Consider the following 112,600-nt stretch of genomic DNA (forward strand, 5'->3'; position numbering starts at 1 on the left):
TGGTGTCATCTATCAGAATACCACCACAGTGAGTCAGGGTGTGAGTCCCAAGGCAGGAGCAGGGCCAGATGACCTCTTCCTGGGCCAACTGGCTCAGATGGTGAAGAATCTGCCTGCAATGCAGGAGACCTGGGTTTGATGCCTTGGTTGGGAAAATCCCCGGGAGAAGAGAAAGGCAACCCACTCCAGTATTCTTGCCTGGAGAATCCCATGGGTAGAAGAACCTGGCGGGCTACAGTCCATGGGGTCACAGAGAGTTGGACTCGACAGAGCAACTAACACTTTTACTTTTTTCATTTTCCTGTGCCAGCAGCTTCCTATTCCTGGGCCTCAGCTTTGTCCTCATGAAATGGTAGGTTTGAACTATGTGGTCTCCAAGGTGCCCCTTGGTTTTTATCATTTGAGAGGGTTGTGATGCTCACTGCCATTAATGGAAAGGTCTCCTAAAAGCATTGCTGGAGACCCAGCACACATGAGCCTGTTTTGAAAAAGGGGTTTAACCTTAGTAGTTTCCGTCTGTAAAGGAGTTTGGGAAAAAAAAAAAAAGTTTTCGGTTGATGTTGAGACATGTGACATGGAGAGATGCTGCGGGACTGCGGGCTGTGAACTCTGTCCCTCCATTGACTGTCTGGCACTGACTTTCAGCTCAATGAATGTTATTGAATTAAACTCGATTGGGGGATAATAAAGAACTAAGAGGAAATTAAATATTATTTATTAGCAGCTACATTAACTGAGTGCTAACCAGGCTTTATGCTTTCCATTTCAGCGATTCTCAAGCTTTATTTTGCACAGAATCATCCTAGGTTTAGTGAAGGTTGCAGGTAGGGCCTCAAAATTTGCATTTGTAGCAAGTTCCCTAATGATGCTGATGTGGCTGATCAGGGACTATATTTTGAAAACATGATAGATTTCATTTAATTTCAGTCTTACAAGGTGAACATTATCATCCTCAGTTTACAAATGAAGACACAGTAGTGCCCAAAGTCTAACAGTTAATAGGTGGAGAGTTAAGGATTTAAATAAACTGTCCTTTCTGACTCAAAATCTCATTCGTGTCCTGCCCCAAGAAAGGATATATGCATGATGTATGTATGTATGTGTGTGTGTGTGTGTGTGTGTGTGTATATATATATATATATATATGTTTTGCTTGTCTGTTTTGAACATGGTTGTTTCTCTCTATCCAGCCATTCAGACACATAGGAACTCAGGTGCGTGTGTGTGCAGACACACACAGACACACACACACCCCTATGTATCTACCTATATGTCTGCAGATCTATCTCTGACTCTGGAAAATAGTGCAAAATTCTGTCACTGTTTATCTTTAGGTGATGAGATGCTTTGCATAGCTGTGAAAAGAAGAGAGGCGAAAAGCAAAGAAGAAAAGGAAAGATATAAACATCTGAATGCAGAGTTCCAAAGTATAGCAAGGAGAGATAAGAAAGCCTTCTTCAGCGATCAATGCAAAGAAATAGAGGAAAACAACAGAATAGGAAAGACTAGAGATCTCTTCAAGAAAATCAGAGATACCAAAGGAACATTTCATGCAAAGATGGGCTCGATAAAGGACAGAAATGGTATGGACCTAACAGAAGCAGAAGATATTAAGAAGAGATGGCAAGAATACACAGAAGAACTGTACAAAAAAGATCTTCATGACCCAGATAATCACAATGGTGTGATCACTCACCTAGAGCCAGACATCCTGGAATGTGAAGTCAAGTGGGCCTAGAAAGCATCACTATGAACAAAGCTAGTGGAGGTGATGGAATTCCAGTTGAGCTCTTTCAAATCCTGAAAGATGATGCTGTGAAAGTGCTGCACTCAATATGCCAGCAAATTTGGAAAACTCAGCAGTGGCCACAGGACTGGAAAAGGTTGGTTTTCATTCCAATCCCAAAGAAAGGCAATGCCAAAGAATGCTCAAACTACCTCACAATTGCACTCATCTCACACGCCAGTAAAGTAATGCTCAAAATTCTCCAAGCCAGGCTTCAGCAATATGTGAACCGTGAACTTCCAGATGTTCAAGCTGGTTTTAGAAAAGGCAGAGGAGCCAGAAATCAAATTGCCAACATCCACTGGATCATGGAAAAAGCAAGAGAGTTCCAGAAAAACATCTATTTCTGCTTTATTGACTATGCCAAAGCCTTTGACTGTGTGGATCACAATAAACTGTGGAAAATTCTGAAAGGGATGGGAATACCAGACCACCTGATCTGCCTCTTGAGAAATTTGTATGCAGCTCAGGAAGCAACAGTTAGAACTGGACATAGAACAACAGACTGGTTCCAGATAGGAAGAGGAGTACGTCAAGGCTGTATATTGTCACCCTGTTTATTTAACTTCTATGCAGAGTACATCATGAGAAACGCTGGACTGGAAGAAACACAAGCTGGAATCAAGATTGCTGGGAGAAATATCAATAACCTCAGATATGCAGATGACACCACCCTTATGGCAGAAAGTGAAGAGGAACTCAAAAGCCTCTTGATGAAAGTGAAAGTGGAGAGTGAAAAAGTTGGCTTAAAGCTCAACATTCAGAAAACGAAGATCATGGCATCCGGTCCCGTCACTTCATGGGAAATAGATGGAGAAACAGTGGAAACAGTGTTAGACTTTATTTTTTGGGGCTCCAAAATCACTGCAGATGGTGACTGCTGCCGTGAAATTAAAAGACGCTTACTCCTTGGAAGGAAAGTTACGACCAACCTAGATAGCATATTCAAAAGCAGAGACATTACTTTGCCAACAAAGGTCCGTCTAGTCAAGGCTATGGTTTTTCCTGTGGTCATGTATGGATGTGAGATTTGGACTGTGAAGAAGGCTGAGCGCCGAAGAATTGATGCTTTTGAACTGTGGTGTTGGAGAAGACTCTTGAGAGTCCCTTGGACTGCAAGGAGATCCAACCAGTCCATTCTGAAGGAGATCAGCCCTGGGTGTTCTTGGGAAGGAATGATGCTAAAGCTGAGACTCCAGTACTTTGGCCACCTCATTGGAAGAGTTGACTCATTGGAAAAGACTCTGATGCTGGGAGGGATTGGGGGCAAGAGGAGAAGGGGACGACAGAGGACGAGATGGCTGGATGGCATCACTGACTCGATGGACGTGAGTCTGAGTGAACTCCGGGAGTTGGTGATGGACAGGGAGGCCTGGCGTGCTGCGATTCATGGGGTCGCAAAGAGTCGGACACGGTTGAGCGACTGAACGGAACTGAACTGAAGACTTCTCTAAGTGTATTTAATCATGATTTTAATTACAAAGAAGCCTTTAAACCCACGGGAGCCTCGCACAGCCAGCCCCAGCAGCCCCGCTTCCTCCCGCAGTCCCCGCCCCTCTTCACCGGCCCCTCCTGGCCGGTCCCGCCCCGCCCCGCCCCCTCGCTCCTCCCACCGTGGGGGTGCCTGGGAAGAGGCGGAGAACAATATGGCGGATGGCGAGGAGCCGTAAGTACCCGGGCTCTGCAGGCGCCCCGGGCCGGGCTGGGTTGTGAGAGAGCGCGGCGGTGGGCGGTCGCCGCCTCCACCCGGGGTCCTCCCACCCTCCGCCCCGTCCCCTCGCCCCCCATCCCCTCGCGGCGCCCAATGTGTAGCGTGATGCTGACCCTTCTTTTATTCTCTCTTTCTTTTAGGGAGAAGAAAAGAAGGAGAATAGAGGAGCTGCTGGCTGAGAAGTTAGTGCTGCCGGGAGGCCGGGGCCCTCTCCGGGGGCCCCCGCCTCCCTTCACCCCAGGCCTAGGGGACCAGCCGCAGCGGGCCCGGGGGGCTGGGAGGGGGGGCACCCGGAGCGCAGGCCGCGCGGCCTCATCCCCCGACCCCCGCCCGCAGCCCCAGGGGCCCGGCGGGCCCTCCCGGTCTCTGTCTCGGGCGGGCGCTGGGCCCGGGTACCGCGCTCAGGGTCCGCGCCGGCCCGCCGGGGTGCCTGACCGAAAGGTCTTGCGGAAGGACCCTTGCGCCCCTCTCTTCCTCCATCCCAGATTGTCAGAGCCGAGACTTTGTGAGAAGGGAGTCTTATCAAAACATGAAACGGACGATGGGCCGTTTTTTGGCCTTTCGAAAACACTGAGACAATAGTATTTTTGCAAACTTTCGATGAGAACTTAAAGTCTGGTATCGTACTAAGCACTTCAGTCATTTTTGCAAAATCATTGGTTCTGAAAGGAGAGTGTTGCCTCCCGAGAGCTTATATTGTCCATATATTACACACCTTATTTCATATCAGATGCCTAGTTTTGTGGTAGTGAGACAGGTTTAAACGAAGTGTGTTACACCCCGGGCAGCATCACCTATTTTTTCTTCCTCCTTACTTGGGACAGGAAGAAAGTGCTCTAACAGTGGGCGTGGTGAGTTAGTCATTTCTGTGGCAGTCCCCAGTAGCAGGGCCTTAGGTATCTCAGAAAGTTGAATTTCAATCGCAAGAGGACTTGGAACAAGTTTCGTTTCACATTTCTTCCCACCTTTCATTTCATTCCACTTTTGCTTAAAATGACAGCTACAATTTGAATGTTTACTATATACCACGTATTGTACTAAGGCCTCTATGTGGATTATCTCTATCATTTTGACGTTAAGAAGTAGCTACAGACAAGCTATAGATGAGGTTTATGGCTGTCCAGTAATCTGCTGAAGGTCACAATACTATTAATTGTGGAACCAAATCCAGCTGTGACGTCAAACCCTGTGGTCTTTATTGCTAGGCAATACTTGGTCCGTTTTGTAAAAATTGGGTATTACTAAATATGTTTGAAGGTAGAAATTGTGGGGTTGTAGGAAATTTGAAAATTAAAAATAGTTATAAGGAAACCTGAGTCTTGCAATGAATAGAAAACATATTTTGTTAGAAGAGTCCCTCCTTACTAGATTGTATGTTCTAAAAGGTTTATAGATGGTATTGCCTACCTGTGACATAATTATAATCTGAAACATTGCCTGTGTTTAGTGGCAATAGAAGCCACCTTATAGTCCTAAGAGATTCTTTTTTGAAAATTAGGACCTCAGAGAAAAATGTGATGTTTCTCTCATCAGAAATAAGTTATACCTTTCAAACTTGGAAAGGACACATGAGTTATGTTAGATGTCAAGCATTAGGATTCTGGAAGTGGAGGGATTTTTTTGGTTTTTGTATTTTCTTGTAGCTTGTATTTTCTGTTCCAAGGCTCTTTATAGAATAGTTTGGGCAGTTTGCAGTGTTTAGTAAGTTCCAAATGTTTAGAAAGCCCATTTCTCGCTGATAGATCAGTATCCCAAGTTTGATTTTAGGTTATTGTAGGAACCCAGAAACATATTGATTATTTCCTCAATCTGTTCTTACCTTTACATAAACTATATAATGGCAAGAAAAGACAATAAAAGCATAAGCGTAACTACGTTGAATATTACCCTTTGTATTTGAGAAGGTCTGGTGTGGTTACCTTTTCATTTGGGGAAACCATATTAGTTGTAGGTGTGGCTTTTTCATACTGATCTTTGCAGCTGAATTTACTGTGTTCTGTGCAGAATGGCTGTTGATGGTGGGTGTGGGGACACTGGAGACTGGGAAGGTCGCTGGAACCATGTAAAGAAGTTCCTCGAGCGATCTGGACCCTTCACACACCCTGATTTCGAACCGAGCACTGAAGTGAGAAATGTTTATTTTTAAATAACTCCTCTAATAGTTTTATGTTGCAAATATAATAAGATGCTTCCTTTTTAATTTACTCTTATAATAAAAATACTAATAGAATTGTGTAAGTTATCTTGAAATAGTAAATAGAATATTTGCAACTGATTTTATCTGAATAATATTTGAGTTATTTTCACATTTTTCAAATGTAATATGTTAATTTTTAAGAGTAAAATAACTTCATAACCTCACTTAAAATTATGTTATACTTCATTTAAAATTCCAGTTTAAAATTACTTTTGAGACACACCTTTTTAATCCCTGCTATGAAAAAATTTAACTTTCATAGAGATACAGATGTGCTTGCTTAAATTTTGAAGTTTATTTGAAATGAGTATCTTTACTTAGAATTGAATATAATTAGTTTTGGAATTGAATATAATTAATTTATATATAATTACTTAGAATTCAATATAATTAATTGCCTGTTAAAAAGTATAAAAAATACGTGACTGCTGTATCATAGAGGAGTAGAATTTGGAACTGGTAGTTTTTGACTTAAAGCAAATGTTCAATTAGAGACAACTTGTTTTTTTTATTATGGGATGGGAAATATTCCTTTGCAGTACATTTTTTATCTCCTTTTATGTTGATGAAGAGATACTGTTTTGAAATAGAAGTATTGTGCTGCTCCTGAAGATAAGGTGCAGACTCTTAGGTTTGACTCGTCTTATCTGAATAACCTGAGTAATCTTGGACAAAATTGACAGTCTTCTGTATTTCTTTGGATAATCCAGCATATTTTCTCATGCTTCTGATTTTCTTTTTTTGCGGGGTTGAGGCAGGGAGCTAATAATTTAAGATTCTTGTGTTAAGTGGTTGTTTCAAATCATATTTCTGCTGATAGGCAAAAAATAAGAGTTTTACCTGTTTTTTCTTCCTGCCATCTCCTGTTTTGTAAGTGTAACGAACTCTATGGAAAAGCAGCTGTTATTGTTCTTACCCCTTTTTTTTAAAGACCTCTAGACAGCTTGTGCAGTGCTTGATCTTCAGTTCTTACAATTTTTACACTTTTCTGTTTTTAAGAAGTCAATTAAATAATTGAGTATGATGCTCTCCTTTCAAAGTTAAAAAAAGAGACAACTCTAGGCATATTTTTTCTTGTTAGAAATAGTAGCTTTTTAAATTTCAACCAATAAAACTCAATTTAGCAACATTAAAGTTGGAACTCTCAGAAATCATTAGGGTTATACAATTTCTGGTTCTACCTTGTTCATAAATTTAAATAATTTACTAATTTCAAAGGCTGCTCTTTATCTTCAGTTGCATTTTTCATGGAAACAGAGAAACTCTTTTATAGTTTGTTGCTTTTTTGATGGTACTTATGGTTTTTATGAACTAGATTTTAATATGCCTTTTCGTTCTTTACAGTCTCTCCAGTTTTTGTTAGATACATGTAAAGTTCTAGTCATTGGAGCTGGCGGCTTAGGATGTGAGCTCCTGAAAAACCTGGTAATATATATATAAAATATGTACTTTCCTTCTCTATGATAATTAAACCTTTTTCCTTTTCTGTCATTTCTTTATTATGATTGTTAACTGTTTCTCCTGAGCCTTTGTCGGATAAGTTTAGCAGGTCAAATTCCAGATAGTAATTAAAATGATGATGTAACTTAACTTTTTAAACCCTAAAGTCCTTGGCTATAAAGTAATGATTGATAGACATTTTTATTTCTCCTTTCTTCTCTTCTTTTTATCCAGCACATTTTTGTGTTTCCTCTTGCAAAGTGCTCATTAATTCAGAGAAGTAAATAGCAAAACTGTTAATTCATATTTCACATGTGATTTCAAAGTATTTATTATTTTGTATGTCCCTTGGAATAATCCACTTAGGTGAATAGGACTCATTTTATAGAGAGTAAGACACAGGTTCAGGGATGTTAAATGACAGGTTTTTTCTGGATTATGGTGTTGTGCCTGGAATCTAATCCAGGCCATCAATTTTTAGTCAAGTATTTCACTGAACCATTCATTGTGTCATTACATGATCTAATCATACAGTAATTTTTTTAATAACCATATGGTAGTAGACCCATAAAATATGGGAGAGCTAAACCTTTTTTTTCTAGTTTTGGTCAGTCTGTTTTAAAAGAACATCATTTCAAGAGAGGGTACTATTTAATGAAGCTATTCCTAGGTATTGGATGGAATCCATAATTTGTGACTTAATTAGTTTCATTGACTTCTGATAACTACAAAGTAGATCTTTATAAGATTTTATCAGTTTATTTAACAAAAATGGTTAGGGGAAGATTGATTTGGAGCTGTTGTATGCTTGCCTTCTGATTAGTATGTGGAAAAGTGGAAATGGTAGAGCATACTCCTTAGAAAATGAAGCAGGTAACAGCCAGATGAAGGATCTAAATAGTCAGCCTTGGGACCTAAATTTAAATATAAATAAGCACATTACTTTTGCTAGGAAACACTAATGTCACTCCTAGTGAGACTGCAAAAACTTAATACACTTCCTGGTACTTAGTGCTATGCTTGGTTCTGTGGGCATTGCAGATCATCATGATGTATGTCCTTAGTGAATTTGAAGTATTCACACAAAATAAATAGCCGTATGTATCATATAGGGCTTACCAGATGGTACAGTGGTAAAGACTCTGCTGGTCAATGTAGGAAATGCAGGAGATGCAGGTTTGATCCCTGGGTTGGGAAGATCCCCTGGAGAAGGAAATGGCAACCCACTCCAGTATTTTGCCTGGAAAATTCCATGGACAGAGGAATCTGGTGGGCTACACTACATTCCATGGGATCACACAGAGTTGGACACGACTGAGTGCGCGTGGACACACACACACACACACAATGTGCCCTGTGAGAGAGAGAGACACATACACACATGATGTGCCCTATGAGAGAGAGAGAGACATACACACACAATGTGCCCTGTGAGAGAGAGACACACACACACACACACATGATGTGCCCTGTGAGAGAGCGAGACATACACACACACACACACACACCATGTGCCCTGTGAGAGAGAGACACACACACATATGATGTGCCCTATGAGAGAGAGAGCGAGACATACACACACACACACACCATGTGCCCTGTAAGAGAGAGAGAGACACACACACACAATGTGCCCTGTGAGAGAGAGAGACACACACACACACATGATGTGCCCTGTGAGAGAGAGAGACACACACACACACACACACAAACACACACACACATGATGTGCCCTGTGAGAGATACACACACACACACACGATGTGCCCTGTGAGAGAGAAAGCAAGACATACACACACACACACACACCCCCCCCTACCATGTGCCCTGTGAGAAAGAGACACACACACACACACACACACACACACACACACACACACACACATGATGTGCCCTGTGAGAGAGAGAGTGAGACATACACACACACACACACACACACACACACACACACACACACCATGTGCCCTGTGAGAAAGAGACACACACACACACATGATGTGCCCTGTGAGTGAGACACACACACACACCATGTGCCCTGTGAGAGAGAGAGACACACACACACACACACACACACACACACACACACACACACACACACACACACACACACACACGATGTGCCCTGTGATAGGATGCCAAAACAGTACTTTATTAGATACAAATACCCTTGCAGCATAAGAACCAAAGGATTTAGGAAAGATACTGTGGTTTTCATAGGTATTGTATACACAAATCTCCTAAATAGTTAGCTTTTTCCATTTCAGAGCTGTTACTTGGAAATGTGATAGATACCAGTTTAAAATGTAAAGTAATTAGAAGTTAGATCTGAGGAGTAGTCATCAAGCAACTTCAGAAGTGGCTTGTTATTCAGTGCATTGTAATAATCTCTTACATAGAAGAAAACTGGGTTTTCAATTTTACCACTTGTTACTTTGCTTGTTTCACACATAGATAACAAGAGATATGCATGCATATTTTTTGAATTAATCGTAAGCCACCAAAGGCTCATTCTAAAATAAAGGACATGACATTAGTATTATTGATAGAGCAAATATTTATTGAACCTCTTTCTCTATATACCAGGTACAGTTTTATATGCTAAAGATATAGCCTTGAACAAAACAGGCGTTTGTATGCTGAGGGCTTTTGTTTTAGTGGAAAGAACAGACAAGTGAACTATGTTGTATGTCAGATGGTAATAAATGCTTAAATGCTATGGAGAAAGGAAGGATGTAATATAGCCTGGCGGGAGGGGAAAGGGTTCACAAAAAGGTGCTATTTGGGCAAAAAGGTCAGCAAGAACATTCTAAGCAGAGGAAGTATCAGGTGCAAAAGCTGTGAAGTGGGAACATAACTGTTATGTTCCAGGAGGACACAGAGGTCATTGTAGCTAAAGCAGAAGTGAGGAAAAGGAATTTTCTAGGAGGATGAGATAACAAAATGAGCTTGGAGTGAGTCATGAAAGGCTTGAGGTGCTGCTGTAAGAACTTTGCCTTTTACTCCCAGTCAGAAAGTCATTGGAGGAGGTTTAAGTCTGTGAGTTGACTCCATACAACTTTAATGTGGGTCGCTGTGGCTGATGTATTAAGAAAAGTCAAGAGGAAGAACAGAGCAGAAAGCTGAGAGGCTGGTTTGAAGGTTGTTGAAGTCGCCTAGGTGAGAGGTGATAGGTAGTCCCTTAGAAGAGGGCAGTTGTACTGGAGGTGGTGAGAGGAGGTTGGATTATGGATGTTTTGAAGATTAAATCAATAGGATTTGCTGGTGGATTGGTGTGGGACATAAGAGGAGTCAAGGCTGACATGATAAGGTTTTTGCTGTGAGCAGCTGGAAAGATGGAGTTGGCTTTCACTGAAGTGAGGGGGGCTGGGTAAAGAACTGATTTGCTGGTTTGGGTCAGCAAGGGTGATTGGCTTTGGTTTTGGAAGCTGTTAAATTTCAGATATTAGTATCTGTTAGACGATGGTTTACCTTACAAGATGGTCTGAAATCGCCATAAGTAACCAGAACTAGTAAGTGCAAGGGCGCCCCAAATTCTGGCCAGTAAATGAGGAGGGAAACTCTTGAGTGAGTAGTGAATGGGAAACCAATTTTTAAAAAGTGTTCAAATTCTTGTGAGTGAGGTGACCAGGTGAAGAAAGTGTTTCAAGGAGGCGAAAGGATCCATATACCCTGCCAAATACTTGAGATGGGTCATGTCAGAGAGTAAGAGTTGGTGATGGGAGGTCACTGGTGACTGACAAGTGTGGTTTTCAGTGCAGTGAGAGCTTGTTGACAGCAAGTGCAAGAGAGGAATTTGAGAATGAAAGTATGGACAGCTCTTACTATAAAGAGGGCAGAAAAATGGTGAAATTATTACCAGGTGATTCAATTTGATTACGTAAGTAAACTGACCATGACCAGAGACGCATAATTGAGTCTTGAGACCTATTTTTTTTTTTTTTAATCTGCTAGTAAGTTTGAACACCTTGTACTGTTAAACTATGTGGCATTATCATTGAAACACAAGAGTTTTGTTGCTTTTCTCTAGCTCTTTGATTGCTTGCTCTTCATTCTCCTTTTAAGGTATTTCTTCTACATGTCCAGGGTGTATATATATATGTGTGTGTGTGTGTGTGTGTGTGTATGTTTATAATCTTACAGTTATTTCTGATTGGCAGCATGCTTACAGTAATATAAATCTTGTAGGAATTACTTTCAACAGTATTCTAGAAAAGAATAGCAACTATAGTTAAGTAGTAAGAATAGTAAAATTAAAATATCTAGCAGCAGCAGCAGCAAAACAAACTTTAACAGATGTGTTTATGGGATTATGAAACAACCATAGAAATTTTGAGTTATTCTCTTTGGGTTATGGATTATTTAAAACTGAGTAGCTACACTTTTTTGACCTTTATAAGAACCCTGAGTTTTATATACCTTGTATGACTCTAACCATTGAATACAATTGTGCAGAACTTATTACTGAGAACTTGTAGATTTAAGACCATTGAAAAGAAATTTAAAAATTACAAATGTGATGAGCCTTTTGCTTAATTAGATTTTTTTTTTCTTTTATTTTCACAGGCCTTGTCTGGTTTTAGACAGATTCACGTTATAGACATGGACACTATAGATGTTTCCAATCTGAATAGACAATTTTTATTTAGGTGAGTTTTAATATCCTATTTTAAAATTGTGGTAATCATTCAAATTTGAGTACATTTTCAGTTTAATAAAAAACTGCTGAGAGGATAATGCTAATTTTGTTAAGAACTGTCACTCCTGTCTTAGGTAAATTTTGCAGGAAAATTTTGGGCATTATGGCAAAAATAGTTCTGTAAACAAATACATGTTTTTGTTGATTTTAAAGAAATGTCCAAAAGGTGAATGTGATCTTTGGGATGATTGTGCCTTGAAGACACCGAGTTCCACTCTTTGCCTCCTGTTGATTTCATAAAAGAACAGTAAATATATATTAGGCCCTAGTGAGATATATTGGTAGAGACTTATGAGCCAAGACTTGAGGGGTGACTCTGGGGCAGTGAAGTTATGACACAGTTTGAACTTTTTATAGAAGGTGAAATAAGATGGTGAGTTAAGGAGAAAAAACCCAGGAGCAAGTGAAATGGAACAGAGAGGGATAATTACCTTAGGTATAAGTGAAACGCAGTAAACATCTAAGAGCAACTTATGTGGAGTGACTTTAAATTCTAGAAGTAGTCCTTACATGCAGATCTGAGGAAAAGTTCGTTAATGAATAATACTATGTAGTGTTTAGGGACTTGAATGGCTTAGATAAAAGTGTGTATTTGTTACTCAAAGAATTATACGGATGGGCTTCTCTGGTGGCTCAGATGGTAAAGAATCTGCCTGCAATGTGGGAGACCTGGGTTCGATCTCTGGGTTGGAAAGATCCCCTGGAGGAAAGCCTGGCAACCCACTCCAGTATTCTTGCCGGGAGAATCTCCATGGATTGAGAAGCCTGGTGGGTCCATGGAATCACAAAGAGTCAGACACGACTGAGGGACTAAGAATGGCACAGAGATAAGGACTTTTTTCTCTCTCTCTAGTGATCATAGAGTACTGACAAAAGGTGCTCAAGTAGTCTGAGCAGGATGCAGGATGAGGTTAGGTAGCAGAAAAGATAAAATTAACTTTGGGAAAGATCTTAAACAGGTTGAAGGGTGGGTTAAACTAAGTCAAGTTAATGAAGTATTGTAATTGTAGGGTGAACCCTACATTTAACTTTTAAGGTTTTCTTTGTATATTTTTTAAGCCCTTGATATTTCTCTTCTCTTGATAGAAAAAGTATGTGGGCCCTTTCCAGTCGGACAAATATTTAGTGTAGGACTGCTCTTGAAATGACACCACCAAATTGATTGGTTATTGATAATAAGCTATGCCCTTTAATATAGGGCTGAAATAATGATTGCAGATCATAGTGACAATGAAGATTTGTGAAGTGCTTAGGATATATTAAGTACTTTCTGAGCTCTTTATCTATACTACTTAATTTAATTTCAGAGCAAACCCCACAATAGGTTCTTGTTTTCCAGGTTAGGCCAAGATACCTTGCAAGGATGACGTGTTGTTGTTGTATAACAGTGCCATTCTTGCAAGGATGATGTGTATGAAAGGCCATTTTACTCAAAATACAGTTTTTTGGAGGAGCAATTGAATCCCCTAATTCTGGGATGGTAAAGTAGCAGTTCCCACAGAAACCATCTTAGAGTTCTTTTTTGGGGATCAATTATGAAAGCACATATAATACACAGTCTGAAAGATTCTTGGAACTATTTTATCTACTCCGTATACCTAAAGAGCTCTGTCTAGGGTAGTTGGATGTAATACTGAAATCAAGTTGCTTGACTTGTGCTAGAGTCTCTTGTAATAACAAGTTTGGACAAAGAATAAAACTCTTACAAGAAGTTTTGAGTCAAAAAAGCATTCTGCCTTATTGGAGAGAAGAAATTTGACCTGTTAAAGCATTTTTTAAAATTCCTATTTTATTTATTTTTAGCATTTTATTTAGCACCAAAAACATTTTGTGTTGGGATATAGCTGATTAACAGCGTTGTCGTAGTTTCAGGTGAATAGCCAAGGGACTCAGCCATATATAGACATGCTGCTGCTGCTGCTGCTGCTAGGGCGCTTCAGTCATGTCTGACTCTGTGCGACCCCATAGACGGCAGCCCACCAGGCTCCCCCATCCCTGGGATTCTCCAGGCAAGAACACTGGAATGGGTTGCCATTTCCTTCTCCAATGCATGAAAGTGAAAAAATAAAGTGAAGTCACTCAGTCGTGTCCGACTCCTAGCGACCCCATGGACTGCAGCCCACCAGGCCCCTCTGTCCATGGGATTTTCCAGGCAAGAGTACTGGAGTGGGGTGCCATTGCCTTCTCCGATACATGTTAAAAATTCCAATTTTAAATAAAAAACGATTTCTAATGTGCACAATGACTGTTTAATTTTCATTTATTTTTCAAGTGTTTACTCTGTGCTTAGCTAGGAAGGAGTACAAAGAGATAAGAGTATGGTAACTTTCTTCGTTGTTCATAGTCTGGTAGTTATGATGGACCTATGTATATAACCAAAAATCATGTTGTGAAAAAGTAGTAATGAAGTGCTTATTATGTATACCTGAGGGAGTGATTTATTCCCATGGAAGAATGAGAAAATATTAGGAAAGAAAAATATCATTCATACTGAGATTAGAAGAGAGAACTCATGTCCTGTCCTGTCTGTAATTGTGGTTATTATCTAGGAGTAACCTTTTGAGGTCTTTTATTTTTACCTTCTTGAAGATAGTGGTAACATTTGCAATTCTAGGTACTGCCTTTGAAATTATTCCTTCAAAAAACATAGTTATGGCTGCTTATGGGATTCAGCATTTACTAGTTAATTAGCATACATGGGAAGAAGGGGAAGAATGTATATGAACATTCTTGCATCTTTAGGATCCCTTGATTATTTTTCTGCCAAGACCTGCATAGTAACACCTTGAAGTTCTGGGATTCAGGGCAAAGACATGGAAATCTATGGATCTGGGATACTTTTTTCCGTCTGGGAAACATGCTGTTGTTACACTTTAACTTAAAAAAATTCATGTTTTCACTGAAATACTTAATTAGACTTGTTAGTACTTAAAAATACTTAATTTGGAATATCAACAAGGGTTTACATTTAGTGTTGAATGACTCATTATTCACCAGAAATACTTAGGTAAAAATATTCCTTCTAAATAGCCTCTAGATAAATTCACTGTGGATATTTTTATGTGTGAAAGTAGATTATGTAGATAACCTAGATTTATATCATGAATAATAATTTAAATATAATTTTTTCTGTAGGCCTAAAGATGTTGGAAGACCTAAGGCTGAAGTTGCTGCAGAATTTCTAAATGACAGAATTCCTAATTGCAATGTAGTTCCGTATCCTTTTGACAAATAAGTTACTCAATACTTAACTATTTGAAGCTTATTATTTTTATTATTATACAAGAGATGTTTAACACAGAGAATACAGATAGGCAGAAAAAATCATCAGCAGCAGTAAGCTTATTACTGACATATCTTTTGGTAACACTTTGTTTTAATGTCCTTTCAATCTTTTCTTTTCAGGTTATATAAAATGTTTTTTGCCCTAAATTAAACTTAGGTAGCAAGTACCTTCATTTATTTGCCTATTGTCTTTAATTTAAATTTCAATTGCATATGTCCTCGACTAGACTCTTAAGTTTGTAGGCTGGATACTGGTAATCTTTGTATCGCCTTACCATAGCAGGCAAAGTAAAGAGTCAGTATATTATTAATCAAATGGAAAGTGTGTCAGAATAAATATATTTTTATAAGAAACATGTTTTAAAAAAGGATTATTCACACTTTGTTGATTCCCATACCTTTAGATCCAGGGAACTTTTAGTATTTTATAGAAACTTAGGAAATGGGATTTGTTATGTTGGAAATACCACAAGATACAAAAGTTGACATACACAAATACTAGCAGTGAACACATGGAAACTGAAGTTTAAACTACAGTGCCATTTATAACCACTCAAAGGAGAAATCTAACAAAATAAGTATGGGTCTTGTATGCTGAATATTGCAAAATGCAAATGAAAGAAATCAAAAGTGATCTAAATAATGGAATGATAGTGTTCAAGAACTGGATGATTCAACATAGTAAAGTTGTCACTTAGCCCCAGATTTGTGTACAATTTGTATACAAGTTTCTATCAAAATTCCTGCAAACTTTTCTGTTGCTCCAAACAGGATTATTCTAAAATGGATAGAGCTAAGGATTATCTAAGACAATACTGTGAAAGAATAAAGTTGGAGGAATCACTGGCCAATTTCAAGAGTTGTTATCCAAGTACAATAATCAAGACTGTGGTGTTGCCAAGGAGAGAGTATAGACACAGATCAGCAGGACAGAATAGAGAAACCAGAAATAGCCACATGCAAGTATGCCCAATTTATACTTGACAGAGGTGTAAAAACAATTCTCTCTGGGAAGGACCATCTCTTCAGTAAATTGTGGTAGCAAAAAAAAAAAAAAATGCATCTCAAAACTCAAATTACAAAAATAAACTCAGATCATAGGTTAAGTATAAAATGTAAACCTGTAAACTTTGGAAGATAAGAAATAGCTTTGGGATGTAGGGTTTGATAAAAATCCATAGACCACATGAAAAGAATAATCCATAAAAGGAAAAAAAATGGTAAATTGAGTGTCATCAAAATTAAAAACTTGTGCTCTGTGAAGGATCCTGTTAGGATGACAAGATAAGCTACACACTAGGAGATACTTATGAAGTAGGTATCTGACAAAGGATTCATCAAGAATATATAAGGAACTCTCATAACAGTAAAAAGCAGTTAGAAAATGGACCAAAAATATGAAGGGATATTTCACTAAAGAAAATAGTAAAAAGCTCATGATAAGATATTCAGTATCACTAGCTTTAAGGGAGATCCAGCTTATGATCACAGTGAGATTACTACACACCTTTTAGGATAGCTGACATAAAAATAGTAGTGAATGTTTGCAAAGATACAGGAAAACTGGAAGTGTAAAATGATAGTCATCTGGAAAATAGTTTGGCTATTTTTAAAAAATTTGAATATATACTTTCCATACAACTCAGCAGTTTCATTCCTGGGCATTTACCTACCACCTGTATAAAAACTTATTCTCCAACGTTTGTAGCTTTATTTGCAAGTAGCCAAAAACTGGCAACAACTCAAACATCCATCAGTAGCTGAATTGTTAACCTGTATTACAGTTATACTGTGTATACAATATACAATTATTGTACTCAGTACAATAATACTGAGCAATAAAAAACTAACTAATGAGGTGCAGCTTGGATGGATATCAAGAGTATTATGCTAAATGAAAAGTGCTGGTCTCAAAAGATCATATACTGTATGATTGCATATAACCTTCAGATACCAAAATTACAGAGATGGAGAGCACATTAGTGATTGCCAGGGATTTGGCATGTTGGAGGGGACAGATGTGACTGTAAAGGGGCAGCTGCTGCTGCTGAGTCACTTCAGTCGTGTCCGACTCTGTGTGACCCCATAGACGGCAGCCCACCAGGCTCCCCCGTCCCTGGGATTCTCTAGGCAAGAACACTGGAGTGGGTTGCCATTTCCTTCTCCAATGCATGAAAGTGAAAAGTGAAAGGGAAGTCGCTCAGTCGTGTCTGACTCTTCGAGACCCCATGGACTGCAGCCCACCAGGCTCGTCCGTCCATGGGATTTTCCAGGCATGAGTACTGGAGTGGGGTGCCATCGCCTTCTCCGAAAGGGGCAGCAGGAGGGAGATATTTGTGGTGCTGTAAGAGTTGCGCATCTTAATTGTAGTTACACAGATCTACATGTATTTAAATGACAGAACTTAACACACACATTGTACCAGTGTCACATTTGTAATTTTGCTGTGGTACTGTAGTTTATATGATGTAACCCCTAGGGGAAACGGCATGAAAGAAATACGGGACACTGTGTACTGTCTTTGCAAAAATAAAAAGTTTAAACATGCAAATGCATGTCCTTATAGGGAGAAAGAGAAAAAAAGAGTGTGTAGACTCTTTTGTCTGTCTCCCTTGTTTAGATCTGGGGAACTTTGGGTATTTTGTAGAAATCCAGGAGATGGCATTTCTTGGTCTGGCTCCTGGGTCTCCTATTTTTGTTCCGCTAATGTTTGCTCAGGTTCTCTTTTGACTTCGTTTTCTAGCATACCTCTCGTTTGCCTGGTATTCAAAAGGAATAAGGGTGTTGGTGGGTGAGGGCTAGAATTGAACATATTTCTTTATTTGTAGGCCAGAATAATAATAATAAAAAAATCTAGAGCACACATACTATGTATTGTCCCTCTTTTCCATTTTGGTTTTATTATTTTTTTTTTCTATGATCTTTTTAATATGTTGTTGGATTCTGATTGCTAGAATTTTGTTTAGGATTTTTGCATCTATGTTCATCAGTGATATTGGCCTGTAGTTTTCTTTTTTTGTGGGATCTTTGTCAGGTTTTGGTATTAGGGTGATGGTGGCCTCATAGAATGAGTTTGGAAGTTTACCTTCCTCTGCAATTTTCTGGAAGAGTTTGAGCAGGATAGGTGTTAGCTCTTCTCTAAATTTTTGGTAGAATTCAGCTGTGAAGCCGTCTGGACCTGGGCTTTTGTTTGCTGGAAGATTTTTGATTACAGTTTCAATTTCCGTGCTTGTGATGGGTCTGTTAAGGTTTTCTATTTCTTCCTGGTCGAGTTTTGGAAAGTTGTACTTTTCTAAGAATTTGTCCATTTCTTCCACGTTGTCCATTTTATTGGCATATAATTGTTGATAATAGTGTCTTATGATCCTTTGTATTTCTGTGTTGTCTGTTGTGATCTCTCCATTTTCGTTTCTAATTTTATTGATTTGATTTTTCTCCCTCCATTTTGGTTTTAAAGCCTGCAATGGATGATTTGTTTTAGGGGAGTGTAATTTATGTGTTACTAAATGAAATTGCTCCATTAGAAACAATTAAAAAAAATGTTTTTTTGCATACTGTTTTTTGTGTACTGTTCAGATGTTAAGTACTATGATTCACACTCCTAGCTGGTTTTGAGTGGTGTTCTCTTGGCACCCTCCAGGCTGGGGAAAGCCTGCTTATATGGTCAGGTTGGGTAGAAAGAGAGAGACTTGAAGAACTGAGTTTAGTGAGAAAGGAAGAAAATTCACCCTTCCCCCCAACAAGGGGGAAAAATCAGTAACAAATCATTAGCACCTGAAAAAGCTATTGGAAACATCTGTGTTTTCTAAAAATTAGTTTTGCAGTAACTTTTTTTTTAATTGCCTATGTCTGACATATAAAACTAAAAATTTAAGGTGTACAGTGTATTAATCTGTGCAGTAGGTTAACTCCTAGAATTCGAATCCCCTTTGTAAGTGGGAACTATAGCATACCCGTTCCCTTCACTAAACAAATTTTTATTGCCTCTGCTTGATGCTGATGGGTGAAGACACACATTCTATTTTCCCAGAGTTTATGGTTTTACATAAGAATTGCAGCAGAGTAGAAAGTTTATGGGGGGTCGCACAGAGTCAGATACGACTGAAGCGACTTAGCAGTAGCAGTACCAGCAGAAAGTATAACAGAGATACAGTTATACTGATATGGAAGCTTGGGGATGAGAGAAACTATTCTATGTCATTAGGGGAGAGGAGTGTTTAGAAAACAGTTTTTTTAGGAGGTAGGATTGTTTTCATTTTATTGGATTTCTTGAATTCCATTGCTTTGAACACTAATGACTTATGTCTTGTTTTAAATATACATTTATAATTTGATCCTGTGGCATTGTTGAATTCATCTTACAAATTAAAAATTTTTAGCAGCTTAAGTTCCTTTACTTATACTCAGACATTTCAACAAGATTCAGGATTTTAACGACACTTTCTATCGACGTAAGTTTTCCACTCGAAATTCAATTCTCACTAAATTTTTGTATTTTTTAGTTGCTCTTTACAGATGGCTAGCTATTTGATTGCTATTTCTTTATTTGCTTTCATTTCTTGGTGTTGGCTTTTCAGGAATATTGTTGACTGAAAGGATGGCAAACTTTTTAAATTCTTAGTTGGCACCATTAGCTGCGTTTTTATATGCTGTTCTGAGTAAGGATTACTCAAGGATTGGAAGCTGTATGTTTATTTTATAATGAAAAATGTTTTTTGTTTCTTAGAAATTGTGAATCATTTTGTGTGGCTGCATTTTTAAAAACTCAACTTGCATTTTTTTTCTTGTAGAATTTCATATAATTGTATGTGGACTGGACTCCATCATAGCCAGAAGATGGATAAATGGCATGCTGGTAAAAACTTAGTGTTTTTACAGTTCTCTGAAGTTCTTCCTGCTGCTCTTAACATACTAAAAATGAGACTTTGTGTCATATTTTTGAAAAATCAGGGTTTATTCAATTTTCAGTAATAGATGTAGTTCATTGTTTATTGCCAGTCATTAATTTGCAGGTTTGGATGTAAACTGCTACTAATGTAATCCCTTGTTTGGTGTATTAGTATTTAGTAATGTGATTGACTTTTAGAATTGTTGAAAGCATTCTCCCTTTTTGAATTCTTATCCCCCTCTCCTTTTAAACCCTTGAAACAATTTTCCTAGATATCTCTTCTAAATTATGAAGATGGTGTATTAGATCCAAGCTCCATTGTCCCTTTGATAGATGGGGGGACAGAAGGTTTTAAAGGAAATGCCCGGGTGATTCTGCCTGGAATGACTGCTTGTATTGAATGCACGCTGGAACTATATCCACCACAGGTAATCACAAAAGCACCCCGCATCTGTTTGATAGTATCTTGGGGTGAAATAAGGGTTGCATTATTAAGATTAGTCAATATTGAGGATTTTTACTTAGGAATAACCATATTTTAAAAGGCATGCTAAGAAGAATGGTGATGAAATACGAAATTTTGCTCTATTTAAGGAAAGATACAGACATAATGTATCTTCCCTGATGGCTCAGTGGTAAAGAATCTGCATGCAGTGCAGGAGACTTGGGTTTCATCCCTTGGTCCGGGAAGATCCGCTGGAGAAAGAAATGGCAACCTACTCCAGTATTGCCAGAAAAACTCCATGGACAGAGGAACCTGGTGGGCTCTAGTCCATGGGGTTGCAAGAATTGAACACGGTTGAGTGACTGAGCACACATATACATAGACTCAATATCATCATTTTGATACTGTTCTGTTCTCATAATTCATTTCTATTAGTTTTTTATTTAGAGAGTAAGGATCAAGGGATCAGTTAGAAAGTTATATGTTGGGATAGAGCTGTAATTTGTTTTGTTTAGTTTTTGCCTGTGTTTCAGGTATATAAAGACACCAGAGATGAGAATGATATTTCCAAAGATGAAGCTCTTTAATCTGCATTTCCACTTGAAAGGGCATTTAGAAGTCTGATTTATGAATAATTTTATTAGTTTTTATTTGAAATTTATTTGTTTTGGTTAATTTTATATCTTCAAGTTTAAATCTTAAACATAATAGGGTACTCATATTTGAGAATTTATTCACTCCTATTCTTCCCATGTTCTAACAAAGCTTAACTTTATATGTTTTTTTAAGTGTAGGGCAAACCTATTTTTTTAGAGAGATCAACCTAAGTGAAGTGACTTAGATCAGCTGTGTTAATTTCAGAAGCATTCTTAATAGTATTAAATATTTTGTTTCTGTAAATGGAAGGCTAATATGAATTATAAGAAACTTTACAAACTAGATCATAACTAGAAGTTACATTTTAAAATAATTTATTTAAAATCCACTAAAAAAGGCAAACTGTGTTTTTAGGTTAATTTTCCCATGTGCACCATTGCGTCTATGCCCAGGCTACCAGAACACTGTATTGAGTATGTCAGGATATTGCAGTGGCCTAAGGAGCAGCCTTTTGGAGGTAATAAACCTAATTTCCTAATTCAGAATTACATAAGGTACTTGTCTATATTATTTATTTGGACATTTACCTTAAAAATACGTTGATTTATGTGTACATGTTTCTGTCTTCCATTCCTTTTTTCCCCTCTTTCCTGACAGAAGGGGTTCCATTAGATGGTGATGACCCTGATCATATTCAGTGGATTTTCCAAAAAGCCCTGGAAAGAGCATCACAATATAATATTAGAGGTGTTACATATAGACTCACTCAAGGTAAGTTAGTGAATTTTCATTAATAACGATCTTAAGATGGTCCCTTTTTCAGAGGATGTGATGCTTTGGGCGAAATAATTGATAAGTGATTTCAGATAATACTATCCCTTTGTGATTCAGTAAAGGTGCTCTGGAAATAACCATTTCCAGCTGCCCCAAATTTGTTAGAAGGAAACTGAGTTTACTAGAATTATAGCACTTTTTAACTTGGAGAAATTTAATCATTGAATCTTACTTACTTAGGCTTGGAGGAGTCCCTGAGTCATCCAGGGCAAGCCATTCTTTCACTTTATATCTTTTGCTGAAAGAGCAGCTTATCCATTTCTGGGGCAGTCATTTCACATTTGGACAGTATTGTGAAGACAGTTCTTCTATGTATTGAAGAAAAATCTCCATCTTTTTCGTGTGGGCTGGATATTGTCCCAGTATGCCATATGCTTATGCCATATGTAAATTTAATTCTCTTTCAAGTAATAGACCTTAACATATTGAACCCTCCAAATTGTTATCACTCCCATCAACCTTGCTAGTTCCTTTAACCCATCAACATGTTTCCATGACTCAAATTCCCATCATGGTATTTTCTTCTAACCATATTTCAGTTATCCATACTTTTCTGAACTATCCAGGTGAGAATGCAATGCTCTAGGATGAGTCTTAGGATACACTTCTGAGCATTGATGCAGTTTTAGAGGAGGCCAGGGTTTTGTATTGTTTGTTTGTGGTTTACATTGATGCTATACTTTTGATTCCTTCAGGTTACTGTCTGCTAAAATCTGGAAGTTTTTTTCACATATGCAATTGCTAAGCCATATCCCACTGCTACAGATTTGGCAGTTTTGGGGGATGGCATTTTTTTTTTCCTTTATATTCAAGTATAGGTCCTTTTAAGTTTATTCTTAAACTCATCCTGCTGTTTGTATATATATGTATTAGGTTGGTGCAAATGTAATTACAGTTTTGAACTGTGAATTTTAAATCATTATAACTAGGGTCGAACACATCTTTATTAATCAAAATAGGAACCATTATTAATCAACACATTTTTGCCAATGAAAAATAAGTTTGTTTATTCCTATAGTATAAAAATCCATGCTTGGGGATTTGACGAACTCTTGGAAAGCGTTTTCTGCTGCCTGCTGGTTGTGGAAGCATTTTCCCTGCAGAAAGTTGTCAAGATGCTTGAAGAAGTGGTAGTCAGTTGGCGAGAGATCAGGTGAATATGGCAGATGTGGTGAAACTTCGTACCCCAGTTCGTTCAACTTTTGAAGTGTTGGTTGTGTGATATGTAGTCGAATGTCATGGAGAAAAATTGGGCCCTTTCTGTTGACCAATGCTGGCTATAGACGCAGTTTTCAGTGCATCTCATTGATTTGCTGAGTATATGTCTCAGTAATGGTTTCACTGGGATTCTGTAGTGGATCAGATGGGCAGCAGACCCCCAATAGTGACCATGACCTTTTTTTTGGTGTGAGTTTGGCTTTGGAAAGTGCTTTGGAGCTTCCTCTCAGGGCAGCCACTGAGTTGGTTGTCACTGGTTGTCGTATAAAATCCACTTTTTGTTGTACATCACAATCCCATTGAGAAATGGTTCATTGTTGTGTAGAATAAGAGAAGATAATGCTTCAAAATGATGGTATTTTTGATTTCCAGTTAGTTCTTGAGGCACCCACTTATTGAGCCTTTTTACCTTTCCAGTTTGCTTCAAATGCCAAATGACCATAGAATGGTTGACATTGAGTTCTTTGGCAGTTTCTCATGTGGTTGTAAGAGGCTTAGCTTCGTTGATGGCTCTCAATTGTCATTGTCAACTTCCAGTGGTTGGCAATGATGCGCCTCATCTTCAAGGTTCTTGTCGCCTTTGCAGAACTTCTTGAATCACCACTGCGCTGTATCTTCGTTAGCAGTTCCTGGGTCAAATGTATTGATGTTGTGAGTTGTCTCTGCTGCTTTATGGCTCATTTTGAACTCAAATAAGAAAACTGCTCTTATTTGCTTTTTGTCTAACATCATTTCCATAGTCTAAAATGAATAGAAAATAAACAGCAAGTAATAAGTCATTTAGTAAAAAAAACATAAAGTGAGAAATGCACATTAAAATGATGTATAACATACTCACATTTATTGAGAATGTATTCCAACATCAAATGGCAGATTTCAACACTGCAAAACCAGTTACTTTTGCACCAACCTAATATGTTCTTTATGCCTGTCAACTTAATGTATTCTTTTTAGCTTCATATCACTTGTTTTGATAGTATCTTTTATCTCTTTTCCAAATACTTAAAAATTTTAACTAGACTAAAGTGGCTGAGAACAGATAAAACTGAATCATGCTTCTGGTCAGGACCTTTTTAGATTTATTCCCTTCTGTTGATCATATGTTCTTGAGTACTTCATGTTTCTGTATCTTGTTCACAAGGATGTCATGAAAGACCTTTCCAGATGATCTATTGAGGCTTATCTTCCACATTCCCTTGGCTCCAAAGCTAGTAGTCATGGTAACTAAATGAGGTAGTCTTGTGACTTGTCTCAGTAACAATCTGAACACTGAGTTTTAGTGACTAATGTTTCTTAATGTATCTACTCATAGTTCACCTTTCCAAGAATTTTGTCCAAGATGATTAAGCTCACCAGAAAGAGCTTTGTCTTTTTGAAAATCTGCCATTTCTCTCCTGTAATTATTTCCTTATGTTTACTGATGTTTTAGTACTGTCATTTGAAAATTCTATTCTTACACACTACTTGTTGCATTTGTACACTCATTGTTCTAACCTGCTTTGTGTTCCTGGAGGACACCAAGCATGATCCCACCTTAGAACTTTAATAACTCTTGATCCTTACGCCTGGAATACTCTTCCTTAGATTCCCCTCAGGGTTGGTTGCCTGTCCCTCAGGTATCAACTTAACGATTTCCTGATCATACCAACTGATAATGACTTATAAACCATTCACTATTTTACCTTTTTATAATTGCTCAGAATTCACATAGCCTTATTTTCCTATATGAAGAATATTTCATCCTTACACTCTGATTCATCCCTGTTCTGGGACCTTTGCCGCTGCCATGTACACAATTGCACTTTCCCCAGGTCATTGCATGAATGGGTCTTTTTCATGGTTTAGATTTCTATTCAAATGATCACCTCCCCAAGGAGACGGTCTAATGGACTCCTCCATCACTGTAAGATTTTTTTTTTTACTGCTCCTCTATACAGCACCTAGAATGGTATCTGGCATATAATCCACATTTATTTGCTGATTGTTTGAATTAACAAATGAATTCCGTTTGTCCTGATCAGGAAGTGCAAACTCATTTCTGTGTGTAGTCTTATTTATCCTTCCATACTTTTAGCAAGGCTTGGTGTATAGTTCTTAGCTTGATGTTTGAGGGCCTTGACTAAGAGTAGAGAAGCCAAATTGGAAGTGGAATCCAGATTTTTTGAGGGCTAAGAGATGTCCAGTCTTTTATTGGGCAGTGTGTCTTCAGCTTCTCACTGTTTGTGACAACCTGTTTCTCCTTCCACTACATCCTGCTCTTTGTGGTTCACTGGAGAGCTTCCAGGAATCGCCAGGAGGTTAGCTCCTCCCTATTTCCTCTTTTCTGAAATTGCACATAATGGTCAGATGGTCAGAATTAATTTTTTAAAACAGCTTTCCAGCTCCTTAACTATCTTCCTTTCACATCTTCTTAGATATTTGCCTTTTTTCTTAAGTTTGTAAAACCTGACCTGCCAACACCTAGTATCTTGGAAACACATCTTTCAGGGCTCTCTCACAGTCTGAGATAATATAGCTACTTTTATCAGAATTTTTGTTTTCTAAAATGAACAGTACAAATATAGTTAAAGAATATTTATTTTGTACCTAAAAAATGATTTTAGGTGGGGCTTTGGTCATTCCTAATCTGTGGATACTAATATGAAAAAAGTGGGGTAGAAATAGAGAACTGTGTTTAATATTTTGTATAGTCCATGTTGTAGAGTGAAACAAAGTGTTTAGGGGCAGTTTTTCTGGTTGTCTTAAATTTTTGTGAATAGAATGGCTAAAACTAATAGATGAAGAAAAACTAGTTAGCTCTTACTCCTCATACTTTACTCAAACCTTACTGAGGATAGTATAGTATACTGTATCAGTTAAGACTATGTACATTAGGGCAGATCTGGGTTCATATATCACCCCTATCTCTTACAACATGTATAGCTGTGGATCTTGTTCATTTCTCGCAACCTTATTTTCCTTATCTTCAAACTCAGAGTAATAAGACTAACATGATGTTATGCAAATTCATTGAAATTTTATTTAATCTTCATACTCTTGGAGCAAAATAAACACCCGAATATTTAGGAGTTATTAATATATGATTGTCACATCTTTATATGAAACTGTGTGAAGAATTATCTTTCCTACTATAACTTAGGATTCTGAACATGCTGTTAATACAAAATAATGTGAGTGCGAAAGAAGATTGTTTCATGGTTAAACTTAAGTCTATTTTCTGACCTAAAAGCCTGAAAAATCAAGTAATGGACATGATATTTAATAATAATCGTTGTCTAATTTAAGATACCTACTTTTTTAAAAAAGGAATAACCATATTTTAATTAATATATTTTTAGGAGTAGTAAAACGAATCATTCCTGCAGTAGCGTCCACAAATGCAGTCATTGCAGGTGAGGAAAAATGGCCACTACTTAATTTTATTTCCTTCCCTTCAGATTTTCAGTACCTAAGTTGGTATTTCTGCAGCTACATGATCTTAGAAAACTAGTGTTTTGGGGATTTGATTATCTTCTTGGGTGGATGGTTGTATAATTAAGCTGCCCCCAAAACCACAAGTTACTGGACCTTGTATATATCTCATCTTACATTATTTCATACATAAAATGCTCTATAATAAGACATTTTAGTGCCATTTCTTTTTAAGCAGTATAACAGGCTACTCAATCTGAAGAAGAGGGAAGAAAACTTGTAATGTTACTTTAAAATGTTACTTTATCATTTGGATTATACAAAACAAATATAAAATGTTATATTTTCAGTTTTTAAAAATAATAGTGTTTTTGTATGTATTTTTCTATTTGTAATCAATAGCTTTGTAAATTTATCTGTTCTGATTTATAACTAACTTCTGTTTTTAAATGTCTAATTTTCATTGAGTTAAAGCATCTTTATTTTCTTTCCTCTTTAGCTGTGTGTGCCACTGAGGTTTTTAAAATAGCCACAAGGTAATGAGTTTCATTTTTAGTATGTATGTAAGTCTGTGTTTTGATCTGGCTCAGTTATATAAAAATGAACACTTTTTTCATTACAGCGCATATATTCCCCTTAATAATTACTTGGTTTTCAACGATGTAGATGGACTGTACACGTACACATTTGAAGCAGAGAGAAAGGTTAGTAGTAGTATACTAATGAAAGCTTTTTTGATTATGCATACTTTGATTTTTAAATATTAATTACTAGTTGGAAATGTGAATGAAATTTCCCACACCCTTTGTGAGTATTTTCTGACTTCCAGAACCCTATTTACTATATGTCTTTTGTAATAGAGCCTAAAATAAATACTGTGTAGTGAAATAATTTAGGAAAAATGGCCCGTTGGGAAAAGCAGGTTTAAAATATAAAAATTTGTTCATAGGAAATGAAAAACTGATGATAAAACAACTTGATTTTTATTTCATCATTATAATTACACTGTTATTGATACATGTGTCACTGTGATTTGTGTTTATGTCTAGGAAAACTGCCCAGCTTGCAGTCAGCTTCCTCAAAACATTCAGTTTTCTCCATCAGCTAAACTGCAGGAGGTTTTGGATTATCTAACCAATAGTGCTTCTCTGTAAGTGTTCAGGACTTTTGTTATGTTGTAGAAAAAAATGTGTGATTTTAAAACTTTAAAAACTAGAATTGTTTTTTTTGAAAAATGATTCTGATTTTTTTTTCTTACAATTTAGGCAGATGAAATCTCCAGCTATCACAGCCACATTAGAGGGCAAAAATAGAACACTTTACTTACAGGTGATCAGTGTTCAGTCACCTCCCCCCCCAAATTAAATTAAAAGTTTAATTTCACTTAATGTACTTTACGTTATTGTTTTCTAGTCAGTAACCTCTATTGAAGAACGAACAAGGCCAAATCTCTCCAAGACATTGAAAGGTATTTTAAATGAGTGTATTTACTAATGCTAATCAATTTCTTCTGGTTTTTTTTTCAGTAAAAGTAATAAAGGCCTATTTTAGATTTCCTCTTAATGCTTTTGAATGGTAATACCATTCTAATTAATTATATCTTAAGAAACATTAATAGAATTAATTGATCTTTGAGTAGAGTTAAAAAATCTGTGTGAAATCAAATATAATATTACCTTGATTAAAGACAACTGGATTTTGATGTTTGTTCAGACCATACTTTGCTATAGTTTGTGAATGTGTTATCTCTTTTCTTGAGATGTTTTTTTTGCTTGGGTTAATTTAGCTTTTTTTCTTTTAGAATTAGGACTCGTTGATGGGCAAGAACTGGCAGTTGCTGATGTCACCACACCACAGACTGTACTATTCAAACTTCATTTTACTTCTTAAGGAAAATAAATCTGCACTTAATAGAAAACTCATGAAAATATTATACTTTGTGGATGCTAAGAAATATAACTGATGTCATTTTTAGCATTAATGTTGCTGGAATTTGACTTTTTAAAATATGAGCCACTTTTTTAACTTTATACCTTTCCCTTGAAGACAAAATTTTGGGGTTGGTGCTTGTGAGCATTTTCATTAGTAATACGGAAAATGGTGCCTGGGGAGGGAGATTAATGAGCAAATATATTGCTTCTTTTAGAGGAGGAGACAAATACCCTCTTGTATGAGAATTTGGATATGGTCAAAGAATGCATTCTTCAGTTTTCATTTGAGCACCCACTATACAAAAAGATGTCCCTTAAAAAAAATAAGAAAATTAAGTTTTAAATAACATTAAATACTGACATCTAGAGCATATGTTCAACATAGCCTACTTCTTGCTTGATTTAATATTAATTGTGGCTGTCCAAATGAATATTATTGCAAAATTACCTTGTCCATAATAATTTGTAAACGGTATATAGCTGAACACCTGTGCATGGAAATAGGAAATATTTTCATGTGTTTACCTTCAGTGCCATAGAGGCCAATATGCACATTAAAGCCAAGACATGGATGTTTAAAAGAATTTAATGTTTAAACCATTACCACTGATGCTTTCACATTATTTATTAATAAAAATCATATACTGTCTAATTTTCTCACTGAAATTTTAAAAATATATTTAGTAAGTAGTTCTGTACTGATGTAGAAATAATTTTAAAACATGTAGCGGAGTTGCTAATACAAAAATTTTATAGTACTTGAATTAGTACTTTAGCAACAATAAATACCTACTGATTTAATTTGCTCTGGCATAATAATGTAATGAAATGGAATGACTTAATTTTTATATTAGGGCCTCTTGAAATGCTTTTTCCCCCTTCCAAAAGTCTAAGGCTTAAAACAGAATTAAACACAAGTACTGAAAATGAGTTTTAGTATCTTAGTGTGGGAACATATAGTACATGTTGTTTTTGATTTTTCTGGCAGTTTTCTGTTAAATGCTTTGTGACTATGTGTCACTGGGTTAGATTTTCATTTATTTTTATTCTTTCCAGTTCTATATTGACAAGTAATTTGTTTCATTATAAAAACATGGTATAAATTCATACGATTTCCTTAAAAAGTTACACATTGAGTTTACAGGTGCTGTATACAGATTGAGCTTACAGGTGCTATATACAGGTACAACGGTAATTCTTGTGTAAGTAGCCTTGTGAGAATGTGATATTATCTTCATCTGAGAGCTGAATAGATTTAGAAATTTAGGTCATTTACCTCAAACTACACAGTTAGAAGTCTTGGAAGGGTTTCCAAGTCTAACATGACACTTCCTCAGGCTAGTTAGCTAAAGTTGTTTGAAATTACATTGAGTTATTTAGTACTACTTTGTACATTACTGAATTGTAAAGGTTTCATTATGCACATTTTTACAGAAGTTAGATAAAATTATGAGAAGATCATAACTTCTCACAGGCAGAGTTTAAATCTGGCTAAAAAATAAATAAAAATAATTCATTTATGACATGGTTCCTTGCAGTGGGGTAAAATACTCATTAGGCAAAAACAAGTGAGAGTGGGAGTGTAATTAGAATAGTGGGGACTGTGACATCCTGGAGTGAAAATTGTCAAAAGGGGCAACTGCTCCAGCTGACTGTTGCATGTTGGTGTACATATTTTTCAAAATCAGCTGGAAGTCTGGGTTTTTGTATGAAATCTTTTACATGTTGATAGAATTTTAACATGGTGGCCTAACCAAACAGCTGCTGACTAGATTAGGGAGGCCACCAATTTGATTTGTTTGATGAGCACATGCAAAAAAGGTGTGTTTTAAATAATATGCACGGTATAGAGTACTAGTCTTAATGCTAGTTTGTTTCAACTGTAGCTGAGAGTCGACCTGTATTGTGAGGAGGAGATTGTGTCTTGTTCTAATTCCTCCTTGTGGAAGATGGCTTTTTATTTTCTCGGATCAGGTGGGCCGAGTAAGGTCTTTTATACGATGAGCAGTATTTTTAGACAAACCCAAAGTTACTCTTTGAGGCCGAGTTAACACAACTGTTTAAATATTTGAGAGAAGGCTTTATGAAAGAAATGCCATAGCCAACTTCCCTATTTTTAATGGCAATGCGCTAGCTCTTAGTACGAGAGCTGTTTTACAGGAAGGAACCCACTTGAAAAAACCTGCCTATTCCTCCCTAAGGCATCAGTCTCTGCTGGTTTAGCCACAGAGTTTATCCCGGGGCGAAGAATTTTCGCTGTACGCCTGGAACCAGTTTCAATACGAAGCGTTCCGCGTTCCTCGGTAACTATAGGCGAGCCTGCATTCCCGGAAGTGACGTCAACATTCTTCAGTTCTTCCGTCTATGGGCGGAACTCCGGGCTCCCGGAGTTGCCGGTTGTGTACGTGGAAGCAGCCAGCGCCTGCGCAGTTGGACCTGTCGTCTCAGCTGTGTGGGAAGCGGCGAGGGTAACATCTCGGGCTCGGGGGAGATCTTCGGGGTCATGGTTTCCCACTGACAGGGCCCGCCGAGTGGAGAAGCAGGCGAGGCTCTCCGTGCACCTTCCCCCGGGCCCCCGACCGTCGGCCTTTCCCTTGGCCTTCCCGCTCGGTGCTGCCGCTGCCACCGCCGCCAACGCCGGCGGTTGAGGAAGGGAGATGAGCTGGTTCAACGCCTCCCAGCTTTCCAGCTTCGCCAAGCAGGCCCTGTCTCAGGCCCAGAAGTCCATCGACAGGGTCCTGGACATCCAGGAAGAGGAGCCGAGCGCTTGGGCCGAGACCATTCCGTACGGAGAGCCAGGTAAGGGCGCGAGCGGCGGCGTCCCTCTATCCCGCGGGCGTCTCTCAAGAGGCCAACAGGTGAAGCGGGGGGCGGGGGGCCGGGCTCCTGCCTGTCGCTGAGCGACGGACTCCTGCGCGTCCTAGCCCCCAGCACGGCCCCGAACGCTGCTTTGGCCTCTCAGTTGAGCTTTGCTGTGGTCCCGAGGGAAAACCCAGCCCCGAGGTCCCTCCTTTCTTGTGGCCCCGGGTTGGGGGCTGACGGGGACCCGATTCCGTGCGAGTGGCCCCGCGCCCTCGCTCCACAGACCACGGAGCACAGTCCCCTCTCCCCCTCCCCCGAGCCCCGGTGCGCTGCGTGCTCCGAACCCCGGAGGAGAACCCAGTATCGAAATCGGTCCATAGCGACGGGAAGAACAGTCGCCAACACTTGGCGAGCAGTGCGAATTCGCAAGCGCTTCCTGTTCTCTGTTATGACCGTCTCTCCTGGGACGGCTCCTCGGGTTCAGGTGCTGCCCTGAGTGTGGTACCGAGACGCGCGGTCACTTCCTCTCGGCCACTCCACCAGGAGGAGGGTCCGTGGGGGCGCGCCCGGCGGTTGCGGCTTGCTGCGCAGTCTAGTCCATCAGAGTCCGGTCTCTTTCTCTGAGACCTTGGGCTTTATCTTTCAGGGATCTTCAGTTGTTTTTGGCGTTAAGTCTAAGGAACAGTTTATCCTTTTGGTGTGTGGCGTGAAGATTGGCCCCTCTTTCGGAGTGTGAATCTCTAAGAGAAAGAATAAATTATTCCTGACTACTTCTTTCTGGTTTGTTTCTAATTTTACATAATTGAGAAGTCAGGACCTAAATTTGAGGTACCTCATTTTAAGATGGTTTGGCTCAAGTGTTTATGTCATCATCCTGTTAACTTCAGTCCTGAATATTCATTGGAAGGACTGATGCTGAAGCTGAAACTTCAATATTTTGGCCACCTGATGCGAAGAACTGACTCACTGGAAAAGACCCTGATGCTGGGAAAGACTGAAGGCGAGAGGAGAAGGGGACGACAGAGGATGAGATGGTTGGATAGCATCACCAACTCAATGGACATGAGTTTGAGTAAACTCTGGGAGTTGGTGATGGACAGGGAGGCCTGGCGTGCTGCAGTCCATGGGGTCGCTAAGAATTGGACACGACTGAGCAACTGAACTGCGTAGGACCTTGGTGGGAGTAGCTCAACTTCCTTTTTGTCGGGCTACCCCACATATTGAATGACTAAACTTTGAAAGAGACAGAATATTAATTGTAAGGATACTTCTTTCTGTGTATCAGAAAGAAGTTCTGTTCAAGTTTACCCGGGACTTGAATCCTGTTCTGTGATTCATTTTTTTAAAAAAATAGGTTTTCCAGAATAGGTTTAGGTTTTAGTGAAATGCTATAAATGTTCACTGATCACCTGTGTTTTACGTTGCCATCACTAAAAGATGACCAATGATTATCGCATAATCATAATCACAAGTGAATATCGCATAACTCCACGATTTGTGTAAAACTTTATCCAGCTGGGAAATTTGAGTTCTATCATTCATTGACATAACTTAATAGAGCATTTTATCTTGCTCATTCCTTTGTATCTTTAATTTTGTTTTTCACTTTTTCCCCACTGTTCTGCTGTACTGAATAAATGGATATAATACTATACCCCCAAGCTAAAGTTTCCTACATACCTCCAAAGTCGTATTAAATTAGGATAGACTTTAGTTTCAGGCTTGACAGCTTTTAGGAGCTTTTAGGTACTTGTGCTCTGCCCAACAACTTCTAATTGTTCACAGTATGTGATAAATTCTGCTCAGCCACTTTTGAATTTAGAAATGGGTGACTTTTTTTCTTAAGAAATGCTTAATTTTAGCAAATATGACATTTTTTATCATTGTATAAATTATGTTAAAAATAATTTAACATTATTTGTATGACTGACACAATTACTTTTTTTTAAGAAATGCTTAAAAGTATTTTAGCAAATATGCCATTTTTTATCATTGTATAAATTATGTTAAAAATAATTTAACATATTATTTGTATGACTGACACAATTACCTTTTTTGCCCAGAAGATGGTTATTTTCTTCCAGGTTTTTTTTTTTTTTTTTTTAAATCCTAGTGTAAACTGCTATCTTTATCAAAAAGCAATAATTCTAAAAATGCAATTCTGAAATTCATATGAATTATTAATTATTAATTATCAATTATTAACTAATTATTAACATAATTAGTTCTACTAATTATTAACATAATTTAGAGTTCAGCAAGAGAACAAAAGTTTCTCAGGGAGTGGGTTTGGAGAGTGGGATTTGGAAAGTGAGTTTGTCATTAAGTGGGTGGAAATGAGTTTGTCCTTTAGAAGTTACTGTTCCCATTAGTTTACTTTGATCTTTGATAAAGAATGTTTGTCACAAGTATTTTGGGTTCAGTGTTGAATGTTACTGTCTGTATAGCTGATAATGATGATTTATCATTGATATTCTAAGAATAGAATTAATATGAAACTAACTATATAGAAGGTAGATTCTATTTTTCATGATTCCACATGACCTGTAAGTGAAGATACTGCCTATTATTGTGAGATGCATAGTATGTATTTTGGACTTGGCATGGATTATTAACATCTACCATTACTTTATTAATTTGTTGTAGGAGAGAATAACATACTTGTTTCTGGCATATGCCAGGTCCAGTCTTTCATGTTTGTTCCTAGTTCCTCTTGGGCAAATGCATACCAGTTTTCATCTTTATGGCCCAAAGTTAACCGATGAACTAATTAATTATGTTGTAAGTGAGGAGTGTAACAGATACAAATTATAGGTTGTACTTTGTAGAATTTTAAAAAGACGTATTTATATTGACTTACAATAATTATTGCAATTTGCATACTTTATATGTGTGTCTAAAATTTTCTTTTTTAATTTTTTTTTTTTTTTTTTGTCAAAGGAATAAGTCCCCCTGTCAGTGGAGGATGGGATACTTCAACCTGGGGGTTAAAATCCAACACTGAACCTCAGAGTCAGCCAGTAGTCTCTCCTAAAGCAATTACAAAGCCAGTTCGGAGAACTGTGGTAGATGAATCTGAAAATTTCTTCAGTGCCTTTCTCTCTCCAGCTGATGTACAGACCATTCAGAAGAGTCCAGTGGTATCAAAACCACCAGCTAAATCACAGCGACCAGAAGAAGAAGTGAAAAGCACCTTACAGGAGTCCTTGCACACTGGACAGTCAAGAACAACTGAAGCCACTGAGTCAAAAGTAAAGGACTCTCCTCCATGTGTATCCAAGGAAACTCTGGCAGTCAGTACTCTGTCACCTAAAACTGAGGATAAGCACGAAGAAACTGTTACTAAAGAATCTGATACGAAGGTGCCAACAGTGCATTTGAAAGTATCTGAAAGTGTTATGAATGTGAAAACAACTAGGGAAAATGTATCTAATATGTCTACACAGCCTCTCACAGCAGAAACCAAGGACATGGCTTTGGAACCTAAGGAACAAAAACATGAAGACCGACAGAGCAATACACCTTCTCCTCCTGTTAGTACCTTCTCGTCAGGTACTTCTACCACTAGTGATATTGAAGTTTTAGATCATGAAAGTGTAATAAGTGAGAGCTCAGCAAGTTCTAGACAAGAGCATACAGATTCAAAATCAAGCTTGCACTTGATGCAGACATCCTTTCAGCTTCTCTCAGCATCTGCTTGTCCTGAATATAATCGTTTAGATGATTTCCAAAAACTCACTGAGAGTTGCTGCTCATCTGATGCTTTTGAAAGAATAGACTCATTTAGTGTACAGTCATTAGATAGCCGTAGTGTCAGCGAAATCAATTCAGATGATGAACTGTCAGGCAAGGGATATGCTCTAGTACCTATTATACTTAATTCTTCAACTCCAAAGACCAAAACAATTGAATCTGTTGAAGGAAAACCTGAAGAAGCAAATGAAACATTAATTATGCCCAATGAGGAAACAGAAATGGAAGAAAGTGGACGAAGTGCAACTCCTGTTAACTGCGAACAGCCTGATATCTTGGTTTCTTCCACATCAGTAAATGAAGGACATGCTGTCTTGGCTGAGGAGGCTGAGCAGCCTGAAGCTTCAAGTCAGCCAGAGGCACCTTCTGAGAAGGAAGATGTCTGCAAGGTAACTCTAAGAAATGGAAGAGGGTTTTTTGATACGTTCTTCAGAGATTAAATCATTGGTTTATTTTTAATGTTCAGTGATGCCTAATGATTTGTCTTGATTAAAAAAGACAGGCCTTTTGCCATTTAAGTGTGGTGTTAAGGATCTTAAAGATGAAGAATTATGACGTTATTTGAAATTTCTTCGAGGCAGCTACGGTAACATAAGTTGATATTTCAGTATAACTGAGCATAAAAAATTCCCATCATAGGCCTTTACTGTTGAGTTCTTATCACCTTAATATTGTCTTTTGCTATATATTCTTTGTCAGTTTGTAAAGGACTGTCTTCTTATGTAAACAGATGCCTTCAATTCCTTTGCAGATAGAAGAGCACAAGCAAATCTAAATGTTACATGATTTTTCTTACACCAAACATTTTTTGCACATTCACATTATTTGTAGGGAGATCTTAAATGAAAAAATTTGGTTTCAGATCATTGATGTTTTTCTGTTATTAATTGCCTCATCTTGTTTTCTTGTTTATGTTGTTTTTGATATTTCCTATTGATAGCTGAATGAATAAATGAAAAAGAGAAATGTCCAAGGATCAAAGGTGTTGCTTAGGAATGACAAATTGCTTTTACCTAGTAGATGAAAAAACTTCCCAGGTGGTGTTAGTGGTAAAGAACCCTTTTGCCAATGCCGGAGACCTAGAGATGTGGGTTCAGTCCCTGGGTCAGGAAGATCCCCTAGAAAAGGGCATGGCAATCCACTCCAGTATTCTTGCCTGAAGAATCCCATGGACAGAGGAGCCTGGCAGGCAAAAGGAAAGTGGTGTAAGTTTTTTGATATTAAGTCACAGTTTTGTTTTTTTCTATGATTTTTAGGTATAGAAATTGACTCTAATCTGGCATCTTTAGTAGACTCCTCTGAGATACAGGATATCTTGAAGAAATGTTCTCTAAGTGTCATGTATTTGAATTATTTAATGTACAAAAAGTACCAGATTCCGTTAACTAGGTTTAATATTTTTCACAAACAAAATGTCTCTAGCTATAATAGCAGTTTCAATTCCTAGAAACACTATTTATTATTAAGATATTTTTGAACCATTCTTAGGAGGTCAGTAATTTCTAAGTTAACCTAGACCTAAATCAGGTTAGGACTTTATTTTTTAGTACAAAAGGCACTGTTCCTCATGCACAGGTGTATTACTGCTTCAGTAAGCCCTAAGGAATTAGATAGTCTGATCATTTCTTTTTGCTTGGCTTTATACTGATATATTGGAGAAGGAAATGGCAGCCCACTCCAGTGTTCTTGCCTGGAGAATCCCAGAGATGGGGAAGCCTGGTGGGCTGCCGTCTCTGGGGTCTCACAGAGTTGAACATGACTGAAGTGACTTAGCAGGAGCAGCACCATACTGATATATTCTGGAGATTTTAAAGTTACGTGCCTATGGATTTTCTAAAATTACTTTTACTTTTTTTTTTAAAAATATTTATTTTATTTGACTATGCCAGGTTTTAGTTGTGCCATGCAGACTCTTCAGTTGCAGCATGTGGGATCTAGTTCCCTGACCAGGGATCGAACCCCGGCCCTTTGCATTGGGAACATGGAGTCTTAGCCACTGGACCACCAGGGATGTCCCTAAAGTTACCTTTATTTTTTAAATGCAGTGTATCATGCTAAAAAGTTTACACATTAGGGTTAAAAAATAATGTGGAGAAGCAAACACTTGTATGTCCACTACCCAGATAACATAGAGAACATCAGTAGAGGCTTTGATTTTTTTTGATTGCATCTAATTTCCTCTCTTCTTTTACTGGACATGTCCACTCTTCCCTACATTTTTGTTATTACAAATTGCTACAAATGTTCTTGTACAATTATGCAAGAGTTTTCTCCTCTGAGGTACACCTAAAAATAGAATTTTCTACATGAAAGGTTATATAGATTTTCACCTAGATATTGCTTGTTTTCCAAAACATTTTACCAAACCACCAGCTATCCAGCTTTCTGGTTGTACTACTGATTTATACCATCCTACCCACTGTGTATGAGTTCTTGCTGTTCTATGTCCACTGTGTTTTTTTTTTTTTTAATTCTTTTTATGAAACAATGCTGATTTATTATAGTGATTAGGTGACCTTTACAATTTTTACCTGCATGTAAAAATGATGTTTTAAAGTTAAATGTTGGACTTTTGTGTATTCTTCTTATCTAGACAGTTGAATTTCTGAATGAGAAACTGGATAAAAGGGAAGCTCAGTTATTATCTCTTAGTAAAGAAAAAGCACTTCTAGAAGAAGCTTATGATAATCTGAAAGAGTAAGTACAAATATGAGTAATTTTATTCATTTTGTATTGGCCCATGCACTTGGTTGTTACTTAAATATGTTTTTTAAATTGAAATATTTTATATTTTAACTTATTTATAATTACTGAAAATTGAATAGCATTTCAGTTCTACCCTTAGAGATTACTTTTCTCCTCAAGTTATCTTACTTTTTTACCAGTGGCACTGAAGAGGGGTGTTTTGTAAAACAATAACAGAAAAACTTCTTCCCTTTTAGTTATTAATAATCTTTTAGTATTAGAGATTTAAAAGGTATATTTAGAGAAAACTTAGATTACAGTTTAAAAAAAAATGAGCATTGGTTTGCTTTAAGGAGGTGAATAGCAAAATGTTTCACAATAAGATTCAGAAATAACAAGTTTTATTTATCTTTTTCTAATTTTTGCACATCAAATATTGGTGACATTTTCAATTTCTAATGAGTTTTCTTTGAAATGTTTTAAAATAAGCAGGTAATTTTTCTCTTAAAAGTTAACACTCCTCAAATTAATCTCTTTTAGTAAGGTGCATGTTGAAGAGAATGTTGTTATTTTTGGGGGGCAAACTGAGCTCAATTTTGGAATATATAAACACATATTTTCAGTCTTACTATTATTTTAAATTTAGTGAAATGATCAGAGTGAAAGAAGAGAGCAGCAGTATTTCTTCCTTGAAAGATGAGTTTACTCAAAGAATTGCAGAAGCGGAAAAGAAAGTTCAGCTAGCCTGCAAAGAGAGAGATGCTGCTAAAAAGGTAATGGAAGTTTAAAATAATATTAATCTAACTCTATAGAGACATATATTTTTGAGGAGTGCATTAATAATATTTTGGTATTGGGAAAAAAAGTAAGATTAAAAGAATACCATGGAGTATATTAACACTTAAATTTTAGATTTTTCAGTACCTTTAGAATTTCAGATTTTTGATACTTTAAAAAAATTAAGCAAATATTTGTTTGTACACTTTGTGTGTAAAGTCCTTGAAAGGTGTGTAGCAAGGATCTTTAGAATAATTTTTATGAATTATAATTCCATCAAAATAAATAACACTTAAATCTAAATGGTACTCTATAAATTTTTAAAGTTATCATTATTCTCGTTTGTTATTTTCACTTCCACCTCAAACATACACACACACACACCCACACACACACACTCAATCTTTCAAGTTAAAGTTATTTTAAAGTAAAAATTCCTAATGATTAGTGACATTGAATGTTAGAATAAAATATTGATTTATTCTAATGTAGGATTCTCCACCTCAGCATTGTTGCTATTTTGGGCTGGATGATTTTATATTGTAGTGCACTGTCCTGTGCATTGTAGGGGATTTACCAGCATCCCAGGCCCATATCTACAAGATACAGTATTGTCTTGCCTTACCCACCTGCCATCCCAGTCCCCCCTCAATTATGAAAATTGAAAATACTACCAAATGTCCCCCAGGAGCAAAAATACTCCTGGTTGGAAACCATTGTTCTAGTTCTTATCATTTGGAGCAGTTTAGAAATATTTTCTTGTAATTAGAATAAATATTTCTTATAATTTGGCTATTTCAGAAATTGGTAACCAATAGGTTACTAATTATTGCTTGTATCCCAACTGTTAATAGTAGCATTTCTTATTAGGTGCCTTTCTAAGCTTGTTTTCCCCTTTCTTGACCAATGTTAATTTATAATTTTTCTGTGCATATTTTTACAGAAAAGAAATACATGATATACTTCTGTCTGCTTGGCTGATTTAATTAGTGACTTCCAATTAGTATCATTTAAGACAGTAACAGTAACCTGAGACTGTCTTAACTAACTTAATTCTTCTTGTTCTTGCTCCATTCAATCTGAATACAGTACAAAAAGTAGATTTTAAGGAATGTTTGTCTTCTGTAGTGCACTTTGCATTGTAGATCTAAAATAGATCCAAACCAGTTATATTAATAGGTGGAAAAACCTTGGGTCCTAAGTTTTTTAATACATTTTATGTGTACTGCCATGTATGAACTCCCTGCTTAGGATCCATTGGAAATTTAAAGGTGAATTGAATTACCTTAAGTGAAGAGTTTGCCTTCCTAGTTTGAAAGACAAATAATATCAACAAACATATAGTAGTAGGTGGATGAATAAGGATTTGAAATGGCATCGTGGAGGACGGATTTTAATCAGAGGAACTGAGTGTTTTGATGGAAGGTATGATATTCTTCCTGGACCTTGATGGATGGAATTTTGGCAGTTGAAAATGGACAGCAGTGCTGTTGATAGTTCAGAGCATAAGCTTTAGGGATTCACAGACCTGGGTTCAAGTTATAACTCTACCTCTTTATAGCTTTCTGACCTTCAAAGTTTGCTCAAGCTTTCTTAATCTTAATTTTCTTACTTGTGTAGTTGAATAGTACAAATTCCTCCCTGCCAGGACTGTTGTAAGGATTAAATGATATTGGATACAAAGTATACTTTAAATACTTAGTAAATGTTAGTTGATTTGAGCTGTTGTTTAGTTTCAAAGCATTGTGAAAAATTTTAAATCATAGGACACTTTATATCACCATTGTTTCAAAAGATAAAATATCGTAACATGTTTCTATTAAATCTCTGCTTAATTAGATTGAACCTTATGAAGTTATGTTTTTTTCCTCTCACTTTGCAACATATTTTAAAGTATGAGGATGAGGAATACTCACTTTAAGTATCAGATGAGGAAAAGAAATACAGTGAAAAATGGAGATATACTAGTTGAATGTTCCAAAAATAATGTCTCAACTGTAGAAAATATGTGTAGAGATACTCAAAAAGGGTGTTGAAAGTTAATTTACTCTCATTTACATTTCCATATTAAAATCTGCTTATGTCTGAATTTAAGTTTTCTATGTCATTTTCAAAGCTCTTTACTTGCTCTTGATTAAACAAGGTAATATAAACTCAGGTTAACAAAACTTACGGATTGTTACTGAAAATGCAATTAATTGAATATGGAAAAAATGAAAAATATGCCCAGAATGAAATTAATTCTTTATGATATTTGTGTTTTTTTTTTTTTTTTTAATTAGGAAATCAAAAGTATAAAAGAAGAACTTGCTACTAGATTAAATAGTAGTGAAACGGCAGACCTTTTGAAAGAGAAAGATGAGCAGATCCGAGGGTTGATGGAAGAAGGTACGTAAAATATTCAGTCAGTTGTGAAAAATATTGTGACAATAAAATACTTAACATGTGACTAAGTGCTGCTTTTTCCTAATGTAAAAACATGGGAAGCAAGAAAGGTTTGGACTTAAGCTTCAGAAGTGATAGATAACAGTTGATGGAAGAATGTGGAGCAACATGTAGAGAAGTAGAACTATAATGTATGTAGCTTTGTTTCTAGGGAGTTAAAAAAAACCCAACTCTGTGAGAAATAGAATTTTGTGCTTCCCTAAGGAAGCTTGTAACAGGTTTTAGAGCCTTGATTTAAACCAAGATATTTGAAAGTTCTAATTATAGAGTTTATATAGTATCTGAATCTCTAGCTTGGGTACTATATGGTATCATTCTGTTGTTCTGGAATTTGATAGTGAATTTTTTCTTAAATTCCTATTTTAATTTTTTAATTATTAAACACTTTGTATATGAAAAGATTTATAATTAATAGGGTTATGAAAATTAAAGATTCTTCAGGAGATTAAACATTGCAGTTGGACATTAGAATGTCATAGGAAAGAAGGTAGTTTTGGAAAAGACGGTTAAATAAATTTTTCTTTTTCTTAAAGTTTTTTTAGTTATAAAATAATGCTTGCTGCTTCCAGAAAATTTTTAAGTTATAGGAAGTATATGAAGAAAGAGAAAAAAGATCATAATCCAGTTTTATAAGGAATTATTAATTTGTTTCCTTTTATTGCATTTTTAATATGTTTTTAAACATAATATCATATATCTAATTTGCAGTGTTCTTTCTTTTAAATTTCCTTAAGCCATTAAATGCACTTTGATACCATTATTAATGACTGTATTAAAGTGCATTATATAGACATATTATATTTGTTTTTCTTTTCCTAATATTATGTGTATATTTCTAAAATGTTAATATTACAAATCATAGTGGGATGAACATTTCTGTACTTAAATCACTGCATTTAAGTGAATTTCCAGACTGAGAGTAATTGGAACTAATCACTTCATTTGAAATAGTTTTGTCCAATTCTTCTTTTTCATTTATTCAGCTTATATTTAACAGCTAGTTGGTCAGATTCTGTTTCATATAGACAAATGACAAATGTGTAATAAATGACACATTCCCTGTCCTTTAGGCACTATAATTTAATGAGAGGGAAGTATAGGTACAGAGATAATTAAAAACAATCTAAGCACTAAAATAAAAGAAGGAAGAGTTGATTAAACATATCCCAAGACATCTTGCAGTCTGTTACTATTTTCTGTTACAGCATTAGAGACTGAGGGGAAGGCTAAGTACATGGTTTCATAATTTTAAAAAATTATTTAAAATATCAATATCAAATTTCACTGTGTTGGAATTTATTAATTTAATTGGGGAGTGAGCTGATGTTTTCTTTTGCTTAATGAACTTCAGAATGATTTCATATAGGTGTATTCACATACTGCTCCTGTATACCCTAGAGGTATTTTTAAAGTCATAGCTGAAGAGAGGCAAGTCTCAAAGCTGAGTACACTACAATGAGTATCTGATTACTTCATTAACTAGAGTCATTGACTGTTAAGATCTAGCTATACCGCCTCCATATCTTTCTGCACATGCATATACTACCCTTTTGCCTAACCTCTTGAACGTAGTTGACAGATATCGTATCATTCTACTCCTAAATTCTTTTTTTAATCCAACTTTGCTGTGCTGTACTTAGCTGCTCAGTCATGTCCGACTCTTTGTGACCCTGTGAACTGCAGCCCGCCGGGTTCCTCTGATCATGGGGATTCTCCAGGCAAGAATTCTGGAGTGGGTTGCCATGCTGTCCTCCAGGGGATCTTCCAAAACCAGAGGTGGAAGCCAGGTCTCCCTCATTTACTGACTGAGCCACCAGGGAAGCCCTTGAAAGTTGCTCAGTTGTATTGACTCTTTGTGGCATTCTCCAGGCAAGAATACTGGAGTGGGTAGCTATTTCCTTCTCCAGGGGATCGTTCCAACCCAGAGATCGAACCCAGGTCTCATGCATTGCAGGGGGAATCTTTACCGTCTGAGCCACCAGGGAAGCCCAAGAATACTGGAGTGGGTAGCCTATCCCTTCTCCAGTGATCTTCCTGACCCAGTGATCAAACCGGGGTCTCGTGCATAGCATGAGATTCTTTACTGAGCTGAGCTACCAGGGAATAATCCAACTTTGTTGAGGTATAAAAGTTGTGTATTTGTAAGGTGTACAGTGTGACTTTTTTATATGTATATATTGTGAGATTACTACCACAGTGAAACTAAGTAATATATCAGTCACTTCACATAGTTACCATTTTGTATGTGTGTGATGAGAGGCTTTAACATCTACTTTTTTTAGCAAGTTACAGGTTTATAGTGCAGTATTCAGTTCAGTTCAGTTCAGTCACTCAGTTGTGTCCAACTCTTTGCGACCCTGTAGACTGCAGCACGCCAGGCCTCCCTGTCCATCACCAACTCCTGGAGTTCACTCAGACTCACGTCCATCGAGTTGGTGATGCCATCCAGCCATCTCATCCTCTGTTGTCCCCTTCTCCTCCTGCCCCCAATCCCTGCCAGCGTCAGAGTCTTTTCCAGTGAGTCAGCTCTTTGCATGAGGTGGCCAAAGTACTGGAGTTTCAGCTTTAGCATCATTCCTTCCCAAGAACACCCAGGGCTGATCTCCTTCAGAATGGACTGGTTGGATCTCCTTGCAGTCCAAGGGACTCTCAAGAGGCTTCTCCAACACCACAGTTCAAAAGCATCAATTCTTTGGTGCTCAGCTTTCTTCACAGTCCAACTCTCACATCCATACATGACCACAGGAAAAACCATAGCCTTGACTAGATGGACCTTTGTTGGCAAAGTAATGTCTCTGCTTTTGAATATGCTATCTAGGTTGGTCATAACTTTCCTTCCAAGGAGTAAGCGTCTTTTAATTTCATGGCTGCAGTCACCATCTGCAGTGATTTTGGAGCCCCCAAAAATAAAATCTGATACTGTTCCCACTGTTTCCCCACCTATTTGCCATGAAGTGATGGGGCCAGATGCCATGATCTTCGTTTTCTGAATGTTGAGCTTTAAGCCAACTTTTTCACTCTCCTCTTTCACTTTCATCAAGAGGCTTTTGAGTTCCTCTTCACTTTCTGCCATAAGGGTGGTGTCATCTGCATATCTGAGGTTATTGATATTTCTCCCGGCAGTCTTGATTCCAGCTTGTGCTTCATCCAGCCCAGCGTTTCTCATGATGTACTCTGCATAGAAGTTAAATAAGCCAGGTGACAATATACAGCCTTGACGTACTCCTTTTCCTATCTGGAACCAGTCTGTTGTTCCATGTCCAGTTCTAACTGTTGCTTCCTGACCTGCATACAGGTTTCTCAAGAGGCAGGTCAGGTGGTCTGGTATTCCCATCTCTTTCGGAATTTTCCACAGTTTATTGTGATCCACACAGTTGAAGGCTTTGGCATAGTCAGTAAAGCAGAAATAGATGTTTTTCTGGAACTCTCTTGCTTTTTCCATGATCCAGTGGGATGTTGGCAATTTGATTTCTGGTTCCTCTGCCTTTTCTAAAACCAGCTTGGGCATATGGAAGTTCACAGTTCTTGTATTGCTGAAGCCTGGCTTGGAGAATTTTGAGCATTACTTTACTAGCATGTGTCAAGAGTGCAATTGTGCGGTAGTTTGAGCATTCTTTGGCATTGCCTTTCTTTGGGATTGGAATGAAAACTGACCTTTTCCAGTCCTGTGGCCACTGCTGAGTTTTCCAAATTTGCTGGCTTATTGAGTGCAGCACTTTCACAGCATCATCTTCCAGGATTTGAAATAGCTCAACTGGAATTCCATCACCTCCTCTAGCTTTGTTCGTAGTGATGCTTTCTAAGGCCCACTTGACTTCACATTCCAGGATATCTGGCTCTAGGTGAGTGATCACACCATCGTGATTATCTGGGTTGTGAAGATATTTTTTGTACAGTTCTTCTATGTATTCTTGCCACCTCTTCTTAATATCTTCTGCTTCTGTTAGGTCCATACCATTTCTGTCCTTTATCGAGCCCATCTTTGCATGAAATGTTCCCTTGGTATCTCTAATTTTCTTGAAGAGATCTCTAGTCTTTCCCATTCTGTGGTTTTCCTCTGTTTCTTTGCATTGATCGCTGATAATTTATAGTCACTATACTGTAAATTACATCTCTAGAACTTATTCATTTTGCATAACTGAAACTTTGTACCCCTTGGCCAACATCTCCCCATTTCTTCTACCTACTAGCCCTTGTTGACCACCATTTTGTTCTCTGTGTCTACAAATTCAACTTTTTTGTATTTCACATTTAAGTGAGATCATCTGTATCTATGTCTGGTTTATTTCATCCTCTAGATTCATTCATGTTTTCACAAATGGCAAGTTGTTTTTTCAAAGCTAAATAATGTTTATATCTCTCTATAGATTTATCAATCTGTGTCACATTCTCTTTATCAGTTTATGCATTGACTAAACATGGATTATTTCCGTATCTGGGCTATTGTAAATAAAACTGCAGTGAACATGGGGATGCAGATCTCTCTTTGAGATCCTGATTTCATTTCTTTTGGATGTATACTCATAAGTGAGACTGCTGGATCATATGGTCGTTCTATTTTAAAATTTTTGAGGAATCTTCATACTGTTTTCTATACTGGCTATACCAATTTGCATTGTCACCACTGTTACTCAAGGGTTCTCTTTTCTTCATATCCTCTCCAGTATTTATCTTTTATCTTTTTGATAATGGCTGTCCTGACAGGTATGAGATGACGTCTTACTGTAGTTTTGATTTTTATTTCCCTGCTGGTGGGTGAAGTTGAGCACCTTTTTCTATACCTTTTGGCCATTCATATACATTGTTTGAGAAATGTCTCTTCATGTCTTTAGCCCATTTTCAAAATTGGCTTTTTTTTATTTTGCTATCAAGTTCTAGGAATTCTTACATATTTTGGATATTAATTCCTCATCAGTGTATGGTTTGCACATATTTTTTTCCATTCTGCAGATTATCTCTGTACTCTGTTGTTTCTTTTAATGTGCAGTAGTTTTTTACTGTGATACAGTCTCACATATCTTTTTTTTTTGCTTTTGTAGCCTATGCTTTTGGGATCCTAGTCAAAAAGCAGTTCCCAAGACTTATGTCAGAAAACTTTTCCCTTTTTTCCACTATGTTTTCTTCTGGTAGTTTTACAGTTTCTGGTTTTATATTTAAGTCTTTAATCTATTTTGAGTTGGTTTTTATTTTTGATGTATGATGCTATAGTGTTTAGTTTTTCTGCATATGCATATCCCAGTACCATTTATGGATGAGACAGCCCTTTCCTCATGGTTGTACTCTTGACATCCTTGTTGAAGATCACTTTTTAAGCTCTCCATTTTGTTCCATTGGTCTATATGTCTGTTTTTATGCCAGTACCATACTATTCTGATTTCTATAGTTTAGTATTATGCTTTGAAATTAGGAAATTAGGAAGTGTGGTATCTCCAGCTTTGTTCTTGCTCAGACTCACTTTGGTTGTTTGAGGTCTTTTGTGGTTGCATATGACTTTTAGGGTTTTTTTTTTTTTTTTCCTGCTGTTTTTGTGAAAAATGCCATTTGGATTTTGATAGAAATTGCATTGACTCTGTAGTCCACTCCTCAGTTCTTCCATCTGCATCTCCCAAGGGCAATTTTTCTTGACAGGCGCAACATTGTCATCTCATCTAAGAAAATCAGCATTAATTCAGAAGTGTATTCTAGTGTGTATTTTGTCCTTTATCTCAGTTGTCTCAAAAAATGACTCTCATGTCTGGTTATTTGTTCTGCCCTAAGATCCAAAGTTCATTGCATTTGGAAATTATATTCTTTTAGTCTTCCTCCAATCTAGGATATTTTTTTCATGACATCAAAGATTTTGTGGAGTCCAGTCGTCCTGTTGACTACCCCCCCTGTTTAGGAGTTTGTCACTTTCTTCATGGTTAAATTCAGATCAGATTTCTAGTAAATATAAAAGGTGATATTGTGCACCTTCTACTCCATCACATCAGTGGACACATAAGGTCAGGCTGTAGCACAGTTTAGTGATGTCAGAATTGAATGTTTGGTTAAGATTATGACCAGATTTCTCTGTTGTAAAAGCATATTTTTTTCCCTTTGTAATTTATAGTATGTGGGAATGATTCTTTAAGACTGTAAATATTTTGTTCCACACCATCCTTCTACTTAGTAATTTTAGCATTCATGTCCAAGTCACTGATTCCTGTCCAAATCACTTTAACATTAACTGTTACAGCATTGTGATTTTAAAGATATTCTGTCATTTTCTGTCACTGGTTAGAGAAAACATTCTACGCACAGTCTTAGCGAATCATCATTATTTGAACTTATACTTTTTTGCCATTGCCAGGAGAGAAACTTTCAAAACAGCAGCTGCATAATTCTAACATCATTAAGAAATTAAGAACTAAAGACAAAGAAAATGAAAATATTATTGCAAAGCTGAACAAAAAAGTTCAAGAGCTTGAAGAAGAGTTACAACATTTAAAACAGGTGAATATTAACCATTCTCTACGTATATGTTGCTGTTACTTCCAATATGAATAGTTGGCCATGACATACCTCAATGAATTATTGAGGTATGTCATTTGGGAGGAATTTTCAAGCAAGTAAATAGTGAATGTTAAGGTTTTTCTTTGTTATTATTGATACAATGCTTGAGATTCCTAGAACATGGTTATTGACTGTGGTCTATTTTTTTATTGAAATATACCTTTTTCTCTTTTTATAATATAGGTCCTTGATGGCAAAGAAGAGGTTGAGAAACAACATAGAGAAAATATTAAGAAACTAAATTCTGTGGTAGAACGCCAAGAGAAGGACCTTGGTCGACTTCACATAGACATTAATGAACTTGAAGAAAAGAACCGAAGTATTCAGGCTGCTCTTGATAGTGCATACAAGTAAGAAAATGAACAAATATTCAACTCACTGAAAATCAATTACCAGAGCAAGAAATGGAAGAAACACCTTTTTTTATTATCTGATCATTAATAACATATAAACTTTCTGGTATATGGAGTTATGACTGGTTAAAGCGAGCTTCACAGAGTCCTTGTAATCAGTGTTTATTACGTGGTAAACTTCCTCATTCTGTAGAGCTCATGGAAATCTACATGGAAACTTAACTTGGTCATGTAATTAACTGTATATTATTTTAAATTAAAAACTATCTATCTATTTTTAAGAGAGCTTACTGATCTCCACAAAGCCAATGCTGCAAAGGATAGTGAGGCCCAGGAAGCTGCTCTGAGTCGTGAAATGAGAGCTAAAGAAGAACTTTCTGCAGCACTGGAGAAGGCCCAAGAAGAAGCCCGTCAGCAGCAGGAAACATTAGCAATTCAAGTAAGCGTTGGATGATAAATTAGTCTTTAAAAATCTTTGTGCTTCTGCAAAATAAAGAATCCATTAGTAAATTTGAATAAAACCTTATATAGTGGCATATGTGTTGCATTTCCTTTATAATCTTATTGGGCACTTCTCTAAGAATACTAGATTGTGCCAAATTTAATTAATTGTGTGTTTTTTAAACTGTTGTTAAAGTAATGCTTACATTAAACCAGTATTGCTTGTTATTTTCATGAATTTCAAACTTATTTGAGAGTGCTATGAAAACTAGGGACATTCTTAACCAAAAGAATGCATGTATGCAGATAAATACTACACATTGCATATAATTTCCGGAGAATCTGTTTACTCCTGAGCTCATTCATAGCATCTATGGGAATCCATGGACATCAAATGAAGGAGTAAAACCAACATTTGTCAGACTTTGTCTTATAAAATCATCAATTAATTGATATTTGGGTTATTTATACTTTCAAATTTTATTTATTTTATTGAGGTATAGTTATTTTATAATATTATATAAATTTCAGGTGTATGTCATAGTGATTCACATTTTTTTAAAGGTTATAGTCCATTTTTAGTTATTATCAAATACTGGCTGTGTTCCCCTTGCTGTACAATATCATTAGCTTATTTATTTTATGTGTAATAGTACCTTTTAGTCTTGTACTTCTGATTTTCCCCTCCCTTGTTTTCTATTCCCTCTGGTAATCACTAGCTTGTTCTTTAAATTCATGGGTCTGTTTCATTTTTGTTAAATTCACTAGTTTTGTTTTTTTTAGATTTCACATATAAGTGATATTGTACAGTATTTGTTTTCTGTCTGACTTATTTCACTAATCATAGTACACACCATCCCTGTTGCTGCACATGACAAAATTCCGGTCTTTTTTATGGCTGAATAGTATTTCAGCTATATATATATCACACCTTTTTAATCCGTTCATCTATTGATGGATAGTTAGTTTGCTTCCATATCTTGGATATTATAAACAATGCTGCTGTAAACATTGGAGGGTGTATATCTTTCCAAATTAGTGTTTTCACTTCCTCTAGATATACACCCAGGAGTTTTTACACTTTTAGGTTATTATGAATAATGCTGCTCTAAACATTAATTTACTTATTTCTATGTGACCATATGTTTTAAATTCTCTTAGATATATACCCTTGGGTTATATGTTAGTCTTAAACGTTTAACTTTTACAGGAACAACCAGACTTATCCACAGTGGCTGAACCATTTTACATTCCCACCAGCCATATATATGGGAGTTTCAATTTCTCCACATTCTTGCCAGTATTTGTCATTGTCTTTTTTTTTTTTTTTTCATTGTAACCCTTTTAGGGGTGTTATATGGTATCTATTATGGTATTGATTTATTTTCCCTTAATTATTAATAATGTTGAGCATCTTTTTATGTGATTATTGGATTTCTGTCTCTCCTTTGGAGAAATTTATTCAAGTATTTAAATCCTTTGCCCTTTTTTATATTATCATTTTTATTGTTCATTTGTGAGAGTTCCTTATATATTCTGCATACTAGACCTTTATCAAATGTGGGATTTGTAAATATTTTTCTCCCACTTTCTATGTTGTCTTTGACTTTCTTCAGAGTGTCTTTTGATACACAAAAGTTTTTTAATTTTGATGAAGTCCAGCTTACTTATTTTTTGTTTTGTTCCTTGTGCTTTTGATATCATATTTAAGAACCTCTTGCCTAATTCAAGATCACACAGATTTTCACATATTTCCTTCTATGATTTTTATAGTCATAGTTCTCACATTTAGGTCTTTTGCATGTGAATATCAAATTGTTCCAGCACTACTTGTTGAAAAGACTATTCTTTCCTCACTGATCTCAATGCATTTTTTATTTAATTATACATGAATATGTAAAACATTTACATGATTCCAAAGTGAAAGCTACATAGCAAAATATACTAGGGTAACATTTGCTGCCAACTTAGTCCCTCCTCATTCCCTTTCTTTGCCTATAAATAGCCATTTTACTACAGTAGGTTTTTTTTTTCAGTGTTTCTATTTGTAAATGCAATAAATTCCATATCTACATTTATTTATATTCCTCCTCAATGTGTGTATATATATACACATACACTTATACACATGTTTATTTGTACCTCTTTCATCTTTTCTACATAAAATATAGTTTACTGTTTACTGGAGAAGGAAATGGCAACCCACTCCAGTGTTCTTGCCTGGAAAACTCCATGGACAGAGGACCCTGGTGGGTACAGTCCATGGGGTTGCAAAGAGTCTAACACAACTGAGTGATTGAGCACACATCCTTTCTCCATAAAATATAGCTTTCTATTTGGTAATATGCCATTTTATAGATTGCTTTATGTACTTAATAAAACATCCTGGTGATCATTCCATGGTAGAGCATAGAATTTTTTTTTTTTAATTTCTTTTTACAGTTTTGTAGTTTATCATTCTGTGACTATACCATTCAGTCAGTTCCTATTAATGTATATTGGAATTGTTTCCAATATTTTGCTGTTGTAGATCACACCATGGTCCATATACTCCTGTGTTTCTGCTGCTCCCTCACTGGGATAGATAAAATATTAATATTTTAAATTAAAAATACATTGGGACAATAATAATTGAGAGAATTGAGATAAAGAGTGCATGGGGTTACCATTCAAACATCACCTTTTACAAGTACTGTCAGTTTGTGTATTAATTTCTTGTCTTTATCTGTATATACTTTTTTTTTATAATTTGATATCATTTATATGGGCTTCCCTGGTGGCTCAGACGGTAAAGAATCTACATGCAATGCAGGAGATGCGGGTTTGATCCCTGGGTTGGGAAGATCCTCTGGAGAAGAGAATGGCCCCACTCCAGTATTCTTGCCTGGAGAATTCCATGGACGAAGGAGCCTGGCGAGCTATAGTCCATGGGGTTGCAAATAGTTGGACATGACTGAGTGACTAACACTTTCACACTTTTTTCATATTATTTTATAGTTTTTTTCATTTAAGATTAAATTGTACACTTATGCATGTTTTTTGTGGTCATATTTTTATTGGGCATATTCCTGTTGTATCAACATTGGCAAAAATAAATTACTGCTAATGGGTATTTGCAGCATTTCTTGTTTTGTTTTTGTTAGTCTAGCTGACAGTGTAGAGAATATTTTTGTATGTTTATAGATCTGTTTCTATAGAGTGAATTCTCAGGACTAGGATGATCAGATTAAAGAATGTAAAAAGTTTGATGATTCTTTCAATATCTTGCCATAATGCTTTCTGCAAAGGCTATAGCAAGTTTACAACCTGTGCAGCTGTGTGTGAATATAGCAGCCAGTTTTTTAAGCTCATATAGTTCCTATCACATTCTGCCTTACACTGAAAACATTCATGGATGCACTGTGTTTCCTCCTATATTGTATGTCAGTGTCTGGACCTTGTACATATGTATATGTTCATGTGTGTATGTGTGTGTGTATGTGTGTACACCTATTGTGCTTTCATAGGTACATATTGAGTACATGTGGTTCAGGGATTGCCTGAAGAATGAGATATGTGATATTGCATGTAAATGCTCAAGGATAGCATAGAATATTATATATGAATCATAAGTCATATGTAATCGTAAGTCAACACAACACAAAAGATAATAGCAGGAAGTTAGAGATAATATTTGACGTTGGTTGTGATAGTGTGTTGGTTCTCTTCGTGCAGGTGGGGGACCTTAGGCTGGCACTGCAACGTGCAGAGCAAACAGCTGCCAGAAAAGAGGATTATTTACGCCATGAGATCAGTGAACTCCAGCAGGTACTTGTCAGAGTTTCCCTAAAATACAAATCTTGAGATGTGTTTTTCTAAAAATAATAAATGAGTTAATTGGGTAATGTTCTTCGAGTTGAGAAGATTACTGCCATACTCTTCATTTTCTGTATTTTTATGTGGTTTATGTGAATAAAATCAGAGTGGGCACTTCAAAAATGTATAAGAAAAAAACTAATTTTCTAGAAAGTAATTTTATCATGATAGATATGTAGTATTTTGAGTGTTATTTTTTTTCATTTGTAATGGCTGATTGATTAATTATTATCAGTCTTTGATTACTGTGGGGCAGAAAGCAATGCCTAATTTTTATGCTACTACTCTGTTGATGTCAGTCAGTGAAGTTGTGCAGGAGAAGGGGGAGAAAATTCCACTCATATTGATCTTCCTGTTTTATAAATACTTAGAAATATTTAGAGAGGAGGCAACTACTAAGAAGTTTGGATGATACTCTTTATTACCTGAAGGTAATCAAAGGCTGTCATTACATAGAAATGCTTTGAAAGAAGCACATACTTAGTTACTCCATTATGCAACTTAACTATAACTTAAGGATTGAATAGTTAGAAAGTAATAGAAAACAAGTAATTTTTTCCCGAAATCTCTCATAAAGTTTGTTTGCTAGCATTTTTAGTGTTTTTACTGCTGTCAGTAATAATGACTTAAGAATGTCATAATTCAGAGACTCCAGGAAGCAGAGAATCGAAACCAAGAACTGAGTCAAAGTGTTTCATCAACAACAAGACCATTGCTTCGACAGATAGAAAATTTGCAAGCAACTCTAGGGTCCCAGACGTCATCATGGGAGAAGTTAGAGAAGAATCTTTCTGATAGACTTGGTAACTGCTTTAGTTCTTAAGCTCAATGCAGTTCTTAAGCCCTTCCATCCTGTTTTAGAATTAGGGTAATGGCATGAAATTGAAATTCACTGAATCTGATGGTTTTATTTTGTGTCTCACTTGTAGATTTTGACCTCTTCTCTCTTACATTTATTTTCTAATATCTTAACTGACTCTTTTCAAATCATACCTTACATAATGTGTCAGGTACTGTCTAAAATACTTTCTTGTCATTCTTTTGCTCATTTTTACAAACTTTTGCACTCTATTGTTTCCTCGTCCATTGCTAAATCTGACGTTGTTTTAGCTTGTCGGCGGTAGTGTAGGAGGTAGAGATCGAATATGATTCTAGTCAGTGGTGGAATTCCAAGAGCAGAGATAGGTCAAGTTAAATCAAGTTCAGATTCTGGTAGACAGACGCTATGAAGTCTTATGATTCCAAATTTTGCTTCTTTACAAAAATACCCTGTGCTGTTAATAAAAAGAATTTTTTTTTCCCCAAGATACTTACTCAAGCACAAACAGGTAGAATATGTATGTATTAGATATCCCAGAAGCTAGCAAATGGTGAAAAATTCCTGTTTCTTTTCTATGCCTAAAATTAACTGTAATTTGAGAGACATCATGGTGTAGTGATAAAAGCCAATGTGAATGGGTGTCAAAACATTTGGACTCATGGCTTTTATGGTTTGTTTTCAATCATCCAGCCAAACACTCTGGAGCAAGTCATGTACCTTCTCTGGACTACTCCCTGTAAAATCATGAGGGGTGAGCTAGATTAGTGGGTTTGAAACACTGTTCACTAGATCTCTCGTATGTCTTAGTGCTGGCTGTCATGGTGAGAGGGAAGCTCGATAAGTAACGTGCTGGGCTTCCTCCAGGCTGCTTTAATGAAAGTAGTGCCTCCTTTGACTACCCTTTTTTTTTTTCCCTTGTAGCTTCATATAAGATTTTGTCTGAAATAGATTCATCTGCTTAAAAAGAAAAATCCCTAAACAGATGAACCTTCATCTACTGTTTAATTTCTAGATACAAATTTTAGGTTGAAAATTGAAGCTAGAAGCAGGTATTTCTGTGGCTTTTAAACTGGAGCCTACACACTCTCGGGGATGTATGGTGTTGTGCTACAGTGTAGGCAAAGCCATGGGACAAACATTCTTTATAATGCTATAAAAGCATAGATACAGTATTGAAAAGAATATATAATGTAAAACAGAGATATGACTGGGTCTATTTTAGTGGGGAAAATTATGAAAATTCTAGCCTTGGTTAAATCTCAAAATTTTATCCACTATTTTTTTGAAAATTTCAATTGAGATAACTAGATTCGTATACAGTTATAACATATGCATAAGTGATATGGAATGGCCCCTTGCACACTTTCCCCAATACTCAAATGTTAATGTTTTGCAAGATTGTAGTAGAATATCACAACCAAGATATTGACATTGAAACAACCTTCTGATTTTATTCTAATTTGCCCAGTTTTACTGGTACTCACTTGTCTATATATGTGTGTTTATGTCTGTGTGTGTATTAAGTTTTATACAAGTTGACCACGTGTAGGTTCATGTATCTGTCACTACAGTCAAGATATTGAATAGTTCTAACACCACAAAGACCCCTCATTTTGCCCTTTAAAACTATACTACCACCCTCTTGGCCTTCCTTTCCAGTCCCAAATCTATGGCAATCACTAATCCTCTATTTCTAAACTTTTGGAATTTCAAAATGTTATATAAATAGAATTGTATAATATGTGACATTTTTGGGAATGGGCTTTTTTTGCTTAGTATAATTCCCTGAAGATTCATGCAAATTCTTATATATATTAGAGATTTAGTCTTTACTGGTGAGTATTTTTTCTGTGTTTATATGTAGCATATCTTATTTGACCATCTACCTAACAAAGGATGTCTGGGCTGTATCTAGATTTTGTCTGTGCAGATCAAGCTGTAATGAACATTTGTGTACAGCTTTTAGTGTGAACTTAAGATTTCATTTCTCTGGATATATGCCCACGTGTCTAATTGCTGGGTTGTACGTCTAGTTGTGTGCCTAGTTCTTTAAGCAAATGCCAACTATTTTCCAAAGTGGCTTTGTCTATGAGAGTAATCTAGTTTCTTTACATCCTTGCCAGCATTTTCTTTTGGTGTTTGCCCCTATTTTTTCTTTTAGTCATTCAGACAGGGGTGTAGTGATGTCTTATTATGATTTTAATTTGCATTTTCCTTGTGAAAGATGTTGAATGACATTTTATGTCATTTTATATGCTCATTTTCCATTAGTACATCCTCTTCAGTAAACTGTGTCTGTTGCCCGTTTTCTAATTGGACCATTTATACTTTAATTAGTGAGTTTTGAGACTTCTTTATGTAATCTAGATACTAGTCTTAGATAATATGGTTTGTATTTATTTCCTCCAAGTATGTAGCTTGTCTTTTCATTTTTTTCACATTAAGCAAAAGTTTAAAATTTTGAGGAAGTCTGATTTATCAGTTTTTCTCTTTATGGCTCATAGTTTTGTGTTAAACCAAAGTACTCTTTACCTATCCTTGGATCCTGAAGATTTCTTTGATTTTTTTCCTAAAAATTTTATGATTTTTTAAAAAGTTGAAGTATGGTTGACTTACAGTATTCTATTAGTTTCGGGTGTACAGTAGTAATTTGACACTTTTATTTTAAAAAATTTTTATTTATCTATTATTATTATTTACTTTACAATATTGTATTGGTTTTGCCATACATCAACATGCATCCGCCACGGGTGTACACGTGTTCCCCATCCTGAACCCCCCTCCCACGTCCCTCCCCATACCATCCCTCTGGGTCATCCCAGTGCACCAGCCCCAAGCTTCCTGTATCCTACATCAAACCTGGACTGGCGATTCATTTCTTATATGACATTTTTATAGATGATACTTCATATTAAGTTTGATGAAATATTGGCTATATTCCCTGTGCTGTACATTACATCCTTGCAGCTTACCTATTTTATACTTGGTAGTTGGTACCTCTTAATCCCCTTCACCTGTTTTGCCCCTCCCCTCATTATATTTTCTTTTGCTTTTAAGTATGTAATCCATTTGAGTTAATTTTCATATATGTTGTGAAGATTAGTTTGAGGTTTTTTTGATCCAGCACTGGTTGATTCACTACTCTGCTGATACATGCCTCCACTTTCAAATTAAAATATATTGGTGAAAAAAATGGTAAAGCACCTATAAATTAAGATTTTTAAAATTTGTCTCTGTAGGCAGGTCTGCCTTACTCAGTGAGTACTTAAATAGTTTTAAGTGTGGCTATCTGCATCATTAGAAGTTTGAAGTCAGAATCTGTTTGGTATTATTATCTTGGCCTCTTGAATATATGTATATATGATTGAAATTTCTTACTTATCCTACCATCAGGTGAATCCCAGACCTTGTTGGCAGCAGCAGTTGAGAGAGAACGTGCGGCCACAGAAGAACTTCTTGCTAACAAAATTCAAATGTCTTCCATGGAGTCACAGAATTCTCTCTTAAGACAAGAAAATAGTAGATTTCAGGCTCAGCTAGAATCAGAGAAAAATAGGCTAAGAAAACTAGAGGATGAAAATAATAGGTGAGCATGTTTCTTGAGTGTTATTCTTGATAGTTTCTTGACATTTTAAAGCACTTAAAAAATATGCTGTTGGTGTTTAACTTCATCGCACTGAGAACTGGAAATACATACTTGTAGTGTTTAAAGTCAGAGTCATTAGTAATAGGATGTGGAACCAAGTTAGGTGTAGGATTCACTGAACCTTGTATAGTCTCTTGAACATGTGTGGCATGTTCTGAATGTATTTGCATTTTCTAGGGAAAGGATTCATTGCTTTAATCAGATTTTTTTGAAGGAGTCTGTAACCACAAAGTAGTTGAAGACCACACACTGGAGTTATTTGTGTATGACAAGGGTTTAAGCATTGTTCCTCTTTCTAAACAAACGTCTGGGCTCTTTGGAAATCACAAGCTGTAATGTCTATCTGTGTGAAGTTAATTAAGGCTGTGAGGATGGGTTTTATCCTGTGAGTTCTTTGGAAGTTTTACTTTTTAAAAAAAGTAGTCAGGGAAAAATGATTTATAAAGTAAAGAGTATGAACTTCTGCAGACATTTTTGTAGAACTCTGTAATGCTTTTGTAGAATCTGAACATACTAATGTTATGAAATGGTGGTATTCAAAATTCTATTTAGGAAGTCTCTTTTTAAATGAAATCTTAGCCCAAAGAACCAAAAAATACGCAGACATGGTAGTTTAGCTTCTGAATAAAACCCAGGTAATCTGGAAAATACAGTTGGAAAATCAAGCTGATAATAAAAATGACTACTAAGTATGTAACTGGAGGTAATATAGTAGTATGTTTTTAATAGTCTGTACTATCATCTTTTTTTGTTTAATTCCCTTTGGCTTAATAGGTACCAGGTTGAATTAGAAAACCTAAAGGATGAATATGTAAGAACAGTTGAAGAGACAAGGAAAGAAAAGGTATTTCTATTAGTGTTCACTTACCTCTTAGAGCTTCCATTAGAGAATGGTTGGGAATGGTAGCAAGTTAATGAAATGACAACATGAAATGGGTGATGTTTCTGCTTTTGGTACTTGGGTCTTTAGTAGTAGAACAAATAAGACTGTATACATTATATTCCTAATTTGGAGATTGACTTAATGATAACTTGGTTTCACAGAAATAACCTGACTGTCTCTCTCCATTAGACACTGTTGAATAGTCAGTTAGAAATGGAGAAAATGAAAGTTGAACAAGAAAGGAAGAAAGCAATTTTCACTCAAGAAGCAGTAAAAGAAAAGGTATTAAATTTTGTTGTTTTCTTTTTTGATGTAACCAGTTAGTAGCTGTTGGGATTAGTCATTGTTTTGTAATTCAAGCTAAACTTTATAAATACCATTTCTTAACATCTAAAGTCAGTAGAGTGATGAATTCTAGTAGTATAATCAGTGTTCTCCTCAGAGTAGATCCAGAGTGACTTGAGTTTATACAAAGAGATCTGTGATTTCTAGGAGATGAATTATGGAATGTCTTGTCCCTTTTTATTTTGTGGTCTCTCACTGATACTGATGCACCTCATTTGGCCCATAGGCACCTGGGAATGAAACTGGTTTGTTCACTTTGTTTCTGGTTAATGAAGGCAATTTTTCTAAAGTGAGTTTCCTGTATTTAAAGGATGGGAGTATACTCAGTAATTAGCATAATATGTAAAAACCACCTATATGTACATTGAGACTACCTTCTGAATTTATTTGGTCTAAAATACAGTAAAAATAAAATGGATAAGCCAGAAACATTACAGTTTGTAAATCTTGGTAATCTTATTCTAGAGAAATATGTTTAATTGGTGGTATGTCATATAATATGAAACAGTTCATGTAATTTCTCTGTTAAAAACATTCACATTTCATAAAACATAAACCAAATTATACTGTAGAATATAAATGAGTCTTGTAATGATTTGATCAAGTTTTTCTATACTTTTAAATTACTAAATAATTGTGCTTTTGATAAGACTTCAGAAATCATATCTGTAACCATTTTATGAGGAAATTAGAATGAATCTTTGTTGTCATTGATCCTAGGAAAGTTTCTTGCTTTTTTATTTGCCATTTTACCCTTTAATCTGAATTTAATTTTTTTTCTTTACACCCTAAGGAGCGGAAACCGTTTTCTGTTTCTAGCACTCCTACAATATCACGTTCAAGTTCAATAAGTGGAGTTGATATGGCAGGCCTACAGACATCTTTTCTGTCTCAGGTGATGTTTTATTTTTTGTATGCATTCTTAAGTTGAATAATGAGAGTGTGCAGGATAGTAGTTTGGCTCTCACCATGACCTTGGCATTCTATGCACAATTTATCTGCATTTTTGTAAGGGAGTGCTAATTGCACTGAGGAAATAAGAGAAAATTTTCTGCCTTTAAGAAAATCGTAGACGATTTAAAGCAAGAACTGTCCTAACTATTTTGTTTGTACCTTGTGCATAGTCTATAGTAGTTGAATAACTGTATGTACTTTCTTTAATTAACATAGGATGAGCCTCATGATCACTCATTTGGACCAATGTCTGGGTCAGCAAATGGAAGCAATCTTTATGATGCTGTAAGGATGGGAGCGGGATCAAGCATTATTGAAAATCTACAGTCTCAGCTGAAGCTAAGGGAAGGAGAAATTTCTCATTTACAGGTATTATAAAAATGAAATGTGCTATACAAGGAAATGAAATTTTGAGGCCCAGTAAGTTGCATCCTTCATTTCTACCTGCTTTTTGAGCAAATTGAGAAATAAAGTGATAGTGGCCTATGAAGCCCCAAATAAATCATGTATATTAACAATAAAGGCTGGTTGGAGAACTTAGCCAAGGATGAAAGTCAGATGGGTCTGCTGAGTGCCAGAATTTGGGAGACTGTCACAGAAAATGATAGGCTAGAGTAGGCCTCCCCACATGTGATAGGTAGCCTGCCTCAGTAAGACTTAGAGGCATCTAGAAGCAGAGAGCTCCTTGCAGGCAGCTTTTTCCAGACATGACAAAAGCTAAGTTGCTGCGCTGAGCATAGCCATTTAATTCTTCCCAGATTCACCTCGTATATTAGTTACTCCAGCTCCCCCTCTGAGGAAAGAACAAAGGTGATGAGAGAGATTAGAACTGTAACCTGCTATACAAAAAAGTAAAGAATTTGAGTGGGACATCCTCCTATCTCATCTTGCTTTTCATAAACTTAATGTGGTGAGAAATGTTAAAATATTTCACTTACCTGTTTTCATTGTTAAACTTGATACACTCAAAAGTAGAACTTTCTTATTCTTATTTTATGATTTTAGTTAGGTGAAAATATAACTCTTATTAAAGAGGATGTCCTTGAATTGGAAGAAAATAGATCGGCATGATCTTAATACCTTTTATGTTTATGTTGCCTTATGTAACGCTTGAGAGTGCAAACAAACTTCTTTGGTAATTGGTAAGTTCTTACCAATATGACCTACACAGTTGGCACTACATTAAAGTTAGTTTTTGCTTCCCTGGTAGCTCAGTTGGTAAAGAATGTGCCTGCACTACAGGAGACCCAGGTTTGATCGCTGGGTCGGGAAGATCCCCTGGAGAAGGAAATGGCAACCCACTCCAGTAGTCTTGCCTGGAGAATCTTATGGACAGAGAAGCCTGGCAGGCTGTGGTCCATGGGGTCGCAAGAGTTGGACACATTCTAGGGACTAAACCACAGAATAACAAATATATTGCTATTTCCTTAGATTAGAGAAAAATATAGAGTTGCATGTTACAAACAGATTATTAAATTTTCTTTAGTTCTTTCTCTCTCATAGTAAATCTAAATTCTGTGAATGATATACCTCTGAGGAAAGTTGAAACCCTTTTTGTGCCACTGTTTCCTTTTATTTAAGAAAGAGCTTGTTCTTGGTTATATATTCACATATCTATTTCTTAAAAATCAGCACATTATATATGTTTATATTAGTGGGATTATTAAACAAGATATATTTTGATTTAAATCACTCTCTGGTAATGTGCCTCAGCTAGAAATTGGCAATCTAGAAAAAACACGCTCCATAATGGCTGAAGAGCTAGTTAAATTAACAAATCAAAATGATGAACTTGAAGAGAAAGTGAAGGAGATACCCAAACTTCGAATGCAGCTAAGGGTAAGTATTCTTCACTCTTATTTTTAGTTACATGCACAGTGGTTTTTCACAATCATGTTTAGTCCAAGCATAGGAAAATAACTAGATTTCATTTGGCCAAGGCTTTAATAATCCTGAACTTTTGCATGATCTGAGTAATATTTTATTGATTACTGTTAAATGTATCCTCACAGTTAGCATATTTGGATTGCCAATTGCTGTTAACCTATATATGAGAATATCTTTTGGGGTAAATGCCAGATAATACTTAAACTACAGGGAACCAGACACTCAAATTGCATCAAATGTGCTGAAATTAATGGGAGAAAAGACAGATTAAGCTACATATGGGGAGAATTGTAGATTTAGTGAAGAGATAGGTTAAGATTAATAGCCATCTAGTCTAGTATTTTTTTTTTTTTTAGTCTTTTATTCTAACAGACTAAAGTGCAAGTTTAATTTTTACGAGAGATGACTATATACTTTTATTTAGATTGTAGTGTCTTTACTGGTGGCTTATTTATGATAATATAAATAAATATTAAAGATTTTCTGTATTTTATAGGATTTGGATCAAAGATACAACACTATTCTGCAGATGTATGGAGAAAAAGCAGAAGAGGCAGAAGAACTTAGATTAGATCTTGAAGATGTAAAAAATATGTATAAGACTCAAATAGATGAACTTCTAAGACAAAGGCTCAGTTAACTTCTGCAAATTACATTCCCATCAAACTGAATGTAAACATTTAATATCTACGTGCAGATATCCAATAAATTCTTTTATAGAATTAGAAGGTGGAATTTACTGTAGTGTTAAAAAATTGAAAAAATTCTTTTATAGTGTATAGTAATATTTCCAGTTAAATTATTTTGTGCAATATTTGAACTTTATTTTTAAAACTATTCTTTAAAAGATTTATTTTTTAAAAGGTCTTTTTTTTTTTTTGCCTTGAATAGCACAGAGATTTATTACTTTATCCTCATATCAGTATGGTTAGAGAAGGAGAATGGTTCATATGTTGTATTGTAGATATATAACTAATTGTATCTATAATTTATATGTTTTTGTATATATTGAGAACATTTAAAGAGTTATAGTAACGTTGACACTTTGAAATCTTTCGCACTTAAATCTTCAATATATCTTAATTGTGATTCATGAAAATGGACATTGTTTTCAAGTAAAAAAATTACTAAATCTGCAGTTATTAAAGTTTTGAAATAATTTTTTTTCTTTAAAAAAAGTCTCTGAAGTTTAAAAGGTAAATAATTAAAACTTACAAATTTTTGTGATCTCAAGTTTTATTTCAGTCAGATTTCACAATTAAGTCTGTACAAACTTTGGTACCTATTTGGAGAAAGTTGTAGCTATTCAAAGTTATCTAGGCATAATTGAATAGTGGAAAAATCTACTTTAAAAGATTTTGTGATAACTTCATTAACATTTTAGTGGTTTTTGAAGAGGTATTGTTTTACTACCCTATAAAACGAATCAAAAGAAATAAAATTACTAATGTAATTTTCTTTTTAATTGTTCACATTTTGTAAAGTCTTATTTTTGGCACATTAAAAGTAAATGTTGACATTCATAATAATATTCATAACAAAATAGAGAAATTATAGGAGTTAAATTTGACATTTTGCAGTTTTCTGCAGTTTATCATTTAATTTTTTTCTTGGACCTTTAAAATAAAAAACTAATAGCTGAAAAAATAGCTATTCCTTCTCAGCTGTGTTTTAGACTTGTGAAATATTTTGATAGATTTTATTACTTAAAGTCATTTAGATGCCTTTACTTGAAAATAAGAACTCTGACTTAGTTTTTAGTTACATTTTAAACACTAGAACTTTAGAGTATAGCTAGAAGTAAGCCATGCTGAAGATTGTGGAATGCTTTTCAGGGCAATTCAAGTGACCTCATTTTTGTTCTTTTTGGATTCAAGACAGTATTTCTGTCATTGGATCTCTGATTTGTAGCATTAATAAATATTCTGTCAGTGTGAGCCAAATTCATGACATTAATTTTCTATATTTTAGCAGTAAAAAGCAGTAAAATAGCTTTTCTTTTTTTTTAATTATTATTAATATTAAGGGGTTGACAGAATAACAAAATTGATAGCAATAGGAAATTTACAAAATTAGAAAATACGGGAAATACAACTTGCAAAATTCTATCAAGTTTTTGAAATCAGAAGTTTAGGGATTATGAAATTGTTCTTTTATGGTATCCATTAATGAAGAGGGGAAAAAAACCTTCAGTGGAGAAAAGATTGAGATAAAATTGCTTTACTTTTTAATTTTATAATATTAAACATTCTCTTTTCTTAATCCTTATTAATAAAATCAATTCAACTTAAAATTTTATGGTGTTTTTAGTTTAATTTAAAAATGGCAGCAGCTATTTAAGTCTTTGACTGTATATTACCATATATTGTTCTTTATCCACAAATTAATAGCTGATATTTATACTGAGTTTGTTTCATTATATGTTTAGATTTTTCAATACATCTATAAATTGAGAAACTGTACCAATTGCTTTCTTGAAAAACTCCACTAAGTGGCAGAATACCTATTGGATATTGGTTGCTGTATTTTGCTGTTTGTCATTAAAAATTATCTATCCATATTCTAGAAAATATTTGTATTTTAATAGATAAGAAAATAGTTTGCAGTCAGATGTTTCCATTCTTGAAAGAAAATAGATAATACAAATCATAACAATGTTAAGAATATTAAAAAAAAGAGTAAAAGGTATGAACATTGTCGTTTCCATATAGACAAGTAAGCACAGATTGTGGGCATCCTTCTAACTCTTGGGAAGCTAAATTGAGAGTGCCATTTCTTTCTTTTTCTTTGCCTCTTTTTAGAGAACTTCCAGTTGTATAGTGTGTAGCATGTGGGGATGCATCAAATCTTTGATTTTTAAGATATTCTAAATATGGGAAATTTCTGACCTAGGGAAACATGTAGTTTAAGTAAGTAAAAAGAAAAGTTCAGGAAAATTTTTCTCTTATAATCCTTCATTTGGCACTTATTAATTGAAAATTTAAATAATTTAAAAGTATATGATTTATAATATATAGAAAATAGACACTAGAAAAATAGAAAATGACTATAGATACTTTATCTTGTTTTACTATTCTTTGTTTAGTATGTGTACATGTATGTTCTAATGTATCATAATTTTTCATTTTCATTTGAGTCTAATTTCCCTAATTTTGTTCAGTTTTAAAATATAACAACTTTAACTTCATATTTTGTAAAGGGCTAAAAGTATGATTTAAAACTACTTGATATTATATTTTGATACTATATTTTAATTCTAAATGAAAGATAATGTAAATAAGCATGATTCTGATTTGAATAAAGATTTTAAAGTAGTAATAATGTATTTCATTTTTAACATGATTTAGAGTGGTCAGTATCAATGAGTGAAGACAGTTCTGTTTTATGAAGATAGATGACTATATAACTTTGAAATTTTTATTTTAAGAAAATGAGGGTAAGTCCAGATTTTTTATGAGTTATTTTACTCAGAGTTTTATAAGAATTCAGCATAGTTTTCCTAATTAAGATATGTTTTTGGAAAATATAATTGTAAGAATTTACCTTCTTGTATAATTACTGTAAGGATGATTTGTGTCTTTTTAAGGTCTTAAACTGTATCAAGATATTTTTCTAAAAGTCTTTAAAATATTTTTGTATTCAAATAACAGATATAACCAGTATCAGTTTAGTCAGTCGTGTCCGACTCTTTGCGACCCCCTGAACGCCAGGCCTCCCTGTCCACCACCAACTCCCGGAGTTTACCCAAACTCATGTCCATTGAGTTGGTGATGCCATCCAACCATCTCATCCTCTGTTGTCCCCTTCTCCTCCTGCTCTCAATCTTTCCCAGCCATTAGGGTCTTTTCAAATGAGTCAGCTTTTCACATCAGGTGGCCAAAGTATTGGAGTTGCAGCTTCAACATTGGTCTTTCCAATGAATATTCAGGACTGATCTCCTTTAGGATGGACTGCTTTAATCTCCTTGCAGTCCAAGGGACTCTCAAGAGTTTTCTCCAACACCACAGTTCAAAAGCATCAATTCCTCGGCACTCAGCTTTCTTTATAGTCCAAATCTCACATCCATACATGACTACTGGAATAACCATAGCCTTGTCTTAGACGGATCTTTGTTGGCAAAGTAATGTCTCTGCTTTTGAATATGCTATCTAGGTTGGTCATAACTTTCCTTCCAAGGAGTGTGTCTTTTAATTTCATGGCTGCAATCACTATCTGCAGTGATTTTGGAGCCCAGAAAAATAAAGTCAGCCACTGTTTCCACTGTTTCCATCTATTTGCCACGAAGTGATGGGACCAGATGCCGTCCATGTTCTTAGCTTTCTGAATGTTGAGCTTTAAGCCAACTTTTTCACTCTCCACTTTCACTTTCATCAAGAGGCTCTTTAATTCTTCACTTTCTTCCATAAGGGTGGTGTCATCTGCATATCTGAGGTTATTGATATTTCTCCTGGCAATCTTGATTCCAGCTTGTGCTTCTTCCAGCCCAGCGTTTCTCATGATGTACTCTGCATATAAGTTAAATAAGCAGGGTGACAATATACAGCCTTGACGTACTCCTTTTCCTATCTGGAACCAGTCTGTTGTTCCATGTCCAGTTCTAACTGTTGCTTCCTGACCTGCATACAGGTTTCTCAAGAGGCAGGTCAGGTGGTCTGGTATTTCCATCTCTTTCAGAATTTTCCACAGTTTATTGTGATCCACACAGTTAAAGGCTTTGGCATAGTCAATAAAGCAGAAATAGATGTTTTCTGGAACTCTCTTGCTTTTTCCATGATCCAGTGGGATGTTGGCAATTTGGTCTCTGGTTCCTCTGCCTTTTCTAAAACCAGCTTGAACATCTGGAAGATCACGGTTCATGTATTGCTGAAGCCTGGCTTGGAGAATTTTGAGCATTACTGTATTAGTGTGTGAGATGAATGCAATTGTGCGGTAGTTTGAGCTTTCTTTGGCATTGCCTTTCTTTGGGATTGGAATGAAAACCAACCTTTTCCAGTCCTGTGGCCACTGCTGAGTTTTCCACATTTGCTAGCATATTGAGTGTAGCACTTTCACAGCATCATATTTTAGGATTTGAAATAGCTCAACTGGAATTCCATCACCTCCACTAGCTTGGTTCGTGGTGATGCTTTCTAAGGCTCACTTGACTTCACATTCCAGGATGTCTGGCTTTAGGTGAGTGATCACACCATTGTGATTATCTGGGTCATGAAGATCGTTTTTGTAGTTCTTCTGTGTAAGTATCCTCCATTCACAAGTTATTGTGACTTCATATTGCTGGTACTATTGAACTCTGCAACTTTGATCCTTTAAAGTACTTTTAAGCTATTGTCATTCCCTTCTCCAGGGGATCTTCCTGACCCAGGGATTAAACCTGGGTCTCCTGCATTGCAGGCAGATTCTTTACTGTCTGAGCCACCAGGGAAGCCCTATTGCCTTTACATATACTCAGCTAACTTGTAGCAAATCAAGATCCTTTAACAAGATAGAATGGAAATTAAATATATATTAATACTTTAAAAAATAAAATTTCACAAATAAAACCTTACAATGCTGCAGTAATCCACAATTGTGATATACAGAATTTACTCATAGTGCTGTCCTGAATTTATTCCCCACACTGACCTACTCCCAAGTAAGCTAAATTTCATTTCAGTCCTCAAATAATACTAAGCAAGGGCTAATGGGAGGTTTTTCTGTTAAACTCTCTTCTTTTACAGGTAGTGATTGTCAGAGTATGGTAGGTAGAGGTGTTCCATGCCTATATGTCTTTTTTAAAATGACAATCTTAATTTTTACCAATACACATTATCAAACAAAAATCTGTGGTCATGGGTGATAATAGGGAACACAGTGCTTGCTTTGCTTTTGTTTAAGGAATTCACTTATATGGGATCATAATCACTTATCCACTGTCGCGAAATCTAGAAAGCTCTGAAAACCAATTGCTTTTTAAAAATAAGCTTGTCAAGTCTTTTTTGGTAGTAAAGCTTGACCTTCACTAACACAAGGCTTTAACAGGCTTTATCTCACTTAGTGTGAGCATTCATGCATTTTGCAGATCATGGTGTTATAGTGTTTGGATGGTGTGCATACCCTATTTTATTTAAAAAAATTCAGGAACATATGTGGTACCAAAGATTTTGGAAAAGAGATTGTATACCTGCACTATATCCTCAGATCCTTTTAAAGCTGATACCATTACCATCTTCATTTTTAAAATGAAAAAAGGTTAAGCAATTGCTCAAGGTCATATGGCAAATAATTTATGCCATTGGGCTGCAGAGTCCAAGCTCTGAACCATTAACTATCCACTGCTGCTTCTCTTCCTGCTCTTCTGTAAAACTAAGTATATAGATGAGCTGTAGCATAAGATCAAATTTAGTCAAAATTTGCTTGCTTAAAATTTCAATAGCTTTGATTTATGGTTTAAGTAATTGGATATATCAGAGAACCAATAAGCTGTATTCTGCGGATAGTTCATACTAACACTCTGTGAGCTATCCAAAATATCAGTATGAGTGGCAAACTTAGAACACATTTAGCAAACTTGTGATGTAATGATTATCCAAATTTCAAAGTTACATAAAATAAATAGCAGATAAATGAGTCCAATAAACTTATTAACATTTGCTTTTTAATAGCATTCAATTTATGATCCATTCTGTTTTTTGTATTTCGCTTGTGCTTCCTATCAATTCATACTGACTATTTTGAAGCAAGTTTCAGAAGTATGACTTACTTAAATCTGAAATGTTTCTGTAAAAAGTAACTTTACCTCATCAACTATTTGGATACTTGCATCATAATTCATATAGGAAAGAAAGGATAAATATGCTCCATTCTTTTCCTTTACCAGATTTCACAATTAAAATTGGTTCCTTTCTGTCATCAAAGATGAAAAATGAGGTTTTTGGCTTGTGTATTTAATCGATTAGTTGGATTTTTTTTTTAAAATTTATTTATTTATTTAGGCTGCACTGGATCTTCATTGATGTGTGGGCTTTCTCTAGTTGCATCGAGCCAGGGCTATTCTTTGTTGCTGCTTGTGGGGTCTGGGCTTCAGTAGTTGTGGCACATGTGCTTTAGTTGCTCCTAGGCATGTGGAATCTTCCTGAGCCAGGGATTGAACCCATGTACCCTGCATTGGCGGGGTGGATTCTTAACATCTGGACCACCAGGAAAATCTCTAGTTGGATCTTTCTGAATTTGAGTACATTTGTGCTTCAATCCATTATAGTTACCCAGTGGATGCTTTTAAATTATTCTAATTTTGACTGGAGTGAGTCTTCTCAAATTGGTTCCTGAGTTCTTATGATGTGACCCTCATAGCCTTTGATTGCTTCCTTGCATCCTCCTGTAAGATCTTTCAGATTTTTCTAGTACATTTCCTGCCCCACATCTAAGATGATTTTTCTTTGGGTATACCAATTTATCCATTTTTCTTTGGATACCATGTTCCTTAAATGGGAAAGTGTTTGCCAAGATCGCAGTCTGGGCACAAGGAGTGTTTCTTGCTATAATACCATGTTGGTTGTTTCTAGGCCTTTTCAACAGATGATGGAGAGATTTGTTTTTAAGGATAAAATATATTGTTAGTTCACACTTACTCCATTTCAAATTTGGAACTACAGCTTCCATCAGGCTTATAGCTATACTGCATGTCAAAAATTTTAGCTTCAAAGATACCATCTTAATTACTCCTATATAGTTTATCCCAACCAACCAACCAACATTGCCACCAGTAATTTGGCTTCTGCAAGCAGTTTGTGATTTATTGTAGTTCTCTTAGTCATGAAGGTACATTTCACCAAAATGTACAGATTCTATTTCAGCGTCACTTGGTTTAGTACCCTTGTTGTGGTAAATGCAACAACTGGATGGCAGTTGGATTTGTTTCATTTTACTGTCAGTTTTCAAGGATTACTTCTTAAAATTTACTTTTGTTTTATAATGTAAAATGTTTACTGATTCTAAATCACATCTATACAATGTATATTCGGAGAACTTATCTTCTTTGTTCCCTATACCTATATTCCTTCTTCCTATAGGTAATCATTTTAATGTTATTCTATTTGTAAATAACAATTTATATACATAAATACATATATGTTGCCTTTCCTCAGTGATAGCATATTGCACATTGTTTTTCTACTGTGCTTTTCCCACTTAATATATCCTGCAGTGTACAGTGGTATTTTTCAGTCCTTTTTTACACCTGCCTAGCTCTGCATTGTATGGGTGTATTATAGTTTATTCATCAGTCTACTATTAATAGACATTTGAGTTTATCATTTAAAACTAAACTTTAACATTGATATTTTGGGAGGGAAATTTCTATGTTAAGAATGGTTGTTACTGTATGATAGAACTCAACCTCTTGTTCTTAAAGCCCCCTTACATTTTGTCTTCTCTGAGTCTGAATGACCACAACTTAATTTTTAGCCATTTAAAATAGCACTATGTGCACCTGGCAACAGTTGGATTGGCCGGTCTGCTCTTGTAATAAGACTGTTTTTAGAAGCCTTTCTCATATATTGTTCTCATGTGTTCTTATATATCTATATATCTCTCTATATATCTTTATTGCATATCACTTAGAGGCAAACTAGCTTGTATGTTCTTTTTGAATCAACTAACAGAAAAGTTGTATTTCCTGTATGTGACAAAATAGGTTGGTGGCAAGTAACCTGAGAAAGCACTTTTTATGTCTACTGTCCTTATTAGTAAGGGGTGGGCAAAGTATGAAATTATAATAGAACAGTAGTTCCTTTAGAGGCAAAATCTTACATGAAGAGTAAATGAGTTAGTACTGTAAATTGCTTTAGAATAACACCATGTTTCTGCATTGCGATTACTTGAAAAAAAGAAATTCAGATAATGTGGCTCATTTGGCAGGTTATAATGGAACTTGTAACAGTTCTCCGAGCAGTATCTAAAACGATTATTTGAAAAGTATGTAAAGATTTAGAAATAATCCGTTGTGTTTTCTGATGATCATAGTACTTAAAACCGGTGACTTTGTGTCTGAGCATAAATATATTCTGATGACATCAGCTTTGATCAGTTCAAGATGAAGCAGTAATCAATGCTCAACTTGACTGTGCTCTACACTACACAATATACTATATGGACCGAGAGTGCCAAGAGTAAAAATGTGGGGAGATGGGCGTTCAAATAAGTATGGTAAGATAAACCATTGCAATTTAAATAACTACAATAAAAGGATAAAAGTCAAACTCCACAAAGTGACATTTGAGCTGATGAGTTTTCTGATAGTCACTAAGAAAGATAAGAGGACTACTATTTAATGTACAAGGCTTCGAAGAATTCTTACCACCAGAAAGTGCGGCCAACTACGAGGCTCGGAGAATGAACGTGAGGGCGACAACGTGTACCCTAAATAAGGATACAGTAACCCTCCACCTCAGTGCAACGGGAAGGAAGAAGGGAAGGAGTCCGGTTTTCTATGCAACCGGTCGCAGTGTCCCTTAAGCGCCTTTTCGCTACCTCTCAAGGAGGACAGTCCAGTATCTTAAAGTCCTGCCCCTCCCCTGGCGCTATGGCCGGGGTCGCAGCACAGAGGTTCTCGTCCTGGTGGGAAACGCAGGAAACCGCGGACCACGCCCCTTGACTCCTCGTGAGGTCGTGCGCGCGTGGTCCCGGCTCAGGCCCCAAGGACCCCATGCGGGGCGGGGACCGGCTCCCGGCGCAGGCCGGCCTAGGTGTCCCGGCAGCTCCCGGGCGCCCCCTGGCCCGGCTCCGGCGCCGGAGGTTTCCGGTGAGCTACAGTCGCCGGTTATGACGACTCCCTCAGTCCGAGCCGCCGCCGCCGCCGCCGCCGCCTCCGCTGCCCCCGCTTCCCAGGCTCCAGGTGGGACTCGCCCCGCGGTCCGCGGAATCTTCACCCGCCCCCCGCCCTCTGCCTCGCCCGGGCGCGCGGTGGGCGCTTCTGCCTGCTCCCCGCGCGGGTTCCCGGCGGGCTGGCGCTTCTCCACGGGTCCGCCTGCGCCTTCCATCGCCCGAGGGCCGAGAAGGAGGACGTGGGGAAGCCGACCTGATCCTCCCTTTACAGAGGGCTCGGCCCCCTTCGCGGTACCTGCCGCGGCGCGCGGGGCCCCGAGACCGCCGGGCGCGGGGAAGCATGCCGGGTTTCCCAGGCCGGGACGGAGCCTCCTTCCAGGCCCCTCCCGGGCGTGTTGAGGTCTGGGGTGGGAGGGTGCAGTGTGCGGCGTTGGGGGGCGGGCGGTCCCCGGGAATCTCTGCGCCCCGAACCCCAGCGCGGCATCATGGCTGCGGAAGGGCGCTCGCCACCGACCCCGCCGCCTTGGCTCAGACGTTGTAGCGGACCGCTGATGGACCTCACCTGGCCATCTCAGGCCCTTTCCAACCTCCTGCCTCGTAAAACTAGTGCTAGTTGGGGCGAGCCGTTTTAGGAGTCCTTGTGGGTCTCACATGCGTTTAACTTTTCACCTGTCCACTGGCTTCTGTAAACTTTCCAACCTCTGTCAGAATGTTGACCCATCTCACCCACTGTGTTCCTTGTCACTGTCGGAGTTTCACTTCTCATTCTCTTTCAAGCTTTCTCCCTTTCCCTTCCCCTTTCTTAGGCCAGTGGAAATCCAGTCATGGTATCCCCATAGAGAGGTGGGGGGAACCAGCAGCTTTGCGCAGAAGGAAAAAGTAGCTCAGCTGCTAAAGCGTCCATCTCCTGAAGTGTGCCCGCCTGTCCCTCAGGGGCTCTTCCTGCAAGAGGACTCAACCCCGGAAAGGCTGTGTCAGGCCCTGGGGTTGTGCTTTCATGCACAACAGCCACTCCTGCTAGTTTATGCAAGTGGTTACGTGCCCTCAGCAAAAGCCAGGTTTCTGATGTGAACCTTTAGATTTTTCCTTTGGCGGAAAAATCGTTTACGAATCCCTGAGTTTAGTTATGGCTAGAGCTCAGTAGAGGACAATGGACTTGGCTAACCAAAGGTCGACTTGGTCATAAGAATGACCTATTTCTGGGAGAGACTGGCCATTCTGCCTGTTGAATCTGAAGGCAGGGAGCAATTTCATTCGGTGAGTCGGATTACTGTGGTGAGAACCAGTTGGATTGCTTGCTCTTGGGAATGTTTTATCTGTTGAGTGTCCTGTTGGCCTGTACCAGTTGGTGCCGGTATGAAGTGGGTCATGTCCTTCCTGCTCACTCTTAGAATCTCTTCTGTTAAGTTACTGTGTTGAGGATTGTACCTAATACCTCACTTTTAGTAGCTTTTATTTGTTAAGGCAGAGAAAGGTTTTATTAGCCAGGCCTTCTGGTTATGGCTTATCTCACTAAATGCCAGACCGTCTGCTTACAGGTTATCTTATTATCTTCTCTCTTAATATTTCTTTTAATTCACAGTATCACCGGGGATGCAGAAGTCTTCTTTGATATGTTTTTTAAGGTAATGTGTTTCATTTCTGACAGATTTTAGATACCTGAAACATCACAGCAACTTCTGGGTGGTTCTGAGGATTAAAGAGGTAAATGTTTCATTATAATTAGAGTCACTGTTACTATTAATGTGTATTTTAAATTTTGTGAAATTGTTACGAACTCACAGTTGGGTAAAAGTCTCAATTAAAAATATTGATTCAGGTGACCTTTATTACAAATAACAAGATACTCTTTAGGGATACCTAAAGCAATTCATACCCACTCCAGTGTTCTTGCCTGGAGAATCCCAGGGACAGGGGAGCCTGGTGGGCTGCCATCTATGGGGTCGCACAGAGTCGGACATGACTGAAGCGACTTAGCAGCAGCAGCAGCACAACTGAGTGACTGAACTGAACTGAACTGAAAAGAACAATTATATTTACTGCAGAGGGGAAAAGGATTTCTTCTTGGCATTCCAACTGTTCAGTTATGATTGCTTACTCTTGGAACTTGAGACGTGATTGAACATAGCGGTCTGTTTCTAAAGGCCCCATCTCCATCAGCCATATTCATTGAAAGCTGATTTTGAACTTTGGATTTTTCCAGTATGCTTCAGTGACAGCAGACCCTGCTGGGAAGCAACTAATATGTACTAGGGCTTTATCATCTGGTGGGGAGACCACTTTGAAAAACTAGAGCAAATAAATCACTAAAATGAACCCCAAATGGCATGTTTATTATCTGGAAATACACACACAAAAAATCTGATTTAAGAGATTTAATCTTTCTGGGATGAGTTAGAAATGCAGGAAGGTTCATGACCATTATCTCTTTTCTCAATGCTAAAGCCGGATGGAGAGAATTTAAGGGTACAGCTCTGAGGCAGACTGTCTGGATTTCACTCCTAGAGTTTTCTTAGTCTTAGTTCTTAATATCATTGTTCTTACACCCAGTGAAAGAAAAGCTTCACAAGGGCTTAGGAGTTTACTGTTCAGCTGCCCATTCCCTGCTGCCTCCTTGTACTTAGCAGAGAACCTGGCACGCAGCGTATTCTCACATACTTCAGTGATTGTTAGTTTTAACCCAGCAGGTACACACTTGCTCAGACCCATTGTACTTCCTCTCTTCTTTCTTCCTGGTATGTTTTCCTGGATCTGCATCATGTAGATCTCAGCTTAAATGTTACTTAGCAACTCCGCCCCATCCCGTGTAGTTTTAAACTTTTATTTAAGAAACACTTAACATAGCATTTAACATGCCAGGTATATCTAGACATGTTGCCAATATTTACCTCTCGGGAGTCCTATGAGAAAGGGTTATTCTGATTTCCATTTAACAGATGGAAAAACCTAGGCACAGCAAGGTTAAATAACTTGCTGAAGGTCAGTCTTCTTAGAAAGCTGCAGCCACATTCAAACCTAGGTGGCCTAGCTTCAAAGTCTGCATGCTTAACTAGCGAACTGTGTTGTCTATCATATTACCTGACTTACTCAGGCATCAGCAAACAGGGTCCTGTCAAGGTCCTCCTCCCATCTTTGTAAATAAAATTTTATTAGAACACAGCCCGCCTTTCCTAGCATAACTATGGCTGCTTTCCTGATGGGTGCAGACACTATCTGACCTATAAAGCCAAAAATATTTGCTGCCTGGCTTTTTCCAGAAAAAATGGCTGGCCCTTGGTTTATTTGATTCACAGCCCTTGTCATTATCTGAAGTTGTTTATTTGGTTGTTTATTTTTTATCTACTGCACTAGCTTCCAAGTTCCATGAAAGCAGGGGTCTTTCCTGTTTTATTGACCACCCTATCCCTAGCTCCTGACCCAGTGCCTGGCCTACAACAATCAGTATTGAGTAAAAGAACATTATTCAGTAAAGTAGTGAAGTTAGTTATAATTGTACTTAACCCTTAACCCCTTTGACTTTGAAGGCTCTGTCTTAATGAGGATGTTATCAATTTGATCTTTAGGTTTGGAGGTTGCTATGTTTATGCTGCTTGTCTTTGGAGCATTGCTTCCTGAGGTCCCCCTGAGTGGCCAAGACAAGGCTCCTCCCCAGGCCGATGGCATTTCAGCCACCCCTCTGTTCAACTATGCCAGCCTCCGCCTGCCGGAAGAGCATATTCCCTTCTTTTTGCACAATAACAGGCATATTGCCACAGTCTGCAGGAAAGACTCACATTGTCCTTATAAGGTAAATCTTATTTCTCCTCTTGCATATTTTTAAAAGGTTGCAATTGAGGCTGGTTTACTAGTTCCCCCATCATAACTTGAATCTGCAGGTAGACTCCTGGTTGTAACTGTGGGTCAGTCGATGTTTGTATTTCATCTCATGCTTCTTAATGACTCAACTTTGCTTAGAAGTATGTCCTACTCACAGGGGTGAGATTACAAATCTAAGTCACTAGTAAAAGAAATAGGCAGTCTGTATGGTTTGTCTAGTCTGTAAATGAAATAAATTAGATTTGATACAGAAAAGAATATGTAGTTAAAAGTAACTGAATAATCTCACATTTCTTTCTTAAATTGCACTTAAGAGGATCCCTCAGCACTTCATTTTGGTAATAACACCTACATCTCTGTCTCTCCATAATTAAGACTGTTACTGTGGCCTTCCTTCTGTTTTAGAGTTGTTGGAAAGGTTTCAAATTGGAGCCATTCAGACATCTCCCGAGGCCTCAGAGATCAAAGCGGGGCATTGTGAGCCGTTTCCTTTCCCATGGTGCTGGCACAGGAAGCACGTGGACAGGCCGGGCTGGGAAGCCAGCTGGCACTGCCCCCAGGGGCCTCACAGAGCAACCTTCTGAGCTTCCTGGCCCACAGCAGTTGTGTGTCCCCCAAGGGCTACAGAGCTATTCCCAGATATTCCCAGAGTATTCCCAGATCTCTGCTGGTCTTGATCAATCAATAAAGCTGCTGATCCATTCAGTTTAATTGTGATCCTTTTGGTGATAGAAATTTCATTTTTTATGACTCTCTTGGGACTGATTTTAGAATCAGTTTACTCACTTGACTTCATTAAGCTACTTCAGGAAGTTTCAGTTCAGCCAAGGGGGTCGGGGAGGGATGAAGTGGGAGCTTGGGGTTAGCAGATATAAACTTTTCTATACAGAATGGATACACAACGAGGTCCTACTGTATAGCACAGGGAACTGTATTTGGTATCCTATGATAAACCATAATGCAAAAGAAGATTTAAGAAAAGAATGTGTATGTGTATATATATATATATATATATATATATATATAACTGAATCAGTTTGCTACAGAACAGTAATTAACACATTGTAAATTTCAACTATACTTCAATAAAAAATGTTAATTAAAAAAAAAATCCCAATTCAAATGATCTGTGGTAGTCTAGCTAAAACCCAGACTTTTGGTTGGAAAACAGACCTGGTAGGGGAGGGATTGGGGACTAAAGATAATTGCTGTTAAGAATCTCAAGACTGTTTTTCTTAGAATTTACTTATTTCTCTTTCATGAGTATGTATTATAAAATGTAAAAGTGAAAGTTCTAGAAAGATTTTTTTTTTTATGGAAAAAAAAATCTACGAGTCCTCTCTGAATGTCAGAAGGTAGACCAGTCTCAACACACACCTCTTATGTTCCAGAAATACTTAGAAAATTTGAAATACTGCTGGGGTTATGAGAAATCCTGCAGACCAGAGTTCAGATTTGGTTACCCTGTTTGCACCTATGTGGATATGGGATGGTAAGTTACTGGATGGACTCCCTCCTGCCCTATACTTACCTCCTTTCTCTGCAGTGTATGCTGAAACATCAATTCCCAGCTAGACTCTTTCGGTATTAGATCATAATTCCTTTAGATATTAATTTGCTTACACATTCATGAGTAATTTCACTTATCTTGACTGTCTCCCCCTGGGACAGGAATATCTCTCATTTCCTCTGCCAAAGGGATAAAACAGTATGGTTCACAGAAAATACTTTTCCTCACTATATGCAAAGAAAAGAGATGGATGGCTGACTTTGGTTTTGGAGAAGAGAGTTAAGTATAATCAGTATTTCCAATACAGGCAGGGTTAATGGGGCAAAGAAAATGCAGTAATTAACAGTTCATTGTCTTCAGTTCCAAATGATCCTGAATACATCCATTTCCATTGTGTATGTTTATTATCAGGGAGTAAGTCTATAAATAACTTATTTTGGTAACCTCATGTAGTGAGGGGTAGATTTTTAAAATTATTATAGTTAAGAAAATAATGACTGACTTCTAGCAATGTAACATTTAGAAAATTTAAGGTCCAAAAAAAGTAAAAAGTTGAATATCACAGAATTATTTTGTTTGCAAACAGGACGGACACTCTTGAATCAGCCCAGGAAATATTCTGGAAGCAAGCCGACTTTGGATACGCCACAGAGCGTCTGGAGGAGCTCCATGTGCTCTGCCAACCGAAGGAAAAGGTGGATGTTCAACCCCTTCATAAGTGAAGATGTTTATTTAAAAATACCTGTGGTATCTATTTATTCATTTATTTATTGAGGTATAGTTGATGTATAATATTGTGTAAGTTACAGATATACAATACAGTGATTCAGATTCACACTTTTAAAGGTTATACTCCATTTATGGTTATTGCCAAATATTGGTTATATTCTTTGTGTTATACAGTATATCCTTTTAGCTTGTTTTATACATAATACTTTGTACCTTTTAATTCCCTGCACTTGTAGTGGTTAGATTGTAATATAAATACCAGATAGAGGGCATTATGAGAGGAAACCCTCACTCTCACTATTATTGGCTTAAAGTTTTATTTGACTTCCAATACCTAGTTGGAAGCCATGTCCTTGTTTTCATACACATATTATCAGATGGTCATATTTTGAGGTAGGTCAAATATTTAAATAGTTTTAGAATTAATTATTCCCCCCAACATACACTAAAGAAGGTAAGTTGATGAATTACATCTTTATAAATTTCCTTGCTCGTAGTTTGGGACAGGTGATACACTCCCACCATGCTGTTCTATATTTTTTGGCACTTTACATTTGGCAAAAAACTTTTCAGTATGTTATATGGTTTGATTCTCACAAACAGTATAACAGATAGGCAGGGCAGGTATTATTGGTACTGTTGGACTAGAGAGGAAAACTGAGTCCTCAGAAATGTTAAGCAACCTGTCGAAGACCACACAGCTACTAAGTGTGGTCTTTTACAATTCTGCTGCTGTTGTTGTTCAGTCGTTAAGTTGCATGCAACTCTTTGTGACCCCAAGGACTGCACCAGGCCACATGAGGCTTCCCTATCTTTCACTATCTCCTAGAGTTCATGTCATCAGTTCATCTCCATTGAGTCAGTGATGGTATTTAATCATTTTCTGCTGCTCCCTTCTCCTTTTGCCTTCAATCTTTCTAGAATTAAAATGCAGATGTTTTTCTTGTGCTTTCACTCATACCCCATTGCACTCAGTGATAAACACATTGTCAGGAGGCAGTTTGGGGTAATAAGGAGAAGAATGGACTACGGGGTTCAAATCTTGATCTGTGCAAAGGGCACCCACACTTTTCCGTGTTCAGCTTCTTCTGCTTTAAAGCCATGCCTGTGTTACAGCTTGTAGTAAAGCTGAAATGAGATTCCACATTGAAAAATGCTCCATGCAGGGCCAGGCTCACAGCAAAGGGCTCAGTGATAGTTTTTTAAAGCCCCAGAGAATCATAAGCACTTAGGATTAAGGTCTACCCCTCACCTAGAGCCAGACATCCTGGGATGTGAAGTCAAGTGGGCCTTAGAAAGCATCACTATGAACAAAGCTAGTGGAGGTGATGGAATTCCAGTTGAGCTATTTCAAATCCTGAAAGATGATGCTGTGATAGTGCTACACTCAATATGCCAGCAAATTTGGAAAACTCAGCAGTGGCCACAGGACTGGAAAAGGTCAGTTTTCATTCCAGTCCCAAAGAAAGACAATGCCAAAGAATGCTTAAACTACCGCACAATTGCACTCATCTCATACGCTAGTAAAGTAATGCTCAAAATTCTCCAAGCCAGGCTTCAGCAATACGTGAACTGCGAACCTCCAGATGTTCAAGCTGGTTTTAGGAAAGGCAGAGGAACCAGAAATCAAATTGCCAACATCCACTGGATCATGGAAAAAGCAAGAGAGTTCCAGAAAAACATCTGGAACTGCTTTATTTCTGCTTTATTGACTATGCCAAAGCCTTTGACTGTGTAGATCACAATAAACTGGAAAATTCTTCACGAGATGGGAATACCAGACCACCTGACCTGCCTCTTGAGAAACCTATATACAGGTCAGGAAGCAACAGTTAGAACTGGACATGGAACAGCAGATTGGTTCCAAATAGGAAGAGAAGTACATCAAGGCTGTATATTGTCACCCTGCTTATTTAACTTCTATGCAGAGTACATCATGAGAAACGCTGGGCTGGAAGAAGCACAAGCTGGAATTAAGATTACTGGGAGAAATATCAATAACCTCAGATATGCAGATGACACCACCCTTATGGAAGAAAGTGAAGAGGAACTCAAAAGCCTCTTGATGAAAGTGAAAGAGGAGAGTGAAAAAGTTGGCTTAAAGCTCAACATTCAGAAAACGAAGATCATGGCATCTGGTCCTATCGCTTCATGGCAAATAGATGGGGAAACAGTGGAAACAGTGTCAGACTTCATTTTTTTGGGCTCCAAAATCGCTGCAGATGGTGATTGCAGCCATGTAATTAAAAGATGCACTCTTTGGAAGAAAAGTTATGACCAACCTAGATAGCAATTCAAAAGCAGAGACATTACTTTGCCAACAAAGGTCCATCTAGTCAAGGCTATGGTTTTTCCTGTGGTCATGTATGGATGTGAGAGTTGGACTGTGAAGAAGGCTGAGCGCCGAAGAATTGATGCTTTTGAACTGTGGTGCTGGAGAAGACTTGTGAGTCCCTTGGACTGCAAGGAGATCCAACCAGTCCATCCTAAAGGAGACCAGTCCTGGGTGTTCTTTGGAAGGACTGATGCTGAGGCTGAAACTCCAATACTCTGGCCACCTCATGCGAAGAGTTGTCTCATTGGAAAAGACCCTGATTGGGATTGGGGGCAGGAGGAGAGGGCACGACAGAGGATGAGATGGCTGGATGGCATCACCGACTTGATGCACATGAGTTTGGGTGAACTCCGGGAGTTGATGATGGACAGGGAGGCCTGGCTTGGTGCAATTCATGGGGTCGCAAAGAGTCGGACATGACTGAGCAACTGAACTGAACTGAATGTTCCTGAACTCTGCCCAAGCCTCTGACATCTTAGGAGTCTCTGTTATCTCCAGGCAATCTAAGAAACCAAAAAATATTTAAATCACTTGCATTCCAAAAGTGAATATATGCTCTGTAGTGCTTTGGAATGGTGTCACATGATAGAACTTCAAGTGATTCTAGCAAGGTGCCTGAACCAGAAGATTCAGGCAAGGTATTAACCTGCACTGCTACAAGGTGTCTTTAACAGTCAGTACTTTATAGTTTTGCTCGGGTCTAGCTGTTCATGCGCAAAAGGGCAGGAAATAGCCTCAACCCCATGTTGCACACATTTTCCAAGGTGATTTGCAAAATGCTTTCCTCACGAAGATCTGCTTTGATAGGTTTTTTGCTATCAGGGTGTGACCCCTTACCAACTCTAGATTCTAAAACACCATGCCGGTCAAGGTTAATTGCCATTAAGGGTCAATTGGGAGTTATGGGAAAAGCAACAAAGTGGTGTTTAAATCTCGCACTACAACCCAGAGCAGATAAAAATTTTTGAAGCTATCCCTCTGTCAACACAGTTGGTAGAAGTAGAAACAGGCTCTATGGTTGACTTTTAAACTCCTTTGCCTGCATGCATACTCAGTCACTTCATTTGTGTCTGACTCTTTGCAACCTCATGGACTGTAGCCTGCCAGGCTCCTCTGTCCATGGGATTTTCCTGGGAAGAATACTGGAGTGGGTTGCCATGCCCTCCTCCAAAGGACCTTCCTGACCCAGGGATTGAACTTACATCTCCTGCATCTCTTACATTGCAGGCAGATTCTTTACTGCTAAACTACTGGGGAAAGGCTTGCTGAAAGTAAGTCATATTTGACAAACTACCCTTCCTGCCTAGCATTTTAAGGTCTGTGGCATGTGCCTTCTTCCTTGTTTCCTTTGGCTCGTCTTTGAAAATGCTTTTTCCCACAGCTGTGAGGGTTGTGAGTGCCCTTTTTTTTTTTTTTTTCTCATGAAGATAAATTGAACCATAAATACAACTCTGGGCTCTTTAAAATTTGAAGATTATAGAAATAGAACATTTGGGAGTTCTTTGTAGTAACCTAAAAGGGTGCAAGTTGGCAAAAGTATGCTTGGGCAATGCCTCCCAGGGAGGAAAATTGTTAAACAGAAGCGTCATTGGGAAGTACTCATCACAGTGTGTGGTTGGAACCTGAAGGCTACATGCTGTTAGATTGATGTCTAGCAAGTTTGGGTGTGTCTTTTAAGTGTTAATGCTCACAGTTATCTTTTTCTTGTTTCTCCACCTTATTTCAGAATGACTCAAGTCTGGTGTGTTCCCGTTACCTTCAGTACTGCAGAGCCACCAATATCTACCTTGATTTAAGAAACATTAAGAGAAACCATGACAGGTACTTCAGTGGTGGATGTTAAAATCTAAGGAAAATCTTGAAATATTTGCAGGTCCAGGAATATGCCTTGGATTTGCTTCCTAATAATATGGTGATGAGGTTCAAGAATGAGAGAGGGAAATGAATGACCCACACCTGTCATAATGAGTTGATCATTATGAAGCTATGTGATGGCTACATTAGATACGATTTTGCTACTTTTTGTAGAAATTTGAAATGTTCTATTACAAGAGTTAACTTCTAATGAAAAATTGATTTTAGAAATTGGTAGACCACTTTAGTTATAACCTGTGTGCCTGAGTCATGAAAAAGAATTCCAAATTCAATTTTTTGTTATCCACTAGATTCAAGGAAGATTTTGTTCAGAGTGGGGAAATTGGAGGATACTGTAAACTTGACATTCGTTCGTTGATGTCTCAAGGTCAGCGCAAAAGCCCTCTGCAGTCTTGGTAAGATTTTTTTGAGGGGGGGGGCGGGGGCAGGGAATATGTTTCTGAAGTATTTGTCTTTATTTTTGATGCTTATGAATTTTGGTAGGGACTCTAAATGGAAAATGTTACTCCATTTGTGGATAATTTGGTCTGAGCTGCTGGGGAGTGGTGGCTCCAGAGTGAATCATCAGTTGTATTTGACTTAAGTATGTGTTCATGAAATATTAGGAAGTGATACAGTATTTACTGTTAGCTAACAAAAAAGTTCAAAAATGAATTTTTTTAGCTCCTCATAATTGCTGCATGTGTTTAGAGGAATACATTTTTAAAAATACACACTTATTAAAGCAGATACCAAGCATGTAGAGAAATTTACAGTTTGGATTTTGAAAAAGTAAGCCCACTTGAGTAACTCTTACCTGGGTCAGAATTAGACCATCATCTACCCAGGCTGTCTCCCAAAAGCAAACCCCATCCTCCTTTCCAAAGATAAACACTACCCTGGTTTTAAGCACCTTTCATAAGCTTTTTGAACTTTAGATAGATTGAAGAACACATTTTGATTTCAAATTTTTTGAATATTAAACTAGGTCTATCAAGACACTTACTGTCTCTGGAAATTAGAGAGGTGGGGCACTTTAAAAACTTTTTAGTTTAAGATAACTTTAGAGTCATAGACATTTAAGGATAATTCAAAAGTAGCATAAGAAGTTTAAAAATAGTACAAGGAATTTCCATTGTACCCTTACCCCAGCTTCCTCTAATGATAACATCTTAAATAAGCATAGCACAGTAATCCAAAGCAGGAAATTGACATTGGTACAATGTTATTTTTTTATTTTTCTAAATTGTAAAATTTATTTTAATTGGAGGCTAATTAATTTACAATATTGTAGTGGTTTTGCCATACATTGACATGAATCCGCCATGGGTGTACATGTGTCCCCCATCCTGAACCCCCCCTCCCACCTCCCTCCCCATCCCATCCCTCAGGGTCATCCCAGTGCACCAGCCCCGAGCACCCTGTCTCATGCATTGAACCTGGACTGGCGATCTGTTTCACATATGATAATATACATGTTTCAGTGCTATTCTCTCAAATCATCCCACCCTTGCCTTCTCCCACAGAGTCCAAAAGTCTGTTCTTTATCTCTGCGTTTCTTTTGCTGTCTCACATATAGGGTCATCGTTACCATCTTTCTAAAGTTCATATATATGCGTTAATATACTGTATTAGTGTTTTTCTTTTTGACTTACTTCACTCTGTATAATAGGCTCCAGTTTCATCCACCTCATTAAACTGATTCAAATGCATTTTTTTAAATAGTTAAGTAATATTGCATTGTGTATATGTGGTACAATGTTATTAAATAAACACATCTGAATATTATTAGTACTTCCATGCATTCTTTATTTTTTTGGATGTAGAGCTCAGTAAAATTTATATCATATGTTTAGATAAATGTAACCACTGTCACAGTCACTAAAGAAACTGTTCATCCTAGAAACTGTCATGCTTCCCTTTATAGTCATACAGTACACTCATAATGTTCATTTTCTTTCTTTTTGGTGAGATATAGTTGATATACAATATTATATAAGTTTCCGATATATAACATAGGGATTCACGTTTTTTAAAGGTTATACTCAATACTTAGTTATTATAAAATATTGGCTGTATTCCCTGGGTTGTACAATAATATTTCCTTATAACTTTTTTGTATCTGTTTGTACCTCTTCATCCCCTACTTCTGTCTTGTGCCTCCCCACTTCCCTCTCCCAGTTGTAACCATTAATTTGTTTTTTGTATCTGTGAGTCTTTTTTATTATATTCACTACTTTGTTTTATTTTTTAGATCCTACGTATAAGTGATATCATACAGTATTTGTCTTTCTCTGAGTTATTTTACTAATCATAGTACCCTCCAAGTCTATCCATGTTGTTAAATGTTTCTTTATGGCTGAGTAGTATTCCATTATTTGCTGTTACTGTTGTTCAGTTGCTAAGTCATGTCTGACTCTTTGCAACCCTGTGGACTGTGGCATGCCCAGCTCCCCTGTTCTCTGTTATCTCCCAGAGTTTGCTCAGATTCATGTCCATTGAGTCAGTGATGCTGTCTAACCATCTTATCCTCTGCCACTCCCTTTTCCTTTTGTCTCTTGTCTTTCTCAGCATTAGGGCCTTTTTCAATGAGTCAGCTCTTTGCGTCAGGTGGCCAGAATATTGGAGTTTCAGCTTCAGCAGCAATCCTTCCAATGAGTAGTTAGTGTTGATTTCCTTTAGGATTGACTGGTTGGATCTCCTTGCTGTCCAAGGGAGTCTCAAGAGTCTTCTCCAGCACCACAATTTGAAAGCATCTATTCTTCAGTGCTTCCCTGATAGCTCAGTTGGTATACAATTTTCCTGCAATGCAGGAGACCCCAGTTCATTTCCTAGACTGGGAAGATCCTCTGGAGAAGGGATAGGTTATCCACTCCAGTATTCTTGGGCTTCCCTGGTGGCTCAGCTGGTAAAGAATCCGCCTGCAATGCGGGAGACCTGGATTCAATCCCTGGGTTGGGAAGATCCCCTGGAGAAGGGAAAGGCTACCCACTCCAGTATTCTGGCCTGGAGAATCCCATGGACTGTATAGTCTATGGGGTTACAAAGAGTTGGATGTGACTGTGACTGAGCGACTTTCACTTTCACTTTTCAGTGCTCAGCCTTCTTTATGGATCAACTGTCACATCTAGTATTCCATTCCATATGTATATGATCTTCATTATCCATTCATCCTTTGATGGACACATAGGTTGCTTCCATATCCTGGCAATTGTGAATAACATTGCTGTGAACATTGGGGTGCAGGTATCTTTTCAAATTAGTGTTTTCATTTTTTTCAGATATATACCCAGGAGTGGAATTCATGGGTCATATGGTAGCTCTATTTTTATTTTTTTGAGAAAGCTCCATATTGTTTTACACAGTGGCTGCGCCAATTTACATTCCCACCAACAGTGAATGAAGTTTCCCTTTTCTCCACATCCTTACCAGTATTTGCTATTTGTGTTCTTTTTGGTGATAACCATTCTGACAGATGCGATTTTGATTTGCGTTTCCTGGATGATTAGTGATGTTGATCATGTTTTCATTAGTGATGTTGATCATCTTTTCATGTTGGCTATTGGTATGTTGTCTTTAGAAGAAATTTCTATTCAGGTCTTCTGCCCATTTTTTAATTGAGTTGCTTGGTTTTTTGATGTTGAGTTGTATGAACTGTTGATATATTTTAGATATTAACCTCTTATCAGTCATATCATTTGTAAATATGTTCTCCCGTTCTTTAGGTTGTCTTACCATGTCATTGAGGGTTTCCTTTGCTGTGCAATAGCATTTGAGTTTACTTAGGTCCTATATATTTATTTTTGCTTTTATTTCCTTTGCTTTAAAAAGAGATCCAAAAAAAAAAATTGTTAAGATTTATCTCAAAGAGTGTTCTTTTTTTTTTTTTTGAGTGTTCATTTTTTATGTCAAATGTTCATGCAAAGCAAACTGTTCAGGAAAACTGTTTTTCACAGATTTATGTGGCATATTAGAGTTTGCAGTGCAAGATCTTACTTCATGTAAGAGACTTTTGGAGTAGGCTTTTCTATTTTCTAGTGGGCGTTTATATTCCTAGTATACTTTGATATCTAAGATCCAAAATCAAATATTTGATATTTGTTTTCTAGTATCTTTTGATATCATGATAGTTCCCTAGGGTATATTTATGTTAATTATTTATTGCTGTATCATAACTTACTCAAACATTTAGCAGCTTAAAACACTGAACATTTTTTATCACACACAGTTTCTGACAGCCAGGATTTGGGGGTAGCTTAGCTGTGTGGTTCAGGCATAGCTGGGCCTGTAGAATCTGTTTCCTAAACTCACTCATGTAACTGTTATCTTTAGGTTTTCTTCTCTGCTTGTTGGCTAGAGGTGTCATTTCTTTACCATATGGGCCTCTCCCTGAGGCTGCCGACAGCCTGGCAGCCGACTTCCCCCAGATCACGTTGTCTGAGAGAGAGCACGTGTAAGCATGGCCCAAAACGGAGACTTCAGTCTTTATATTTATACCCTAATGGTCACACCGAAAGTGACCACCATCACTTATGCCATATTCTGTTCATTACAAGTGAATTACTAAGTCAGCTCAATTACAAGTGAATTACTAAGTCAGCTCACCCTCCAAGGCAGGGGATTCATCTCCACCTCTGGAAGGGAGGAGTATTAAAGAATTTGTGGACATATTTTTGAAACCACTGGAATAAATATTTTAGCGTTATGTGTGTTTTAAAAGGATCTCTTTGATACTTGTCTTACGTCACATATAGTCTCAAAGATAAAAAGTTTACAAATGATCTGTAGGTTAACTTGTGATTGTCTTCTTTTGTATGGAAGAAAATTGTACCAAGTGGCTTCAGAAGTGGTTTTCCGAGAAATAGAGTTTTCTTTATTCTGGTAAATGTAGTTGTCTGCAGTTTTTCCCAAGGTACTTGGTAAGTCTTGGAACGCTGTCTTTCTCAGAATCCAAAAAGGTTCTCTGGGTCAGTGTTCCTTCTGAGCCTTGCCAGACTGCAAGCAGCCTTTCTGAATCTTTCCACTTTACTGGTAGATTTTTTTTTGCCAACTCTCTGTGGAAACTTCTTCTTTGTCAGAAATGTTCCTAGTTGCTCTTGCACATTAGAATGAAATTTAAAATCATTTTTGTTTCTTGTCTCAACATTAAAATTGATATCAAGCTGCATAAGTATTAGTAAGTTTGAGAAGTTTCACATGTGTTTATGAGTATTTTCTGGAAATAAAACTCACCTAATGAACAGATCCTGAATTACAGTATTGCAACAAGAGATCCAGGAAGAGCCCTTTGAAAGCGTCTCCTGATTCTTAATTCCAGGTTTGCGGAGCTACAGAGCTACACTGAGCTCAACTTCAGACCTGTAGAAGATGCGCAGTGTGACATTGTTATTGAAAAACCAACCTACTTCATGAAACTAGATGCAGGTAAGAAGTTAATTTGTCTATTTTATTTATTGGTTAATGTGACTTTGTTCCTTTTTATTGATATATGTGTTCCTATAACTTTGGGAAGCACTTCATGGCAAATACATGGGAAAAGTGGAAACAGTTGTAGATTTTATTTTCTTGGGCTCCAAAATCACTGCAGATGGTGACTGCAGCCACGAAATTAAAAAAACACTTGCTTCTTGGAAGACGAGCTATGACAAACCTAGACAGTGTTTTAAAAAGCAGAGACATCACTTTGCTGACAAAAGTCCATAGAGTGAAAGCTGTGGTTTTTCCAGTAGTCATCTACGGATGTGAGAGTTGGGCCATAAAGAAGGCTGAGTGCTGAAGAATTGATGCTTTTGAATTGCAGTAGCTGGAGAAGACTCTTGAGAGTCCCTTGGACAGTAAAGAAATCAAATCAGTCAATCCTAAGGGAAATCAACCTTGAACATTCATTGAAGGACTGATGCTGAAGTTGAAGCTCCAATACTTTGTGAAGAACTGACTCATTGGAAAAGACCCTGAGGCTGGGAAAGATTGAGGGCAAGAGAAGAAGGGGATGACAGAGGATGAGGTGGTTGGATGGCATCACCAACTCAATGGACATGAGTTTGAGCAAACTCCAGGAGATAGTGAAGAACGAGGAAGCCTGGCATGCTGCAGTCTGTGGGGTTGCCAAGTGTCACACATGACTTAGCGACTGAACAACGGTAGCAATGTGACATTGAACGGTAGATTTACTTTTTGCTTTCTTCTCTTGAAAAAGTGAACTAATTTGAACTTCCGACTGTTTTATGTTCTGGTGTGCTAGAAGAAACTTTCACATCATTGTCAAATAACTCTGAAAATTGAAAGATGAGTGGAGAAAGCCTGGGTACCCCTTTTGCAACTAAATTTACCCCATGTGGCTTCTCTAACCCCTTGATTTAGCTGGTGCTTCAATAGAACTTTTTAAAAATTAAGAGCCCTGTATGCAGTGTAGGTGGGAAAGGAAGGCCCGTGGCCTCTTCAGGTGGACTTTCTGATACTGTCTCCATGACTGAAGCTAACCTGAAATTCTTTTGGAAGTTAGCCCTGGCATATATTCTTGAAAAAAAAAAAAAAAGTTAAAATTATTGTCCTGTTTACAGTTAAAACTTCTAATTCTCTACATGCAAGCACAGCTTTTGCTTTGTGAACTTGCTGCCCTGGAGAGAAGAAACACAAATTGTATCTGATTATCCTTCTTATTACAAGAAATGGAGATTTCTGTGCCACACCACATTCAAATTCATGAGAGGCTGGGCTTAGGATGAAAGATAGAGAGCCCCCTGTCACGAATATTTCAGAATTCCTCTAATTTATTGATCATATTTTTAATGTGCTCCACCTCCTGAAGTCGTAATTCTTATATGACAAAGCCTGAGGTTCAGAAATCAGACAGATTTTAGAAATGCGAGCAGGTAAAAATGTTGTGTTCAAGGTCCCGACACATTTTTAAAATACGCAGATTAAAATGGAGCAAAGAAAACACTGATCTGTCTGAGGAAGGGTTGAACATGTGCAAATGGTTGAATTTATGTAGCTACTTATGCAATAAAGGATATAAAGTTGGAATAATAGGCTAGGGTAGATCTGCATCCTTTCTTTCCTGTGTTTATAAGTCTGCCTTTTTCTTCCAACTTAATGCCATCAGCCCACATTCCTTCTCATATAAACTCTTCTTTTTTTTAAAAAAAAAACAGGTGAGCAAATCTCATAAACATACATCAGTTTTTGCTCTTTTTAAAAAAAATAATGTATATTATTTTATTTATTTATTTTTGACTGTGCTTGCTCTTTGTCACTGCATGGGCTTTTCTCTAGTTGTGGCAAGTGGGGACTACTGTGTAGTGGCCGTGCCCAGGCTTCTCATTGGTGGTGATTTCTTTTGTTGTGGAGCACAGACTCGAGGGTAGTGCAGTGGGGAGAGGGGGAACGAGGAGGAGGGGTGAAATGCTTTAGGACTTGTGGCTTATGGTCTCTAGAGCCCAGGCTTAGTTGCTCCGCGGCGTGTGGGATCTTCCCAGATCAGGGATCGAACCCATGACTCCTGGATTGGCAGGTAGATTCTTTTTACCACTGAGCCACCAGGGATGCCCCCATATTAACCCTTACCTTGAGAAAATGAGCATTCCACAGAATAATACTCAAGTGGGGCCTGTTTCTTGAGGACAGAGCCTATGTTTTCTCCCTCTTTTATAAATCCTCCTGGCACCAATTGCTGTTTTGTGCATTCGGCCTCCCTCAGTAAGTGCTATGAAGTTGCTGAACAATTCATGAGAAGCTAATGCAGGCTGTGTGCTAATCTGGGAAAAGGAGACGGCTTGTCATAAAACATCATTTTTCTTGTTTATTCGACAGTGTGCTCTTTGGCAGGCTTTTTCTGGGTGAAAATAAAAAAGTCCTTCCAAACATTCGTCTAAGATACTGGTCTAAAAAGAAGGGAGTAATTTTTTTTTCTTTTCCTTTTCCTTTGTTGAGATATAATTGACATCCAGCACTGTTTATGTTGAAGGTGTACAGTGTAATGACCTGACTTTTATAAATGGAGTCCTTTTTCCTCTTAGTTTCTGGCACACAGTGTTATTATTTGCTAGGAAGGAAGTCAGAATACTTTATGATTTCTGCTTTTGAAAGTCTCTGTTTATGTTTTAACTGACATTTCCTTTAAGGTGTCAGTTCTTGGGATTTCACCCCATTTAGATTTATACATTTGTTTCTTATGAATGGCAGAATTAGGAACTTACAAAGAGCAGCACCACCCTCCCCTTTCCTCTTTGACCCAGCACGCTCCAGCTGGTCGAAGTTTTCCCTCGTGCCAGGCACTGGGCTGTCTCTTTTAAGTATGTTACCTAAAAGCTGGCATCTAAGTATATTGACTTCCTATTTCCAGTAGAGAAGCTGAAGCTTTGGAATTTACAGACTTACCTGAGAATGTTGCTCATAATTCAACTTCTTCTTCTGAGTCCAGAGTTCTTACACTTTTAATTAGGACATGAGATTTCAGCTCTTTAAATGGTAACTGGTTACTGTTTTCCCAAGAAGCAATATTATAAGTAGTGATTAAAAGGAGAAAAAGAGACAGGAATGAAAAATACCAAAATGTTAATAGTTGCCATCATTGCCGGTACCATCATGAGCAGGTGTCGATTGATCTAAAAAATTTTTTTAAAATAAAAGACCATAAAAATAGTGATTAGTCTTAATGGCTCTATAGTTCTCATGTTGATTTAAATAAGCTTCTGTTACTTTTTCTGGGAACTTAATCATCATATATTCCTTAGTGTGTAAGGAAAAGGCTGGAGAAGGCAATGGCACCCCACTCCAGTACTCTTGCCTGGAAAATCCCATGGACAGAGGGGCCTGGTGGGCTGCAGTCCATGGGGTCGCTAGGAGTCGGACACGACTGAGTGACTTCACTTTATTTTTTCACTTTCATGCATTGGAGAAGGAAATGGCAACCCACTCCAGTGTTCTTGCCTGGAGAATCCCAGGGACGGGGGAGCCTGGTGGGCTGCCGTCTATGGGGTCACATTGAGTCGGACACGACTGAAGTGACTTAGCAGCAGCAGCAAGGAAAAGGCATTCCTAATTTCACATGATTGATTTGAAAATGAATGTTTGAGCATAATCAGTCAACTGAGGACAACTTGTGTATGATCATTTTATGTTTAGAAAATTGTTAATTTTCCACTGATTCATTTCAGCTAAAAGTCTACCATACTGTAAGTAGATTGGGTAGAATAAAAATTGTGTAATCATTTTTTTGGGGGTTAATGGACATGAATTTCTTTTTTTCTTTCAATCCTAGGTGTTAACATGTATCACCACTTCTGTGATTTCATCAATCTTTACATCACCCAGCACGTTAACAATTCCTTTAGCACAGACGTGTATGTTGTGATGTGGGACACGGTAAGTAAGCACTGGCTTTCTGCTTCAGTGCTGTCTTTACCTTGCTCAGTACCAGTTTGACTCTGATCTTATGTAATAGAATTTTCTAAGATGCACACACTTACATGTACACATGTACACACACATATTCATGCATGTGCAGATGGTGTGAATGCGTCTGTGTGGATGAATTTACGTTGTAGGTATACATATGGCTGGGCGTCCCTGGTGGGTCAGTGATAAAGAATCTGCCTTCTAATGCAGATGTGGGTTTGATCCCTGGGTCAGGAAGATCCCCTGGAGGAGGGAATGACAGCCCACTCCAGTATTCTTGCCTGGAGAATCCCATAGACAGAGGATCCTGGCAGACTACAGTCCTTAAGGTCACAAAAGAGTCAGACATGACTGAGTGAGTGAACCACAATCTCAATACATATGGGAAGATGCACATGTTTTTGAAGTTTAGAATGAGGTTGTAGAAGCTTGCTTGCCATGCTTTGAGGAGGTCGAGCTCAGAGTGCCTCTGAGACGAGCATAAAAGATCATCGTTCATTACATTGTGGTCCCTGGATGGGGAGAGCCTGCCTCTGTTCACAGGCTGGCCTCTGGTGATCAACATCTGTTTTGCTTCACTGCACCTTCCCTGTTGCTTCCTGCTGCACGCCAGGTTGCGCCGCATGTATCTGAGTGTTAGGCCTGCATGTAGCTACACGTGTTGAATCACAGCTGCTCTGGGCTTGTTTTTAGTGCATCTTTTCTTCCCTCTTCTCTTTCTTTGCCTGCCTATCACTTGTTTTTTTTCCTATAGCTGGCCCTTCCACTGGGCAAGGTCATCCCAAAGTTGCCTGGTACTCTCACCTGTAAAGTGGGAGAATTACAGTATCTACCTCAGTGTCGTTTTGAGGATAAAGCATATCATGTGCAAACAGTCCTAGCGCCTGATCCACAGCACATGTGCTCTGAATGGTAACCATGACAGTGGGCTGGAGAACACATGGTATATAGTGTGCATGCGAGAGGCTGCCTAACCTGGGAAGTGGGAACACCCACCGAGAAGTCACCTCAGGTTCACCCAGACGCTCCAATGCTCAGGACGCTCACAGGCCCCCCTCTTACCCCAAGTCTGTTGAGAAGGATGGTTCAGGGGAAATACAGCTTGCTGGCAGGGCAGCATTAGGCACTGCTTCTCAGGACTCCTTGCAGCCTGTACAGCACAGGTCAGGTGCAGGGAGACGTGATTCCCCCTGGCACAGGTACAGGTCCCCCAGGGCCAGGATCTTCTGAAACAACTGCATTGGCCACGCCACCAGGATCCTGAGAGGCAAGCCAGTTACAGGAGTCCTTGAGCTCTGTCGCCTCCACACTCAGTGTACCCATCAGATGTCTTAGAATCACAAGCCATGGCCCCTAGCACACGGTGGAGGCATGCTGTCCAGTTCCAGAGGGCAGAGCTGCACTGTGAACTGAGGTCAGGTTGTCTTGCAGAAGGGGAACTGTTTTGCTAACACTTTCTTTGCTGATAGGGGGCTGGTAGCAGAGCTGTGATGAGAGGTTTCATCATCATGGCTCCCTAGCCCTATAGTTTGATTTCAAGCCTGATGAGAACTGTTTCTAACATTTTCAGCAACTTAATGGTCACTTTTTGCTTTCCTTTTTTGTATGTGTTTTCACTTCCCTCTTGTGTTTCAGTTTTGCTGCCACACAGTTCTATTTCTTAGAAATGTTTTTCTGAGCAAAGGGATCTGCTGTCCCTTTGTTTCCTCTTTTTGTATATGGTTGTGGTTTCTAGGTCCCATGCACAGACTCCCTGTAGCTCTGAATGATTAACTCAGGGTTGTTGTGGTTTTTTTATTTTTCATTTGCATCTGATGTTCTCATAATGCTCACAACTCTCGTGGGCCAGGGTTTTTATTTGTTTATTTTAGAGATGAGGAAGCTGAGGTGGTAGTATTTCTAAGACAACACAGTCGGTAAGGGGTGGAGTCAGGGTTCCCATCTAAGCAGTCGTCCCCAGACCTGTGCCTTGCAACCACAGTGCTTCCTCGTCTCCCTGTACTTCCCTGAAGATCTTGTTAAGTTGACGGAAAGTTTTCCAGAAGCTTCCTTGTATCTCGTTGCATGCTTTTCTGTGTCTTCCTCTAGTGGAGTAAACTAAACTGAGCCAGCGTCTACAGCCTCTCCCCTTCTCTACGCCTGCTGGGGTGGAGTGAATAAGGTGCATGGCCACCTTGGGGCTCCCCAGTTACTCAGTTAATGGGACACATGATGTTTGTGCAGCCTGACCTCGACTGCCCTGTACTCACAGAGTGCATTTAGTCGAGCAAGTTGGCCGCCCTGATGTGACCTCCTTCCTCTGCTCCTCTCTGTGATCCATTTAGAACCTGTTTTCTTGGTCAGAGAGGGCTTTGCTCGTGGCTGAGTCAGGGTCTCAGGACAGGCAAGTACCAGGTTGTGTCAGAATCGAGACCCCCAGAAGCCTGTAGGGAGGATGTGGGTGGGATGAGGTGTCCCGTGGCTGCCACCTGGTTCTCTTTTGCTGGAGGCCCCCAGAGACCTGTAGGGAGGTTGGGAGTGGTGGTGAGGTGTCCTGTGGCTGCCACCTGGTTCTCTCTTGCTGGGAAGGCCTTGAGGGAAGCAGCTCTGCCACCCTAGGCTGACATGAGTTGAACCCCGCTGCGGTGGATGGTGTTGTTCTGGAATCAGTCTTTGTGGCCCTGGACAAGCTATGTGCCCCGAGGAGGAGTTGGGAGCTGGTGGTGATCTGCACTTCAGATCAGTTTACAGACTTTGCCCACAAGGAAGCGTCTGAGGCCGCCTGTCTCACCTGCACAGAGCTTGGCAGTGTAACTGCTGACCTGGAGCCATGCACCCGGGTCACTCCTGCAGACGCATTTCTGGCAGGATTGCTCTTACACAAGGAGCACCAGGGGGCTTACTGCAGGCTTTCCGCCTTTCCTTGTGCTGAGAAGTGTACTAGAGCTTTATTATTACTATTTTTAATTATACAACTAAGACCAAGTTATAATGAGTTCAGTGAACCCAGAAATATATAAAGTTTTTTTTTTTTTTTTTTAAGTTTCCCTTATCTCCTCGAATTCCATTTCCTTTGAAGGTTAATTGTGGTTAGCATATGTGAGAATCCATTGCAAGACTTTATTTTAATAAATGTAAACACATCTTTATACAACACTTATACAAGGACTTACATTAGGATGTATATATATATATAATGGAGAAGGCAATGGCACCCCACTCCAGTCCTCTTGCCTGGAAAATCCCATGGACGGAGGAGCCTGGTAGGCTGCAGTCCACGGGGTCGCTAAGAGTCGGACACGACTGAGCGACTTCACTTCCACTTTTCACTTTCATGCATTGGAGAAGGAAATGGCAACCCATTCCAGTGTTCTTGCCTGGAGAATCCCAGGGACAGGGGAGCCTCCTAAGAGGCTGTCTATGGGGTCACACAGAGTCGGACATGACTGAAGTGACTTAGCAGCAGCAGCAGCAGCAGCATATATATATAATGTGAAATCACTCAGTCGAGTCTTGACTCTTCGACCCCATGGATTGTAGCCCACCAGGCTCCTCTGTCCATGGGATTCTCCAGGCAAGAATACTGAAGTGGGTTGCCATGCCCTCCTCCAGGGGAGATCTTCCCAACCCAGGGATCGAACCTGGATCTCCCGCATTGTGGGTGGATTCTTTACTGCCTGAGCCACCAGAAATGCCTTAGTGCATGTATTTCCCTCTGCCCCTACTCTGAACACATTTAATTTGTTTCCAGTTCTTTGCTCTTTACAGAAATTCTGTCCTGAACATCTTTTTCATATACATGTATCTTTACACAGTCATCCTAGAATTTCTGAAGGGCAGATTCTTAAAAGGGGAATTTCTAAGTCATAGATTGTCTTACATTTGAGATATACACAGGAGGAAATTTTATGTCATCTTAAGACTGTACAAATATTCTTCAACATAAGACTGGAAAAGTCCCTCCTTCCTCTGTGGCAAATCATTTGAATTTGAGGGATGTGGAAAAAGAAGCTTCTCGAGGTGGTTACTACTGAATAACACATGCCATCTCTGAAAAGGGACCAGTCAGGATCACTGTATTTTATTATTAAATTTTACTTATTTCATCACAAGTATTTTATCTCAGGAAACTGCCTAGAATCACTTCTTTAATTACCCTTTATTTATTATTGAACCAAAACAGGAACATGTAATTTTTGATGGTGTTGAGAAGGGCCTTTATTAGAACAGCACTGGAGACCCACTGAAGCAAAGAATTTTTATTTTTTATCTTCACATCTAACAGTTCTCAATACCTTTGAAATGACTCTAATATGTGCAATATAAAATTTTCAAAATCTGAAAAAAAAAGAATGCTGTAAAGATAAAAAGACATGGACATAATGAATATCATGTGTAACCAGCTGGAGACCTTGAATGTAACCCTACAGTGTGTATTTCCTATTTCTTTTGGCTGAGTTTTTCCATCTAAATTCTACCATTTTTATATAAATTGATCTACTTCCTTCAGCTGATGGAGTAGTAATTAATTTCTACTTTTCAAAAATGAAATGCATTTGGTAAGTGTCCAGAAAGAATTAGTTCTGCCATATACAGGTTACACGTATGGAGTCTGGAACCAAATAGACTGGATTTAATCCCAGCTCTGTAAACCCAGCAGCTCTACAGTTCAGGTAGATTACTTTAACTTTGTCTCAGTTTCCTCATCTGTAAAATAGGGATAATGGTATTCCCTCACTCATGAAGTTAGTGCAGTGGTTTAATGTGTTAATAATGTCAAGTTCTTAAAACAGTGCCTGGGATGTAGGAAGTATGCAAGATACTATTGCCATTACTCTGATTAATGTCAAAGGGAATTATCAAATATTACTCATTAATCAATAGGGAGATCATTTCCTAGAGTTACTAACATTATATATATTTTTTAACATTATATTTTTAATGTTAAAACTTTCAAAGCATTTTCTTACTCTCAGATTTTTTTTTCCTTGGAGGATAATTGCTTTACAATGTTGTGGTGGTCTCTGCCATATGTTAACATGAATCAGTAATAACTGTGTGTGTGTGTGTGTGTGTGTGTGTGTGTGTGTGTGTCCTCTCCCTCTTGAGCCTCCGTCTCCCTGACATCCCACCCATCTCGGTCATCACAGAGTGCCAGGCTAGGCTCCCTGTGTATAGCGGCTTCCCACTAGGTAATGTTTTACATATGATAGTGCGTAATATATGTCAGTGCTCCTTCTTCAATTTGTCCTACCCTCTCCTTCCCCCTCTGTGCCTACCAGTCCTGCCTGTACATCTGCATCTCCTTTTCTTCTCTGTAAATAGGATCATCAGTACCATGTTTCTAGATTCCATAAGCGCTCAGATTTCTTTCCAAAAGTGCATTCTGTCTGCTCTGATGAGTTTTGCTCCCTGTGCATGTTCTGGTGTGGACAAAAGGTAATGTGTCTATGTGTTGTGTGGTTTGGATAGAAAATTCACAGGAAAAAAACCGCACAATGATTCCAGTTTTAAGGACATGAGAATAAAAAGGGCTAGGGTAGGAAAACAAAACATTTTTAGCAGACTGAGATTATAATTGTGATGATTATTTCTGATGCTATTCCATCAAATTAGGGACTTGCTCAGGCCCAAGATGAAAATTCATTTTTCTTCTATGGGTTTTATGAACTGTGTTTCAGGTTGTTGGTTCACTAACAAGCTAATTCAAGTGTTTTCTGATGTTTTTGAAAAGCCAGGTTTAGCCACATTCCCTAACTTACTTTGTTTCCACTTTCAGAGCTCCTATGGATATGGTGACCTGTTCTCCGACACGTGGAAAGCATTTACTGATTATGATGTTATACATTTGAAAACTTATGACGCCAAAAGGGTACTGGAAGCTTTACTGAAATGCCTGTAAATAACTGTCATTATCAATGACTCACTCATCAAATGAATATTTAATCTGGGTTTCTATGAGCTATTATCATTGATTTCTAACTCCTTAGTTTCTTTGTAATAACTAGAATTGTCATGATTATTTTAACCACGTAGCTTTTAAAAACTTTTCCCCATAACTTTTCTGAAAATACGAATGCCATTTGATTGAAATAATTAGCTAATCAAAATATTTTAATGCAAAATAGAGATTAATTTTTTCTATAAAAAAATTGCTGTTTTGGTGTGAAGGATGCAGATTGTAATTCTCTTACCTTTTAAAATATCTCCATTCTTAGGTATGTTTTAAAGAAGCTATTTTTTCCTTACTTCCCCGGATGAGATACGGGCTATTCTATAACACCCCTCTGGTAAGCATGTCATCTGTGGTTGACAGTCATATCCAGAGAATTGATTCTTGGTGGATTTTAAGATAACATTTAAAAGAAAAAATTAAATTTTTTTTAATTGGTGGAAATTTGCTTTACAATGTTGTATTGGTTTTTGCCACACAACAATGTGAATCAGTCATAATTATATATATATATGCACATACACACACACATAGTTTTATATATATATATATATGCACATACACACACACACATAGTTTTATGTATATATATATATATATACACACACACACACACACACACACATATACACATCCCCTCCCTTTTGAGCCTCCCTGCCCTCCCCTTATCCCACCCTTCTAGGTCATCACAGAGTGCCAGACTGGGCTCCCTGTGTTATGTAGCAACTTCCCACTGTCTGTCTGTTTTACACGTGATAGTGAATGTATGTTATTGCTGCTTTCCCAGTTCATACCACTCTCACCTTCCCCTGGTATGTCTGCAAGTCCATTCTCTGCTAGGTTCATCAGTACCATTTTCCTAGATTCCATATATCCGTTAATATATAATACTTGTTTTTCTGACTGACTTCATTCTGTATAAGAGGCTCTAGATTCATCTACCTTACTACAGCTGACTCAAATGCATTCCTTTTCATTCCATTGTATGTAGGTACCACATCTTTATCCATTCATTTGTTGATGGACATCTAGATTGCTTCCGTGCTTTGGCTATTATAAATATTGCCACCGTGAACATTGGGTATATGTGTCTTAGAATTGTGGTTTTCTCAGGGTATATGCCCAGTAGTGGGATTGCTAGGTCATATGGTAGATGACCTAGACCCGGACTGGTGATGGAAGTAAATTCTGATGCTGTAAAGAGCAATATTGCATAGGAACCTGGAATGTTAGGTCCATGAATCGATGGTAAATTATAAGCGGTCAAAAAGGAGATGGCAAGAGTGAACATTAACATTTTAGAAATCAGTGAACTAAAATGGACTGGAATGGGCGAATATTCTTTGAAAGAATTGATGCTGAAGCTCCAATACTTTGGCTACTTGATGCAAAGAACTGATTTATTTGAAAAGACCCGATGCTGGGAAAGATTGAAGGCAGTAGGAGAAGGGGATGATGGAGGATGAGATGGTTGGATGGCATTACTGACTTGATGGACATGAGTTTGAGCAAGCTCTGGGAGTTGCTGATGGACAGGGAAGCCTGGCATGCTGCAGTCCATGGGGTGGCAAAGAGTTGGACTGAGCAACTGAACTGAACTGATGATAGATTTATTGCTAGTTTTTCAAGGACTCTTCATACTGTTTTCCATAATGACTGTATCAGTTTACATTCTCACCAACAGTGTAGGAGGGCCTCGTTTTCTCCATGTCCTCTCCAGCATTTATTGTTTGTAGATTTTTTGATGATGGCCATTAAGATAGTACTTATGTATAACTTGAGAACATCTTAAATAGCAATGCAGAAATTACTCATTGTAATAGGAAATATTGTTTTTTATTGTAGATTTCTGGGTGTCAAAATACCGGGTTATTCAGGGCATTTTCCCAGCATGTACTGCATAGACTGAACATCACACAAGAGGGTCCCAAGGTAATGGCTGCGTTATGGTTTCTGAGGTAGGCTCGACTTTTCACCCCCTGATAAAAGTCAATATCATCTTTACAGAAAAAGGAGATCATCAGCAGACAGTGTTTTCTGGATTAACCAGAAATTCTGACCTGGAGTAATTTGAAATCAGATGTCAATAACCTAGGAAATTTTGATAAACTAAGAGATAGTGGAAGAATGTACTTTTTTTTTCCTTTTCCTTTCCCTATCTCTTCCCTTCCTCTCCCAAGCTCTCACCCAGCCCACATATCCTCTGCCCCCAAATATACCCAAACAGAAGTAGTGTAATGAATGCATTTTGCCTTCTGTGGCTAAAGTGAGTACATTTTTATCCCCTGGGAGAACTGTGAAGAAATCAGGCTAAAAGGAAAACAAAAAGTCCCATAAAGATGTCCTTATTGAGTTTTATCTCTTGGTGAAAATCCCATTTTAAGTTTTATTTATTTGTCTGTCCAGGCATACACAGCAATATTTTGCCTTTTTCACAGGGTGGAAAAATTCGAGTGACCATTCTCGCACGGAGCACAGAGTATCGGAAAATACTGAACCAAAATGAGGTCAGTTTTTGGTAGGCATTTTTAATAGTGACATATTGAATTTAACTTCCTATGAGTAATGTGCTTTTTTTTTCATATCCTACTAAATGCTTTGGTTTGGAATTATTAGCTTTTAGAATATTTTGATGGCTGCACCCAGTTCATTTATTAGATTTCTACTGGAAATCATCAAGCCAGACATTACTAAATGAGCCCTGCCTTACTATAGACGTTCCTCTGCACTAACTGAGAGTGGAAACAGAGACAAAACTGCCCGAGTCCTGCCTTTGCTGCCATGGATTGCCAGGCGTTTTGTCTCTGGACAAACTAGCAGCTGAGCGAATATCTTTGGGCAGATGGTAGATGGAGTGTAGCAAGACTGTGGCCTCCAGCAGCAGATGAAGTTGGAAAAGTCCTTATCCTTTTCATGGGTATCTTAGAAATTGTTCCCCTTTTATGCTTCCCGACTCATTTCAACAATGTCAATTCATAACTTATACTTAATTTCAACAAGATTGCAATGGAAGGCTCCCTGCAACAGCAGCACAGGGCAATGTGCTTGCAATAGTAAGGTTTCTAGATGTCTGGAAAAGACAAGGATTGTCCCCTAGAGATTCCACAAGGAGTGCAGCACTGTGTACACCCTGATTTCATCCCACTGAGACTTCTGTCTCTGTGTGTCAAATTTCTGTGCTACAGAACTGTAAGAGGATAAATTGTGTTGTTTTAAGATGATAAGTGTGTAGTAATTTGTCATAGTAGCAAATAGAGAGGCATGAAACTGACTTCTTTATTTATTTGTAAATCACTCTGGCTGCAAGAATAGAATCAGGGAGATTGATTAAGAGCTGTTGCTCCGATAAGAGCTTAGATGAAGGGGAGGACAGGAGGGAATGACAAGATAAATGGTTTCGGGATATATCTTGGAGATAGGGCCTATGACACTGCGTGTGGGAGTGTAAAGTTATAGCCTCGGTGAGGCCAGGAGAGGTAGTGAGGATCAGGCATGAACTCCTGGACTGTTAGCCTAAGCACTTCAGTGGACTTGAGATGGGAGGGAATTTGGGGGCAGCTTTTGATGGGTAAAATGTTTGGCACAAGTTAATTTGGATGCCTAAGAGGCTGATCCAAATTGTGTAATTAGCATCTCTTTTTGAGACACATATGGATTATGGAGGACATGAACATATGGTGTGATGAGGCATCGATTGTAAGCTCTGTGGATGGAAGAAATGAACAGCGTGTGTATGTATGTTTTAAAGACCTGGAAATAAAAATGTATCAAGTAATGCACTGAGGGGTGGACAGATGAGATGCGTCATTAGTAGGCAGATGAGTAGTACTTATTGGAAAGGTAGCACGTTTTGGATGCAAGTATGTGCCAAGCATGTGTTCCCTCTGCCTGTCCTTCAACTCTCCAAGCAGACCAATAATATCAGTGTTTTATTATTGTTCTCCATTCTAAACGAGAACACTGAACCTTGGAGGTTAAAAAAACATGCCCAAGTTCACCCAGCTGGTGAGCAGAGTAACGGGGCGGGGTGGGGGAGGGAAGGGAGCCTACTTCATAGGCAGAGAACACTCCATAGCTGTAACCCAGCTTCATGGGGGCGGAGGCTAACCACTTTCCTTCCCTGTCCGTCGGTCAACTGCTGGAGCAAAGTCCAGTGGAAAGGTGCCACCAGTGGGTGCTGCTCTGCAGCCCTCCACGTTCTCACATCCAGCCCCGCAGGTTGCCTGGATGCTCTTGCCCTAAGGCAGGATTTGGTCATTTAGCTCCAACCCCAAGCCATCGTGTGCCCAACTGGTTGCTTTGCTCCCAGAATTGGTGTCCCTGAACTCCCAGGCAGAGAAGAAAGCACTTTTCCCTTTTCCTTGACTCGTGAATAGATAACAAAACCTAGATACCCTCTTTAAATGATGGTTCATGCAGTCTTGCCCAGACTCAAGGTTAGAGCAATCATTCCGGAAGGGATATGGCCATGTCTCTGGTCTGACTAGAAATCATGGAAAAAAGCACACTTCCTTCGGGATCCTTGGAGACATGTGACTCCTTTTAAGTAGGCCCATCTCATTATAAGACAGGGGCTCATGCCCTCTGATTAATTCTCCCCTGGAAAGTGGAATTCTAATCTCTCCTCACTCCTTCAATTACTTGCTATAAACAGTGTATCTGTGGGCGTCCAGGGACTGGCCACTGAGAGAAACTTCTACTTTATAACTCTGTGAGTGTGTGATGGGGGATGGGATTGGATTTGGGCCACTGCTGGTTGCTTTTTATAAGCGATAGACTGGAAGTGCACTAGCGAAGAACGCAGGTTCTGGGGTCAGATGACCTAGATTTAGTTTTGGCCCTGCCACTTGCTATACGGGAGATCCTGGGAAAGTTGTTTACCTTCTCTAAGACTTCAGTACATCATTTATGAAATGGGTATAATATAATACTTCCTTGGTATGGTATTTGTGAGCAGGAAGTGACATATACCTAAAGCACTTGGAAATGCCAGCATGATTTCAGTGCAGAGTCAGTGATGCTTCTGTACCTGTTGTTGTTGCAATCAGAGTGTACACATGAGAAGGCAGGATACAAATACAAAATGCTTCTGAAAAGCAGTGATCCGAGGTATTGGGTTAAGATGGCTTATTTGTGAGGGACCTAGAGAACCATGGCGATGCTTTTGATGTGATGATGAATTAATCGAGCTTAGTTGTTTTCTCTTTGCTAAAAGTATAGTTGTTTTTCTATGTAGAGATGTTGAAATTTTTTTCTGCCAGGAGTTTAGTATTTTTGGTGGATGAGGTTCCAAAGCACTAGGTGTTTGTCTGAAATGATATATTGGGTAGGAAGAAAATTCTGAAACAAAGTCGGTGCCCAGTGAATACAGATTGAAAGTTGAGGGACTAACTATTAGAATAACGGTAGCTAAAAGGTAACATTTCACGTGTGTCTATGACAAGCCCTTTGCTTTTATGAATTTTCTCCTTTCATCCTCATAGCAGCCCAGTGCAGAGCAATTTTAGGAAGGTGGTATGTTCCTCCCTAAAATGCAGAGGTGGAGCCTGCACTTGAACTCAGTTAAGGTTTAAAACTGAAACATATGTGTATGAAAATATAAAGGGGATTTAATACTTGAAACATAACTTTACATGAAAAATAAGAAATTTGAGGACTTCAAGGTAAATAAAACTGAAGAGAAGGAAGGAAAAGAAATTCTAAATATATTTCTTTTTTCCCCCAGCTTGTAAATGCACTGAAAACAGTATCTACATTTGAGGTCCAGATTGTTGATTATAAGTATAAGTAAGTAATAATCCAGTCTTGGGCAGATCCTGTCCTCTTTGGCTTGGATGAAGGAGGAGCCTCCTCATCCTTTGGCGGGGAGAGGAGGGAGGGCTTTGTGAATGGGAGGTGTTGGCACTGTGGATCTGGAAGGGACAAGCAGATACCATCAGTGAATGAAGTGGGCAGGTGAGGACGCCAAGTCTAGTGGGCGGAAGTTCTTCCGCTATGACAGGCCTGATGTTGCCACACTATCCCTTTTTAAAGAGAAGTGATGAATCCTATTTTCATTTGAAATTTCTGAATTTCTAAAGTCAGCAACTGGGGAACTTCCCTGGCGGTCCAGTGGTTAAGACTTCACCTTTTAATGTAGGGGCTGCTGGTTCAATCCCTGGTTGGGGAGCTAAATCCTACATGCCTTGTGGCCCGCAAAAATCAAAACATAAAGCAGAAGCAATATTGCAACAAATTCAATAAAGACTTTAAAAATGGTCCACATTAAAAAAAAAAATCTTAAAACTAGCAAGTACTTCCAAATTTTAAAAAATGGCATAAATCTGAATTGCCCTGTTAGCAGCTGGGTTTCATCTTCTGGGCTAAGATTAGTCATATGGAAATAATTTGAGGTTCATTGAACAGTATGAGGTTTAAAAAAAAATCTTATAAAATATTTACATTTTGGGGACTTCCCCAGTGGTTCTGCCTTCTAATGCTGGAGGTATGGGTTAGATCCCTGGCTGGGGACCCAAGGTCTCACATGCTGTGGGGTGAGGCTAAAAATTAAAAAGAAATTTTTTTTTTACATTTTCTTTAAAATTCTAACACAAGTAAAAAGTTAGAAAGATAGAATTTACCATTTATGTAGCCCCTGTTGATACACATACTATATCATATGTTATATGTTATGTAACCCCTGTCTACGTAACCCCTGTTGATGTAGAAACTATAGGGCTATAAAAGTGATACATGTTCTTGATTGAAAAAGTCAAGCAGTATAGAAAAGTTCCAAAGGAAAATGAAAACTTTTCTCTCTCCTGTTCACCCACCCACAGTCATAGTGTTGTTTTCCACATTTAACAGCTTTTTTCTGTGTTAAAAAGTACACATTTACCAACATACAGTGCCTGACATGGTTCGGTTTAAACTTATTAGTAAGCCTGGGCATTTAGCACCTCATTCGTTACACGTTTGTTCATTTACACAAGTCTTTGTCAGGTACCTGCCATGAACGGATCACTAGGCTTAAAAGTAGGAAGACAGTTATGGAGGAAGCATGGCCATGTCCCAACAGCAGACACTAAGTACAAATAAATAGCAGTTGCAAGAACAGCAGCTGTTTGTTGAGACTTAGTCTTTTTTCCCCCCAACGTTTAAACTTTTTATTTTGTATTGGGGTAGAACCGATGAACAATATTGTGGTAGTTTCAGGTGGACAGCAAAGGGACTCAGCCATACATATACATATATCCTTCTACCCCAAACTCCCCTCCTATCCGTGGTGCCACATAACACTGAGCAGAGTTCCATGTGCTGTATGGTAGGTCCTTGTTGGTTATCCATTTTAGTATAACCGTCCATACATGATCTTCCCAACTGTCCCTTCTCACCAACAGCCATAAGTTCGTTAATCTAAGTCTGCGAGCACTGACACGTATTCTTAATGCTTTCCTTGCTCTGGCTCATCTTCCTCTTTCAAGAGTCTTGTGAAGTTTCTGAAGCTATTTCTGTCTGACAGGTGACACTAACCCGATGATGGCAATCCTCACTGCCACCTGAGGAAGTGCAGAGGCAAGAAGAGAGCCCAGGGTTAGTGACAGTAAATTCAGACCTTGCCAACCTGAGGGACGCGATAGAAACATAATAGTTGAGCTTTGTGAGTTTTGGTCGATAGGCATTTCCCAGAAATGACCAGTCACAGATGTGTTCCCTGGACAAGTGCCCCTTGTTCCCCTCAGTGTCAGTGGGCGTCCCGGGGAAACTGAGGCACACGTACCTCGTGTGAGACGCACGTGGTGCCTTTGTCTTCCTTCCCTCGTGCAGGTGCGGGATTTCTGTTCCGTCCTGAGAGGAAGCTCTTCAAAGAGGAGAAGCTGATGAAGAGGAAAGTTGCTTCCCCTTCTTCGATGCAAACAGATCTTGTTCATTTATTTTTCTTCACTTTGGGTGGGTGGGACTCAGAGATTGGATTCTATTTTATTTATCAGAGTATTAGACTCTGTCCAGCATTTCTTCCCAGCCTCACTTCAGTGAACTTTTTTGGCTGTTGTTCTTGTTGTTCAGTCACTCAGTGGTGTCAGACTCTTTGTGACCCCATGGACTGCAGCACGCCGGACCTCCCTGTCCTTTACCATCTCCTGGAGCCTGCTCAGACTCATGTCCATTGAGTCAGTGATGCATTCCAACAATCTCGTCCTCTGTGTCCCTTTTCCTCCTGCCTTCTGTCTTTCCCAGCAGCGGGGTTTTTTCCAGTGAGGCAACTCTTTGCATCAGGTGGCCAAATCAAGAGGCTATTTAGTTCCTCTTTGCTTTCTGCCATAAGGGTTGTGTTGTCTACATATCTGAGATTATTGATATTTCTCCCAGAGATCTTGATTCCAGCTTGTGCTTCATCCAACCTGACATTTCACATGAGGTACTCTGCATATAAGTTAAATAAGCAAGGTGACAATATATGGCCTTGACCTACTCCTTTCCCAGTTTTGAGCCAGTCTGTTGTTCCATGTCCAGTTCTAACCGTTGCCTTTTGACCTGCATACAGATTTTGCAGGAGGAAAAAGGTGGTTTGGTATTCCCATCTCTTTAAGAATTTCTCACAGTTTGTTGTGATCCACACAGTCAAAGACTTCAGTGTAACCAATAAAGCAGAGGTAGATGTTTTTCTGGAATTCTCTTGCTTTTTATATGATCCAACAGATGTTGGCAATTTGTTCTCTGGTTCTTCTGCCTTTCTAAATCCAGCTTGAACATCTGGGAGTTCTTGGTTCATGTACTGTTGAAGAGAATTTCGAGCATTACTTTGCTAGTGTGTGAGATGAGTGCAATTGTGCGGTAGTTTGAGCATTCTTTGGCATTGCCCTTCTTTGCGATTGGAATGAAAACTGACCTTTTCCAGTCCTGTGGCCACTGCTTAGTTTTCCAAATTCGCTGGCATATTGAGTACATCACTTTCACAGCATCATCTTTTAGGATTTGAAATAGCTCAGCTGGAATTCCATCACCTCCACTAGCTTTGTAGTGATGCTTCCTAAAGCCCACTTGACTGCACATTCCGGATGTCTGGCTCTAGGTGAGTGGTCACACCATCGTGGTTATCTGGGTCATGAAGATCTTTTTTGTACAGTTCTTCTGTGTATTCTTGCCACCTCTTCTCAATATCTTCTGCTTCTGTTAGATCCATACCATTTCTGTCCTTAATTGTGCCCATCTTTGCATGAAATGTTCCCTTGGTATCTCTCATTGTTTTGAAGAGGTCTCTAGTCTCTCCTATTCTGTTGTTTTCCTCTATTTCTTTGGACTGTTCACTTAGGAAGGCTTTCTTATCTCTCCCTGCTGTTCTTTAGAACTCTGCATTCAGATGGGTGTTTCTTTCCTTTTCTCCTTAGCCTTTTGTCTCTCTTCTTTTCTCAACTATTTGTAAGGCCTCCTCAGGCAACCATTTTGCCTTTTTGCATTTCTTTTTCTTGGGGATGGTTTTCATCACTGCCTCCTGTACAATGTCACGAACCTCTGTCCATAGTTCTTCAGGGACTCTGTCTATCAGATCTAATCCCTTGAATCTATTTGTCACTTCCAGTATATAATCATAAGGGATTTGATTTAGATCATACCTGAATGGTCTAGTGGTTTTCCCTACTTTCTTCAATTTAAGTCTGAATTTTGCAATAAGAAGTTCATGATCTGAGCCATAGTCAGCTCCCAGTCTTGTTTTTGCTGACTCTATAGAGCTTCTCCATCTTCAGTTGCAAGGAATATAATCAATCTGATTTCAATATTGCCCATCTGGTGATGTCCATGTGTGGAGTCGTCTCTTGTGTTATTAGAAGAGAGTGTTCGCTATGACCACTGCTTTCTCTTGGCAAAAGTCTGTTAGCCTTTGCCCTGCTTCATTTTGTTACTCCATGTATCTCTTTACTTCCTACTTTTGCATTCCAGTCCCTTCTGATAAAAAGGACATCTGTTTAGGGTGTTAGTTCTAGAAGGTCTTGTAGGTCTAGATAGAACCATTCAATTTCAACTTCTTCGGCATTAGTGGTTGGGGCATAAACTTGGATTACTGTGATACTGAATGGTTTGCCTTGGAAATGAACTGAGATCACTTTGTCGTTTTTGAGATTATACCCAAGTACTGCATTTCGGACCCTTTTGTTGACTCTGAGGGCTTCTCCATTTCTTCTAAGGGATTCTTGCCCACAGTAGTAGATATAATAGTCATCTGAATTAAATTCTCCCACTCCCGTCCATTTTAGTTCACTGATTCCTAAACTGTCAATGTTCACTCTTATCATCTCCTGTTTAACCACTTGCAATTTACCTTGATTCGTGGACCTTTTGCCTCTTACTTTCGTTTCAAAGTTTGCACATCTTTCAGTGTCTTGAATTCAAAGACCAGCACGCATAAAATTGTGGATTCATCTGTTGCACAGGCAGGAAAATGCCCTCATGGTATCTGAGATAATTTTAGCGGTGCACAGATGTCAATTGAATAACTCAAATCATGCAAGCAAGAATTTGTTTTATTTTTGAAAAGTTCTTGTATGATCTTAAGGAAATAGTTTTCAGTTGGTTGCTAAATATATCATAACATCACTGTAATGCTTGCTAATTCCACTTTTTTAAAAAAGAGTGAGCCTTGGGATCAGAGCTTTGCCTTGTAGTGTTACCTACCTACCTTGGAATAATGTTTTTTAGCTTGATTATACCCATTTTTACAGTTTTATGTCATGTGTTATTAGTCTTCCATTTAAGACAGGTATAAAAGTTTCCTTCTAAAATAAGAACATGCAAGTTTTAAAGAAGGCAAGCTTAACTTAGAAAAAATGTTTATTTATTAAGTAAGCTGTTAGTTATGGAAGTAGGCTTGAAATTGGCAAATATCATGAAGAAATGTACTTTTAACTGGGAAAGACACTTGTATAAATGTTGTTACCATGAATCGTGAGCTTACTCAACTCAGTACTTTCCCTCTCCTCCCCTTTCTTTTGTTGTTCATTATGTTCACAGGGAACTTGGGTTTTTAGATCAGCTGAGAATCACGCATAACACAGACATATTTATTGGAATGCATGGAGCTGGTCTTACCCATTTGCTTTTCCTTCCAGACTGGGCTGCGGTGTTTGAACTGTAAGTATTTGGGGACACTTTAATATTGAGGTAGCTGATAATGCTTTTTCTGCTTGCTGAGACTTTCATTCAGAGCCTCAAAAGGCTTAATTATTACAAAGAAGTCACATCATATATACATCTAGAAAGAAAAGAAAAAAAGACCTAAAAGTTTGAAGACTGCAATTAGCATCCTTAGCGAGCAAATAACCCTTTCCTCCCCCATCTCAGCAGGATTCAGGAGATGTGAATCTGTGGTTTCCTTCCTCTGAGTGCATTCCTGTGTGCTTGTCAACTGAAAGCCTCTCCCTGCCATCAGTGTAGTGACTGTGTGAAAAGAGAACCTGTGTGTTGCATACCCATGTTCATGGCAGTGTTATCTTATTAGGCAAGTGGTGGAAGAAACTCAATTGTCCATTGACTATGGAACGGGTAAATGAAATGTGATGCAGACACAAACGTACCCAGTGGAATACTATTCAGCCTTACAAAAGAAAGAAATCCTGTCTTGTGCAGTGACAGGGATGAACCTTGAGGACATTATGTTAAGTGAAATGTTACTCTGAAAAGCACGAATACTGTATGATTTCACTTTCATGAGGTATGTAGAGAAGTCAGATTCATAGAGACAAAAAGTAGAAGGGCGGGTGTCACGAACTGGTGGGAGAGGTGAAGGGGGACTTAGTGTTTAATGAGGACAGAGTTTCACTTTTGCATGATGAAAGTGTTCTGGTGATTGGTTATAACAGTGAGCTGTATGTACTACTGAACTCTACACTTAAAATGGTTAAGATGGCAAATTTTATGTCGTGTGTTTTCTCTTAAAATGAAAGAGAGAGGGTTTGAGTATCTGTACTTCTAGTGAAGAACACAGCTCCAAAACATAAGCCACCCTCTTTGCCTGGTGCTCACAGGCACCATACAATTCCATGGGCCTGTTTGATTCCATATACACACACAGGAGACTGAGGCCTCAGGTGAAAGTAATTTTCCCACAGCGTTGCTCTAACTCGGTGGGTGGTTGTGGAGACATGGACCTCTCTCCTTTAATAATTCTACTCTGGATACCAACCGTGATTACTGTTAACGGATTCTTCCCCTTGCATCTAAATACCTTGATTTTGTGGTCGTATTTCAAAAATAACTTGGCATTTAAATGAGAGACTATTTAGAAAAAAAGTTGTCATGAACTTTCAACACCCTGAAAAACCTTTAAAAATAAATATGTATGTTAGAGAAATAGCTAGATAATTGTGGGTTCTGTTTTAGTTCTTCCTTTCTCCCTGAGAGAGAGGGGCGGAAAGAGGAAAAGGAAGGAAGAAAAGAAATGTCACTGAGACATTTCAGTCCTTGGAGGTCAACAGTCCTGGGATCAGTTTCTTTTGGAGAATGTGTTACCCACCCACCCCAAGGCCATGTTCATATGCACAAGCTGGGGTTATTAGGAGTTAATATTAAGTTCACAGGCCTGTTGATAAAAATCCCCTCCATTCTTTAATCCTGTTCTGGTTTTTGAAAGTTAAGATGATTTAGTTATGAAAATATTTAAAAAATAATGTTTCACTCTTGTGTGTGTGTGTTTCTATAAACCAGTTTTATTTATCTACCATACTACAGTTCACTCATATAAATCATATAATTCAGTGCTTTTAATATATTGACAGAGTTCTGCAACCACCACCACAATTTTACAATATTTTCATTGCCCCTCAGGGAAAATCAGTCCTCTTCAGCAGTTACTCTCATTCCATCTTTCTCCCAGCCCCTGGAAACCACTAATCTCCTTTCTGCCTCTGTAGATTTACCATTATGGACATTGCACAGAAGTGGAATCATGCAGTACGTGGGCTTTTTCTTACTGGCTGCTTTCACTTAGTGTCATGTTTTCAAGGCTCATCCATTTTGGGGCGTGGATCAGTGCTCATTCCTTTTTATTAGCATAATTCCTTGTATGGTTATGTACCATGTTTTATTTATCCATTTGTCAGTTGATAGACATTCAGATTCTTTTCACCTTTTGGCTATTGTGAATGCTGCTGCTATGAACATGAATCTCTCTCTCTTTCTTGTTTACTGTTTATACAATATTTTGCAAGAACATATTTGGGAGGTGAATTTTTTTCCCCAAAGAACTGTGGATTGGTCAAAAATCCCAGGCCAAAGCCCCATGTACAGATGTCCTTGTGTCCTTAGGTACAACTGTGGAGATGAACGTTGTTACCTGGACCTGGCTAGGCTGAGAGGTGTCCACTACATCACTTGGCGAAGGCAGAACAAAGTCTTTCCTCAAGATAAGGTAAAGTTCAATGACAGAACTCATCTTGTTTTATTTTTTAATTGGCTTAAAGTGTCTAATTAAATTGCAAATTGTCTTTAAACTTCAATCCAAAGATAAAACTGTTCTCTGGAATCATAAGTTGTTATTTTTTATATTTGCAAACTTGTGGGAGAGGGGAAATTAATTATTCTCTGTCTTTATGTGGAAAAGTGACCTTCATGAAATTTGGGACTAGAGAGATCTGTTAAATTATTTAGAGACGGGATCTGCAAACTGTAGACCAGTGGGCTATATCTGGCCCTCCACTCATTTTTATAAATAAAGCTTTATTGGGACACAGTCCTTCTCTTTTGTTCACATGTTTTCTATGGCTCCTTGAGTACTCCAGTGGCAGTGTTGAATAATTGTGGTGGAGACTGTGTGGTCCACAGAGCTGAAGAAAGTACATGCTATCTGGCCTATTACTGAAAAAAATTGCCAGCCTCTGATGTAGAGCATAAATTAAAATAGTTGCTTTGATCAAAGTGAAATAATTTTCTTCTTGTTCAGAAAATCACATCCTTAACAGCTTACAAATTTGTCTTTTGCTATTTTTGCAGGGCCACCACCCAACTCTGGGGGAGCATCCAAAGTTTACCAACTATTCTTTTGATGTAGAAGAATTTATGTACCTTGTCCTTCAGGCTGCAGATTATGTATTGCAACACCCAAAGTGGCCGTTTAAGAAAAAACATGATGAGTTGTAAATCTGTTCAGTCTTTTTGCCAAAAGGGAGTTTTTGAGCAGTCCTGCACCCAGACTCACCTCACAGTTAAATAGGTAAAACAGCCTGTTATCTCCTAGCCCCAAATCATCTTTTTGTTTTTTAAAAAAAAAAATACCAATACAATGCCTTCAGGATATTACTTATGTCTTTTATAGCTTTTAAGTGTTTTGTTTGATTTTTGTGTCATTGCTATTTATCAAGATACTATTTTGCACTGAAAACTTTACTTTTTATAGTTCAAAAATTGGGCCTGGGCTCACTGGTATCATTGAGCTTTTTTCTTAGGGATGCCAAAGTTTGCAACTTTCTTAGTTTTAGAATTTGTAAGTGTTTTTGTAGAATACCATGAGATCATCATTTTAGAGGCTTCCAACTTGATAATGATATGTTTGAGTAAAATCACAACTCATTTATTTGCCATAGTTTGTTCGTAGCACTGTTCATAGTTGGACAGGAAAACATGCAATGCACACACACACACTACTGTTCATAGTTGGAAAGGAAAACATGCAACACACCCATGCACACATGCGTGCGCGCGCACACACACACACACACACACACAGAGTTGTGGTTTTCAGTACCAAGCTATAGGACTGTGTTATAGATCAAACAGTATTATAAATAGATCTATTTTATTCTTATCAGAGTCCAAACGAGTTCTCTGTTATATCCTTATAGTCAACGGCAGGTTATATTCATCCAGAACCTGAATAAATCATGCTGTTTCCTGAATTCATATTCATATATTTCATATGCAAATCATGTTTTCCCCACGTGTAACAACCACGTATGATAAAAGCAAATGAGAACATTCTTTAGAACGGTTTTATGTATCTTCTAGCTGGTTCCCACCGGCTCTTTCTTAGCTGTGGAGAGCATTTATGTATGAAACAGTGGTTTCATTGTGCACGTATTTGTAAGTGCATATACCTGTGTGTATCCGTCTACCTCTTTTAGCATGAAACTATTCCAGTGTTTGATTTTGCAAACTTCAAGTTAGCCACAAGTAGAGATTTTTTTTCCCCTATAAAAAAAGTAAAGGCAAAAAAGGGTAAAGACACACGTGAATTAGCCAGTTCAAAATGAGTAAGAAGCCATAAGAGAGTGTCATAGATTAAAAAGTATCTGACAGCCACCCCTACTCCCTCAGTGAGATTCACTTCTTACTATTTATGAACCTTCAATTTAGTGGTTGGAAACCACGGTTTTATTTTATTGCAAAATGTGAAGTTTACATTTTATTAACACTGAGTAATCTCATTTAGAGACTAGCAACTTCTATTTTTTTAAGTAAGGGATTAACAAAGTACAGCAGAGCTAAAATTTTTTTTATGTTTTAGAGTAGTTAAAAGAAAAAAGAACATACAGCAGACAAGTGACCTGAGAATCCTAAAATGTTTATTATCTGGACCTTTACAGAACACATTTGCTGACTTCTGCTTTAAAGGATTATCAACAATCTTCTAGAGTTTAGGAATATTTATTAAAATATCTGTAAATGAATTAATGAATCACTGTAGCAGTAGCTTTGATTTGAGACCTTTACAATATTTAAAAAGACTTACAACATGACTTTTGAAATGATTGGTGTTGCTGCTGTTCTTTGTCCAAAATACTGAGTAACCGCTGAGAAGATCATTCACGTGAAAGGAATTGTCAGGGCTATGTTGCATGTTTAGTCAGGGAGGCAGAAACATCTAAAAAAAAATGGCCTGAAAAAAAAAGGTTTCAGCATTTATCTTCTTACCTCATTTTAAGAAGTGTTTGGCAATGTGATTCTGTAGATGAGCAAGAATTTTAGACATTGAAAACAATTTCATAATAAAATGTTACATTTGCATATTTCACAAAGAAACAGTACGTTTTATAGAAATGAGAAAATACGCTAGGTACTTTATGTAATTCACTTTTATCAGACTTTTTGATAGAAGCAAAAGAAGGTCTTCAAATTGTTATAAAATTTTAAATGTAAAGACTGCTCTTTTTATTAAGTCTTTGAAAGAGATGCATGTCATTGTTTGTACATTTGGGATATGGCTTTGGAATAAATCTTTTTATATTTTATTTGAACACCAGACTATTTTCAGGATTTTCTGTGTCTGAATGTCAGATGTTTGCCTTTTTTTGTGTGTGTGCAATCTGGTCACTCCAGATTATATGAATTGAGTAGGTCACTGACAATTCAATTTAAGGAAAAGTTGTACCTTATAATTATTTAGCAGTTTATTATGTGATGCTTTCATGGTATATTGCATAATCTGTATAAACTCAACTTAGTTGTTCCCATTTTTTAATGTGACAAAAGTCAGATGCTGTTTAGGGGACCTCCCTAAAGATCACATGGCTTCTGATTCCACATCTATAGTCCTACATTTATATACCAGATTATGTGGTAAATATTGATGGTGCAACTACTGTGTACATTTCTACTCTAGGTTCTGGGGATACAGAAGTGAGATGAACAGAAAAAAGC

At 37.8% G+C, this 112,600-nt stretch overlaps 3 protein-coding genes across 9 annotated transcripts; all 3 read left to right on the top strand.

The window, feature by feature from the left end:
• The first annotated feature begins 329 nt into the window (after positions 1-329).
• On the top strand, positions 330-28,426 carry UBA3 (ubiquitin like modifier activating enzyme 3). 5 transcript variants are annotated; one of them, XM_070776333.1, is made up of 18 exons: positions 330-352; positions 3,638-3,679; positions 5,502-5,622; positions 7,039-7,119; positions 11,698-11,780; positions 14,966-15,046; positions 19,523-19,566; positions 19,906-19,970; positions 20,276-20,431; positions 21,460-21,562; positions 21,703-21,816; positions 26,436-26,489; positions 27,008-27,044; positions 27,131-27,212; positions 27,558-27,658; positions 27,774-27,837; positions 27,922-27,976; positions 28,310-28,426. In XM_070776333.1, the coding sequence occupies exons 1-18, from the start codon at positions 345-347 to the stop codon at positions 28,396-28,398; spliced, it is 1,380 nt and encodes a 459-aa protein (XP_070632434.1). In that variant the 5' UTR covers positions 330-344; the 3' UTR covers positions 28,399-28,426. The 5 variants fall into 5 exon arrangements, with proteins under 5 accessions (XP_070632434.1, XP_070632435.1, XP_019840183.1 ...); XM_019984624.2 differs by lacking the exon at positions 330-352 and adding an exon at positions 3,354-3,452; XM_019984626.2 differs by lacking the exon at positions 330-352 and adding an exon at positions 3,354-3,452 and having other exon boundaries at positions 21,706-21,816.
• An 812-nt stretch (positions 28,427-29,238) lies between these two features.
• Positions 29,239-63,307, top strand: TMF1 (TATA element modulatory factor 1). The gene is made up of 17 exons (XM_019984623.2): positions 29,239-31,238; positions 34,182-35,383; positions 37,588-37,691; positions 38,326-38,452; positions 40,739-40,844; positions 47,233-47,375; positions 47,619-47,785; positions 48,071-48,227; positions 51,944-52,036; positions 52,731-52,887; positions 56,298-56,490; positions 57,325-57,394; positions 57,623-57,715; positions 58,572-58,673; positions 58,949-59,101; positions 60,446-60,571; positions 61,116-63,307. The coding sequence occupies exons 1-17, from the start codon at positions 31,097-31,099 to the stop codon at positions 61,257-61,259; spliced, it is 3,279 nt and encodes a 1,092-aa protein (XP_019840182.2). The 5' UTR covers positions 29,239-31,096; the 3' UTR covers positions 61,260-63,307.
• Positions 63,308-68,692: 5,385 nt separating this feature from the next.
• EOGT (EGF domain specific O-linked N-acetylglucosamine transferase) lies at positions 68,693-112,197 on the top strand. 3 transcript variants are annotated; one of them, XM_019984982.2, is made up of 17 exons: positions 68,693-70,490; positions 72,003-72,045; positions 73,984-74,207; positions 75,628-75,728; positions 76,333-76,441; positions 80,537-80,631; positions 80,976-81,080; positions 85,982-86,088; positions 89,927-90,030; positions 95,822-95,914; positions 96,261-96,332; positions 97,841-97,927; positions 98,434-98,502; positions 101,721-101,782; positions 106,982-107,101; positions 109,274-109,376; positions 109,958-112,197. In XM_019984982.2, the coding sequence occupies exons 3-17, from the start codon at positions 73,998-74,000 to the stop codon at positions 110,102-110,104; spliced, it is 1,584 nt and encodes a 527-aa protein (XP_019840541.2). In that variant the 5' UTR covers positions 68,693-70,490; positions 72,003-72,045; positions 73,984-73,997; the 3' UTR covers positions 110,105-112,197. The 3 variants fall into 3 exon arrangements, with proteins under 3 accessions (XP_019840541.2, XP_019840540.2, XP_070632433.1); XM_019984981.2 differs by lacking the exon at positions 72,003-72,045 and adding an exon at positions 72,069-72,124 and having other exon boundaries at positions 68,694-70,490; XM_070776332.1 differs by lacking the exons at positions 68,693-70,490; positions 72,003-72,045 and adding exons at positions 70,541-71,677; positions 72,069-72,124.
• Positions 112,198-112,600: the final 403 nt, after the last annotated feature.

The sequence above is a fragment of the Bos indicus genome, chromosome 22 (assembly GCF_029378745.1).
Source record: "Bos indicus isolate NIAB-ARS_2022 breed Sahiwal x Tharparkar chromosome 22, NIAB-ARS_B.indTharparkar_mat_pri_1.0, whole genome shotgun sequence".
Classification (NCBI taxonomy): Eukaryota; Metazoa; Chordata; class Mammalia; order Artiodactyla; family Bovidae; genus Bos; species Bos indicus.

Excerpts from the sequence above, each read along its gene's own strand:
- EOGT (XM_019984982.2), top strand. The coding sequence starts at position 73,998 with ATGTTTATGCTGCTTGTCTTTGGAGCATTGCTTCCTGAGGTCCCCCTG. Across the intron at positions 74,208-75,627 it reads ACTCACATTGTCCTTATAAG|AAATACTTAGAAAATTTGAA; the intron begins GTAAATCTTATT and ends CTTATGTTCCAG. Across the intron at positions 95,915-96,260 it reads AAACTTATGACGCCAAAAGG|GTATGTTTTAAAGAAGCTAT; the intron begins GTACTGGAAGCT and ends CTCCATTCTTAG.
- TMF1 (XM_019984623.2), top strand. The coding sequence starts at position 31,097 with ATGAGCTGGTTCAACGCCTCCCAGCTTTCCAGCTTCGCCAAGCAGGCC. Across the intron at positions 52,037-52,730 it reads AGATCAGTGAACTCCAGCAG|AGACTCCAGGAAGCAGAGAA; the intron begins GTACTTGTCAGA and ends GTCATAATTCAG. Across the intron at positions 58,674-58,948 it reads AGACATCTTTTCTGTCTCAG|GATGAGCCTCATGATCACTC; the intron begins GTGATGTTTTAT and ends TAATTAACATAG.
- UBA3 (XM_019984624.2), top strand. The coding sequence starts at position 3,433 with ATGGCGGATGGCGAGGAGCC. Across the intron at positions 5,623-7,038 it reads ATTTCGAACCGAGCACTGAA|TCTCTCCAGTTTTTGTTAGA; the intron begins GTGAGAAATGTT and ends CGTTCTTTACAG. Across the intron at positions 7,120-11,697 it reads GTGAGCTCCTGAAAAACCTG|GCCTTGTCTGGTTTTAGACA; the intron begins GTAATATATATA and ends TTATTTTCACAG.